At 36.9% G+C, this 144,179-nt stretch overlaps 4 protein-coding genes and 2 long non-coding RNA genes across 7 annotated transcripts; 3 read left to right on the forward strand and 3 right to left on the reverse strand.

Annotated features, from left to right (window-relative positions):
- Nucleotides 1–2,697: 2,697 nt before the first annotated feature.
- LOC114473727 (rod cGMP-specific 3',5'-cyclic phosphodiesterase subunit beta-like) lies at nucleotides 2,698–14,217 on the forward strand. Its single transcript, XM_028463498.1, has 23 exons — nucleotides 2,698–2,856; nucleotides 2,953–3,264; nucleotides 4,286–4,438; nucleotides 4,562–4,651; nucleotides 4,775–4,915; nucleotides 4,990–5,064; nucleotides 5,156–5,220; nucleotides 6,217–6,283; nucleotides 6,361–6,408; nucleotides 6,523–6,672; nucleotides 6,867–7,010; nucleotides 8,690–8,755; nucleotides 8,862–9,011; nucleotides 9,092–9,199; nucleotides 10,160–10,269; nucleotides 11,206–11,293; nucleotides 11,395–11,495; nucleotides 11,583–11,690; nucleotides 11,797–11,860; nucleotides 12,047–12,121; nucleotides 12,806–12,889; nucleotides 13,872–14,025; nucleotides 14,186–14,217. Exons 1-23 carry the CDS (start codon nucleotides 2,698–2,700, stop codon nucleotides 14,215–14,217), a joined length of 2,544 nt encoding a protein of 847 aa, XP_028319299.1.
- A 2,263-nt stretch (nucleotides 14,218–16,480) lies between these two features.
- On the reverse strand, nucleotides 16,481–18,549 carry LOC114473311 (uncharacterized). The gene is made up of 4 exons (XR_003675240.1): nucleotides 18,477–18,549; nucleotides 17,071–17,125; nucleotides 16,673–16,771; nucleotides 16,481–16,570 (listed from the first exon to the last, which is right to left on the reverse strand). It is a non-coding gene; the product is annotated as an uncharacterized LOC114473311 (long non-coding RNA).
- On the forward strand, nucleotides 18,112–20,291 carry LOC114473312 (uncharacterized). Its single transcript, XR_003675241.1, has 3 exons — nucleotides 18,112–18,190; nucleotides 18,311–18,569; nucleotides 20,204–20,291. It is a non-coding gene; the product is annotated as an uncharacterized LOC114473312 (long non-coding RNA).
- On the reverse strand, nucleotides 20,282–41,545 carry fyb1b (FYN binding protein 1 b). 2 transcript variants are annotated; one of them, XM_028462855.1, is made up of 19 exons: nucleotides 41,255–41,545; nucleotides 32,325–33,234; nucleotides 28,240–28,369; nucleotides 26,577–26,650; nucleotides 26,337–26,359; nucleotides 25,945–26,027; nucleotides 25,454–25,577; nucleotides 25,195–25,354; nucleotides 24,974–25,094; nucleotides 23,783–23,802; nucleotides 23,597–23,648; nucleotides 22,930–23,016; nucleotides 22,574–22,614; nucleotides 22,407–22,488; nucleotides 22,229–22,328; nucleotides 21,957–22,119; nucleotides 21,093–21,126; nucleotides 20,983–21,014; nucleotides 20,282–20,893 (listed from the first exon to the last, which is right to left on the reverse strand). In XM_028462855.1, exons 1-19 carry the CDS (start codon nucleotides 41,255–41,257, stop codon nucleotides 20,871–20,873), a joined length of 2,262 nt encoding a protein of 753 aa, XP_028318656.1. In that variant the 5' UTR covers nucleotides 41,258–41,545; the 3' UTR covers nucleotides 20,282–20,870. The 2 variants fall into 2 exon arrangements, with proteins under 2 accessions (XP_028318656.1, XP_028318657.1); XM_028462856.1 differs by having other exon boundaries at nucleotides 25,945–26,017; nucleotides 26,336–26,359.
- Nucleotides 41,546–44,048: 2,503 nt separating this feature from the next.
- Nucleotides 44,049–52,865, reverse strand: ccdc80l2 (coiled-coil domain containing 80 like 2). The gene is made up of 12 exons (XM_028462857.1): nucleotides 52,194–52,865; nucleotides 52,028–52,116; nucleotides 50,611–50,784; nucleotides 50,355–50,500; nucleotides 49,161–49,469; nucleotides 48,775–49,015; nucleotides 48,501–48,657; nucleotides 46,486–46,622; nucleotides 46,215–46,366; nucleotides 45,394–45,497; nucleotides 44,599–44,679; nucleotides 44,049–44,442 (listed from the first exon to the last, which is right to left on the reverse strand). Exons 1-12 carry the CDS (start codon nucleotides 52,465–52,467, stop codon nucleotides 44,168–44,170), a joined length of 2,139 nt encoding a protein of 712 aa, XP_028318658.1. The 5' UTR covers nucleotides 52,468–52,865; the 3' UTR covers nucleotides 44,049–44,167.
- A 3,642-nt stretch (nucleotides 52,866–56,507) lies between these two features.
- On the forward strand, nucleotides 56,508–91,353 carry nnt (nicotinamide nucleotide transhydrogenase). The gene is made up of 22 exons (XM_028463019.1): nucleotides 56,508–56,586; nucleotides 59,126–59,347; nucleotides 62,819–63,048; nucleotides 64,145–64,362; nucleotides 65,243–65,330; nucleotides 65,419–65,507; nucleotides 66,245–66,432; nucleotides 67,215–67,348; nucleotides 67,438–67,629; nucleotides 68,860–69,013; nucleotides 69,705–69,866; nucleotides 72,362–72,472; nucleotides 74,396–74,541; nucleotides 74,748–74,943; nucleotides 76,209–76,442; nucleotides 77,701–77,861; nucleotides 78,616–78,795; nucleotides 80,407–80,566; nucleotides 84,820–84,901; nucleotides 86,039–86,157; nucleotides 87,584–87,699; nucleotides 89,135–91,353. Exons 2-22 carry the CDS (start codon nucleotides 59,194–59,196, stop codon nucleotides 89,282–89,284), a joined length of 3,264 nt encoding a protein of 1,087 aa, XP_028318820.1. The 5' UTR covers nucleotides 56,508–56,586; nucleotides 59,126–59,193; the 3' UTR covers nucleotides 89,285–91,353.
- Nucleotides 91,354–144,179: the final 52,826 nt, after the last annotated feature.

Here is a 144,179-nt window from a genome sequence, read left to right on the forward strand (position 1 = left end):
GTTTATGATTCCTGACGTAAGAGAAAAGTTCAGCCACCATCTTGGCTCCTAATGTTTCCTTCAACAAACAGATTATAAAATACATGGGGGTCATTACACGTCATTGGTAAATAACAGTAAAAGTAATTTTAGTCGAGTTTGGTATAATTTATTCTTAAGTGGAACATAATGTGTGCTAATGCTATATTAACCATAAGATGCAATAGAACTTGCTTGTTCGTGTGGATCTTGTTGGGTTTTCTCTTTCTTATTATGAATTTTATATTTTCATAATTGCATTGAGATGACTTTGTTGTAAATTGCGCTACACAAATAAAGTTGAATTGAACTTACCATTGAACAAGTAAGACATGTGTTTGGTGCCACCTTGTGGCCAATGATATATTATAAAACCACAGTCTGTGAGGATAAGTGAGTGTATGGGGAATGGCAATTTTAGGCTCTGTCACAGTTTTTTTTTTTTTTTTTTTTTCTCTCCTGAAATCTACTTTTGATTTAATCCTGTTAACACACAAACAGATAACGCTAATAAATGTCTGTCTGTCTGACTGACTTGTAATGTGCATTGTTTAACTTCGTATTTAACTATGATGTACATTGTCTCTCGATAATTCAATTTTGGTTTTGAATTAGGAAAATAGGACATTTAAAATTGCCATAACCCCAACTATTAAATCTATTAAATACTTGTAGAATCACAATATACATATATTGACTTGGCACAAAAGCATATCGTCCCAGGTCTATTGTAAATGTCAATCCATAAAGTCGTTGGTTTTGTATTTCTTTACATGGTATGACTGAAAAAAAATTCTCCATTAGGCCTGAGTCACACATTTTTGACATGGAGATCTTTTCTAAAAAATACATATTTTTAGACAAAAACCTCAACCAGGCTACAGGCTGTATTTCATTCTGAAACACTGATATCCCAAAAAAAAAAAATGTGTTTCAATCTTTTCATGAACTTTTCAATGTAATATTTTATACTGAGAGGAACAGAAATATCACTTGGTGCAGTTTGCTTCATCAGAAAGTAAAACCAAGGCCTGATTGAGATCAGTCATGGGTTTACAGAGCTAAACAGAAACCCACACCTGCACCCCCCCACCACCACCCACCACCCAGACTCTATCACTGACTCACACACTAATCTATTATAGAGGAAGCAGATTATCTATCTGACCTTTTGTTTAAGGTGTTTATAGAGTCCTGATATAGACAGGTTCCCTTTTCTCTTCATGAAAGGATTAATGTTCCTAAAGAAGCCGAGCAACCTAAGGGTGTAACCTGCAGGTGAACTGTATCAGAGATTGTATATAAAGAAAACAAGATCACAGTTTTAATGCATAAGCTTTATTTATTTAAAATCATGTGCAAGTAATTTAATGATTTTGAAAACATATTTTGTTACTTAGTGAAAAAACAATAAATGCTACAATAACCTCATGTAAAGGATTTTTATCAATATTTGCGAGTTGTGAAATAGCCCCAAAGTTGGGGTTCAAAATAAAAATGAAGAAGTTGCATAAAGAAAAAAATGCTTTATACCCCAAGAAAGAGTCATCTTTACACTATAAATTAAAATAAAGATGAGATTTATTTTCCTACATTTCCACATGCAGTTATGGGCCAATGAAAAGACTTTCACCCAAGAAACAATGCATATACTGTATCTGACAAATCATTAGTGATTTGGACAGTCTATGTACATGGCTGAAAGCTGATCAAATTACAGGGAGTTGAGGCACATGCAAAGTTATTTATTGAACACTTTTTTCAAATTTTGAGGGAGGGGCATGTCCACCAAATAGGATATATAGCAGATCTTTCTGTTTATTCTGAGACAGTTGAATTACAATACCAAATTTGAGTTTCCTATGTGTAGTTCCGGAGATATCGGAAGATGAAAATGAAAGAAAAATAAAGATGACACAGCAAAATCAACACCCCCCCTCACTGAATTCTCTTTAGATTTCAAAAATAGAAAAAGAAAATAAAGCTACATAAAATCAATCTAGTTTCCCCTTATTTGTTTAGATATTTAATGCTTCACACTCCTTTCACCCCAACATTTCCTTGTCATTTACAGATTCAAGTTAAATTACCTTGTTTTTGTAATGTTTTCTCTTCATGAAAACTTTCCATAAATGCCACAACATGCCACTTCTCTAACTTTTAATATCCTAATACAGTCTAAGATACAAAATAATTCATATAAATTGCAAATATTTGCTCCGACAAAGAAATGGGCATCAAATGGTCTCATTTTTTTTTCAAGATATGTCAATACACTTTGGAGGCTGTCCCACATATCATCACCTGTGTGGTCAGCTGATGAGTTTACCAGAGGCAGATCCCTGCTAACCTTCAGCACTATCTGCTGATCACAGAGGGATTGTTAGGATTCAGCCTTCTGCTTTCCCTCAAGGCTCCTGTCGCTCACTCCACTCATCCCACTAACAAAGAGGGATTATATTTTATTAAAACCTGCACCTAAATGTGTCTGTCCTCACCTGTTCTTTCTTCAGGGAAGTGAAGTAAACATTGTAAATGTGCACATTTTTAACATTTTGCTTCTGATTGGAGGAATTGGGGGCAGCTGCTTTTGGAGGAGCAGTGGACCAAGTGGAGCTGAGAAAGGAGAAGAAAAGGAGACTTGGGAGTCGAGGGTGAAACAAAGGAAAAGAAGAGATCATGGGTGTGAAGATGGAAGACGTGGAGAAATTCCTAGATGGAAATGCTGAGTTTGCTAAACACTACTTTGCCAAGAAGATGACCACCACCTCCATATCAAAGATATCAGGACTTCCAGAGAAACAGATCGACTTCAGCCAGTTACAGGAGCTCACTCAGGTCAGCCATTATTTCTTTTCTTTATTCAAACCAAAATTCATCATTTCCAAACGTCATGGCTATAGCACACAAAAAATCCTTTTCATTGTATTTCAGATAGAAGAAAGCCAAATCATGTATGACTTGATCAAAGACATGCAGGAGAATGTCAACATGGAGAAGGTGCTCTTCAAGATCCTGAAGAGAATCAGCGCCCTGATCCACGCCGACCGCTGCAGCTTGTTCATGTATCGTCAGAGGAATGGGATCGGAGAGCTCGCCACACGCCTCTTCAACGTCAACACGTCATCACAGCTGGAAGACTGCATGGTTCCTCCAGACTCTGAGATAGTTTACCCTCTGGACATGGGAATAGTGGGCCATGTGGCCCAGACCAAGAAGACCGTCAATGTCAAGGATGTCACACAGGTAGGAGGGAGGAGAGATGGCCTCTCAGAAAAATCTACATGCCCATGCTATGGATCTAAATCTATATAAATGGAAGTAGAGATGGGGCGATAATATCGGCCGATATTTGCCATAAAATGTAATATTGGTTGACGTCGGTATTGTTTTTTTCCATAGATATGGAAAACCAATATGTGCTTTTGTTTGGGACAACATGTTACAAATGAATATAGCACTTTACTTTAAACTTTATGTTTATTGTGGGATACATGGGGAATCACATTAAAAGCAGGATGAACCTGTTATTTTCATGGAGAAATATATCTACATTTCAGTTAATATCGAACAAAATATATCTACATTTCAAAAAGTTAATATCGAACGTCCCTAAATGGAAGACTTCCGTGTAAGGTAGTCATGTTTTGTATAACCTCTAGATGGCAGCAGAGATGGGTTTAATTCTAAAAATATTGGTACAATTAATGGTTTAAATGATTGACAATAATTACACACGATACATAGAACTAAATACGCCTTTTTAGGAGTAAAATATGTCTACAGTTTATCACTGTATTGCAAATTGAACAGGTTACATTGAGATTGACAGGATATACTCACATATTGTGATCATACTGTATGATTTGGTCACAGATTGCCAAACCTGATCAAGTGAGGGTGCAAATCCTCTTGTGAGCCATAATCCATTTATTTTCAGATCCTGTCAGCCCTCTACTCTGTCTTTGGATTAGACATCCCCAGCATTTTATCAGCAGTCAGCAGGAATCTAACACTGGCTTCACCTCGAAACAATGGCACCACAAAACACCCATGATTATCATAACATCAAAACTTCCATATTAATATTATCCCATCTTGATTATCAAACACGTTACTGCAGTGCTTACATTGTTGTAAAATTAATGAAGGGCCATTAGGCACCCACAATAAAAGGAATGTAATACCCTTTATTAGATAAATATGAAAGCAAAGAAAACATCACATTTTAAGGATTTTTTTTTTTTTTTCTCTTTCTGTTTTGTAGAACCAGTATTTTAGTTCATTTGTGGATGAATTGACTGAATACCAGACCAGGAATGTTCTTGCTTCACCGATCCTGAACGGGAAAGACATGGTGGCAGTGATTATGGCTCTAAACAAGACCACGGGCCCACATTTCACTGCCGAGGATGAAGATGTAAGTATAACATATCTAAAAAACAGGAAACAGAATAAACAATCATTGGAGGAAAACAAGTGACTGTATGAAAAACATACCTCAGAAAGAGATTATGCTCTTTCCCTCTGTTGATGCTCTCAGCTTTTTCTGAAGTATCTGAAGATTGCATCTTTGAACTTAAAGATCTTCCACCTGAGTTACCTTCACAACTGTGAGACCCGTAAAGGCCAGGTGCGTAACTCGAGCTGCTCTGCCAGCCGAACCTTTGTCCTTTGTTTAGTTAATGTGAACAGACTGTGAGGGAAACAAATACCTATGCAATGTTTAAACTGTGTCTATGTGTTTGTTTTGCAGCTGCTTCTGTGGTCAGCCAACAAAGTGTTTGAGGAGCTTACAGATATCGAGCGACAGTTTCACAAAGCCTTGTACACAGTGAGAGCCTATCTCAACTGTGATCGCTACTCTGTGGGTCTGCTAGACATGACAAAGGAGAAGGTACGGTGACGTATTTTAGGCCTCTGTAGAGTGCACAATGATGGTAGCATTATTCTGTGTGTGTGCCCATGCAGGAGTTCTTTGACATCTGGCCGGTGCTGATGGGAGAACAGGCTCCATACTCTGGTCCCGTGACTCCAGATGGAAGGGTACGGTTTAAAATTGACCAATGATTCTCTTTTTTTTGTCTTCTTGTTCCTTTTGACCTTTTCTGATCTCCATGCTTCATTTTTCTTGTAGGAGGTTAATTTCTACAAAGTGATTGACTATATTTTACATGGAAAAGAAGACATTAAAGTAATACCGTAAGTCAACTTCTTTTATCCTTTCAAAACATGTCAAAGCATTGGTTTGTATTTATGTATTCAACACTATACAATTCAAGTCAAAAATCATCTGGATTAACCTTTAAAATAACTTTTTTTTTTAATTAGATGGTAAAACAGACATGTGGCCCCCAGGACAAATTCATCAAAAATTGTAATTCATGAAATTGGAAGTAATATGAAGCCAAACATAATTCACAAAATAATTCTAAAAACACACAAATCAACCATCTAAACTCACAAAACAACAACACATACAAAATTAGAGCACTCGGAGAGCGCAGAGCTCCGCCAAGTACAGCACGAGTACCGGGCGGGACATACACACTTCCCTACCACTACTACATTACCCATAAGCCACCGTGCATTACCACATGCCACTGCGCTGTAAAGTAGCAGGCTCAGACACAGCTCTTATTTTCCTATTTGTTGGAATTTTCTCATTTTTGATAATCCAGAACATCACCATAATCACCTGTTCCTTGTCCCATTATCAACATTTCCTGAAAATTTCATCCAAATCCGTTCATAACCTTTCAAGTTATCTTGCTAACACAGGGTAAAACATAACCTTCCGCTCTGCGTTTCGCGCTTGGCGGATGTAATGACACAAAAGAAACACATAACGCTAACAATTACACAAAATGACAGAAAAAAAAAATACCCGAAACAACAAAAATACTGAGAAAATCCAAAAAGGCACAGACTGACAATCGACAAAATGCAAACATAACACACAAGAAATAACAAAAAACACACATGAATCATAATATACACAAAATGCCAGCAAAAAATTCCCAAAATGACAGATAAATACAGGAAATGACTTCAAAAACTCACAAACTGACTAAAAACTCAGAAAAAACTACACAAAAAGACAACAAACAATGACAAAAAAAATAGTTATTTCCTGTGCTAATACTCAGATTGGTCGTTATTCTTAATTCTGGCATGAATGTTTATTGTGTGTCTCAGAAACCCACCTGCAGATCATTGGGCTCTAAGCAGTGGCCTTCCCACTTACGTTGCAGAGAGCGGATTTGTGAGTTTCTCTTTTATATACAGTAACAAATCCTGAACCCACTACCATAAATAGTGTGTTCATTCTCTGCTCCTCAGATCTGTAACATAATGAACGCAGCTGCTGATGAGACATTCAAGTTTCAGGTAAAAGCCTTCATAAGATATCGCTTGATTAGAAAGAAATGACACTTCCCATAACCAGACACCCAAGGAATTGCAGTCAGTGTGCTTCGTTTTTGTTTTGTGTGCTTATTGCAGACGGAGTCTCTGGACAGCAGTGGATGGACCATAAAAAATGTTCTCTCACTGCCAATAGTCAACAAGAAAGAGGAAATTGTTGGTGTGGCCACTTTTTATAACAGAAAAGATGGGAAGCCCTTTGATGAACAGGATGAACAGCTTATGGAGGCAAGGTTCACCTACACATGTCTGCACACATTCAAAGATTATGTGTGTATGTGGTGCTTGTACTCATTTTGTCAGAAATTTACCATGATGGAAGAATCGAGAATTTATATTATCAATAGGTGTGCTAATACATGGAGTTTATTGTTGATGTGAAGTGATTTTCTTTTGTTCTTCTTGTTGTTCTTGTTTCTTAGGCTATGACCCAGTTCCTGGGATGGTCGGTTTTAAACCCAGACACTTATGACAAGATGAACAAACTTGAGAACAGGAAAGACATTGCCCAGGACATGGTGCTCTACCATGTCAAATGTCGGGATGACGAGATTCAGAATATTCTGGTTAGTAACAGGTCATCAAACATATAAACAGTGTTTTTCAGGCAAGGCAAGGCAAATTTATTTGTATAGTGCATTTACAAGGCAACTCAATGTGCTTTACATGATCAAAAAGTGCAACAGAAAACATTCAACCGCTTAAAATCAATGAGAACATTTAAAATCATCAGTAAAATCATTAAAAATCATCAACAAACTCATTACATCAACAACACCATGACCAAAAATTTCCCTCTCAATCATACGCAGTAGAGAAAAATAATACAAATGTTCACATTAGATGATGACTTCAGCTCTGTGGCAGTTTGTTCCACTTCTTTGCAGCATAACAACTAAACACAGCATCACCATGTTTACTGTGAACTCTGGGCTCCACTATCTGACCTGTGTCCATAGATCTGAGAAACCTGCTGGGTTCATACCTGACTAACATGTCACTGATGTATTCTGGACCAAACCCATTCACAGATTTATACACCAGCAGCAGAACTTTAAAGTCTATTCTGAGGCTGACTGGGAGCCAGTGTAAAGACTTTAAAACTGGACTAATGTGTTCTGACCTTTTTGTTCTGGTTAAGACCTAAGCTGCAGCGTTCTGAACCAGCTGTAGCTGTTTGATGCTCTTTTGGGGGATTCCTGTTAGAAGACCATTACAATAGTCCAGTCTGCTGGAGATAAAAGCATAGACCAGTTTCTCCTGATCTTTGTGAGTCATTAAAACATTCACTCTGGAGATGTTCTTTAGGTGGTAGAAGCTGTTTTTGTGATAGATTTGATCTGATGCTGAATGTCAGATCTGAGTCAATCAGAACACGAAGGTTTTTGACTTGGTCTTTAGCTTTTAAAGATCAAGACTCAAGATACTTGCTGATAGCAGTCCTTTTTTCTTTGTTACCAAAGACAATCACCTCCATCTTGTCATGATTTAGTTGAAGGAAGTTTTCACTCATCCAGCAGTTTACTTGTTCTAAGCTGTCACACAACACCTCAATGGGACCATAGTCATCTGGGTTCAGTGATAGATATAGGTGTGTCATCTGCGTAGCTCTGATAATCAACATTACAGTTCTGTAAAATTTGTCCTAAAGGTAGCATATAAAGGCTAAACAGAAGGGGTCCAAGAACAGAGCCCTGAGGAACCCCACAGGACATTGGTAATCTGTCAAGTTTCCAATGCTTACAAAATAACTTTGCTCCTCCAAGTAGGACTTAAACCATTGCATTACTTTTCCATTTAGTCCAACCCATGTTTGCAATCTGTGCAACAAAATTGTATGATCTACAGGGTCAAATGCAGCACTTAGATCCAGTAGAATGAGAACAGATACTTTTCCTGAATCAGTGTTCAACCTTATGTCATTGTCACTTTTGATAAGAGCAGTTTCTGTGCTGTGATGAGAATGAATGCCTGACTGAAATGTATCAAATATTTTGTTGAATGTTAAGAACTGACTGACTGGTTGAAGACCACCTTCTCAATGATCTTGGCTATGAATTGAAGGTTGCTGATTGGTCTATAGTTAGCCAGTATAGAGGCATCCAGTGTTCTCTTTTGTAACAGAGGTTTCACTTAACACAAAAGAAAAAAAGGACAGACTCTGCAAGATATTTTTTTTTCCTTTTTATTTGCGTTTCCCTAGTTCTTGTGAATGTTCTGGAATTTTTTTTTTTCTCTCACACAGAACACCAGAGAGGTTTATGGCTGTGAACCCTCCCAATGTGAAGAGGAGGAGCTCCTTGGTATCTTGGTAACTATCTGTTGTATCTACTTGATCTCTTGGCTTTGAAAAACTTTAAAACATAAAAAAGTCTACCATGCCGTTCACAATGGAAAAATGTTCTTTTGTTTTACAGAAAAAAGACCTTCCACCTCTAATCAAGAAATTTGAGATCTATGAGTTCCACTTTTCGGATTTTAACTGCACGGAGATGGAGCTGGTGAGGTGTGGGATCCAGATGTACTACGAAGTGGGAGTGGTTAAGAAATTTCAGGTCCCACAAGAGGTAACATATACTCAAATACACACATGATGCAATTCCTTTGATTCAGCTTATACCTGCCTATAACATGAATGTGTGTTCAGGTGCTGGTTCGCTTCATGTACTCAGTCAGTAAAGGCTACAGGAGGATCACATACCACAACTGGCGTCATGGCTTCAACGTGGGACAGACAATGTTTACACTCCTAACGGTATTATTCCACTTATTTTTGTCTTTTCAGCAATAAAGTGTAAAAATATGTAACACTTTGGTGAAGGATTTTCAATGTGTGTCAAAATATTGATACGATATATCGCGATATTTCATCTTGCAGTACATTATCGATACACTGGCGCCGAATATTGATTTTTTTTCTTTTTTTTTAAAATTCTTTTTCCTTTTTAGACAAGTTAATAAGTACTAAGCACAAGTTAAATGTTCCCAGGTTTTCAAGTTTACAAAGAACAAATTGATCATAGTATTGGCACTGAAATGCATGTGCTGGTTTAAGTTGAACTTTACACATGGTGGTATGTATAAGTTAAAAATATGTGCCCAGGTTTTCATAGACCACGCAGTTGTTAATATTATAATGCACTGACTGAAATGTATATTTTTCATATACAGTGAAATTTTCCAGTTTTCATAAAATAAGTTCCGTCTGCTGGTTAAACACCACTGACATGTCCATGTTTACAGAAGAAGTTGATAATACTAGCACTGAAATGAGTATTTTCTGCATTCATTTTGTTTTTTAATGATTTAAAATGAATTTGCACAAACATAATTAACAATATTTTGGTGAAGCATTATTTTGCATCAGTCTTCCCTTAAATACTTAAACTTAACACAAGGACATGTGACTAGTTGTGGTCAGTGTGTGTTAAGAAGAGTCACTGTGCAGTATACACTGTGTTTTACTTGGCTGGCATACATGTGAAAGTGATTCAGTGCAGTGGATAAATTCTGAATTTCTTCAGTGACAGATATCGCAATGTATCGTGGATGAAATTTCCCGCGATATATCGATTATCACAAAAAAAAAAAGTTGATGTATGGTGATAATATCGTTATTGTGATCAAAAACATCGTGATGTATCGTATTGTGAGGTACCTGGCGACGCCCAGCCCTAATGTCCAATCTATGTTTTGTATGTCTCTGCGTGATCAGACAGGGATGTTGAAGCGTTACTACACAGACTTGGAGGTAATGGCCATGATAACTGCAGGTTTCCTCCATGATATCGACCACAGAGGGACGAACAACTTGTACCAGGTCAAGTAAGTACTGGGTGAAGCATGTGTAGCCCCATCAGAGAGTAAACTGTCTGACTATACATTTTTCCGAGTTTATCCAACTTTGAGTTTTCTTTGGTTGTGAATGTCTTTTGTAAATGTTATATTTTTGCCATTAACAAAACTGAATAACGGGTTGACCAATAATTAAGCTACATTTCAGCCCCATGTTGAGATAAAGAAACACAACTGTTTGATAGACATGGGGGGGGATTCATGGCTGAATAGAAATTAAGAGTGTTATGGAACCTAATGACTGCATTTTAACAGGTAGACACTTTTCAATCAAAATATATAAAATATATATTTATTTTTTTACTTATAAACACTGTTAACGATTGCTTTAGATCGGGGGGGTCAAACTCTAGGCACAAATCCAGCTTGCCGGAGCCTCCACTTTGTACCGCAGAAAGATTTTGTTTTTGTATTTTTGTCCAATACGTTTATAAAGATAACAACATAAACATTAATCGTTATGTAAATCACCATAAATGTTACATCTCAGTCCCTCCAAATTCCAAAAATGAATGACACTCGCCAAAATACACAGGAACTTTTTTTTCTCTGCTACATGATTTCTGACATTTTTAATCATGAATTACCAGAACTCTCTTTTTATTCTCCTGAATAATTCCTTAAATTACATTAAAAATGTTATGCTAGAGTTACTAATATTTGTGACATGTTTTACTACTAGGATATTCTAAACAAATCATAGACGTTTGTAAACACACACAAAAATAATCAAACTTGGGTACACCAAAATGTTTCAATTCCTCTTCTTTATCCCCACAAATCTGCATTTTTCTGGTCCGGCCCACTTCAGATTAAATCGGGTCGTATGTGTCCCCAAAAGTAAAGTGAGTTTGACACCCCTGTCGTTGACTGCTGATGTCTGAGGACTGCTATTGGTTCCTTTAGGTCTGGTAACCCGTTGGCTAAGTTACACGGCTCCTCCATTCTGGAACGGCATCATTTAGAGTTTGGGAAGTTCCTTCTGGCCGATGAGGTTAGAACAGCACACACACACATAGGAACTTATTAAATATTACTGAATATATTCTTTGAGTAAATTGTAGAAACCTCTCTTGTTTGTAATGTCATCTGCAGACATTGAATATCTACCAGAATCTAAACAGACGTCAGATGGACCATGTCATTCATCTCATGGACATCGCCATCATTGCCACGGACTTGGCTCTTTATTTCAAGTCAGCATATTCAGAATTTGCTTTTTTTTAACCTTATCATCCTATTCTGCTCTCCACTGCAATTGTTTTTTTTTTTGTTATTTTTAGAAAAAGAACCATGTTCCAAAAGATCGTGGACCTTTCTCACACTTACGAGGATGAAAAGAAATGGGTCGACTTCATGTCTCTGGAGACGACCAGAAAAGAAATTGTTATGTAAATACATTTAAAATGCTTTTTTTTTTTTTTTTTTTTTTTTTTTGCTTTTAGCTTTTTTTCTTATGATTTTCTGTGATACTCTAGTGCCTTTTTACCATTTCAGGGCAATGATGATGACTGCGTGTGACTTGTCAGCCATTACAAAACCTTGGGAAGTACAGAGTAAGGTGAGGAGTGACAGAAAGACATTAATGGATTTTTGTCTTTAATATATTAACGAATAATAGCACAGCACTATAATATCATTTAAAACAACACACATAACTCGTTATATGTTTTACTTATTTAATGAAGTGTATTTTTTTTTAAGTGTGAGCTGCTTTTTTTTAAAGTTAACTGTATATGTTGTTCAGGTTGCTTTGTCTGTAGCAGCAGAATTCTGGGAGCAGGGCGACTTGGAGAGGACTGTACTGGAGCAACAGCCAATTGTAAGTTTATATGGATACAGACGTGACTGCATTAAATCCATAGTGTATTTCATTTTCTTCTGACTGGCATTGCCTATTTTGTTAATTTTTTTAAAATTATTTGTAAATGTAACAGGGGAGTCCCGATCCGATATCAGCCTGAAAACAAATATTGAACATCGGATTCAAATTTCCGATTTTTTTTTTTTTTTTTCCCTCCCAATTCATTTTGAATTGATTTTATTCAATTGTAGAATACTGTAGATATTATGTTGAAGGTTAAAATGTATGTAACCAATTGGTTAAAAATAAATGGGTCAGTTTTTCTCTGTTTGAGTAATATCATTTGATCAAGGCTTTTTTAACATTCCACACTATAAAATAAGTAATTTTTATTATTTTTTTTATTAAAGAAAAAAAAGGTCAGGTCATGATTCATGCCGATATCGGTGTCGGCCGATACGCAAGGCTGCAATATCGATATCATATCGGAAATGAAAAAGTTGTATCGCGACATCCCTTAAATGTAATGCTAACAACAAAGTCTTCTGTAGCGTTGTTCAGGAACATTGAATGGTTGCTGCTCTACAATGTGTAGTCCAAATAAAAGCGACAGGCTTCTCTTTCCGAATATGATCAGGAAGTTGATTTGTGAAAGGTACATTTCATGATGTCTCTGAAGTGTAAATGTGTTGCTCCCAACAGCCTATGATGGACAGAAACAAAGCAGATGAGCTTCCAAAGCTTCAGTGTGGTTTCATTGACTTTGTCTGCACGTTTGTCTACAAGGTAATAGAAAATACAAGAATAATCGGTTATTAAAGGCAATTGTGTCCTTGGGTGTTGCTTCTATCACCCTCCATAAAGGTAAATGACTGTCAGCCATGTCTCTGTCAGACGACCCCCAGCTGTGGCTAGAGATGTAGCTTATCTCCACATACAGTATGTAACGGTAACACAAATGAATAACCGTTTATATCTACACTTGACGGAGATGTAAAAGGTTGAAATTGCTGCTCAAACGTTCGTTTTGATCTCGACTGTAAAAACCGGGTTTCTTGACATTGTCGAAAAAGTTTTGCGCATTGCATTGTGGGTAGTGGAGTGCCATAAACAGACACATAAGTGTTTTTACTTCCTTCTTACTGTGATTTCTTGTGTTTACCCCCCAAAAACTCTGCCGAAGTGACTTCCAAACACATTTCAGGTGTTTTTACGGATTGAAAGTAAAATAATTGCAAATCAATGGCAGATGTTTATTTTAGGGCTGTAATGGAAAGATCTGAATCTGGCCGAAATTGTGAATGTGTCGCAGAGTGAGGTGATATCACAGGGAAGAAACGAATGAAGTAATAACATTTATTTATGTGCATCCATTTACGGGATTCCAAATCTTACAAAACTTTTCCAAAAATGTTTGAAGTGGAGATTAAAAAACAACTTTCGATCAACAATTTAAACCTTTTACATATTTTTTTTTTGGAGGAAATAATCCTTGATTTATTGATCCTACCAAGTCCTACACTATGACTTCAAAAATGTCATCTCCAGCAACTTTAAGTTTTGAAGATGCAAAATATTATACAGTAATTTATAAATGTGTGGTTATTCACCTAAAATACAAACGTTTTTTTGTACCAATACTAAATTAAAGGCCAAACTTCCAAACACAAATGGTCTCAAGCCAAAAACTCTGCTTATTTCATCTTTGCTGATATTTTCAGGGGGAGTTTGTATGTTTAAATGTTGCCTTTCTTTTTTTTTCTCCCAGGAGTTTTCTCGCTTTCACCCACAAATCCAACCCATGCTGGATGGCATCTTAAATAACAGAAAGGAATGGAATGCTAAAAAAGAGGAGTATGAGGCCAAACTCAAAGCCTTAGAGGAGAAGAAAACAGCCAATCCAGCACCAGCAGCCAGTTCAGGTACAGTCTCTCTACAATGGTCACTATTTTGTGAATAAATATAAGGATGTTCTTCCATTACTTTTATCAACATCTTTTGGATTTGGTTTAAAATATTAAAATCTGGCACATGACCTAAACTCACCAACCTAAAGTTCTCTAATGTGCACTATATGTTCAGGTGGAGGCTCTAAGACCTGCTCGCTTTGTTGAAGGACTAAAAGAGCTGTAAATATGATTGGATGGGCATGAGGGAACTGACGAGTGAATGACATCACAATAACCAGCCAGTCTTCTAGCGTCAAGGCAGAGAAGGTGTGACGACGTCAGGTCAAAGTGATAATGGTGCCCTGGAACGGACTGGTTCTGATGAAGATCCTGACCCAGAACATCCAGATTATTGATTTGGAAATATCAAAAAGATGAGCTTTAAAAAAAATAAAAATAATAATAATAAAGAAAAATAAAGGTCATCTTAAGTTCATGATACCTTAAAGGTGCAGTCCGCAACTCCCAGATCCCTCTCTCCCCCTCCCTCCCCGCTGCTCTCTTGCCCTGCCTCCAAACATTCCAAAGTCCCTCCCTCAGAGGAGTTAACAACTAACGTCAATCCAACAGCAACATCACAGTAACATAACATGCACTGTAAAAAGCATATTACTGCAGCGCTTCTCTCTTTCTATGTGCACACACCTCAGCAGCAGCAGTAGCAGCAACACAGTGTCACTTACAGCAGCTCACATGGAGGCTGCTGCGCACACATGAACAACACATGCACCACAGAGTTCTCGTGAAACAATTACAAATCAGACATAATGTAAATCAAGCAGCAGTAATTACCTTTCAAGCAGAAAAGTCACTAATTCCATCTTCTACTCCTCCAGACCATACACTGTAAAAAAGATGGCGCTCTAGCTCCGGGAAAGGGGTGGGGCCTGTGAGCAACAGCTGTCAAACAGTCCATCAAACACAATCCTGGCTCTGATTGGTTCTTTTTACTTGGTCGCGGTGCATTCAGGCAATCTGCCAAAGGCTGCAGGAGCAACAGGGGGGACTCAATGAGTCTGTTTTTTTTTTTTTCACACAAACTACTAGTTTTATGTAAAGCTGTCCTTACATAGTGACAGCTTTAGCAAATATGACAAAAAGTCACTTTTATAAAAGTTGCAGACTGCACCTTTAAACAATAGGAGTGGATACAACTGATATGATGGTATTTAATAGCTTGCAGATTTTTTTTCAGGTTTATTATTTAACTTAATGTATTTTCCTCCACTTGCTTTGCCCAGACACACACAGCTTGTACATACTGTAAAGGTTTTGTAAATGTGTTGTTTTCAGTAAGAATAATCTGACAAAATCTCTAATCTGTGGACTTTCAGAGGCTTTACAAAGCTCTGTTAATAATTAGTTGTATGCTACAATTTAGGTTAGATTTGTACAGAATCTTTTATTTTGGAAAATAAACATAATTTCCTCCTTCCGGTCAGCTGATATTTACTAACACGGATTTGTTGGCCTTTCACTGCAGTAAAATCACAGGCAAACCTTCGGTCCTTGCATTTAAATTTAACTAAAAGCTGATGTGAGCTATCTACCAGCAAAGGTCCATAGATGTTGTTCCATAAAAAGGTTAGCATTATTTATGCATCTATGGAAAAACCAGTAAAAAAAACTAAGCTGCACGGCAATAACAGACTGTTTAAATACGTAAAAAACAATTGTTTTCTAGCTTATTTAAGTTTAGATACTTTAAAATGCTCACCTCAAATGACAGATGGTGCAATAAGACTTACAGTAGGTAGTAAATTAGCATTAACGTGCTGTGAAATACCAAAGCCATTTAATTATCAGGCTCATTAATTTGTCTGAAATGATGATAAATAAAGTCCATGTATTTTTTATCTGTCTCCTGATTGAATTGTTTTACTGCACGGGTGGTTTAGTTAGTTGTTTTTTTTTTTTTAACTTTTAAGCAGATACATTATTTATTTTGGGGCTTGGTTGCATTCAGGGACACACATGATGGCAGTAAAACGTAGATTGCAGTCTTTGTAATGTTGAACACTGACATTATTGTGAATTGAATAACGTATTGATGCTTATACAATGAAGGATTCCCTATTACTCAACACACAAGATTAGTGAGTAAACACTTCTGTCTGCACTGCACTTCTACAACTGGTCCATGACCCCAATCCTGGGATAAAGTAGCTCCTAAACCAGGTCAGGATTACAACACTGCTCTCTCTAGTCTTCAGGCACAACTCCAACTGAAGCACAATACATTTCATTTTTTTTACTTTGTAAAAGCACGTTGAGCTGCATTTTATTGTATGAAAAGTGCTTTTTATAAATAAAGACTGATATGATTTGAAGAAGGCACCACAGGTCAAAAGCGCTAATTTAGCTTTGGTAGGTAATTTAAAGATATTGCATTTCATGTTTGATGACCAAACACAAAATAAGACTTAAGTTACCAGGTGAAAATCATATTTTTATTGAGAATAGAAGAAAGAAAAAGTGCTTCCTGCCGTTGTTCACTTGAGTATTGTGTCAGAATTTGCTGCAAACAGAAAACAAAGACAATATAAGTCAATATATATATAACAGTTATTAAATTAAAGGGATTATGATTAGGAAAAGAAGAGTTTTAATGATTTATGACCTTCTGAAAGCTGTTTGTAAATTCTCTCCTGTTCCTCTCTGATTTTCTTCTCTTCTTCCTCGATCCTTTTTTCCTCGGCTGCAATAGGCTTCAGGTACTCTGAACATAAAACCAGCCATGATAACACAGACAGACACAGATATTAAAATCTAAAGATATAGTACAAGTAATCTATTTAATCTCCACATACATACAGCCTTACATGCTATATGCTAAAGTAAACAACAAGGTAGTCTGTGGGTAAGGCCTGTGCATTCTGTGTTCTCCCATGAATGGGATGAGTGCGTAATGAGAACTTAAATTTTTAAATGGTTTTGCAACACAACGTTTGACAAATAATAATACTAATAATAATGGGAAAAAAAATCTATGCAACAATGTTAAATCAATGATCTCACCGAGCCTTTGGTGTCCGTAAAACATGCCGAGCAGCAGAGCGGACCATCTGGCTGTCTGTGAGAGGTAAAAAAAATGAATAAAAATTGCTTTGTTTTTTTATTTTTTCATCCAAAGAAATAGAAAAACTAAAATCAATGCATCAATTTAAAAAAAAAAAAAAAAATATATATATATATATATATATACATATATATATATATATATATAAGTTTTTTGGGATTTTTTTTAATTCTTTTTAAATATTTAATTCTTTTTAATAAAGATTTTGAACATTTTAACTGAACAACAAACAAGCAATATTAATAATAAAATAAAACAATGAAAAATAAATACATAAATAAAATAATTAAAAAAAAATAGGTTAATTAATCAAGTTCATAAATTAAAATGGAACAGATTATAAAGTTACTAACAAAAAGGAAAAAAAAAAACTCCCACATATTGTCATTTTATTTATTTATTTTTTTTTAAATATCTGGGATTTTTCTAATACTTGTTTTCCAACCAGTACTGATATAAGAAAGTCATACATAAAATACTCAACTACAAATAAAAAGTAGCTCAATTAAATAGTACTCAAAGTAAAACTTACTAGTTACTTTCACCACCTATGTTTATTTTTGGTAATAAATATTGCCACGTTTCCTTGCATACAGTAAACATCTCATGTATAAACTTAAAAAGGAAAAGACCAAATTTTGGAACTTAATTATCCACAAAGGTATCTGTATAAAAATAAAAGGTTTGTCAAAATGTACAATTCCTTTTTAAAATAAAATAACACCAATTAATTGAATTTAAATATATATATATATATCAGGCTCACGTAGAGCTAAATTTAGGAATTTACAAAAAAATAGTGTAATGCTAAATGTGGAAGAAAGTTTACTACTTCTTTTAAAACGTACTTAAGTACAAGTAAAATTACTTATTTAGAAATATACAAAAAAACAAAAGTACAAGTACATATATATATATATTTAAAAAAATTAAAAAAAAACTGGTTACCAGCTGTCGATCACACATAATTAAAGGGGGGAAATGTCGCCCCCCTGTGGTCACAGTGTGATGTATCCGACGCCAAGTTTAGGACAAAGTTCAGCCTCCGTGACCTTCTAGGTAACAAATACTTTCCTTTTACTTAAGTCATATCAAATAAATTAACGGTTCGTAAAGGTTTTATGATGTTTGAGGCACACAGATTAATAAATGATGTGTTATCTGTTTGTGCTTCTAAAGCGCCTATCAATGTCATTGAACGCAAACACCCGTAAACAAACGGCAGGAACAACAGCGGGGACCGGAAAAATCTGCTATATTTAGATCAGGTGGATTTGCTTTAAGTTAATCTAAAAACATCTAATATCCATTTTATATCAAAGTATTCGTTTTTTTTTTTTTTTACCTTGATGAGTGGAGATACAGCGACAGGAGGAGCCATGATGAAGCGTGGATGTTACTTCCGGTCTAACAGGAAGTGAACTTTGGTAGCTTGATAGTAAGTTTGAAAACCTCACATAACTTTAGTTTGATCTGTATTAATGGAGTCAGACCAAGAATGCTTTATTTCCGGGTGTTCACTGAAATTGCAACGTGTTACAAATCAGCCTCACCCTGGCTTTTTAAAATATTATTATTTTTAAATAATAAAATAAAATACAGAATAATGTGTTTCAGAACCGTTGACTAGCGCTGGGCAAAAAAAAATAAAAAAAAATGATTTAATCAATTTATCAAATTTTTAGATAAAAACGATTTTTATTTTGCAAATACCAGTTAAGGAAACAAATTAATAATTTATTTAATTTTTTTCCCACCAGTTTTTTCTGACTTTTTGGCGTTCCGTCCATGTGGGTTACCGTAGCGCGATGTGAGCCCCCTCTTTGTTTACATTTGTTTACCTTTTGAGTAGGTTATATGTGTACGGAAGAGGATTAGGGCCACTAAAAAAAACAACAAAAAAACAAGACTAAAAAAATAAAATAAAAAATGAAGTAAAAGAAATAAATACATAAATTAATAATAATAATAATAATAATAATAATAATAATAATAATAATAATAATAATAATAATGACAAAAAAATAAAACAGGACTGAAAAAAAAAAAAAAAAATTCACTTGTTCAGTCATTTAAAATGATATGCCATGACCTTATGTTCAGCTTTTCCCCTATGCTGAAGAGCTCTGTTTTGTTTTCAGATGCTTCTTGATTTTCCTCCCTTTTGGATGCTGTTTGTCTCAAACTAAAAAGAGCAACTTCATTTAATCAAACAGGAGTTTTGCGGTTACACAACTTACAAAAAAAAAAAAAAAAAAAAAAGAGTACCACCTTTCCTTTATTTCTAAACTAAATTAAACTAAACTCTCTTTGGCCGACTACAATATTGTGCTCAGAATTCTATGAAAAAACAACTATTGAGCATATTAATGGAATGGATGAGCATTAACACACATTTTAAAGAATCTAATTTTGTAAGTAAGTGGAATAAAACGGTGTTTAGTGGCCCCTATATATATATATATATATATATATATATATATATATATATATATATATATATATATATATAGTTTTTATCATTTCCTTTCATCTTCTGCCTTGTATTTTCAGTTCATGTTTTAATTAAAGTCCTTTCTATCATTATTATTATACGGAAGAGTTTATTTTTATTTTTTTTATTTTGGGATTGTTCTATGCATTTTAACTCTTGAGGATAATCACAGCAATAAAGTTGCACTTTTGACAATATATCTGATGTCTGCAGTCATTTTTAAGTGCACTGGAAAAAAAAAAAAAAAAAGCAATTTTCCTTTAAAAAATCAGAGATTTTTTTTAAGGCAAAATCACCCAGCCCTTAAAAAAAAAAAAAAAATCCCTTCTAACCAACTATTTTAGGAAGTCCAAATTTAGAGAATTTACTTGAAAAAAAAAAAAAAAAAGATTCTATTTAGCGACAAAAACATTGTAATCAAATCTTTGTGTTACTGTAGCCATTATCTTTATCATGTAAGCAGGCACATTATCTGTAAAGACATTTGGGACATTTAAAAAAAAAAAAAGTCTTTACAGATTTATTGTAATTTGTTATAAAATATCATTTTTTAAAATTTGTTTGCTCTTTTCCTGTAGGGTGTGTGAGGTGATAAACTGCCACATCTGGAAAGGCCTGTTCTCTTTCATTGACAAAGAAGTGATTTTTTCCCCCCAAAAAATCAACAAGGTATTTAATTGAATTCAACTTCATTGATACAGTGCCAAATACAACAAGTCATCTAAGCAAACGTATAAATATACATATTACATAGTCAAATCATTCCTATGTAATCAAGTTTGTCAAAGTCAGTAAAAATACAGTTTTATTTTCACATGTTGGGGCTTAAATGATATGTTTCGATAGACTTGGATGCAATAATAAACCAATACTAACATAAACAGCAAGTCATTTATGTGAATTAAAGACATTAAAAAGGTTGAAGAAGGGTTTGAAGAAATAAAGACAAAAAGTCAAATACTGTTGTTTCCACAAACAAATATTTACATCTTTACTGCAAAATAATAATCATTAAAAAAAAGAAAAAAAAGCATTAAATACTATAGTTTTTCTGAAACATTTGGGAATCAGAAACAAATCCAAATAGGCATCATAGAGCTCTAAATATTATGCTTAACTCAACATTTCACTTCAACATTTGGTTTTCTTCATTTAATAAATGTTGCAGTGAAATGTTTCACAGGCAGTCCCCGATCAAAGAATCTCATAAATAGCAAAAAGAAAAATGAGCTGTAGGATTTTTCCTCAGTCGTTGTCATAGATGCAGTCTGGAAGAAAATAAGGGAGGAATGACAAAAAAAAAAAAATTAAATTTTATCCATTTTTCAATGAACGTAAGGTTGAGTTCTTTATTTACCGTCTCCAATGTCGTCGTAGATACCTCCTTCACTGTAAGCACAACAATGAGATCAGACAGAATTCTGATTACACTTGCATTACATTTATAATAGATCTTTTAATACTTACTCATCAGCAATGTGACAGATGGACACATAACCAACTGTGAAATGCAGATGTGAGACAGTCAGATACAAACGATTCCACTTCACCTTATAACATCACAATCAGGGTTGGCGTCAATTATAATTGTAATCGCGTAGTTGATAATTAATTATAATTACAATCTTAATTTTTTAAAATCTGTTGCGGTTGTAATCTTAATTAAATTGTAATTGAGTTTACATAATTGACTTTATGATTGCAATTGCCACGATAATTTAACGCAAAACCTGGGAACCATGTACAGTTCTACACGTATGTAGTGAACTGTTATTAAAATATGTTTCATATCAATCTTTCCAACATTTTATTTTTAATAAAAAGATGAAATCAAAGGGTATACTGACAGAAAAAATATTCAGATGAATTCACCAAAAATATTAAAACCTATATTTTCATTGATTAGGAAGCCGAGCAAGAAAACCAACAGATAAGAAATAAATTAGATGATATAGATTTGTTTTTTGTGTATTTTACAGTTGATTTAGGACCTGTTATCATAAGAGATGCTAACAGAAAGCTAACACAAGAGGAAGGTTCACTTATTAGGTTATTTCAGTCTCAGTAATTGTGATTAATTGTAATTGAACTTTAGTAAGTGAGAACGTAACTGCGGTTGCGCTTTAGTAATTGAGAACACAATTGTAATTGACTTTCTGAGGGAAAAAAATAATTGTAATTGGAAAAATTGCTGGTCACTGTAATCGTAATTAAATTGTAATTGAACTTGTAACTGAAAATTTGAATTGACCTCAACCCTGATAATAATACATGCGCTGTAATCCTGTTTGGGGGGATTTTAGATATTTATAGTGGTTGACAAATACTCACATTTACCGTCCTCGTTCCGACAGATGAGTTTGTTATCCACGGCTTTGACAATGACATCCAGCTTTTCTCCTGCTTTCACTGGAAGGTCTTTGGAGCTCCACTTCTTATTAGTGAGTGTGGGGTCGATGGTCACCTCATGCAATACCCGTATCTCACCTTCAAACTGAAACACATTCAACACAGCTGTTTCAGATTCTGGAAGATTGTAAAAGATGGTAGGAGAGGGGGGCAACTTTGGGTTTAAAATGTATAAACTCGAAGACGAAATGCACTTTAAATTTCTTCCTGAAGTCTTTCTCCTCTTTTTCCAATTTCTTTTGCTTCTTGGGATCCATTTCTTCCCCTTTGCTTTTGCTCCTGGTACCTGGAAGGCTGTACAGAAATACAGAAAAGTGGCCAAGTGATTAAAAATGATTGTGAAGAGATGGGATTGGTTCTAGAATCCCGTACCTGCTGATGGGAGGAGGAGGAGGCACACTTTGCGAGTCCACATCATCGTATATTTCATCATCACTTTCAGTACAAAGTATATCTGTACAAGTGCAAAAAGTGACATGGATTTATTACACGGTTGGTTTAATTCAAGTTTCACTTCAAGCGATTCATTTGTGTAATACCTGAATTTGAGGCAGCAGTGGACTGTCTGCGTGGAGTCACACTGGAACAACAACAACAAAAAATGTTAACATTTAGAATCGTACAGAATGATCATTGATTCCTTTGTTATTGGGTTTTGGATACATTTATTAGTATTGTTTTCAATAAAGCCATGCAGAAATCGTTCATTAGTACAATTTTTTTTTTTTTTTTTTTTTTTTTTTTTAAAATCACATTTAATCATTGTTGAATTAATTAAATGTAAACAGGCACATGCGTAATTCCGTAGTGCGTTTTAGTCCAGGGTGAAGCAGTTATTAAAGGCGGCTGAGGAAGGAAAGACATCAGAAACAGAAGGTTACTGAGTATATTTTACACTGTGTTGAATGAAGGTCGTCTGTTTCGGTCAAGTATTCGCTGGAGGACTTTGGATATTACAGGCGGACTCTTGGCATCAGTGGGACTGGAAAGCCATACTTTATTTTTGTTTAATTTCGTATCGTTCTTCACAGTTTTCTGTTCATTATTATAGCATAAAAATATATACAGACCCTTTCCAAAAAATTAGAATATCATGGAAAAGTTGTTTCATTTCAATAATTCCATTCAAAAAGTGAAACTCATAGATTATAGATTCAGGGCCCACAATTTTAATGATTTCAAGTATTTATTTGTTTATTTTTACATAATTTAAGCTTCCAGCTTTATTTTCATCTGAAAAGAGGACCTTGGACCACTGACCAACAGTCCAGTCCTCCTTCTCTTCTTTTTTTTCTGCAAAAACTGACACGTAAATGGTGATTTCTTCACAGTGTTCTAATTTTTTGAATTCCTGTTTTTGTGGGTTTTAAAATAAACAAATAAATACTCGAAATCGTTTAAATTGTGGGCCTTGAATCTGTAATTTATGAAAGTTTAACTTTTTGAATGGAATTATGGAAATTAAACAACTTGTCCATGATATTCACATTTTTTTTGGAAAGGGTCTGTATATACAGTATGTATTCTGACATTCCTGCTCCATCCTAAAAATAAGCACCCACCTGAGCCCCAGGTTTGGATCGACACAATCGTCGTAAATTTCTCCTCCTCCTCCTGTTGGTGAAAATGAAAAAGCTGCCACGGCGCAATATAATAACAGATAAAAGCAACTTCACAACATCTGAGCTTTACAACCTCAAAATAATGGTAATAAAATGTCAATAAAGTTATTTATTAATGGGTTTTACCTCCAAATCCTTTCGTCACACTGTAAAGACAGAAGAATACAACATATAAATAAACATGAGAGCAGCTACTTTTTGTAATGCTTTTCTTTGTAATATTAAAAACAATGAATACTAATTCTGTATCTAATTTTAACTACGAAGACCAATCACCAATCAGAATCTATGGGCTAAAGCACGGGTTTCAAACTCAAGGCCCACGGGCACATTTTGGCCTGCTGAAGCATCCATTTGGTCCCATGGGATGGTTTTTAAAAATGGTATTAATAGATAGAACTGAATATTTTACATCTCACAAACTTTAAGTGATTAATACAAAGTCATTTACATGCAGAAGTGTTGAAATTAGACACAAAAAAGTTTGTGTTCCAAGATATTTCCCCCTGAAGTAAAATGAGTTTGACATTCCTGGTGTAAAGGAAAGGAAATATCTTGAGCTTTATTATAAAAGGAACTTATTAATGCGTCAAAGTGCGGTACTCTCCTCACTTCTGACAGTAGGTGGTACAACCTTTTCAACCATCAAGCTAGCTTTAATATTTAACCTTTTTTTCATGCTAATAATTCCAGAAAGTTCATTTTTGTCTTCTTTTTTTAAATCAATTGTTAAGAATTCATTTAGTCAGACACCTTTATTCTGGAAATGTATTTTGAAATTTCACAAAGTGATCAATTCTGAGGAATTTCAAAGTAAAATTCTTGAAAACAGTTGAATAAATGAAACCTTTATTCAACTCTATTCAATTCTGAGGAAATTCAAAGTAAAATTCCTGAAAACAGTTGAATAAATGAAACATATATTGGTTTTTTTTCATGCTGCTTAACTGAGACTGTTTTATCTAGAACATAAAAATACAACATTATTTTAAATAGGGTGAGCATTTTTCTCAGTTTGGATCAAACTTGGTATTGAGAGTAGATCTGGTGTATGCAGAAGCCAAATCAGCAAAGAACTACTGTTGGAGAGTCTACACAATAAATTTATGGTATTAACTTGGTCACCAAATATGCAAAAGCTCAATAAAACCAAGCCCAGACCTATACTGCATATACTGTACATACAGTAGTAAAGAAACTCAATAGACTGACTATCGTAGAAGGGATGCCCAAGATAATCATCAGTGTTGCTTCAAAGAAATGCAATTCTAAATGCATTGCGTATGTTCACAAAGAAGTTCTGAAACATTTAGTTGCCTGTTGTCAGAAGAGAGCGTTTCGATGTCATCGTAGACCTCCGGTTCATAAGGCTGTTGCTTCTGACGTTTCTTCAGTGTGTTGAAGTCAATTTCCACTGAGGTTGTCTTCACATAACCAACTGCAAGAACACAATCAAGCACATCAAGTCCACGGTATCAAGAAGAATTCAAATAAAGCGCCATTTACGGTTTTATTTGCTCTTGGATTTATTAACATACTTGTTCCGTCTGATGTCCGTCCCAACCATTTGCCTTCTGGGTTTCCATGAACTCGGATGATGTCCAGAGGGTCTCCCTGCTTCAGGCTGAGGTCAGTCCTGCTGCCTTTGCAGTCTGTGCAAGCTTTTCCTTGGTGAATGACCTCTATAGATCCAACCAACTGAAATATAACCAATCAGAAGCACGCAGGCATCAAAGGCTATGTATGTTGGTTCTGTTTATTTAGTGTAACTGATGGGTACAGTGTTGTTCCCCCCACTTTGAATCTTTTTTTAACTTCTTGTTCCTTCTTCTCGCGCTCCTTCTGATCCTTTTTCTCTGCCTCCAGACGCCGTTTCTCCTCCTTCTCACTTTTGTCATTCTTCTTGGGCTCAGGTGCTTCCCTTTTCAGATTAAGAACAGAAAATGTGCAGTTATACCAAAAAGAAATGGTATGTAAGCTTGCAAACCTGTAAGAAATGTTAGTTATGCACTCAAAACAACTGTCATTCGCTATCATTTTTCTCTGTTAATCTATCAAGACAATTTTTCTTAACTAAATGTTAAAAAGTACACAAAATGTTCCACCTGCTGATTCAACTACAATAGGATCTCCTCCTGTAATTCCAGTTGATGTCCTTCAGAGGGCAGTGCTGATAGAGGTTTCTTAACACGCTTTCAGAATAAAATACATTGCGGCAAAATAACAGAATAGAGAATGAGAAAAGGGGAAGGAAACGATCAATTTTTTTTACTTGACTAACGTCTCACCATCTTTCATCAAGGTCCACGTACAACTCCCCGTCGTCATCATCATCATCATCATCATCCTCATCATTCCCATTATTTCCATCCTAAATGTTCACAGAGGAAGACAAAAAAAACAAAAAACATAAAAAAACAAAACAAAAGAATTGTGTACTTTACATTATAATTTTTGGTGTTACAATTTGTAATACCATTCTATACAGATTTAAAATGGTCAAAATCAGTTGCGTTGTTTCAAGATGTATATAAAGACTCACAAAGATTTATGTACTTAGATATTTTAGCTTTGTGTAAAAATAACCATCAGTCTAATACAAAGCGCTCAAAGCTTTTAAACTAATCAGTTAAAAAAAACAAAAAAATTTCTTTCAATGATGAACTTTTGGTTGTCTCACCTTCCGTCTTTGACTTGGGTGACCTGCAACGACAACATTAGAAAGCGGTTAATGATCACAAGAGGGCCAAGAAAGGATTGAAACAATGACCAATTGTTCTCACGTGTGACCAAAAAGATACAATTGTTAAGAAACCCAGAGTGCAGTGGGAAAAAAAAAAAAACAATCATTCCATTAACAGTAAAACATGAATGTTGCTATTGGCTAACAGGTTTTGTCTGAGTGTGAGCGTTGCTGCACCTGAGGATGAAGGCAGAGGTGGAGGAATGGTGGTCGCTACATCAGCATCATCATAAAAATCTTCTTGTTGGATTCTGGGGGACACATTGAAGCAGCTTTTGTCAGTCAGGCTAGTTTTAGACAGAAATGTTGTGTTTGTTGGTAAAGATGATAAGGTTTGGTATCGGTTGGGTTTTTTTTAGAAAGTGTTTATTTGTATGGTTATCGTACGGACAACCCCCGGGGCTATAGGTATGGTTACCGAAGTACACGTACGTAGCATCTTAGGGTTAGGTTTAAGGTTAGGGTTAAGTTATAACCCAATATCGCAACAATTTTTAGGGTTAGGGTTAAAGTTAGGTTATAAACCAATATTGCAACACTTTTTAGGGTTAGGATTAAAGTTAGGTTATAAACCAATAACGCAATAATTTTTAGGGTTAGGGTTAAAGTTAGGTTATAAACCAATATTGCAACACTTTTTAGGGTTAGGGTAAGTTTTAGTCTTAGTCTGGCCAATGACTGACCTGTGGGTTAGTATTAGGGATAGCCACTGCCATGTTTGAGTGCCAGGGTCAGAGTTAATGCGCACATTTTAAAGCTATGTTTATTTTCATAAATCACAAAGTTTGCGTGGAAAGTGTTGTGCACATCTTTCAGGCCTCGTTTTTGGCAGAGTTGTGAAGTTTTCAGCTGAGCCACACACACACACACACTGCACCGCACATATTTACGAGCCCTCTGTGTGGTGAAACTGCAGATGTTCAAAAACCTGTTCATGCAGGTGGACACTATAGCATTGTGTCCGCAATCTGCACTAAATCCTGCCTGTGATGCAAAACACTTTCCATGGAGCAAAGTTCATTTTCTAATCCCTTATCGTAGCGCATGGAGCGCCGTGCTGTCCTTCAAATGAACTGTGCCACAACCACACCTGATATTTAGGGACACGCGTACAACAAAGTGCCAGCCTGCACTTGAGGTTGCCGAAATAGGGGCATGAGTTTGAGTTTCAGGCTGAATGTACTGTAAATTTAAATTAATATGTTAATGGGATCTTTGATTTTACCCCGGGGATCTTAATGATGTCTTAATGTTTAATGTTCTCAATAAGAATATCTGTAACTTCTGCTGAAGACTAATATTATTTATCAATCTGCTGAAATGGATCAGCATATTCATTATTAAAGAATAGTGCTGCTGCTGTATGCATGTGCTAAAGACCAGTAGGACCAATAGGCCGTCACGTGTTTGTTATCAGATATTAATATTTGTTTTACAAACATCATTTAAAAAATTGAACTACTGAAGTAATCTCTCTTTCTCATTTCAGTATCTGAAACTATTATTTATTTTTCATATAGTTCGGTAATTACAATTTGTATCGATAATTTCTGGTTAACACTTGATATAAACTAATCAGAGTTTGTTGCTCTTTGAGCTTTTATTGATAAATCATTAATGGAGTTGGTTCCTCAGAGGTCTCAGCAGTTTTCTGTAATGAATGCATAGCACTAAAAGGGCCTGTATTCTTATATACAACTATTATAGTAATAAACGGATCAATAAACCAAGAGGCATTTAAATAAAGCTTGCTGGTTTTAAGCCAATATTAAGTCCGTCGTACGGAGTCCTTAGATTTATGTGATAAAAGTCAGATTAGTATCTCAATGAAATTACTTACCTAGAGCCAATGAGACGTGGGGGCAAACTGGGTAACACAGGAGGTGGTTGACTCTGGGTCACATGACTGCTCTGGTTATTGGTGTGAAAGATGAGCGGCGTAGGGGGAAGGGTTTTCTTTAAACCAGAATCTGCACGGAGGGCAAAATAACAGTATTTATTACAATTTTAATATAATCATATTATAGTTAAAAAATAATATTATTCCTTAATGTATTTCCTTGAACCTCTTGAAGCATTTTTTGTTTTAATGCTGTGATCACTGTTTGTTTGACTTGACTTCCCTCTTCACTGAAACAAAAGCTGTGAGAGTGATGAGCGAGAGAGGGGGAGAAATGAGAAACTGAACAGGGAACTGGTCGAAAAGAGGAACTGGGTCTTTTTTGTTTAATGGCATCATTTGTGTGTTGCTCACATACTGAAGAAAGAAAAACAAGTAAAAAAAATAAGCAAGGAGCTCCTAAAAAAAGTAGGCTAAAAATAAAAGGACGTACGCCTTTTCTTGAATGACAGTAAATTAATCTGAATAAAACCAGGACAAACACAATATAAGAGTCTGTCTATGAAAGAAGAGTCATTGCCTAGCTGCGTTTCATCCTCATACCAATGACTACAGCCATCTGTGAGTAAAGCTGTGAAAGTTACCGCCAACAACTGCCTGTCAAACATGCAAAACGAATGAGCAAAAATACCAACCGCAATCTACTCCAGCTTTGGTAAATTACTTACAATATTCACATGGATATTGCTTCTTTATTTGAGGTGTATCATTCTGCAGGGTTAGTAAATCAACTGTAACACGTTTCTATGTTTCAGTGTCACGTGACATTAACTATTGTCCTCGCCATATTATTTAGTCGTCTTGACAGGGTGGTACTCCATCATAATTCAAAGTTTAATGAAGCTGACAATGAATGTTGTGTTATAGTTCTGTAAATGAGAAGAATGGGACAAAGACAGCTGATTCTATGTATAAAACAATTGCGTGTCGGAGGTATTCCTGCACGTGTATCTCTGCTGTCAGCCAGAAGGTTCACCTCTCTGTATCCCCCGCCATCATCCATGTTTTGATGTGGTGGAATTTGGATGACCAGGAGTCAGTGTTTAAGGAGGATTTATTTAAGAATTGGTACAAGGCAGGGGTAGACTGGGACAAACATTCAGTCCTGGCATATTCTCTGTAGACCAGCCCACTACATTATCACCACGTAGAAGACGTTATTAAGTCAGTAATGCTCAACATGTGGCTTTTTTCTTTTTTAATTTTAATTGTTATTCCCCTAAAAAACCCTAAAAGGTGGAAACTTTATAAACCGTTTTTACTTATTTCCTTTCTCCATTTTGCAACTTCCTTTGTCCAATTTTTGCACCTTTTCAAAAAGTTCTGACACTTTTTTCAAAATTTGGCTTTCTCTTTGCCAACAAACATCCCCTTTTTCCTACTTTGTCAATTTTTGCAAATTCATTTTGACACTTTTATCCAATTTTTGTCCTTTCGTGAATTGTTTTGGTCACTTTTTTTGCTCATTAAAGCTACCCTTTGCCTTTGAACACCACCTGGTTCCTCTTTATTTCTCCATTTTTGGCCACTCTTGACTGCTTTTGGCACATTTTAGTCACCTTACACTCTTATTTTGCCACATTTTAGCCACTTTTGTACCATTTTTGGCACATGTTATTATGTCTACCTCCACTCTCTCTTCAAAAAAACACAAGGGCCCACCAGGTTGATTTCCAGCTGGATGAAAAACCAGCGTGGTTCAGGCAGAAGCCACGCTCTATTCCGACCCTTGGTCTGTTGTTTAAGTAAGTTGTCTTCTGTTTAAAAAGATATGGAGATTTACAGATCAAAATAACATATACTACTGTGTTTAAGTTTGTGTCTTATGTCAAGGAAAGACAGAGTCTGAACCATGATTACTGCTAGTCACTGTGGGTTGTTTTCAGAATCATAAGCATAACCTATTGATTCGCAATAGCAGTTGCTAATCATTAGAGGACCAACAGCAGTAAAATCTAAGTCTTAGTTGTGTGATAAAGTCAAAAAAGTAAAGGTAAATGTTCCATTTAAAATCATTAAATCAGAGCAAAGGTCACTTTTCGAAACATGTACATGGGAAAAACAATGTTTTCATTGTTTATCGAAACCTGAAATATGAGCAGCCATCTTAATAAAACCTGTAACTGTGTAACCAATGACTGTAGTCAGTTTACTACGTTTAACTCGTTACTTTTTGATGACCAGTTGATCAGAATCTGTGCTTTAAATTGTTTGGCAATTGCATCCCTGGAATGACTTTAGTAGAAACGGTGTACTTAAAGTTTTCTACTGTACATAAGGTTGACATTACTGTGTCATGAAGGTTGTCATTAGGTGTCGTTCGTTACCCTAATGTAACCCATGTTTCTTGACCTACTTTTATTGTGAAAACGTTCCACCGCACCACAGGGTTTCCGCCTCCAAAATTGCATCAATGTACTTTAGCCGAAGTATAGTTTGGAATCCAGGGAGCAATTGAATGTGTGATAAAACGCTGTCATGTATTCATTACACTTATTTTGTCCTGGTTGTAATTAAACTTGTATGTTTTTTAAACCAACCTTGGTTTTGAATGGGCCCAGTTGTGAAATTGAATTATATTGTACAACTGATGATGATGGTGACCAATATGAACATTGCAATGCCTTTATGAATCTATTTTTGTTTATTATAAGTGCACTTAAATTGAATTGATTGTTAGTATGAAACATGTATTTATCATGCACTGATAGATTACAAGATTCCTAATTTTTGTCTTGACCTTCTTTAGGGCAGGTTTTTTATTTGCCTACAAAAAACCCCCTACATGACCCGACTCAGCAGATGGTGAGCTACCCCTTTTCAACCACGCCGTGGTTGGAATCAACCCTTTTGTTTTTTTCTGCTGGATCTTGGGACCCCTACTTTAAAAAAAAAACCCCAACGGAAACAAAATCATGAACTAAACCTTGGACTCTTATGAATTGAAGAGCCACAACTCACCACATGAACTGAGTTGTTTTGTTTTTTTCCTTCTCTTTTGTTCCCATTGTGCAAATGTCTACTATATATATTTATTATTGAATATCTACATATCTATATATATATTTGTATATAATCTTTGAATTTCTAATATATACTGGTTTGCAAACAGTTCTGATTTTGCCTGTTTTATTTACACACAGACTCTAGCTGAGATGAATCTTTCTGATTGGCGGTAATACTTATTGTATAGTCTATCACGGGCGACCGTGGCTCAGGTGGTAGAGGGTCGTCTTCTGATCGAGAGGTTGGGGTTTCGATCCTAGTACCTGACTATGTGTCGAAGTGTCCTTGGGCAAGACACTGAACCCTAAGTTGCTCCCAGTGGTTGACTAGCGCCTTGCATGGCAGTCCTGTCCCACTGGTGTGTGAATGTGAGAGTGATTGGGTGAATGAGCTGATGTGTAAAGCGCTTTGAGACTGCTTCAGTGTGGTGATAAAGCGCTATATAAATCAAGTCCATTTACCATTTTACCATTTATCACAGTCAGTCCCTCTAGCCTAAATGAGCGTTACACTAACCCTTTGTTTACTCAAACCCTAACCTTAACCCTAACCCTAACCCTTTGCTAAGTCTAACCCTAAAGCATCTACAGCTTATATTTTGAAAAGGATTTATCTGCAACAGTGTGTGTTTTACTATCCCTGCTGAGATGCTAGTTTGTTGTTTTTCAAAGAACAATATTTTTGTCCGCTCGTGGATAAAAACATCCAATCATTTATTCCAAGAGGAACCTTTTAGATTTCCATTCAAATGCAGCAAATGCAGGTTCAAACGTAATATTCCTCTATCGAGCATCATCTCAGCTTCAAAGCACACATTTTGATTCATGTTATGAATTTGTACATTTCACATATCACAGCTTTTATTCATTAATAATAATATGTCCCAAAGCCAAACCAGTTGATAACCAGTGGTATGATATTACAGTTACATTGCCCTCCTCTCATGGTAGTTTTATTCATTCTAATTGTTTTTATCGTATGAAAATAGAAATAAGCTTCACTCCTTTGCTGACACTTACCATCACTGGAGCTCTCAGCAGATCTTTTAAAGCTGGCGAGGTTGACTTTTTGGGGTCGATTAGGTTTAGCTGGGGCCGGTCCCAGGGCCCAAGTGTTGGGAAGGGGGTTCCTCTTTGGCCCTAAAGCAGCATTACCATTCAGATCGTTTGTGTGAGGAGAACCAATCGGATCTTTTTTTTTTAAGCTTGGTTTTTTGCTGGCTAGAGGTTTGGGAGGAGGGACAGAAGTGAAGGTCAGTTCTTTGGTTTGCTCGTCCTCGTCTTTCCCCTTGTTGAACGTGTTCTGGGCATTCCTGAAGTTACTGGGGGGTTTGAACGGAGTATTTTCCTGAGCTGGCAACTTGTTTGCAGTGTTTGTATTCAGTCCTGTGTTTTCTTCATTCTGCTGCTGTAACTTTTTAATGCTGCTGGTTGGTTTCATCTGCAAACTGGGTACTTTGGGGGGTGCAGGGCTGGTAGGTGGTTCTTTCACCCAGCTTGGTTTGGCGTTACTTTCTGGTTTAGGAAATACAGGTTTAGGATCAAACATGCTGGAGGAGCTTGGAAGTTTGCTGATAGGAGACTTCTGTTCCAACACTTTAGATTCCTGAATCTGGGAAAAAGGCTTCAAAGGTTTATTAACAAATGCAGGTTTACTGTTGGAATCATCCTGGTAGTTAGCAAACCGGCTCGCTAAGGCTTTGGTTAAGTTTGTTTCTTGTGAGTCTGAGTCACTCCTATTGGCGTTTTTATGGAAAGCTGGTTTAGGAGGAACAGTGACTGCATTGCCGAAAACTGGTTTCCTCTGTACGGCTGAGATGGTTGGGTGTAGAGGTTGTTTGGGACATGTTGTGGAAGAAGAAGTCTCATCAATACTCGCCCCGCCGCCTTGAAATCGAGCCATCATGGCTTTAATATCCGGCTTTTGTGCCTGAAACAAATAATGGACCACCAATGAGGGAAATAATGACAATATTGCCACAACTCAGGAGGATCTAACTGATTTCTTATATTGGAGAAAAACCTTGGTGATCTCTATTGATTGTTGTATTTGAACTAAAACAAATAAACACACAAATCCAGATTGTTTGAATAACACTAGATTAATATAGATCTATATATACTGTATATAGCAGTGTTTCTTTTCAAATGGGGGTACGCGATGGCACTACAGGGGGTACTTGAGCGAGAGAGAAGGTAAAATTAACAAATGAAAGCATTAGAAATACGGGGTTTTTTATAATTTTTTGTTTTAGTTAAAAATGATAATCACGCTGAATATTACCAGCAACTCACAAAAACCAAAAACACACAAAATAAGAGAAAAACATAACAGAATACACAAAATGACAACCAAGACACACTAAATGAGGGAAAAGCACGCAAGATCACTAAAAAAAAAACAAATAAATGAGGCATAGTTCTACTTTTACTTGAGTACATTTAATTTACATTTAAATGTAATTTACATGTTTTACTCGAGTACCGGGGAGGGTGATGTACAGGAGGGAGACAGAGAGAGGAAAGGGTGATGTAAGGAAATGATGTAAAGGAGAGAAGGTGAAATTGCTTTTATTTGTCACGTTTTCCCTACAAAGCGTTTGAATGTTTAAGTTCTAAGAATAGATGTTGTGATTTTGATGTTTTACTTAATAAATAAGATGTTACTTGGTACTTGAGTACTTTTTCACTCTTACTTAAGTAAGTACTTGTGATGACTACTTCTACTTTTACTTGAGTAAATTTCATTTACATGTAACAGTACTTTTAGTCGAGTACTGTGACTCTACTCACCTCTGTTCATACCAATCATTTTATAAGTTATCAACTTATCACTAAATTTTCACAGAATTGAGCAAAATGTAGTATTTAGATATGCTTTGATTTAAAAGTAAGAGAAAGGGGTATTTGAGCCAAATAGTTTGAGAACCACTGGTACACATACTTGCCAACCCTCCCGATTTTCCCGGGAGAATCCCGAATTTCATTGTACCTCCCGAAAATCTCCCGGGGCCACCATTCTCCCGATTTTCTCCCTATTTCCGCCCTGACATTGTCCGGGCGGACCATCCTTCACTGAGCGTCATTTACGGCCGGACATTAATAACGATTACACCGCATAAGAAGAGGAAGAAGAGACATGGCGGCATGTAAGAAGAAGAAATATGGCTGTAAATTCCAAAATGACTGGAAAAAACAATTTAACTTCATTCAGGACAGCTCAAAAGGGAAGGGTTATGCGGCCTGCAATGTGTGTAGGTCAAACTTCTCGATTGAACACGGTGGCCGAACGGACATCACGAGTCATCAACGGTCAGAGAAGCACAAGGCTGCTGCAACGCAGATCTTCCTCAGGAAGCAAGGATCGACAGGTTTTGGGCCATGCTCGGGAGAGATTGAAGGTTCCAGACTCTGGTACATTTGATGAAGGCACTTTTGTGCGTGCCCCACAGCAATGCATCATCAGAGAGGGTGTTCAGCATGGTTAGAAAGATAGTGACAGAGAATAGAACAAGGATGGACAATTCAACCCTTAACGCACTCCTTTCCTGCAAATTAAATTTTGAAGGTCCTGCCCATTCCTACGCTCCTTCAAGAGCTGTGTTACTGGCTGCGAAGCATTGCACCTTCAAATACAACCATGTGTAGGGAAGTTTTTGTTATGGTTATAGCCGTTGTTGTATAGGCTATGTTTAATTTTCCTTTTGTTGATTATTTTTATTTTTATTTATTTTGATGGATAATTTATGCAATGTATGCCTTTTTTGTTCAATTTAATGTTATTTATTTAATTTATTCTACTACTACCACCATTTACCATTTGCACTGGTACTGTGGAATTTGTTCTTTACTTTAAATGTGTTTTTCAAATTAAAGAACACTGTGAAAATGAATTATTTCATTTTCCCTTTCAAACGCAAACTACCCCCCCCCCCCCCCCCCCCCCCCCCGCTCTTTTGAAAATCTCCCTAATGTTGAGGTCTCAAGGTTGGCAAGTGTGCTGGTACAGTATATACGTAGTGTTATGCCAATTATTATATTCATCATCATATCGTCAAATGTGTGTTCATGTGTACAATTTGTCATGTTTTAAGACATGATGACTCCATTACTCTTTGCACTTTTGAACAGCTGAGTCATGTTAGATTAAACAGTACAGATCGTATTGTACCCACAATGCAACACAGAGTCTCTGCTGAAGGCCAAACTCAAACTCACATGCAGATATACACGCACACACACACTATCAAGGACAGACAAGAGTGGCGCCCAACCTTCCTCATAATATACACGTCTTCATCATCCTCAAACGTTTCCACTGTTGGGCATCTGACTCCCTCCTTCTCCTCACCTCAGGGTGGAACTTTTTCTGTTATCTGTATAAAAGCTTAAGCTGTGAAACTGTTAGTTAGAGTGGGTCTTGCTTTTTGCTCTGCCAGGAGCCTTTTGACCGTCCTTGTTTGGGGGGCTGCTTTTCATTCTACAGGATGGAAGCTTCTTTTTTTACTCCATTTTTATTTAATTTTATAATAAATCTTTTTTATAAAATCATCATGCTTCCACTGGACTCCATCATTCAACCAGAGCAATAAATCATGTGTCCGAATGAGGTCAACCGCAAATCTGCCATGACAGTAGTATATATATATATATATATATATATATATATATATATATATATATATATATATATATATACAGTATATACACATGTAAAGTAGAGTTGTCAAGTTGTCAAATGACGCAGAATGCAGAAAAGTGAAAACCCCCTTTTTTATTCTTCTTCTTCCTCTTTCCCCAAATAGTTTTGTCCATTCGGTGGAATTTGTGCTCTCTCATTAGTTATTCATTCACCTGTAGCTTTCTTTTGTCTCTGGAGGTCATTTCACAAACCCATTGTACACACAAACTCTGGCCTGAGAATCAGTCTTTCCTAAGTTATGTCCAGACTCATCAGGATCCTTTTTGTAAAGCAACAAGTTTGCATATTTGATATAATAAAATAAAGTCAACTTATCATTATTCACAGTGTAACTCCGATAAAAGTGTCACCATCTGCTTGTGTGTTTTCTGTCAACAGTCAACCAAAGTGTCAACTAAAGTGTCAAAAACAGAACAGGAAGAAGATCTTTCACCTCTTTCATTTTGGATCATCTCTCAGTTATATTGAGGCTCATCATTTTTAAAATAAGTGAAAATTAGAGTTCAAAATTCACGAAGAAAAGTGTCCTCGTTTGTTGTGAATAGATTTCAAAAATCTGTAGTTTTTTTTTTTTACTGCAGCCCACATTGAGGGCCCCACCCACATGGTGAGAACCCTTGGTTAAAAGAATACAACGCCAATGCACAGGAATGTTAAAATAGGTGAAGAGAATAACGTAAAGCTGCTTTTGAAGGGATGCTCCTCCTCTCACCATCTGGTGAATCACTTTCATGGTCATTAAAATGAATTAACAGAGTGCAGAAAAGTCGAAGAAAAACCTGTTGAACTGGTGGAATAACAAAACAAAGACTGTGGGGGGTTATTCCAAACTGTAGGAATAAACATATAGGCGACTGAAGTTATAAAACTAATCAGGAGTGCTTAAATTTAATGTTTCACTTGTATTTTTTGTTTGTTATACCCGTTTGGTCTAATGTTTTTATGTATTACTTTGCAATATCATTTTATAGGAAGGTTTTGACTTATGATTCCCAATCCGAAGCTTTTTGGGGCACATGTTCAACACCACAAAGTAGGAAGTAGGTTTTTGGTCAAAGGTTTCCTTCTGGTATACCACTTCGTTTTACCCTCACCTTCACTGCACATGCTTTCTATTTTAATGACTAACTGGTTGAGATGTTTTATTGCTAAAAGGCCATAAAATCAAGTGAAATGATTTACTCCCGAGCTGTAACTGACACAGAAACGTCTGATCACAATGCTGATCCACTTCCTGGCCTTTCTTTCTCATATTTATAGTTTCTGTGTGTGGGTTTGGTCAAATAATAATAATGGGGATTTTCCTCTCATCTCACAGACAACACATTTTCCTAGACTGCAAACACACAGAATATAAACTAATTACTGTCTGTGTAAGGCAGATTTGAGTTATAATATAATTTATGATGACCTGGTTTAGTAGATTTATACTGATACTAAACCAGGAAGTGATTTCTAATGCTGCCTGCCCTTGTGACCTGCTAAAACGAAAGGAAAGATACTGAGAAGGTCAAAGCACATAAATATGTGACCACTTAATTAGTTCGGATTTTTCAACTAAACTCTTACTTTTTTTTAGTCAGTTCAATTTTGTAAATAAATACATGAAATATGTGTCTGTATTATAAAAAAATAAAAAATAAAAAAAAGACCAAAAGCCTTCATCAAATGTTGGGAGAATCTCTCCACATTCAAAAACATTTAAATAACATTACTTGAAATGACTATTGCAACAACACATCATCAGTAGTGAAACTAACCTGAATATGAGGTAGCAGGGGTGAGTTTTAACTTGACTATTGGCGATAATGCTGTTCAGCAGAAAATGTGTTGAATTCAGAGACCTTGTTGCTCCGAATGCAGTGAGAGAAAAACAAGTCAGCACTGTTCCTCCGTATTACTTCTGTTTCTTAGCCACAGTGGACTATTACTTACTCAACATGTTCAGCTCTGCTTCTCTAAACAGAGGGTTGCAATCTAATTCTATCAAATGTGGAGAAACACAACTTCGAAAATAACAGCATAAGAAGCAAGAAAAATACTGTTTAAGAAATCATGTGAATATATTATTCATATAGAATATGTGATTCCCACTACTGTGGTGCTTACATTATGAATGTTTTGTAATAATATGTGGTTTATTATGCTTAAAGACTTGGCTATAAATAGGCAGTAAGAAGAAGTAAAGTAATACATTACATTTCTACGCTCAACTTTTACTGAGTAAATTATGATTTTTTTTTTTTGTTTAAAAAATGTAGCTTTACTTAGAGGAGCCTGATACTTTTTTTTTTTTAATTTTAAGTTGAATTCATTGGTGTTTTTTTATTTAAAAAATAATTGTATATTCAGACAAACCTTTTATTTTATACAGATGCCTTTTTAAGTTACTGCATGAGATGTTTACTGTATGCAAGGGAACCGTGGCAAGATACAGTATATTACCAAAAATAAACATAAGGGGTGAAAGTAACTAGTAACTTTTACTTTGAGTAATATTTAATTGAGCTACTTTTGACTTGTACTTTAGTATTTTAGGTATGACTTACTTTTACTGGAGTATTTTAGGTATGACTTACTTTTACTTGAGTATTTTAGGTATGACTTACTTTTACTTGAGCACTATTTCAATCAAGTAACAGTACTCTTTGCACCTCTAGTTATAGTGTATGTATACAGTGCATAAAATCATCAGCAATAGCATGTAAATAGTTTATTAAAAAAGAAAAGTAAGTTCATAATACTGATGTTGACTAAAATATGCATTTAATAAAACTACAGATGTGGTTTACTTGTCAAAAAATAAAATAAATAAAAAATGTATCCGTAAAAGGAGTTGTCACATTAACAAATCTGATAGGAGAATCCATGTTGTTTCTAATCTAAAGACCATAAAAGTAGTAGTGCAACCTAACTTGTATGCAGTTTTGATGTCAGTCAATATGTTCTTGGATTGTTATTGGTGTTTTGGCAAACTTGTAGCCAATCAAAGTCATTCCCTCCTGAAGCCAGACAAAGGCCCACATTTAGTGTTTTGATTTGGTAATTTTGAGTTTTGTATTGGTTAAACGTGTGTTTTTTTTTTTTTTTTATTATTATTTTATTTTTCTAATTTCATTAGTCCTATTCAAAGAGAGAATTTTCCTTAAGAGGTATTTTAAAAATACTTAAGTTGAGTTAAGGTATCTAAGAAGTATTTACTTTTGTTGAAAAGCCATGAAATGTGTTTTGGTGTGAGCTAAAAGTTAAAAGTTTGAGTTTTCATAGTTTTTATTTCTCCCTCTGACAAAAACGTTGTAAGAAGAGATTTTTTTTTAAAAAAAGTGTCTATTCGTCCGGTTGCCGTATGAACAACCCCCGGTGCTATTCGTACATTTACCGATGTACAAGTACTTAGCGTCTTAGTCACGTGACCTCAACTGGCCAATGAGGGGTGCTACGTACTGATAGAATGTCGGTATATTGATACGACTACCGTACGAATAGCCACTGCCCTTTTCTTTATTAGAAGGTCAAGGTTTTAAAAGAAAACTAAAGAATAAATAAGAATGTACAACATTAGCATAGCCTGAAATGTTTTCTTTAGGTTTTTTTTATATCTGTAAATAATTATGTTCCTCCAAAGCCTTACTATGTGCAATAGTACTCATCCTCATTGTAAAACCCCACTTACGGCTTATATATATATATATATATATATATATATATATATATATATATATATATATATATATATATATTATTTATTTTATTTTTATTGTACTTTTTAATTTTGCCTTTATTTTTCCTTCTGTATTTACAGTAGCTTTTTTGTTTGCATGCTCTTTGTGTGTTTGGCTGCTGTAACGTGTTTTATTTTTTACACTTTAAGTGCTTGTATTTTGTTTACCAAAGAGAGACTTATAAAATATATATATGTTTTTTTTATTGTTTTATAAATAAATATTTGTGACAGGATTCCTTATATCCTTATTTATTTTAATCGATTAAGTCAAGAAAGTTGAATTATGGTCAAATTTAAAGGAGGTAAACTCGAGAATAATAATAAATCAAAGAGTTCAAACAAGGAACTCAGGCCCTTTACCATAGTACTAACTACACACTCAAGGAAAATATAACATAGTTACGTGGGACAAGGGTCACTTGTATATTTAAGGTGTGTAGATATTCTGCATTGAAAGCTGTAGTAAAACAGTTTACGGTTTAAAACTAATAAGTTAGAAGTTAGGATTTGAATACATTCATGATGTAAAAGTGTAAAACGATGTAAAAGTGATGATAGTGATAGACGACTGCTGAATATACTTTATAGATGAGGTTATGATGTTTCGCTTTTCTGTGATTCCTTTTTAATAAATCACAAAGTAGAACCTGAGAGCTGTAGCTTTGTTAGCCACACTACGACAACTGGCATTTTTCTGATTTTTACTTAAACAGAGCCTAATAAATACAAGTCAAAGCAGTTCTTAGCCTGCGGGGGGGGAAAAAACTACTGTACATCTTGTCTTCATGTAAATACAAAGAGGAACAAACATATCTATTTGCAATGTCCGGGCCAAGATGTCTTGCTCAATCAAGTGAAAACCCACTTATTACAACCATTTCCTGATTTCACAAGAAGGCTGTTAAGTTTCTTTACTTTTCTTTTCCCCTTAAAAAAATGCAATACAATCAAACCATTAAAAAATGAAAAGAAATGCATAATTTTTTAAAAAATGAAGTGAAAATTCTTGCTTGAGAAAACAGTTTAAAAATAAAAAACTGGCATAAATTTTTAGAATTTTAGAATATCTTAGAGTTAAGGTTAGGTTTAGGGTTAGGGTTAAGTTATAACCCAATATCGCAACAATTTTTAGCGACTTGGTACGTGCTATTGGTACGGTTACAGAAGTACAAGTACGTAGCGTCTTAGGGTTAGGGTTAGGTTTAGGTTTAGGTTATGACCCAATATCGCAACAATTTTTAGGGTTAGGGTTAGGTTTAGGTTTGGGTTAAGGTTTAGTCTTAGTCACGCAACTTAAACTGGCCAATGACTGACCTATCACGTGACCTAACCTGGCCAAATAGGGGCGCTGCGTACTGATAGAATGTCGATATATTGATACGGCAACCACTGCCAACAATAATTGATTATACAAGAGCTGTGTGTACCGGTACTTTGAAAAGCCTCTGTGAAGGTCATTCTGACATGTGGAAGAAATTTATCTGGTTAAAAAAAAAAAAGGTATTTTGTAATTAAAGTACTCACCATTTTCAGAATATCTATCCCACTTTCCTCCAAACCGTGCAACTGGTTGCCTGATAAAAAAAAGTCTTTGCTCAGTCTTTGTTTGAGTTTCAGTTGTGGTCCCAGAGAGGAAGAAGTGCAGATACTGGGAGATGGTGAGTGTGTGTGTTTATCTGTGGAGGGGAGGGTGTAAGGGTGGTGGTGGTGGGGGGTTACCCTGCAGATCTGTCAGTGACACAAGCATTCGTCTGAAAGCGAGAACTTCCTCTTTTGCAGGTTCTCTGTGTGTGCTGCGAATAATGACCGTTAGAGGTTACGTGCATGGGGCAATCGCTTCTATTTGCTCATCCTGGCAACTTCCTGCAGTTTTTATGTTACAGCTGATGATCAGGTTGGAGATCAACAGCACGCTGGAGAAGGAATATACCTGATAATGGTTGAGATAACGGTAGAGAATTTGATTAGTGTGACCAAGGTGCCACCCTTTCATGATTTTCATTGATTTATCTTCAACATAGTTTATACCTTCGGTCTAATTCTGTGCGGCCCTTAAGACAAATCTGCCAAAAAATGTAATTCAAGTTGGAAGTAATATGAAGCCCAACATAATACACAAAATAACTCCAAAAACACACAAAACAGCAAATGCACAGAATGTCAACAGAAATACACAAAGCAACAGCAACAAAAACACACACAAAAATTATTTTAAAATAAACTAAAAAGACTCATAATACACACAAAAGGACATCAGACACACAAAACAACCACCTGAAATCACAAAAGAACAACAATTACACAAAATCACTGAAAAAATACCCAAAATGACAAAAATACTAAAGAAATTAATAAAAAAAAAATAAATAAAAACACTAATTGACAATAAACAAAATGCTAACATACACAAGAAATAACAAAAACATATATAATGACAGAAAAATGCATAAATTGACTCCAAAAACACTCAAATCTTTTCTGTGTTAATGCTCAGAATCACCGTTATTCTTAATACTGGCATGAATGTTGATAATGTGACCCTCTGATCAGACAATCGCATTTTTTGTGGCCCCGCTGTGCTAACAGATGCCCATCCCTTGTCTGTACTGTTAGTGCTCACTTAATCGCAATCCTTATTTTTACGGGTCCTGCCTCTAGGTGGTACTGTTGTGTTTATCAGAGCGGTTGTCCTGACTTTGATGTCTTGTAGCACATTTAATCTGTGAATGAATCTGTTTAACCAATTGCTTAGGAACCAGGCAAACATTGGGGGATATAATGTGATCATGTTCAATCCTTAAAGTAGTCTACTGGTGCAATGTATCAGCTAAACTATTGAATATTAGAGACTTGAAAACACGTGTGCGTTTCGACGTTCAAAGATGAAAACTACAGAGAGAACTTTCACCTGCTACTACCACCTCCTCGCCTATTGTCCTCCACGCCAAATCCTTCCTAGTCCAGTCCCAGTTATAAAGGCCATGTCATACAGCTCCAGGTGGTCACACACAGCTTCTACTCCATGGTTGACTGGGTGAACAGACCAGTGACCGGTGTCCGTGTTGACGGCCTGACGTCATCGTCAACAAAGACACTGATTGGCTTTTGTCATGCGAAACAGTCGCAGGAGTTCAATATTTTCAACTCCTGCAAATATGACAAAAAATCGGTTCCGCTTGCACGGCCAACGCTCTTGACGTGCGGATCGGACAGCACCGCCGCACAGGAAATATTTGGCCTCTGGGCCGCGTCTATCTATTGACTTTGTATGTAATCTGAACGCACGAACATTTCCTGAAGCATCCGGTTTGAACGCCGCATTAGGCTCAAGACTTGGTGGTGTAATGGTTACAGCACCTTCTGGTGTCAATGGAGTTTCAATGGCACCAATTGATGCTCCCCTGACCCGGAATTGCAATGATTGTATTATCCTTAGCTGCCCAGTTGTTGGTCAGTTCTTCATTGAGATGTCCAATTAGCAGCCTTTGTGCAACGATAGTCTACCGTTGTCAGAGCTAATGACTTATTTTGGTCTTAACTGTGTCATGAGGCATAACTGCTTTACAACGCTGCTTTACAACGCTCGTGTATTTGTTCTCTTTGGTGTCTGATCATCTCTATGGCCCCTTTATCCCAAATCTATTTCTTATAAAGTGTACGTCTACCCTTGCTAACATAAGACACATTCTCCAATACTTTCAACAAACCTGTCCTTTGTGTAATTCAGAAAAACCTCTCAGAAAAACCTCCCTTTCTTGCCATTTCCCTGTAATCACATACTGCTACACTTACTAATCATAACATTCCCTTTGGTGTTGCTAGATTTTGTTATGACACGCCCTCATGACACTTAATCAAGCTCGAAATAGAAAAAAAAAGCTTTAAAACGTGCTGGGTTCCTCTGCAAGAAATGTCTCTGAGTTTCACATTAAAGTATTCCTTTCAGATCTACGTAGAAAAGTTCATGAGCTGTTTTTTATGAATTTGAAGAATGTTCTCTTTGATGAATGGAATTAAGGTCATCTTCTATACAAATGTCCAAGAGACCCAGTTTAACATGTCTTTGTTTTCATGAGTTGGAAGTGTCAGCAGACTGAAATGATTTAAAATCAGATGTTTTGAACCGTTGTATACAAAATGCACTCTGTCGAGAGGTAAGCATCAGTTTTCGCACATGTTTCTGATAAAAGGGGAATGAAAACCTTCTGAAACTGTCTATTTAATTCTTCACAAGCATTTAGTTTATTATTAAAGTATCAATCTTTGTATGGGTCTTCAGCAGACATACAGTAGTTTCAGAAAGATAGTTCATGGGATTCGATTGCAAGCGAAGATGTCGAAGCATATGATTGTTTTATTTTTTTTGTTTTTTTTTTGTTTCTTCTTTGATTGGTGATACATAAACGTATTGTCCTCCTTGTCTTCATCTTATCCACATTAGTGTCCTTCCTCACTGACTCCTCCCTCTCTTTCCTCGGGGCAATGGATGCCCATCCTCTTTTGCATCTTCTCCTCCTCGAGGCGAAGCTCCATCGAGTCCACCAGGTCGTAGATGCTATCCAGCGACCACATGGGAGACGGGAACCAGGCTTTGACATCTCCATCCTTCCCCACTATCAGCATACTGAAGTAGTCCTTCGTGATCTTGAGCTCTTCTCTCACACTGTTAACCACATCAGTGGACAGTAGCTCAACCTCACTCTGACTACGACCTGAAGAACCACAACAAAATGTTGAATTCCACAAATTTCATCTGGGAAACTTTATTTAATCCTGAAAATTGTTGTTTTTGTTACAGTAGTATTGTACAGTTTCGTACTACTTCTATAATAAATCATATTTTAACCTCCTTCAAGACTGTAACTTACCATTTAAGGGAAATAGTTCAACAGTTCCAGATGCCTTTTGTCCTGTTCCAGTTAGCTTCAACATAGCAAAGTGGCGAATACCTGAAGAGAAACCCATAAAACTCTTCTTTATCAGTGAAACCGTATGTAGGTATTGTTTTCACTATAAACAAGGATATAGTCTGCATTGCATTCCATATCTGAATTGATGCCAAGTTAACGTGCTTTGTTTCTAGCTTTGTGGGAGTTCTGTTGAAATGCTGTTAATTACAGGGATATATTCCTTATCCATTAAATGCTCCACAAACTGTTGAGTGATTTTCCTAAAATATGGCCAAAAACTCAGTTTTGGGGCCCCTAGGGGCTTATGGATCTCTTGGTAAATGCATAATCTAGCCAGAAACAAGGCCTCAGCCACCTTTTTCTGATGTACCTCTGATTAAAAATATTTTTCAACCTCTCATCAACACATTTTTAAATAGTTCTGGGATACAATAAATTTTATTTGTCAATTTAATTTGAATATGCATTTGATGCTTTAAATTCAAATTCATAATGTACAATTAATAAACATTTATCTATTCATGTATTTATTTATGTCTGAAGACAATCACATTATAGACAATATCAGACATGTTGTATTTGCGGTAAATATTTCACATCTTAACACCGCTTTCATTTTTATTCTGTGCACAATTTGGCTCATTTTTCAGTTATTGTCCAAACCAAAGGCTGAACATTAACTGGTGAAGTTTACTGTGACCCATATATTCCATCATCAGCATCCCAGAGACTGTTTGTGTTTGTGTTACTCACCCAGTTGGCACTCGTGTCCCCTGAGAGCCGAGAGCTGCTGTTGTAGAGAGTAATCCTCCTCAGTGGGAGCAGAGATAAGCAGAAGTCTCCTCTTGGACATGAACCTGGGTGTAGATTTAGATTATATGTATATTTACATAATACGTTTTATTTCCTGCAGTGTTCATTTCATCATAGTTTTTGTGAACTATATTTTTTGACCTACGTAACGGACAATTGCTGACATTTTCATCAAAAAGATACAAACTAGACACAATGGCTCTTAGAAGTCTGAAGTTATTATGAACTAACTTCAATCAATGGACAATTTTTTAGGGCTAAATTAATGAGTGACATCGCTGTATGTGATCTTAAATAAGGTCATCAGAGGAAATCTGTACAGGATGTTGGAATTAGGTATTTTCCGCTATGCTTAGATTTTGGTGTTAATTTAATTAAATACATTTTTGTTGACTACAGTTATTCAGCTGATTACTGGACAATGATGAATACAAACAAAGGAGGATGATGAAAACTTTGACGAAATGAAGACATTTTATCAGGAAAAAACAGACAAAAAGGCTTTTATGAAGGCTACCAATCATTTTAAATGTTGTGGAACGAATCTTGACTAATATTAAAAAAAATACAGAAGAGTAAAACTGAATAAAATGTCCCCCTGGAAAATCAAACCATAAATTTGCTGTATTTTGCTACATTTGCTTGTAAAATAAAATAAAATCTGTATTAAAGTTTAATGAGACACAGTTTAGTTTTGCTGTACTATGTTACTTTCAGTGCAAAACAAAAATTAAAATACATATATATATAATAAATCTGACCTCAGCAGTAGACTTTGAACAGCAGGCTGGTGTGTGTGCTCAGAACACAGCGAGGGATTCATCCTTTCTTTTTCTTTCTCACGCTGCCTCGAGGGAAACTTGTCAATGTACTCGAACAAAGCTGTCGTTGATGGAGGAGCCTCAAACACTCTCTGTTTGGAAGTATTAGTGCTGATTAGGCAAAAAAAAAAAAACCCAAAACAAACAAACAGCAGTTTAATCTGTTTTCATTAGAAAAAATAAACAAATAAACCCCTCGACACTTTCTTACATTTGGCTTGATGTCGTAATCTGTGACAGTCATTGAAAAGAGGTCAGAGGACGACAGGCCGAGTTCAGCTCTCAGCAGAGAGATGAGGCCAGGATCTGAAAACTGATCTGATTGGACACTGAGGAGAGGCTCCGACTCTGTAACACACACAATACCAAAATTTTAGTTCAAAGTTTACATCTTGCAATTATCTTACAATTCACCCAACTACTGGTAGGCCTATGCATTTTTATGTGTGAATTACGGGATAACTTTTTCACTTCTTATACGATACCAAAATTGCAGCCTTGCACATTGGCTGATATCAATACAACACGATATCGGCATGCCATGAATCATGCATGTTTTTCTTACTTGCTGTATTTTGTAGTGTTAGAAAAGGCTTTATCAAGTGATATTTTCTCAGACAACAGAGAACAATGATCAGCAACAGCAGGTATAAAAAAAGAAAAACTGACCCATTTATTATTTACCAATGGTTTACATAGATTTTAACCTTAAACGTTAAAATATTCTACAATGGAATAAAGACCCTGAAAAATAACCTAATTAAATCTAACAAAAGTAAAGTGCAAGATAACATCTGGTTAAACAAATTCTACAAACGAATAGAATAAATGAAAACTTTATCCCTATTCACACAGGATTAGTTTCACCTAGGGGCCACATGTGATTTGTAATAATTGCGGAGAATGTCTGTGATGTTAATCCCGTGCGAATCGGCCATGTCAGTAATTTGTAAAGTAAAAATTCCCCCACAAATTACCTACTATATGTTGCTGAACTCCGAGGTCCTGTGATAATACTAATCCAATGCGAATATGCCTCTATGTGATTTGGACAGAAATTGGCGGGATCCGATGCGTGATTGCGCTTTTTTTTTTGTTTCCGGTGTTTGAGTTTACTTTGTATTAAAACCGATTCTGAGCATATATGCGTGCATGTAACCTTAACCCTAAGCTAATCCAATCAACTAATTAAGCATGTGTCCGTTTGCTTTGAAAACAAAAATAAACAAAACTGAATTTTTTTTTTTAGCAGAAATTTTTTTTTCGATAGTGCGCATATATGCTCGTAATCAATCTCAGTACAAGCTAAACACAGACCGTGACACCGAGACGCATGTTTATTTACTTTTGGCGAAGAATGGAGGCTGCATTGAAGTGTTTATAAAAACTTTTGGGTCCTGGGTCAGCAAAACCTTATCGGCCCGTAACGTACGGCAACAACAAGAGAAGGCTGAAGAGAAGGAGCAATGTCAGAAGCAAATGGTAGATCACGTCCTGCTTTGCACCGTGCGGTAAGAATCTTTTTTTTTTTTTTTTTTTTCTGTTTGTAGCCTTTTCTTTAATACAGCTGGTTAGCGCTAGCAGTAGCGCAGCACCGAGCTGTGGTCAAAAGCCTAAAGTTGTTTTAACATCAACTCACACGTTTTCAGATGTCCATAATTTCAGCAAAATCTCAGGCTTCGGTGATCCCGTGCGAATGCGCCACATAAAAAGCAGTCGTTGGGGTGGTCATTTATTTATTACATGTGGTCCTATAGGTAAAACTAATCCTGTGCGAATTGGGCTTTAGTGTGAATGTTACAATCTTTCCATGTGGTTGTTGTACCTTTCCTTCTTATTAAAAAATATTTCCTCTTCAAATTTGAATCTTTGATGTGGATGTTGCGCTCTCTGAGTGCTCTCGTTTTCTTTGTCTTACACACTTTCTGAGAAAAGAACACGCATCAATTTTCTATGGCTGTTCCCTCCTGGAAGGCATAATCTATACAGACATTAAAAAATAAGATTTACTTAAATTCACGAAAACTTTCATGCTTGCATTCATTTCCACAATTTGAAGCTTGAATTATGGTGTGTGCAAAATCTGAGACCTGAATTGAAGGCAATTGAATGGAATTGGTTGAATTTATTCCATTTCAATTGCAGCAAACCTTTGCAAAGGCCTCGCAACACACACAAACGCACCGTAGCAAAATGCCACACACACACATGAAAAAGCCTTCATACCAAGCTGGTGGTTTTGTAGTGTGAGCGTTGCATCGCTTCTTTCACCCACAATGGTTGCCACAGTGACCTTTCTGATGGCAAGATGACACTGTTGCTTCTTGTTCTCCTCGTTCTGCTGAACGTACAGTGTTGCATCTTTGCTGGGTGTGGAAATGACCTGTTAGAAGAGCAGGGCAAAGTTGTAAAATGTTCATTAATCTAAAGATATGTATCTGTTACCTAAGTGTATTTATTAGTCCTGAGTTTGCTTTCTGAATGTGAAGTTTTGTCTCACCATTAACCTTCTTGTCCCACGTAAACTGTCCAAAAGCTCCTTCAGGGCAGTTATGTCCTTTTCACTTGGTTCTCTGTTGGACTTTTTCCCTCTTCCCTTTCCTTTCTTCCCTTTCTTTCCTTTGCCTTTTTTCTTTGAACTTTCTTTTTCTTGTGTATTTTCTTCTTTTTTTGACTGTGTTTTATCTTCTTTGTTTTGCACTTCATGGTTTTTCTTTTCTTCTTCCACAGTCGAGCCAGGCCTATTTAAAACACACAAAAAAGGCTTTGATTTTTTATTTTATTTCATTTATCAGTCTATCTTAATAAATGTGTAAAGATACGGCATGCACGTGAACAAATAGTAACATGACCTTTGGAAATATGACAGTTACAAAAGAAGAGCACCTTTCATGCCTCCCATCCTTGTCGCTCTTAGAAACCGTCGATGGATTAGACACAGTTTCTTTTCCAACGCTCCCATCACTGGTGCTCGAGTCCTTTCCCCTCTCAGGCCCCTTAGGCGCAACTTTACGAATGACAAATCTTGCTTTGCCATTCAGGATATCCTGGATTCTATTCTTCAGCGCTGCTTTTTTGTACAGAGCAGGATTTCTTTGTGAAGGTACGACAGAGGTCGTATTTCCACGCCTGTGTGGGCTCGGCATCGTTTTCTTCTTCCTTTTGACCACAAGCTTCTTTTTTGTTGTTTTACACCTAAGAAAAGTGATTTTAAAGTTTAATGTTATGACCAAGACTGGACGGAAAGGATCTAGAAAAGAAACACACAATAAACTTTTAATGGAAATTTAAAAAACACCTAAACCTTTGGAATAACTCAACAAGCAATGGCTGTACAAGACATTGTGTTCTAATTGAATGTTATCACGAGAGTTAATTTGCTAAATGATGTTATAAGCTGATTATAGGTCATCCCATCTACTTTATTCTATGGGCCGTTGCTTTTTGGTGAAATCTCCTGACAAAACAAATGATAAATTATAAGTATATACAGTAAAGACTTTGTTTGGTTGGTTAAACACAGCTTTTAGTCATTTTTAAAGGGTACAAGTGTAACGCCAACTTCCCATTGTAACCTTTCACAACAAGAGTCATGGACACAGCCAATACACTTGTCATCCAAGCATAGTTTTAGGTTATTTTTAAATCATATTTTCATATTGAGTCATATTTTCTTCAATCAATGTCCTTGCTGTTGTTTTTATGCTGTAAAGTGTCTTTGAGTGTCTTGAAAAGTGCTTCTAAATCAAATGTATTATTATTATTATTATTATTATTATTATTATTATTATTATTATTATTATTATTATTATTATTATTATTATTATTATTATATGGGGTAAAAAATCGGGAACTTTTATTATTCATTCAACACTTGCTAATTACGACCTCTCCAACCTCTTCTATCACACAGGAAGTTACCCACAATCACCCATAATAAGTACAGTTGCACCCAAAGGAATAAGGTGGATAGAATTATATTGGCCACTGCCAACCAGTTAAGAAAAGGCTGTCCAATCATTCATTTAATCTTTGGTGTATGTTTCAAATAAACTAGAAACTACGCTTGTCAAACTTAACCTCGAGTTCGATCCTTTTCTTGTCATCTTCTCCAGTTTCCTCACAGGAAATTGATCAATTAGCTCCAAAATTGCCTCAACGCGGACTGGATAAGGAAATCGCTCGCTGACCCGCATGCTTTTCTTAATCAGCAACATGTTGAATTCCTGAGCAGAAGTCAAACGACGGTCAAACCTCAGCGCTAACTTGGAAAAATCAGAGTTAAAGCCTAGAAAATAGCCATTAATCTGAAATGAATTCAAGTGTCTCTGATTACATGGCTGGTTAGATCCAGTTGATGTAGGAGCCTCGTCACTGTTTCAGGGTCCAGACTTTCTACTATGGCTTCCCCTTCAATTGTGGTCTTCTGGATTCGGCCTTCCACTATGGCATTCTGAATGATGATTATGATGAACGTGTCTCTTTCTGCAAGGCGACAATTCAGCCCTTTCTGGGGTCCATGTGTGTAAAAGAACAAGGCACGATATGGTATAAACAGAAAAAGAAGGAAGAACAGAGAAGAGCTTGGAAAATCTGTCTATGTTTACAGTTTATATGCAGTGGTTTAAAGAAAAAAAAATGTAATGAAAAATACTGACATTTTCTATATTGTGTAGAAGTGTTTTTGAGTATTCTAAACCTAATAAAATAGTGGCTTATGAGTAACTTAAAAATGTATTTTTTTTGTTCATAATTGAATATATATGTTTTTACTCTATATATTTTAATAAACTAAGTACCATAACATTAAAATTTGTAAGTTCTGAGAAATGAAGAAATTAATTTGGTTCCGCTGGAGATTTCTTTCCATAAAAAGTGGGAGTTTTTTCTTCCCACTGTCGCTAAATGCTTGTTCATGTCGATCTTGTTGGGTTCTTTCTTTTTTACTATGGACTTTATATTTTGTTCAGCGCTTTGGGATGACTTGGTTGTATTTTGCGCTATATAAATAAAGGTGAATTGAACTGAATTGAATTGAATTAAACAAGGTTTTAAAATTAAAGTCACTTAAAATTTACTAAACAGACGCCTAAAATTTTCAGTGTTAATCATTTTAAGATTCTGGTGCAATATCCTGACAAATTAAATGACATAAGTAAAAAAAAAAAAAAGACTTTGGTTTGGTTAAACACAGAGCTTTTAGCCATTTATTAAAGTTTACTAGGGTAACACCAACTTCCTCTTATGACCTTTCACAACAAGAGTCATGGAAATCGCCCATACACTTGTAATCCAAGCATAGTTTTGCATATATTTGTATGTATACATTTTTTCTTTTTTTTTTTTAAATTAAAGTCACATGAAATTTACAAAACAAACGCCTAAAATGTTGAATGTTAATAATTTTAAGATTCTGATGCAATTTCCTGATGAATTAAATGATATAATATAAATAAAAAAAGGCTGTTTGGTTAAACACAGAGTTTTTAGCCATTTATTAAAGGTTACTAGGGTAACCTAGTCAGGTAAGTGTTAATATTTTTGAGATTTTAAGTTGATGAAAACTCAAAATTATTAAATTACCAACTCAATAACTTTGAGGAAACATGTTTTCACAAAAGTTTCGAGTATTCTGAATTAATCTGGGTTTACAGGATAAGTAAACCAGGATTTAATCCATGCATGTGTGGGTGTTTAAACTATAGCCCAGTGTAACAAACCTATTGTAAAGAATGAATGTTGCTGTTCGTTACCTGTTCTGTCTCCTCTAACTGCCTCTCCATCATCAGAAGGTAGTGATCATTATGTGACGGGGCAGTAATCACCCACAATCGCTTTTTTCCTAGAGAAGGCCGAAGTACATTTTAAAAATCTTTTTTAAAAAAAAAGTATGAAATGTGTGTATTAAATGATCCTTGCCTTCAAATTCAGCCATGAGGTCCAGCTCTGTCACCACACTATAAGGTTCACCAACTCCCCTGTTGTTTCCATGATTGCCATCTTCCTCCAGCCCCAGTTCATGCTCCACACCTGGAGGCAGATCGGAATAGTCCCCCCAGTCCCTTACATTAGGATCCAGGTGCTCCTTGGGTTTGCCTCCATGAATCCCTGACCAGGCGTTAACCAAACTCAGGAAGCTGAGACTCCACAAAGCCACAAACAACAAACAGTATGCAGACTGAAAAGGTTGCATTCTTACACACAAGCTGTAGGAAAAAAAAAAAAACAGATTCAGAAATCAGCTAGAACTGCTCGGCAGCTCATAAAACCTCATCTGGAACAAAAATGAATGAGTCGTGTCGTCTCCAATCCTGGTAAACAAAGAGAATTCCTCCACAATATTAAAACGCTCACAAAATTCCAGCTAAAAAAAAAGTTTCCATAGTTCCATTCCAAGTTCAAAAACTCTCAAAATACATGATTGTTTGTCCTGGATGAATGCAGGTGGGTCAGATCAGGAGTCTGAGTAAAAAATGAAAAGTCTGCAGATCTTGTGGGACGTCCTTCTGCCTGCACACGATCCTGGTTCACATTACACCCCAGGCTTGTTACCAGGAAACTCCTGGAATTTTCTGCAACTTCAAAAGGTTTCCAGCTGAAAAAAATCCTCATGCTCTCTGACACCCTCTGTCTTTCACACTCAGTGGTCTCCTAACAATTAAACTGTGTTTCGCATGAACTGCCAAACACATAGAAAACAAATAACTCATTCATTACATTAGAATATTCATGCAGAAAGAAAAATAAAATGTGCAATATTCAATATGTGGGAACTCCGATCATTACCGTGGCCTGGATCTATCCACGTGTTTTAAAACACATTGTTTTGTGAGTGTTGCAGAACGCAAGATGAACTTTTCTTCTGCTTCAGGGGCATTATTGAGAGGCTGATCCTGACCTCTGACCTCACTGCAGTGAAAACAAACAAAAAAAAACGATCCCTTCAGGCAATGCGTTCTTAACAAAACATAACACCAGGAGGAGAGTGATGATGTATGGATTTATTTGATATAGGCCCATGCAGCTACAACACTTTATGGAACCCGTTTCGCCACACACAGATGGAAAGAAGTAACAAAGACAAGTGAGTGAGTGCGAAATTGTAATATGACGATTTGAGCTGGAAGGATGTTAAAGCAAGTCAACTTGAAGCAATTTTTTTTTTTTTTTTTCCAGTTGGTTTTGACACTTTTAAAACTTCAAGACAAGAGCACGAACCATAAATATCCCAGACTACAGACATTTGAAGAAAAGTTCTTTCAAGGTCAAAGTTTCAAATTAAAGTTAACAACAAAGTTCTAGCATTGCAAAAAACAACAAAAAGAAAAACCCTCAAAAATATCTACTCTAAATGAAGTCAACAAAATGTTTCTAAGCCCTAAACTGCAAATATAACTCAGAAGTTTCATCTTTCCACCATGAATAACTATCTTAACAAATACACTGTTGTCTACAGTAGATCAATGTCAACAGCTTTTAATAAGATGACATAAAATCATTATTTTGTGACTATTACAGGATACTGGTATTGATTTAATACTGTGATTTAACAATGAAATGTCAGAGTTTACTAGGTTTGCAGCTTTGCAGGATTGTAATAATATATTTTTCCTGCAGCCACAGACCTAGCAAACAGACAAAAAAAAAATAGATAAAAAGAATAGACAATGGTCTGGAAGTAATGTACAAAATGAGTTACAGCCACAATTATTCCTATACGTTTTATTCAATCTAAAAGCTGTGAACATCTTAGAATAACTGATTCATGCAAAGACACAAAATAGACCAATACAATTAAAGAATGCAAGCTGAGCTGTGTGAAAGGGTGCAATGAAAACCAGGCAAAGCAAATATGCATTCCACTGCCAGATCCCAATAAAGAGAACCAGATGATCATATTGTGTGTGTGATGTATCACTAAATCTGTATGTGGGACATTAAACTAGTAATGAATTAGAAAATAAGTTGTGCAGACATGAAAACCTGGATTTTTTTCTGTGGGTTTGCAGTTGCACAGATAAACTGTAGTTTTGGTTAAAAAAAAGTGTTGTTTTGTGCAAAGGTGTCAGCGTTTCAATTACTGGTATGTGTTTTTAAATGAATGTTATGTGTATCCCTGTTTAATCTCAATGTACTGGATGGTTTTTATGTCTGTCTTGAAGATGCTGATATGTATTTAAATTGCCCCTGAGGGGACAAATAACATGGTTTGAATTGAGTTGAATTCATCCCAGCTGACACATAGCAGGGTACACACTGAAAACAACTGTCTGTCAAAGGGTTAACACACATATTGTACATATTATACTATACTGTAGCGTCCCACAGAACGCTGGAAAGGACGACAACCTTCTTGCTCAGGGATGTTACAATACATTTTAAACCAGACACTTTAGCAATGAGGTCAAATTCCTCATAAATGGCAGTTTCTTTTCAAAACAAGAGATAAAATGCAATATAACATGACATTCACACTTAAACACTGTACTGTTACACATTGACTCGGGGCTGTGCAATAGTCCATGCTCTCTATTAATGTGCTATTCTTGTACAATTGTATATGGTGTATATTTATATATTCATGTGTCATTTTTTTTCTTCCAATTGTGTCCTTTAAAATGTTTAAGAGTTCCTATGCGTGTGGACTATTAGCGTATGCAGCACAAATGGCGAATGCACTTCTTTATTCTTGATTTTCGGAAAGCACGATCCGATAAAATATACATGCAAAAATTAAATCGGACCCACTGCAGATCTGAAATCAATGGTTGGTGAACATTCATATAGCTTAAATGTATTGAGTTTTATTTTTGTATACCTGTTTAAATATCTTCCTTTTTCCATTTTTTATCATGCTGTTTTATTTATCTGCTGCTGAAACTCTTAAAATGTCCCTTTTGTGGGACTAATAAAGGTCATCTTTATCTAATACTGTATCTGTGCATGAATAGGTGCAATACTGCGTCAGTTAGAGGTTATAATTATTATTACACCATTATTATGACCCAGTTTGCTAACTCTATCTTGCTAAACAAGTTCTGATGAACTACGGCTGGGCCCCCGAAATGTCTCCGCGCCGAATAGGACGTAACACGTTTCCGAGAATTCAATCAAAAGACTCGATTCCACCGAGTAAAACAAATCAAATTGTCCGACGTGAAATCGCAATCTACGTTTAATTGCCTTTGAAACGATATATCACATGACTATGTTCCGATAAATTTCAAAAAGGTCCCTGAGAGGCTCTTGACATCTGCTCATAGAATATCCATGTCAAATTACAGCCCGATTCAATGAACATTAACGGAGGAGTAGTCATTTGAAAAATAGGCCCCATTTATATATTGGTATGTGCCAATGATTCGGTACCGCCAACCTTCGCAATATGTCTCGCAAACAAATAAGAAATCAACTTTCGTTTGTTTTTGGTTTTTTTGGGGGGCCCCCAAATCAAAAATGGTAGGTATAATCTATGGATGGGTACACATCCAGCCCAATCCATTCACAAATAACAGGGGAATAGTTATTTTAACTCGTGTACACAACAAGAGGAAGAAGAACAAAGGGAGTGGCATTTTGAGTTCGCTAGCCCAGCCTAAAAAGTATGGAGTTAGATTTGTGTCTTTATTATTCAATAAAAAAAAAAAAAAAAAAAAAAACTTTTCAATTGAAAAAAATTTAAAATCACTTCAATCAAAAATGTGTTACTTCACTCATGAATAAATATTTTCAAAGATTTTTTTTAACTGATTGAAAATATTTGAATTTTTAGATTGAAAAGTTTATTATTATTATTATTATTATTATTATTATTATTATTATTATTATTATTATTATTATTATTATTTTATTTATTTATTTTGTTTTAAATCTACCTCCATAAAAAAGCAATACAGTTGATGATGAGATCTTAATAGCAATTTGATATCTGTTTTAATGTGCATGTAGGGAATTTTATTTAATTATTTTTTTTAGGAATACATCCGATAAGGATAGGTCGTTCTATGGTTTTGAATAAAAGATAAATAAAGTTTGACACATTTTTTTCTATCACGATGAACTTGAAAAATGTGCATCTTATATAAAGTGTTAGGTGGGATTAATAAGTAAGCCACGTATTAGCAACAGTCAGCAGACGCACGGACGTGCTGTGATCATAGACTTAAGCTGTGATCATAGACTTAAGCTGTGATCCTACATATATCTATGCTGTGACGCATCTCTTCTGATCCAGTAATATTCGCAGGTCCAACAACTTCCGGGTCGACGCAGAGTTCGTCTGTGCCGCACAGAGCCCGGACTTTCTGCTAAGGTCAGTGCAGTTATCTGTCTGTAACCTCTCCGCTCTCACTTTCCATCGTGCACTTTCTCTGGATTTGCACTCTTTGGAGTGAGCCAATCCTCCTTTTCACACAAACTCCACTAACGTCCATTAAAATGAATGTGAACTCAACGTGAACCGCTAGCGCGCCGGCTAGCTCTCGTTAGCTTAGCCCCCCACCACCCCCACACCCTGCCTCCATGTATGTTACAGACTGAGACAATAAGAGATAAAGTATTGTCTGCACATGTGATAAATGCTGCCAGTGAGACACTTAGGGAAACATTAGTGAGAGTCGGGTGTGTAAAATACACGCACGTGTCCTCTGCAGCTTCAATGAATGACACAGGGCTTTGTTTTGGTTTGACGTGCGTTTAAAAGGCGACCAATGCGTTATAAAGGCTACTGTGGTGTTAGCTTATTGGGGAGCTGTGCTAGGGTTTAAAATACTGCTTAAAAACCCACAGTGAATATCATGACGATGCTCAAAGTGTTGACTTAAACTGGCTGATTCATCACATTTCTGCACTGCCGCACTTTGTGGTGACGTGGGACTTTCTTTTTTCTATTTCTGCTCTCACCTTGTGTCAGTCCATTTTTTTCTATTAAAAAAAGTAAGTTACACAGAATTCCATTTTTTTTTTTTTTTTAATTCAAGGACAAAATGTCATAAGTGTGTTATTTACCCATATGTTATAACTACGTTATTTGTATTAATAAAGCATTTCAAAGACAAAATAAGCCTCTCAACATAACTATTTGGGACACTCAGAACTTAAATAAATACAGTTAATAAAATTGTATTCAATTTGATTTTTGATTTTGATATGGCTATTTTTTTAATCACAGTCCTACATATGATTCGTTATGTAAGAGATTCTCAGAGATCTAATGTTGTAAATAGTACAAAGTAACACATTTTGTGCAGTATTAGAAATCTTCATATTTACATTAAGAATTCTGCATTACATACAGTAGAAGACGTATTAAATAAATATAGAGTAATTTGAACCATTTTTTTTAACCCAGATCTACATATGTTACATTTTGACATTATAGTAACAGAATAAATAAGGATAAGGTATTTCTTTCTCTGCCTTTTTCTAGCTTTTAATTATTTTATCAATGATTTCCACTTCCACGTTCTGCTCGTGTTTCATAAGAACTTAAAAAAAAAAAAAAAAAAAAAAAAAACATCTCTAAGTGAAGTAATATCATTACTTTAATGTGCAGATAAACTTGTTTTAAGAAAACCCTGCCTCTATTGATTAGCCACTGGCTAATTCTATTATTTGAAAAATGGTGTAGCGCATAGCATACTAATGGTATTGTATTTGGAAATAATAATTGCTTGTTTTCAGATGCATGAATGAAAGCATGCCATCAAACTTGTGGTGGGAGTGTGTATGAGAAGAACTAATGCACAAATTGAGGTTGAATAGACGGCATCAAAAAAGACAAATCACATGCAATCAAGTAGATAATATACCGCTGCAATTTAAACACTATAATCTAACAGGTAATGCTTTTGTGCTGTTACAAAACCAGATTAGCATTACAGAACCCATGCATACTTAATTCATTATTTTTACCAAAAAGAAAAATGTAATTAATAAAAAAAAGAATGATTTTTTTTTTTTTGGTGTGAGGAAGTAATTTTTTAATCAACTTTGAAGTCGATACACGTTTCAGCTCAAAATATTTTAGTTTAACATGTCTTATATTATGAATCAGGGAATATTTTTTTCTTTAAATTGTTTAGATTTTTTCAAGTGGCTCTTATGTTTTCCTTGTAAACTAACATTAAACATAGTTATTTTCAAATTAAAAATTGAAAATTATAATTAAGTAATTTTTCAGCAATCTTTTGTGGACAGTTATCAATTAGCGTTTCTTCTTTGACATTAATTTTACTTTGATTTTTGACTTTCAAAGTGCAGTTTTTTATCTGTTCTGCTCTTTGTATTCATGGGACACTGGAGGACATAGTGATATTTGTTTGTTGCAAGCCATTTCCAGTTTAAACTATACTACGCCAGCCCCATGGCTCAGCTTATCCCAGTTCCAGTATCTCCTTTTAAAGTAAACATGCTCCCCCATGCTCTTAACTGGCCCAGTGTAACTCAGTGACAGTGCGGCAGCAGTATCTTGAAGTATGTCCAGGGTTTTACTGAGACAATCATCTAAACACGTGCAGATGAAGCGTCATGTTTTCCATGAAAAACAGGAAGTGTGTGATTCTACAGCACGAGATGTGAAAGATTGTCCTTTAATGTGAAGGGCATGTGTTGGGTCCTGATAGCATGTGGGGAAGTGAGTGACATGTTGCATAAAACAAAGGTCATACATATTGAATGTGTGTGTGGAGCATGCTAACCCTGTTGGATGCTTTTTGTGGGATTCCTTTTTTTAGGAAAACTATTTGTGTTTTTAATTTCACTTTTTTTAAATTCTCCTTGACCCCTGTCCCCCTCCCCTCCTCCCCCCCAGCTCTGTCTGCTGTTAACTCTCCTTCACTTCTCTTCCCCAGGAGGGCTGCTGTCTGTCCTGTTGAGCTCCTCCTGCAGTGTGAGTGTCAGGTGCGTGCGTGTGTGCGCTATGGCGAGCCTCCTTCGTGTCGTGGTGACCAGCTGCTCAGCCCCCGTATTCAGCGGCGTCTCCTGTGTGAAGCTTCAGAGCTGCGGCACCATTAAGTCACCATACGTCCGCTTTTTTAGGACCCACCAAGCCCTCAGACGGTGTGCTAGTCCAGGTAAGGAGAACACACATGATCAGGGACACAGTTTTTCATATTTATGTTTCATGTATTATTTTATATGTTTCATGTATTTATTTTATGAGCACAACTATTCTTTGTTGACGTTGTTTAGACATCTTGTCATTTTGAGATCCTGGTCTCATTTTAACACAAAGGTTAATTGCAAATGATGAGTTCTTGATAAAGTCATCAGTGGTCAGATGGTGACTTGTCTCTATGAGATCAGTTCATTCTGTTTTATACATATATATATATTTTTGTAGTGATTGTTCTTTATTTCAAAATGTTTTGTAATTGGTTTGAATAGAAAATTGGTTTCCATACTCTACATTTCATCAAGAAAGAATTACGTTACTTGTTTCATTTGCATCATTCATTATCATTACACAGTACTATTAATATGTTCAGACTTTAAAGGAAAAATGGTAAGATGTTAGCAAGTCACTTTGTGTCTGCCAGCATTCAGTCTTTATTCATATAATCCCATGTTGTTTGATTTGCTTTGTTAAATAGAAAATAAGACTGAAATTTAGCTTTGACTGTTGGTGTGTATTTTATTTGTTTACTTATAATGCATTAATATAATAAATAGCAAAGTTATGCTGCAAACAAAGGTAGCTAACAAACTGCAGTTGATGCTAAAATGTTTGTAAGTTTGTCTTAACATGAATAGATAAGACGATAAAGGTCTGTTTGAAAGCCGGGTGAATTAAACACGCATCAGCTAACGGTTTTAGATAGACATTGCACACCAGTGGTCATGTGACAGCAATGCCACCTGTAGCCTCTGTTTGCATTCCCATGTATTTGTGGATGAAGGTTCACAGCAAGTGTCAACCATGGAATAAAAATGTAAGGACGTAGTTTTGCTCAGCAACATGTCCATACTCTTAAGTTAGCATTGCCCTTTTTTCTGACAATAGAACTTTTGATTACTGTGTTGCTCATTCATTCATTTAATTCTTCAGATGAGCATTTATGGTCTCAGTGTAGGTGTAATCACATCATGAGAAGGAAATCCACAGTTTTGGCAAAAGTAAGATAAAGAGTCCTAACAGGGCCCCTTTAATCTTACTGCTGCAGTTTGTCCTTCACTGTTTTTCTTTCACTAGCACTGTGTTACAATGAAGTCACAAAGTGTGTCCTAATGATATAAGGCAATAATAGAGTATACAAACAGATAAAGCCACCCAAAGCAAGTGTGCACAGGTTATGATGTTAGTTTTCAAAGTTCACGGCTCACGGTTTGTGTTACCACCTGCCTGCTTTACCTCCAAGGTCATTGTAAGGGCACTGTTTCCCTCAGGCTTTCATAGACGTGCATGTGCAAACTGTAACAGTCCCAGCTTGTCTCTCTTTCTCTCTTCTTCTTCTCTCCCAGGTTTGCAGAGGTTGGTATTTCTGCATCTCTGTTAACAGCTGGCACTGTCTATTTTGGACACACAAGTATCAGTTTACAGTCTCGTGGAGCAGGGGGCACACGTCACATGTACCGTGTGCTGGTTTATGCTTTGACCTCTATGGAGCCTATAGATGTACAGTATAGCCTGAGCATGAAGCTGGTTATCGACACTCAAACTGTGGCAAGAGCGCTGTCATTTAAGACAACGGTATCTGCCTCTTATAGTTGCACTAAAAACTTGGACACGTTTTTGTTTTGAATCCGTGTACCCTTAGTTCTTCGGTTATTCCGTTTTAAAACCAAATCAAAATAGCAAATAAACAGTGTGGTTATTTTGTTTTACTGACTTGAAACCATAACAGAAATACAGAAAAATAAAAATCCAGACAAGCAGCGTTTTTCTGTTTTTAAAATTAAAATTTGTTCTGTTTGTGTGATATTTGGATATTTAAGGGAAACTAGGGTGAGAGCTTCATGTTTTCAGCTTACCACACAAAGAGGACCCACAGACGGGGGCTGACTTTTTCTCCTTGACAGAAAAAGGAGCAATATATAACTAAATCAACAACAGAAAAAATAATTTTTTTTCAAAAAGCATGCACATGTTATGTGATTAAAGAAACCAGAAGTGATGTACTGAATCTACTGGTGCTCCTCGTTTCTTGTGATCAGCTTCCGTGTGTGTTGACAGCTGCCGTTAGTGGCTAGCGGTATTATAACGTGTAAAAAATATATTTTGTTTTTGCAAAAGTGTCAAATTCTAACATCTATTGTTCCTCACACTCATCTTCGATTGTCAGGCCCCTGTTTATTTGGACCGTAATAAAACAAAACATAAACGTGAGCAGCTTTTTACAAGCTAAAACATCCACAGACTTCATGAAAACAATAGGAGGACCAGAAAACAGTGTACTTAAGTTCTCGCTCTGATTTCCCCATAAATATCCAAATATCACACAGACAGAACAAGATTTATTTATTTTTTTTTACAGAAAAACGCTGCTTATCTGGTTTTTGATGTTTGTATTTCTGTGTTTGTTTTAAGTCAGTAAAACAAAATAACCACATCGAACCAAAGAACAAACGATAGAGCGATAGTTTTGTTTTCAGTGTTCTTAAAAAAGTGAATTCCATTGTTTGACTTAGCTTGTTTTTGTGTTGTTTTACAATAAGATTCTGAAATAAAAGTGTTGGTGCCTAGATTTGCTTTTAACTTTTGTTTTTCTTTGATTTGGTTTTTTATCAAAGGATTTGAGAGGAAGGGTTAGCACAGCAGGACAAACAGGACAGAGGAAGGACGACAGGCCCTGGTCTGGTGTTTATGTATGGATGAAGAAGTAGTGGGAAAGAGCAGCAGTGGAACTTTCCATGTGTTTGTGACCTACCGTCAGTTTGAGGAGCAATGTGACAGTACGGTAGTTAGTTTCATGTTGGTGCTGTTAATTAATTGCTGTTATACTATGTAGGGGTGAGTATTGGCAAGGATGTTGCAATATGATGCGTATCACGATACTTGGGTCGCCATACGATATTATCACGATATATCATGATATTCTACCCAGTTAATATCAAAATTAAACTCAGAGATAAAAATCAAATTACTGTATGTGTTCATCAGAATATATTGATCATTCAGAGGACAAATTAAGTACAAACTATTTGCTTCAAAACATCCTATTGCACATTTTCGCTGAAAAAAAGAAAATGCAGTGTTACACACTGCATCATAAAATCAAGTGCATCAAGTAACCATTGCAACACATTGAAAGCATTGTAACCACTGAAATAAAGCATAAATACACAAAAATATTGATTTAAAAAAAAAAGTGATTTTTTTTTTTTTTTTTTAAATAAAAAAAATCAATTTAAAATTGCGATATATCGGGAAATCGATTTTTTTTCACACCCCTAATACTATGAGTGATTGCTTTTTGCTTTACTGATTGTAGGCCTCATAAGAAAAAATCCTATTTAGTAACTAGTGCTTAAATATTTGTGGTTGGCATATTATTAATGTATCTATCTACTGTATATCTGCCACCCACATTTTTTTGTCTCCACAGGCATTCCCTACAAGCAACTCACAGTCGGCGTTCCCAAAGAAATCTTTCAGAATGAACGCCGTGTCGCCCTTTCTCCCGCTGGTGTGCAGGCCCTCATCAAGCAAGGCTTCAACGTCGTGGTGGAGTCCGGAGCCGGAGAGCCGTCCAAGTTCCACGATGAGCAGTACACTCAGGCTGGAGCTGCTATTAAAGAACATAAAGATGTCTTGGCTTCTGATGTGGTCGTGAAGGTGAGTTCAAAGTAGTTAGAGTTAAATGTGCTAAGGAAGTGGAAAATGGGGGATGAGGAAGGAAGGACTGGTCCGAATGAGGCATGAATGGGGAAGATGATGCAGTCAGTATTTTAATCACTGCAGCCTGTGTTGTAGTAATAATCGTTGTGAATTTTTGAAGTTAAATTCAATTTAGTCTTATTTTAGTCTTTGAATATATTCTGGTTTAAGTCAGAGACACAAAGAGCATGAAAGAAAACTAAATGCAAATACAGAAAGGAAAATTAAGGGGAAAAAAATAGATATTGACATAGATAACACTACAGAAAACTATATAATTAAGCGGTGTGTGGTTACTGTGTGTTGTCTAATCAGCATTTCAGCAATAACTTTAGCTTTCCTGCTTTTAATAATACGTAACCCTCCTCTTGTGTTAGCTTCCTGTTAGCATCTCTTACAATATGTCTTAAATCAGCTGTAAAATACATGTTTTTATCTCTTCGTTACTTTGTTTGGATTCCTAATCAATGAAAATATTGGTTTTAATATTTTTGGCGTGGGCGTCTGAGGCTTTTTTTCTGTCAGTATAACCCTCGATTTAAATTTTTTGATGGTGGTAAAACTTGATATGAAGCATATTTTAATATTTAACTACGTATGTGTAAGCCATAAAACTGCAACTGAATTTCAATTCAGTTACGATTACAACAACAGATTATTTCAATTACAATCATATTTATGCCATAATTGTAATTGATTATTAATTACGCGATTACAGTTTTATTTGGCCCCAACCTTGCTTTGCAATATTAAAAAAAATGAAATGTTGGTGGTCTTTGGTTTTGAGAGTTCTGGGTGTAAGATGGCGGCAACAAGGGAAAGTAAAGATGTATTTTGAAATTTCATTAAATGTTGGACAGACGTTTTGATTCCAAAACTAACCATACGAAAGCTTAGCCATAAAAAAAAAAAAAAACAACAAACAATAGAAAAAAAAATAATTATTTTTTTAAAGTTAACCTGCTTAAAGACCAAATAAAAAGATTTAAAAAAAATCTATTTCTGTAGAATTGCTTGGTGAATTGAGAAGTGAACTAAATGTGTCTGCTTTCAGGTTCGCGCTCCCATTTTTAACCCAGCTCTGGGTGTTCACGAGGTGGACATGATGAAGGACGCAGCTACATTAGTCAGTTTCATCTACCCAGCTCAGAACCCTGAGCTGATGGATTTACTGTCCCAGAAGAAAGCCACCGTCCTGGCCATGGACCAGGTTCCCCGAGTCACCATTGCCCAGGGCTATGATGCACTCAGCTCCATGGCAAACATTGCAGGGTACGTACACAGAGATTATTAGCCTGCTTTTCTATCATAAATGTATTGACTGTGCCTTTTTAAACACTTATGGCCTAATTTACTAAAATCCCCCAAAAAAGAGTGCTAAATGGTGCTAAATGCATTGCACACCACACTCTGTGTGTTACTTAGTTTGCCAATGCAGTTTTTAATAGGTGTAAAGGTTGTAAAGACTGCCTTGTTTAAAGTAGGAATTTGCAGATGCAAGCTCAATACGAAATTAATTACCTGAAGATTTTTCACGTAATTTCATTATTTCAGAGTGAAGATTGTACTTGCTTGAAATACATATAAGTTCTAAGGGAAAAAAGTGTCTTATTTTCATATTTTGGTTTGGCAAAAAAGAAAATACAGGTAATAAAAGTTGCCAAACAAACCACAAATTCTGGTCATTTCAAGAGAGGAACATGAACAAATCTGAACATAAGGAGGTCTTTATTAGAAAGTGATGTGGGACAAGCAACATCAGATGAAGTTGAGAAGAGATTACAAGACATAAAAACAAGTAAAATAAAATGGTTAAAATTAAGTGTATATATTTTTTCAATTATTATATTAATTTAAGCTGCCGGTTAACAGCTGCCTTTCAAAAGTGGTAAATAAATGTGCAAAGCAGTCCCAACAAATTACATTTTTATTACACTGCATTTACTAAATGTATCTTTTTGCATATACTTCCCAATATTTTATCAATATCGGAGCAATTATCCTGATTTATATTTTTTTAGCTACCACCATCCTCTATTCGTTGCAATCCAGCTTTTAATATTTAAGAAATGATAAACAAATTTGAATACTGTTTTTTGTGTGTGGAGAAATAAGTGATTTTTTTAAAACCTGGCTTTGTTTGTTAATGCAGATACAAAGCAGTTTTGTTGGCAGCTAACAGCTTTGGACGCTTTTTCACTGGACAAATCACAGCAGCAGGAAAAGTTCCTCCAGCAAAGGTTTGTTTGTGTGTTGAAGGTTTCAAAGACAAACCTATCGGTCACATGACTGTAATTTATTAATAATTCTTAAATGTTTTGTTGTCAGGTGCTGATCATTGGAGGAGGCGTTGCAGGGTTGGCAGCAGCGGGAACAGCTCGGGCCATGGGAGCCATCGTCAGGGGATTTGACACAAGGTTTGTCTTTCATGCATCTGTGTTTCAGCAATGAGGCATTGTATCATATATATTTTTTATCTTAAATATTTTGTTATTCTTAAATAGAAATAACTGCGAGCTTACGGGGAATTTTTACATTTTGTAATAAATTATAATAATTTATTACAAATTACATATATTTATTTATGAATCTATTTTGTTTGGGGAATATTTTCTATTTTAACCAAACATTTGGACATATGACACATTGTAGGCTAATTAAAATTAGATAAATTCTCTGTTCGGAATGCTTCTGCCTTTAGCTAAGGCTGTATTGTGCATGAATGCACGCTCAGATTGGCGTCAGGAACTTTAGTAGAAGTTTTTATTTGTGGAGCTTGCAGATGTCTGCAATACGCTCCCAGACTTTATGGGCTTTAGATGATGATGTCATGTTTTTTTTGTTTTTTTCAATCTAGGAGTGAGACCCATTTCCCATTATTGTGCAGCATTTATTTATTTATTTTTGTCTTGCGTCAACACTTTTGGATGTAGCTTTCTCTACTTAACAGTAAACCTTAGCTGATATCTTTGCCTCTGGATGAATATACTTGGTCCATAAAACAAAAAACTAAAAAGTGTATAAAAGGGAATTTAGCACTAGTTAGTTTTTATACATTTCTTTATATATATATATATATATATATATTTGTTTTTTTTTTAAACAAATTGCAAATGTATTTTAGTTATGACAATTTTATTTTTTGTTTTTCCAGAGCTGCAGCTTTGGAGCAGTTTAAGTCTCTGGGTGCTGAACCCCTGGAAGTGGACTTTAAGGAGTCTGGAGAAGGCCAGGGAGGCTATGCTAAGGAGATGTCAAAGGAGTTCATCGAGGCTGAGATGAAGCTGTTTGCCAAACAGTGTCAGGATGTGGATATTGTCATCAGCACAGCTCTTATCCCCGGTATGCTTAGAATGACTCGTATGTTAAAGATACAGAATGTTTGGTTTGAAGTACATGCCTCAAAATTAAAGCTGAAGGTGGAAATGAAGTATGTCTAATAAATGGTCCAAATTAATATTTTTTTTTATATAAAATTTAAATGATATTCTATTCAAAAGTGACAAATTTCTCAAATTGCCCCATGTCATGTTTATTGTAGCCTGCTTTTATTTACTACCAATAAAACCCAAATTCATTCTTTAAAAAAACTATTTCACCATATTATTAGGGCTGGGCCATATGAACCAAAACTCATATCTCGATATTTTTTTTCAAAATGGCGATATACGATATAAATCCCAATAATTTTATTTCAAATGAAGTCTGACCAGAAAGTCAATTCTGGGTTAAATTTGCTGACGCAAAATGCCACACGGGCACAGTTATTAACAAACAGCTGCACAATATGTGCCAGTTTAGTCTTTTTCTTCTTTAAGGGACAGCATATGTGAGTGAGGTCTGTAGTGTGGCTTGTTCAGGGGAAGGTCTGGGTGAGAACGTCCTCAGCAATCCACCAAACTTTGCTTTTCATGCTGTTCTGAGAAGTTGTGAAAGCAGCGACTCCTAAAACAACTATTTTAAAACAAATTAAGCTATAAAAATATATATATTGATGTAGGCAATATTGTAATTTTCTATATCCCCAAAATAGAAAACTTGATATATCTTGATTCTCAATATATCACCTAGCTCTACATATTATTGCATAATAATATTTTTTTTTTCCCCACTGACCCCTGCAGGTAGACGTGCCCCCATCCTCATTACCAAACCAATGGTGGAGAGCATGAAGGATGGCTCAGTGGTGGTGGACTTAGCTGCAGAGGCTGGTGGTAACATCGAGACCACAGTACCTGGAGAGCTGTCAGTTTACAAGGCATGAACACTCTATATACACAGTCTGATTGTTGCTCGCTTGTTCCGGCTGTCATTCATTGTCCCCTCGTGACTGGTGTGCACTTCTAGGGAGTGACCCATGTTGGCTACACAGACCTACCGAGTCGTTTGCCAACACAGTCCAGCACTCTGTACTCCAACAACATCACCAAGCTGCTGCGGGGGATCAGTCCCGATAAGGAGAACTTCTATCTCGATGTCAAGGACGTGTTCGACTACGGTACCATGGACCATGTTGTCAGGGGATCGATTGTCATGCAGGTAGGATGTCATTTAATGGCTGTGTTCTAAATGGCATACTCTGTACTCAAATATCTCGGTTGATTTTCCACCTTTGAGAGTTCTGAAAGTAAAATATCACATGTGGTCATTTGGTCAATAAAACTGATTTCATTCTGACATTTCAGAGATTTACGATGACCCGCAATTGTGCTGCTGACTAAACTTTCGGTTAACTTCAAAACAAGAGCCCTATTTACAAAAGCGTTAAATAAGTAATCGAAGACAAAAAGAGATGCTTTTGTTTTGAAAAGGAGATGTTTGATTTATAGCTTGAAGCCGGTCCCAGGGCGATTTCACATTCCGCTCGCAATACATCATGGGGCGGTTGAGTATGTCGAGTGTGCCCACCGTGCATACTTCCAAAATGTTGGGATATATTATACATCCGGGTATTTTTTTTGCACACGTGTATGAGTGGTACGTTGGTATGTGATTCGAACACAGTCAATGTCTAATTTAGTGTATAATATACATTTTAAACAGATGGTGCAAAATAATAAAGTATGCATAATAAATAGAAGTGAGCATACTTAAAATCAACCTGCTATGCCTAAATACATAGTGTCAATGTTAAAATAAAAAAGGTACTGTATTGTAGGAACCTGCAACAGTCACCAGGGGTCACTCAAAGTATGCATCAGGATCCACAGTTACTGTAATGTAGTTGCAACATCAATTAAATGGATCTAATTAGGTGTCATAATATATACTGTATATATATATATGTGTATTTTATTGATTTAGATTCTGTATTCGACTAAAACACGCATCTGCTTCATTTTTCAGATAAAACTTCATCAACTGTAGAACTTGTTTACTATTTGGTTGGTTTTTGCTTGAAATAGAATAAATGAAATGGTGAACAAAGCCAGGGATCACATCACACTTCTACAAATACAGCACTTCCCATTAGAAAACACACACCTGATCAAATGACATACATTGGTATATTTAAGTATACACATCTCTTGGTTACAGTTGGATGATCAAAGCCGGGAGATGCACTCGGAGTCACAGAGCTCCCCTTTGACCTCAGTTCCTGATAAACTACTTGGAGACATTGAAGATTAGCTGGAATAGCTTCAAGTACTTCAGTCAGGACATCATTTTTTTTTTTTTTTTTTTTTTAAATTAACTTTTATTTATTTACCATTAACAAAAAACCACCAGAAATTATTCATGTCACACATTGTCTTTTGTCTTTCACAGAATGGAAAGAACTTGTTTCCAGCTCCTCAGCCCAACAACGTGCCTGTTGCAGCTCCTCCCAAACCCAAGAGCGTCCAGCAACTGCAGGCCGAGAAGGAAGCGCAAATCTCTCCCTTCAAAGCCACTCTGACCACTGCTGGAGCTTACACGGGAGGTCAGCTGATAGAAGGATGGGCTGGGAGTGTTTCTGGGAAAAATAATCGGAAGTGGTTTGGGGAAAGATATGACAATGGCAGACACATGCCCACCCATACACACACACGCACACACACATGCCTCTTAGTGTCAGGAAGTGTGCATTGTAAAAACAGTGTCACACTGAGCACTTGTTGGCAGTAGCTCTGTGGTGAGTGTTTCCCACCATATTTACTTCATGTGGTTCACACATTTTGATTTTCCTGCTTCACATGGTTACGCAGTCATTGATGTCTGCACCTTATTTACCTGCTTGTTATTTACTGTGCAAAAGGGAATACATCGTTTGAATAACAGTGAGTAGACTTTGACAGAAGGATAATGTGGTTGGTGTCTGATTAAATTTTTACCTCAGCAAATAAATACTCATGTGGTGTAATAACAAGAATTTATTACATCATGGGAAGTCAAAACCTCACCAGACCTGATGTTTTTTATGCACCCCAGATAAAAAAAACCCTACTCAAATGCATGGTCCACTTAATCGACCTTCTACCAGGTTCTTTTTTTTAAGGGTAGAGTCACTTTTCACGCCAGTTTTTGTTAGTATTGTGTTACTTTGCTTATTGGTCGTAAAAATGTGTAAAATCTTCTGAACTCGACTCTATGAGCTGAACATGACTTCTCCATTCTCTCTCTGTGTCTGCCAGGCATTGCCACTCTGATGGGTTTGGGCCTGTGTGCCCCCAACGCTGCCTTCACTCAGATAGTCACCACCTTCGGTCTGGCTGGCATTGTGGGATACCACACAGTGTGGGGTGTGACCCCCGCTCTGCATTCCCCCCTCATGTCCGTCACCAATGCTATCTCAGGTTAGTGTTTATTTACACACTCAGTGGCAGCCACTCACCTTCTTTTATATTTTCACGACATAATTTTCTCTCAAGTTTTGTGGAAATCACATTTTCTATATCGACCACAATGAAATGCCCAGTTCTAGCATAGATGGTAAATAAAGTCACATGTAAGACAGATGATCCAGACCTGTGTGCTACTACTTTATTTAACTTTTCAAGTCAGCATCATCGAACCTGAAATGCATCTGTGTCACAACATGAGGCTAAGAGGTTAGAGGCATTACGGCAAGTGTGTTTTCTCACATCTAAAGCCCCACACATTAAAATATTGTACTGAAGTATGTTTATATTTAATGTTATGATGCAGATTAATATTGAAGTTTTTTTCCTGGTATTTTTTCTATTCATATTTATTTAGCACAGCCTAACCACCATTTTTCATGTTTTCCACCAACAGACTGCATTGCTGTGAGTGCACAGACAGTTCAGCTGTCATTGTGCCAAGCTTTGTAAAGACACAAAACACAATCACTCACAGACATTATGGAATCATATTGGAATTTGTGGTTATAGTGTTCATTAGAAACTGAATATAGTGTGGGTGCCGGTACAATCTCTGGACTAGTGGGTTTATCTTTGAAGTCTTCCTCCTGTTTTCAGGCTAGGCTTGGTGTCGTGTGTGACAGACTTTAATCTACCTGAGAGCAGCAGTCTGGCCCACCCAGTTGGTAAAACAGTGTGTCAGTCCTAGGGCCGTTTGCATGAGTCCTGTTGACTTTCATTCTGGCTAACCAGTTGGCTGACACACACAGCTTTGATCTCTTTAGCATCTTGTCTGTGCTACTGCTAAGAATAACATCTAAACTCCCTAACCTTAGCGCTAAATATTCTCTCAGTTGAACAAATAGTGTAACAATATTTGCTTATTTATTTTTTGTTTTCTTTTTATGGACTTAATCACAGTGATGAAGTAGTGTTCTATCTTGGTGTGCAACCTCACTTTTTTTTTGCTTATGTGAAGATTGCATTATCTTGATAATGCCAATACTGAGCTTCAATTCAAGGCTTCAGCTCTTTGCCCAATCATTTATTCATGAAATTTATTATTTTAAACAATAGGTCTATAAACTCAGGTTAAGTATTTACATTGCAAATAAAAAGTAGTCTTATTATAATCCAAAGACTTAAAATAACTAAATGTGCAGTCTAGTTTATATATGTATAACTGCTTTTTGCTTAGAACTACTCAGTTTGTGTAAGTGGGTGAGTAAAGGCATCAGGTTTTCAGGTGGACCAGAGTTTGTTGGTTTAACGCACATTTTAATGTAGTCAAATTTTTACATCGACCTAAACCGAGACCATTACAGAAGAAAAATTTGGATTAATTTGTACCCACTCATTTTTTTGGACTACACTACAAAAGTGTTCTAAATTATAATTGTTTTTTTACAGTTTAAAAAATGTCTACTGTGAAATATTTCAGTAAAAATCTTTTAAATGTATTTCAGGTCGCCACCTACCGGTATATTTAAAAAGTCAAAAACAAGCCTTTAACACCAGGGATATGGTTTTATTGTCCAAATAGTCAAGCAGGTATTTATTTTATTTAGAATGTATGTACAAATTGTATCCATTTGTTGTTTTACAGTTCATTATGAAGTATATTATATTGTGAAGTATTTATCAAATGAAATCATCACAATTATCTCAAAATGCACTTTAAAAAATTTGAATCATCTGTAAATAAAGGCTAACTTTCAAATGCATAAATACACTAAAGAAATGAATAAAATGTGGGAACGAGTGAAGCTGAAAAAGATCACAGCTATTGATTCAATTAGCTACAATAGTGCAGCTTCTGTGCATGCTCTATGTGCATTACCTTTGTAATAAAGGCACAACATGTTGATCACTGCAGCATGGAGTACTTAACTTCGTTATGACCCACTTAGGAAAGTTCGTGCTCAAAAAAAAATCTCCCCAAAAACTAGAGAAAAGGATGTTAACATGACAACTTTCAATGTATTCCTAATGTATTTGTCCTTACATAAAGCAGAGTTTGTTTCAGAAAAGGGAAAAAGGGAGAGAACTTTGACTTTCCCTCATTTAAAAGTTTAACTAAGCCCCCTGGACTTAAGCACAAACATGCGTGCAAGCTACACACACCTCAAATACCTGTTAGTGGACCAAAATTGCATACAGTCAGAAAGCCATGGGAAGAGAGGCTCCTGCAGCGCTGTGTATTTCATCTCACTGCCTGTAAATCATTACTGAGCTGATGCTATCAAAGTTTCCTGAGCATGCACACACACACACACACACTCTGTTTTCTTCTATTTTACCCTCTTATTTTTCTTTTCTCAGATTTTCCAATGTCGGTGGCAAAAATGTACCTCAAGCAAAATGCCGTTTAATTAACATAATGTGTTAAATGTCTAGATTAATTAATTTACGTGAGGACACCAATTTGTAATACATTTTTCTCATGTGTTTTGCTTTGTGTTCTCCAGGTCTGACAGCTGTGGGTGGTCTCTCCCTGATGGGAGGCGGCTACCTGCCTTCAAGCAGTGCTGAGTCGCTGGCTGTGCTGGCTGCCTTCATCTCCTCAGTTAATATCGCTGGTGAGTAGGGGTGTGTATTGCCTGACATCTGGATACGATACGATACAATATATCCCGATATTAAAGTATAAAGTGAATATTGCGATTTTTTTTTTAATATATATATATATATATGACTTAAGAAACAACTAATCTGTTCATTTGTGTACCTTTATGAGAACATCATGTATGAAATATTTTTTATTGGTATATTTTACACTCAAAACATTGGCTTTAACATGCCATATGCCAACAACTTAGAATACAAAAATAACAATCTACTTGTGGCTTTTAAACCAACTTTGACTTTAGTGCAACTTAACTGAGGTATATGCCTAGAACAACAAATAAATGCACAAAGTTAGTTTAGATTTTATTGAAAAAACACAAGCTGGTCAACATGCCCAGGTTTCAGCGCGCTTCTTTGTGCAGTTACAATGTCTCCTGCAGTGGAAAAGACTTTCTTGGTTAAATAAAGGTTAAAAACAAAATTGATATGATGCATTTTGAATCGATCAGAGAATCGCGCGACGTAATATCGCAATATACCGCCAAATCGTAACACTCATGAGTAAACGCTCATATTGACTTTTTCAGAGAAGTTTAATGCATTGCATTGTGGGATGTGGAGGAGTTTCTTAAAAGAATGCATAGAAGGGTTTTTACTTTATTCTCCCTGATTTTGTGTGTTTTTTGTCAGACAAGGGCGATTCACTTGTCACCATTTTTCTTCGTTTGTTTTTTTTTTTTTTTTTTTTTTTTTTATTTATTGATCTGTAAGACCTAAATTATGGCTTTATCTGATTAAAAAAATGTGTCCAGCAGCTTAAAAGTGTTTGAATTGAACTTTTCTATTCGATTTTTACTGACTCCAATTTTGCATTACATGAATACAGTACATCATTGTTTTTCAATCTTGGGGTTGGGACCCCGTGTGGGGTTGCCTGAAATATTTAGTAATTGGTTAAAAAAAAACTTGGGTAAAAACAGATTAAAATTCTATTTAATTTTTTTTTAATTATTATGGTTTTTCAAATACACATCACACAATAAATATCCATTAACTGTATCTTATACTTAAACTTTGTCAAATATATATGTAGTTGAATTGCAGTATAAAAATATCTGAGGTGGCGCACATGTCACTTGTGCACTCACTCTGGCAACTCTGTATTTGTAACACACTTTAATAAACATGATCTAAAATTAATTCTAGGGAGAAAAAAATATCTTTTGGGTTACATTTGTGATATCAAAATGGGATCACTGCAGTACATGGTTGTATTTTGGTAAAACTACCAATATTGCTATCAATGTAGAAATATTTTCCAAACATCAAATATTGCCACTTAGTGAACACTTTAATTGCAGTGTTTTTAATTGGAGAGATGATACATTTATCATGCCTTGTGATTTAAACCACTGTTAATAAAACATTTTTTTTGCCATGCTGCTGAATATGAAAATATTAAAATCTTTTACATTTTTTTTTTTAAAAAAAAAGGAAAGAAACTTTCCAAAAGTGGTAAAACAATTAATAGTTTTCCATTTCTCTATATTGATACATTCCAAATGTTCTGCAAAAATACGGTCAAGATTGATATTTCATGCGTTAACTACGTAGTGTGAAATCTAACTACATTTAATCAGGGAAAACTAAAACAAATGTTCACCTTGGATTTACACTGATATTTATGGGTGCATGTTGTGACAACATTATCACATTATCATTTTAACATTAGTTGTTAGGGTTAGCATCAACGTTTATGTACAGTACGTGCTTAAAAATGGCTGTTGTCTAAATTACATGTTTTTACCATTGTAAAATTCTCCTTTATACTGCATTTAAAAAAAAAAAAAAAAAAAAAATGTTTTTTTTTCCCTTCTAAAGCGTTTTCTAAAGAGACACAACAGGAGAACAATTGTCCCTCTAATGTCTTGCAGGTGGTTTCTTGGTAACTAAGAAGATGTTGGACATGTTCAAGCGTCCCACTGATCCTCCAGAGCACCACTACCTTTACCTGCTTCCTGCTGGTGTCTTTGTCGGAGGCTACGGTGTTGCTCTGCAGTCTGGATACAACATTGAGCAGGTGGGAGATTATGGAGATACTTTTTATGGTTCCCCTCTAAAACTATGGTTTTTAGTGTAATACCTTGGTTGTTTAAGCATTCCCATTTAACCAGGTGCTGTGCAGGTTTTTTCCCTTAAGTAAAACCTATTCAGATTTTTTTTCTTTCTTTTCCCCCCCCCCATTTTGCAATCTCTTTATTTTTAATCACTGATATCTCTCACCAGATGATGTACTTGGGATCTGGAATGTGTTGCGTTGGCGCTTTGGCTGGCCTTTCCAACCAGAAGACAGCCCGTCTGGGTAATGCCCTGGGCATGATTGGAGTGGCAGGAGGTATCGCTGCCACCTTGGGTGCCCTGAAACCCAACCCCGAGCTCTTGGCTCAAATGAGCGCTGCAATGGCAGTTGGTGGAACTGCAGGTAAGTGTGTGTGTAAAATTAGACGTATGAAAATAAGAGAAGTAATCCATCTGCAGTGGATGTTGTAGTATTTTATGGGTGTGCTCCCATTTTAATCTGATTATTACACTATTTTACACAGTTATGATGCAAAGCACATGCTAAATAATGTATAAATTAAACAACAAATTAATTTAAAGATCAGTATTGAACTCTATCAACATGATAAACAAGAGCACTCGGAGAGCTCAAACGTCCACCAACCACCAATTATTCTCTCTGCCAGATATTAGCAGTGATCCTGATCATGGTATGATGATAATTCATATTTTAAAAGGGTTGTAAGAAATGTTTATCCACATTAAATTTGATACATTTGGTGGAAAATAATTTGTGCCCCCTTTTTTTTTTTTTAAATTGTGAATAAAACTCAGTGGGATCATTGAAAATTGAGTCAGATTTCATAAAGATCAGTCAGTTACGAACCAAGATATGAATTTATGAAATTTAAAATTGATGGGGGTTTCAAAATAATCCAGAATCACTATATTGATCCAGATCCCTCCAAAATATAATGGAATCTTCCTTGACTTAAAGTCTATATTTGGTTAAAATTTAGTCAAAATCCGTACTTTTGATGTAATTCTGTTAACAGACAAACAAATAAATAAACAAATAGATAAATACAGGTGAAAATATTCCAAAACAATATATTATATTATTGACGGCAGTAATAAATTAACTCTATAACCAAATGCTATGACATTTTTTATGCTTCCTGGCACCAAAGGAACGTATTAAACCAGTCCAGTGAAATGTTAGCTGACACTGTACAAAAGCAGTACCGGTAAGATCAGAATCTGTGATGTTCACTTCAAACAACATGACTAACGCCCCCGCCAGACATAGGAGATTTATCATTAGGTCGACATTTCACATTAATCACCTTTTCTAATCTGTTCCAAAGCAGTTATGTCCATTGAAATGCTAATTATTCCAGTAACAAATTTAAAACACTGACACAACTCCACCTCTCATTGATCCTTGTTTCCAGATTCTACATTGTTTAAAGCATTCTTGCAACACACGTACGCACTCAAAGTGTAGACAAGTCACAAACACGGAATTTCCCCAGGCGGGCCTCATCAGGAGCACCTGGGTTGTCAGATGGAGCCACTTCCCAGCAGTTTGCCGTGCACATGCTTGTGATTTGCATGCATTTGTGAGTGGCTCTTTCAGGATCGCTGCACTTCATTTATTTGTTATCTTTTTCTTTCTCCCTGTAGGTCTCGCTATTGCTAAGAAGATCCAGATCACTGACTTGCCCCAGCTCGTGGCTGCCTTCCACAGCTTGGTCGGTTTGGCTGCCGTGCTCACGTGCGTGGCCGAGTATATGATTGAATATCCTCACTTCGCCACAGACCCTGCAGCTAACCTCACCAAGATAATTGCTTACCTTGGCACCTACATTGGAGGCATCACGTTCAGTGGCTCTCTGGTGGCATATGGTAAACTACAAGGTGAGGAAAAGCAAATCGGACTTCCAGTGCACTTTTCTCAAACTGGGGTACAGGGCCCCGAGTTTATTAACCAGAGATGGGCAACTTTTGTGACACGGGGGCTACAGAAGTGTTTGTCTGATCCAAAGGCCACATTATCAACATTCATCTCAGCATTTAAAACAATGACCAATCTCAGCACAGAGAAGAACAAAGGGTTTGTGTGTGTGTCATTATGCATGTTTTTGTTGTTTTATGTATTTTTAATGACATTTTTGGTGTTTTGTGTATTCTTCAGTTATTTTTCTGTGTATTTCTCATCATCTTGTGTTTTTTTAGAGTGCATTTTTGTAGTTCTGTGCACTTTTCTGTTTTTTTTTTTTGCTTGTTTTTTAAAGTTTTTTGGGCCATTTTGTGTATTTTTTGTGGGGTTTTTTTAATGTTTTTTCCATTATTTTGCAAGTGTTTTGGGGTCATTACTTTGGGGATTGCACAATACTCGGCCGGGGGCCACATGTGACCCCTGGGCTGCCAGTTTCCCATGTCTGTTTTGAACTATAAAGTTATGTCGTACATAAAAAGTGCAAATAGGGACAATCGATAACATTCTAGCTGATAAACCTACATGCATTACCGACACATTGCTGCTGAGGAACCAGGTAGAGAATAGGCTGCACTTTTCCATTTTCTGTGGCCACTGGAGGTTCAGTGGCATAAGGTTATTCCTAATTGGTATAATTGCATCCCTTTAGTTAGATTATTAGGTAATTTACTCCTTCCTCTGAACCAAATCTAAAGAAAGTAAAGTGACATGCATGTTGAAATTATCTCAAGATGGCAGCAGATTTCTTTCCGTCTTTGCTGTAAGAATGTGGCAAATAAAAGTTTGCCACATTAAGTACTGGATTTGAAAAAGAAAAGGTGCATAGTTTTACTCCAATCAGCTGAGTATCACCTATTTAATATTGTTTAAAAGTTGAGTGTTATAAAGATAAAGCTGGCTGCTGATGCGTCGCGGTGTTTATCAGAAACACTTTGATGCAGTCCTGGCTCTGAAAAGGTGAAAGAACAACAGTTAGGTTTATACACTCGCTCATTTCCTGGCTAATCTCTGTTCTAACAGCAAGTGTTTTCACTCAATTCAAAGCTGAAAATAAACACGATGACACCTTAAAAAAACACTTTTTGTTTCCACAAAGTTTGCAGCTCAGTATTAAGCAGGTTTAATATTAATCTTATTTTTGTTTTTTCTTTCTTTTGTTTCCTTTTCTTAATGCAGGCATCCTGAACAGCGCTCCTCTGGCCCTACCAGGACGACATGCTCTCAATGCCACTCTGATGGCTGCCAGTGTTGGTGGGATGATTCCATACATGCTGGATCCCAGTTACACCACCGGCATTACCTGTCTGGGATCAGTGTCTGCCCTCTCTGCTGTCATGGTATGCTCCCAGTGTCTGTGTGCATTGGTTTGAATGAGGGATCTTTCAGTTAAACAGAAATCTTTGAAGAGAAATTATTGTTAACCATGAGCTAGCCCAAAAAAGATGTTTAAAAACCAACAAAAATGTAGCAGGCTATTTAAAAAGCCACAGTTGGGATCAACTAATAATAGTTGAATCTGAAGCTCTTTACACTGGAAACAGTAGCTGCCCAGAAACCCAAAGCCGTGCAGAGAGCTGGCAGTCACTTTGGCCAACAGGCTCCACTTTGTGGAAATGTCAGAATCCTGACCGCATTAAACCCCATTTTTCTTGCATTTGCAAATGTAAGGTCATGCCAAGTTTTTTTTTTTTTTTTTTTTTTTTTTTCCCTCAACATCCACAATAAGATTAGTCAGTCTGCAGTGCAGAAAAAATATGTTCTTTTTGTTTCACTATATGCCAACAGTGAGGCAATGCCGGCTTTTTTCAAAGCAGATAATACTTTATTTTTATGCCATGCAACTTATAAAATGTGAGAGACTGGAATCCAATTGTGGTTTGAAAGGGCATATTTTATCTTGCTGAAACTGTAAAGGAAAAAAAAACAGCATTAAATCTAATTCAATCCTGCAGGCAGTATCTTCTTAAGAATCTTATGTAGAGGAAACCCTTTTTACATTTTTTGTGGGGAATAAAATCATGATTTGTGGTTAAACCCTTAATTAAGTGCTTTACCGCTGTGGCACTGCTGACTTTTATTCCGTTCCTTCAGGGCGTCACCTTGACCGCAGCTATTGGCGGCGCTGACATGCCCGTGGTCATCACAGTGTTGAACAGTTACTCAGGCTGGGCTCTGTGCGCTGAAGGCTTCCTGCTCAATAACAACCTGCTGACTATCGTCGGCGCTTTGATCGGCTCATCTGGAGCCATCCTGTCCTACATCATGTGTGTGGTGAGTAACTTTGAAAGTATCTTAAAAGTGAACTTTTATCATTTAAATGTTATCAGAAGAAGCCTCAACAGTTGGGCAAGATCAAGTTTAGTCATCACACTAAAGATTCCTTTGGATCCTTTAAGTACATTAATGTAAAAATAAGGCCTTAATTGTCATTAAAATGTCTTAAATCAATGTTTCAAAAGTCTTACATTTTAACACATAAGTATTATTTTATCATTGTGACTAGTGTCACGTTTCAAAATAAATGTTAACATTCGATTTTTCATTTATTTATAACTTGTCACAACATCGCGACAGACAAACCAACTACAAAATAGTGACGTGGTTGCAGCATGACTCTGTGCAGATACGTGTCGTGCTTGTAGCAACTTTTAACAACATTGGGAAATGTAAAATAAAAAAATTGCCTCTCCGTTGTTTTTAATTTTTGTATTTTTGTTGTTTCATAGATTTCTGGATATTTTTGTCATCATCTTGTGTGTTTTCAGTGATTTTGATTTTTTTATTCTGTTTTTTTTTTATGTATATTTTTGTGTGTTTACTTTGGGGGCCACCAGTTGCGCGTCTACACTAGACACTGGGAAAAACTGTACCCTAACCCTATGTAATTGATGTGGCATTTTTTTCACCCAATCGTGTTTACTGTGAAGTCGGTCTTAAATTTTTATTTCAAATGGCATTAAAAAGTCTTAAAAGGTCTTGAATTTAATTTGACTTGACATAAAAGCATGAAATGTTTTACTGTCTAGCTTCAGTTTGACTTAAGATATCCCTTATTTATATGTTTGTTTCTTCATTTTATTGATATCTAATATCTATCTTGTTAGTTTAACACTTATTTATGATTACAGTTTGAATGTTTTCATGTCACTTACTTTTATGGTTGAAATTCCCCTTTGTTTTTCCTCAAGCTGATACCAGTCTGTATTTTGTTTTAATTGGATATTGGAGTTTGTCTGTATTGTTTGTATTGAATTGAAGTAAAATAAATAAATAAAAGTTGTAGTTGTTCCCATCATATCCACTAGGAGGCACTCTAACTTGAACATTTTTTATAATTCTGGGGGGTTTTTTTCAGTCAGTGAGGTGAGAAAGAAATGCACAGGTGTGCTTTGCATGGTGGGAGTACTTTAATTATCCATCTTTGTATTTCACTTTTTGCATGTTTTCGTGGTAATGAACATTAAAAGAAACATTTTAATTTTAAATAAATAAGAATTTAGTTTTGGTTATCATCAAATCAGAATCAATTTTATTGCCAAGTAGAGTTTTTAGACAATACAAGGAATTTTACTTGGTGGATTGTGTGGGGGAAAAAAACCCCAAAACAGTATAAAAATAATAATAATAATGATAAATATAAATAAAAGTGCCTTCCAGGTCACTCACGGACACTGTACAAGACAAGATAAAAATACAAGTAGGATGAAAACACGACAGCATACAATACCGAGGGTGAGGGTATATTGTGTGAATAATAGTGACATCACTAACTGTTCAGCCTGCTGTTCCCAGTGACTTACTTGGTCGCTGGTGGACTTTTCTGTGTTGTAGGCTGTTCAACGGAACATTTTATAACGTTAATATTCTCTTTGTGTCTTTCAGGCAATGAATCGTTCGCTGGCCAACGTGATCCTGGGGGGCTACGGCACGTCTTCCACGGGCACAGGGAAACCCATGGAGATCATAGGCACTCACACAGAGGTTAACGTGGATCAGACCGTGGACATGATTAAAGATGCACAGAGCATAATCATCACTCCAGGTTAGCAAGTGCAAACACACACACACACACACACACACACGTGAGTGGAAAGATGTGGCACTCTGACTTTGCCAGTCACTTTTTTTTTCTTCTTTTTTTTCCCCCGTCATTAGCAAAGTGTGTGTTCTGTTTACATAACCTTTTCTTGACCCGCGTTACATCACCGTATTGCTAGGCTAATTGACAAGTCATGGCGGAGCGTATACACTCACCCACCCAAACACACACTTGGGTTTCTGTGTGGTCGTCAGTCCCCCGTAAATAGACATTCTACAGTGCAGCGCGTATATATACGCAAGGTCAAGGAGAAATTAGTTGGAATGAGGGTATGCCGAGCTTTTGTTGACAACTCAAATACTATGTTTCAAATTGGCTCCAACTGCTTTGTCAGGGTTAAAGGGTAGGCTCCGACCTTTGTTCCAGCTACATGTTTTTGTTTTTTTTTTTTTTTGTACTTTCACATGTTTTTAATACTTGCACAGATATGTTTGTGACCAGCCCACTTCATCTGGTAACTGTTTCGTTAAAGCTTTCATATCAAATTCATTGTGTGGCCTGGTGAACTTTCTGTCCTTACTTCAAAAAGAGACGTATTTCGCACGTGGGTGCACGTAAACATAGACTAAAGGCATCCAGCCTGCAAATTGGTGATTATAGATGGTGTGCTGACTGCCTATATACAAATAGGAACTCTTCAGTGGAAATTGCCTCAATTTACAAGAATGACAAAGTAAAGTGGTCCTGTAGTCGAGCAAAAAAAAAAAAAAAAAAACTGACCCAATGTACGGTGTAATGGTAAGAATAAAGATTGATACAAAAAAGCAAAAATTATGACAGACCGAGCAAAACAAAACTCCAACATTACTCTTTCTAAAGATGCATAAATAATAAACAAGCTGTGGCTTAATAAGACTTTAATACATGGGTCAAAGACGTGTGCAGATTTTCACCACATATTTTATAAAAGTGGGCATCATCGGACAAAGGTTGCATAAATATTATGATGGAAATAAAAATAGAATCACTTTTTATATTATACAAGACTACAAAACACTGAATTCCAATAGGGCGGAAATCAAATCATTTAATATATTTAGTGTAACTTTAAAGACACATTTATTGACACTTTAAACCACATGTGCCACAGTCAAGGCCCGGGGGCCAAATCCGGCCTTTTCTGAGCATCCAATTTGGCCCACAGGAGAATGTAAAAATGACTGAGAAAACATGAATCATTGTGTAAATGAAACTCAATCATACTTACCGGTACTCAGTTTTTCCAGTGCTTATATCGCATGATTGCAGTCATTTTTAATGTTTTAATGTCTTTTCATTTTCCTCAAATGATTACATAAAATTTTCCTTAATTAAATAGAAATTGATCACAAATCTAGGATATTTACAGTGAAGATCCTGTTGGGACTGATATCTGTCACTTATCGCTTGGATATTGTCGGTTTCTTACACATTTAGTATTTTATGTATACATAGAAGTGCAAACTGGGACACAATAATGTTGAAATTACTTGTTTTTTCACATAAAACCTGTGGCCCACTTGAGACCAAACTGCTCCGTATTTAGCCCCTGAACTGCTTTAAACAAAATAATACATTACAGATTTTTTTTTTTTTTTTAATTAATTCAAAGTGAGTGCATATATAGGAGAGGTGTATGTGTGTGTATTAGGGATGGGAATCAAAAACCGGTTCTTTCTGAGAGCCGGTTTCCATTAATCCAGTTCCTAGGATTCGTTTGTTTGCTTGCCTGTCAATTCCGCTTTTCGTTTCCTCTTACGTCGCAAATACGTGATGACGTCACACGCAAGCAGCGTGGTGTTTAAACCAGACTGGTGCCTCCGTATTTTTTTATTTATGTAGTTTATTTTGGCAGTTTAGGCGATGTTTGAAGCCAGTTTAAAGCGGACGGGAGGGCGGGGGCGGGCGGTGCACCTGGTCAGCAGTCCCCCCCCGGAAACATTTTTCCACTAAAAAAAACATTCTGGTGATAGCGTTTTATGCTGATTCTGTCCATTTCCGCTTTCAACAGTGAATTCCGCGATTCCGTTAACGTGGGTTTTATACGGCCCTTCATAGTCCAAAAAGTGGCTGAAGAAGTCCTCACTCAATGAGAATCAATAAGTTACAGCTAAATTCTTATCAGTTCCCATCCCTAATATATATGGTATATTTTTATGTATTTAAACCTTTTTTAACTGAAAGAACTGGACAGAGAATTTAGGCATGACGTCATTGAACCACACAGCTTTTTATACGTTTTCATGACCATTACATTATTAAAACTTTTGAAGTAGAAAATAATCTCCCAGACATTTTGTAAACCCACTGTACACACAAATTACAATTTGCATTTGTCACAGTGTTATTTTAGTGTTACGTGTCATTACAAATTACAAAGATTATAGATTAAATTCTTAAACGTCTCATGAATTTCAGTATAAAAGTGAATGTAGAATTTATTTTCCTCATATTTGCTGTATTTCACACTACATTACATAAAGCACATAGGATCAAACAGTGAGTGGCAGGCTGATAGTTTTACTCTGTGCCAGCTCTCGTTCATTTCCCTTGTTTCTGTCTGAAACATTCGCCCTAATTGATGCCGTCACAGTCACTTTGCCTGACTGACATGTGTGGAAACAGCTCGTACGCTACATTATAAACACACGGGTTTTCCAGGCTTTAGCCTGGCCCAACACCGCCTGGTCAGGGACCTGTTATTGAGAGCAAATCTTCAGAGAGAAGTTAAGGGAATACGGGATCAGTGACGGGAAGGAAGGGAGGTAAACGTTATTATGACAGCAGACGGGCGACTTTATGTGGAGTTTTCCTGTGGAGATCAGATTGAAACCTTGTCATTTTGATCAGTGTTTTCAATACAAGCGCTTTTGACTGGTTGTTGTGACAAGGCTAATAAACACCATTGGACCGTTTGACATGTGTTTGTGTGTGTGCACGCGTGAAAGATGATGTGATAGAAAGGAAGTGTTGCACAGCAGCATTATTTAGCATCAAAGCAATGAAATGTTTAGTGAAAGAAAGACTCCTGTTCATGAAACAACACAAACCCTAAAGCCTAAAGCTCTGTGTAGAGTTGGCTTGTTTCTTCATATTTACTTACCAGTATGTGCCCAGCAGTTAATATCAATCAGCCAATGGAAATTAAATTGATAAACGTATTTCATCATTGAAATATCATCATTGATTTGAGAAGCAAACTTAAAATTGTCTTAGTCACACAGTTGATTAGAATATGTTAACGTAGGGCGGCACGATTATGGCCAAAATGATAATCATGAATCATGAAAATAATTATTTATCATGTTAAAAAAAATCTGTTTTTATTAGACCACCTTTAAAGTTTAAACAAACAATATGTTTACAGTTTACAGTGCAAAATTCTGCTTTAAATAACAATTATACTAAAAACATAATTTAGAAAATAATCCAATAATTTAAACTGAATAAATACAGTTGTCCCTCGCTATATCGCGGTTCACCTTTTGCAGCCTCAGTGTTTCGCAGATTTTTTTTTTTACAGTGCAATTTTTGCTGCATTTTTTTACAGCATATGAACACGCATTGTATTCTGCGTCCTGATTGGCTAATGCTGCGTTAACCCACAGCGACACATCCAACTGGGTGAGTTTCACTGCCTGCTGAAGCGAGGAGCTGCGCTCCTTTTTCTCCTCTCATAAACATAAACCACCAGTGAAAAAAGCCGGTGTGATTAGTGGCTAATGCTATGCTAGCTCAGTGCTACAGAGATAACTTTTACCTGCTACTACCACCTCCTCGCTGATTCTCCTCCACGCCAAATCCTTCCTAGTCTGGTCCTGGTTATAAAGGCCGTGTCATACAGCTCCAGGTGGTCACACACTGCTTCTACTCCATGGTTGAATGGGTGAACAGACCAGTGTCCGTGTTGACGACCTGACGTCATCGTCAAAAAAGACTCTGATTGAGTTCGGCATTAATTTTTGATCACTAGCAGTGTGACTCTGAAGTGTATGTTTGAAAACAGTTTATGTTTTAAAATCTACGAAGGTTTGAACTGAAAATAAAGCTGACTACTTTGCAGATTTTGCCTATTGCGGGTTATTTCTAGAACGTAATTCCCGCGATAAACGGGGGACTACTGTACACTATTACAGCGTGCAGAGCCCATCTTTTAAATATAAAAATAGCTGACGATCAGGTTAGTTTAAGCTCTTTTCTCTTGTGTTTTGTTTCAGGTTATGGACTATGTGCTGCAAAGGCCCAGTATCCCATCGCTGAGCTGGTGAAAATGCTGAAAGATGCAGGAAAGAGTGTCAGGTAAACACTGACTCAAGCCAAGAATTTCAATGAAATAACCCCAGACTAAAATTGTTTGTGCATCTTTAGTCAAGTGTGTTGAATGGTTCAAAGTGGTTCAGCATTGTTTCAGTTCAGCCAGGGATGATAAAACCTGAGTGGTTTTTTAAAGACAAAAGAAACTGGCGTGCGTGCGCGCGTGCGTGAAATGAGATTGAAAGGGCTGAAGCGAGGCGGGAAGAGCGAGTCGAAGCGGAAGCCGTAATTGTGTAGCCTCTGTCGTTTGATCCTGGCTGTTGCAGCTGCTGCTGCTTAGAGCATTTGTACTTGATTACAGGAAAGTGGGTGGTCAGAGGGAGGGGAAAACCTCCTTCACCCTCGTCTCCTGCTCTTTCTCTCTTACTTTTCCACAACTTCAGTAAATCTTTCCGATAGCTATTATCTATGGACCTCAGATCAAGTTTTTCAACTACTTCATTCCTTTGTCTTTTGACTCTGAAAGTAATTTTGCATGTCACGCATCACGTTTCCCCTTTTTTTGTTGTTATGGCACAGAGAGAGAAAAGTTATTTGACTTTTTTTTTTTTTTTAATCAACAGCCACAATTGATTATACCCATCAGAAGCAGCAGGCCATCTGCACTGTGTATCTGCCCCAGGAACGCCGGGAAAAACCATCCAGCACAATTCAGTGGCTGCTGTTAATTTCCCACCCTGATTACATGGCATGGCTTAATGAGCTCATGAGCTATTTATACCTTTACACACACATACACACTACACACGATAGATGAGAGGCAGTGTGTTTGTGTAAGCACATCAGTCACAAATGCTTCCCTGCTCCATTTGTCCAAATGCTTTTTTCTTTTCCTCAGTCTCATTTCATTTTATTTCTTTCCAGTCAGGTCACGTTTGTAAAAATGTATATTGGTTTGTATTCCAAGATGAACAAATGTATAAATATATTTTTTTATCCCTGTGTAAAGTATGAATATTTACCCACGTACGCTCCAACGTAAAGGCGCGTGTATATATATATATATATATACAGTATATGTGTATATATATAACATAGCAGCACTGTCTCACAATTACAAACCTTTGTAAAATCCAGTTGTATTAAATAATCTTCAGTGCTCATTGAATGTTGCCCATGTAGGTTTGGCATCCACCCAGTGGCTGGCCGCATGCCTGGTCAGCTCAACGTGCTGCTGGCTGAAGCTGGAGTCCCATACGACATCGTCCTGGAGATGGAAGAGATCAACGAGGACTTCCCCGGTAAGAGGAGCACTGGGGTTTTTTTATTATTATTATTTTTTTAAGAACTTATTTTTTCTCTTTTTACTAATAAACATGAGAAAACACGTTACAGAGCTTTCCTTGACAGCAAGACAGCATATACATGACAATGTGAAGCAGAACTGTTTTTTGATAAAGAATTGACCAAAAATAGAAGGACAGGAGTTGGACTTTATAGATTTAGACATAAACACACCGCAAATGTTTGACATCCAAAAAAATTGCATTAGAACACTTTTTTTCCTTTGATTGAAATGTTTTTTTTTGATTGAAAATCTTTTTCTTTTTTTTTTATTGCAATTTTTTTTTTTTGGAATGAAGCAGATTTTTAATGTAATGTTGTGATGATATTTCAGCAATGTTTTAAAAAGCTAAAAGCATGAGTAGTTTTTACAGGCTAGGGGTTTCTTTTGCTTATGTTTGTTAAAATTGGGGATGTCCCGATACAACTTTTTCATTTCCGATATGATACTGATATTGCAGCCTTGCGTATCGGCCGATACCGATATTGATCCGATATCAGCATGAATCATACATACTTTTATTATTATTATTATTATTTATTTTTTTATTTTTTTAAATGAAATAATAATGACTTTGTAGTGTGGAATGTTAGAAAAGTGTTGATCAAGTGATGTCACTCAAACAGAGAACAATAGTCAGCAACTGTATATATGAGAAAAACTGACCCATTTATTATTAACCAATTGGTTACATACATTTTAACCTTCAACATAATATATACAGTATTCTACAATTGAATAAAATGAAGAAAAAATTATTTGAAAAAAGAAAAAAAAATAGTAAATTTTAATCAGACATTGGTTTTCAGGCTGATATAGGACTGATGTCCGATATCGGATCGGGACACCCCTAGTTAAAATGTACTCTGCAATTTACAAATCTCAGTTTCTCATAGAAGAATAGACTGCAGAAAGTTTATAAAATAGTGTTTCTATATTGAATTTATTTTATATTTAATTCCAAATGATGTTTATACACACTCGTATTTAATAAAAATGTAAATAAAAAGATGTTTTAGCTTTTTTTTTTTACATTTACTCAAATTATTGACTAAATTATACAGGCATGGGGGCCCCATGTCCAGTTTGGGAAGACCCCTATCCTGCATGTTTTAGATGTAAGCACACCTGTTTGTAAAGCTTGTTTTTCAGTGTTCTGTAGAGCTGCGTCATGACACAGTCTTTAGATTAATGTCTGTTGGAGCTTTATTTGATGCCATGGGGCGTTAAGTACCTAAGTTTTTATATAATTCCATGAATAAAACTTGATTTTCTTTGAAGAATAAAACAAAGAGTAGGAATCTGTAGGAGAGAGAGGATTTCTTTTTTTTTTTTGAATGCCGACGTGTTTTGAACTTTTTTCTTTCTTTTGTGTGTTACAGAGACTGATTTGGTTCTGGTGATCGGCGCTAATGACACGGTGAACTCGGCCTCCCAAGAAGACCCCAACTCCATCATCGCTGGCATGCCTGTGCTGGAGGTCTGGAAGTCGAAGCAGGTGAGACATCTGCTGTGTGCGTGTGTGAGATAAGATTTGTCCTGATGGAGAGGAGTGGAAGGCTTTTCTTTCCTTTTTGAACACAGACGGACGGTCCGCACCTGCACAAGGACACACACACATACACACATACACACTGCTGCAGATCCAGGTGCAGTCGCAGCCTGATCCCATTAGTGGTGAATGTGTCCTCATGGAATGACAACACTCAGAGCATCCCCTGGCACTGCTCTCAGATCTGGGATTAATTCAGCATGCCCACACTTTTCTGCTCTTACCCCAGGGAAATCAGCTAGGACACATCACTCTACCACACACACATAAGAACCCACTTTAAACTGACCTTTACAGTGGTTCTATTCCATATGCTTCTTTTTAAACTTTGTTAAAGGTCCCATGTCATGTTGTTTTTCAAATTCGTCATCAAAGTGGGAACGCGTCATCAAATTGGAGGGAGGTGTTCGGGCTCGCCCTGCAGTAAGAAAGGAACAAATCTAAATAACGATTGAGGGAATCAATGAAATAAACACTTTGGGCATGTGTATCAAGCCCATATAGCACTTTTATCATGTTTAAAGCACAGAGAAGTCGATTTAGCCCAACATGGGCCCTTTACAGACATTAGTCACACTTCAGTTGAAGGTTTATACATAAGGCTGACATTACACTGTCATTATTATGACATGACACCTGTCAGTAGCATGAAAAGCAAAGGAGAAAGTATGCTACCTTGTCTCACTCTTGTTGTTGTCTCAAACCATAGGTTTTCACCCACTCCACTTTTACATTAAACTTTCCCACATTTTACCATTTAAAAAAAGTATTAAAAGCTATTTTTCCATTGATGAGAAAGCCTAACAAGGTAACCAAGAGAAAGGAAAGAAATGAGATGATATTTGTTTTGAATATATTTTACAGCTGATTTAGGACTCGTTATCATAAGAGATGCTAACAGAAAGCTAACACAAGAGGAAGGTTGACTTTGATGAAGTTATTTATTTCAGGCTCAGTAATTGCTATTAATTGTAATTGAACGTTAGTAATTGAGAACATAATGGTAATTGACTTTCTGAGGATAAAAAGTAATGTAGTTTAGTTGTAATTGGAAAAAAAGCCTGTCACTGTAATTGTAATTGAAAATGTAATTGTAACTGAAAAATGTAATTGACTGTTACCCTAACCCCACTAGATCCCTCCACCTAACCCAAAAAATGCCAACATAGCTCCAAAGGTTTCATAATTTAGCGAATGTCACTTAATGATAGTTTTCATGACACTTTATTATACAATGCTAATGACAGCACAATGTCAGGTGAAATAATGAATTTTCAGCTTTTATTTTGAAAAGTTCTCCTGTGTAAAACTTGAATCCCATTCATTTTCCTGCTTCAACCTTGTCACGGCGGTCATGTGACCTGATCTCCTTCCCTTTCAGGTGGTCGTGATGAAGCGTTCCCTGGGCGTCGGCTATGCAGCCGTCGATAATCCCATCTTCTACAAGCCCAACACTGCCATGTTGCTCGGCGACGCCAAGAAGACGTGCGACGCCCTGCAGGCTAAGGTCCGCGAGTCCCAGAGCCAGTAAAGATAGACCTTGTACCAACACCTTCACTGACAGCACATGAGGAGAGGAGGAGATGACCGAGGCAGCCAGTTCCCAGCAGTTCTCCAGTCTTTGTCCAGCTGCAACTGAGCCAGCTGAGCAAAGACCAAAAAAACAAAAAAAAAAGGGTTGTCTGCAAACCCTTTCTGCCATCTATAAATAAGATTCATTGCAAGAAGTACTTGCAATAAATTCTTGAGATGACTTAATCTTTTTCACTGAAGTAAAGTACCCTAACACGCCTTTTTGTGAAGCCTTTTATGTGTAGATATCAAAGGAAAGGGGGAGTCGACCATTTGCATGTGCTTAGTGTAACCTAGGGAACAGCTGACCGAGTGTCACATTCATTTCAGTCACACGAGTTCAAGTCAAACAATCAGAAGTGACGTGTTAGAGGTTGTAAATTCTCCTTTGGTAGGATGTTTTAGCACACAGTCGTTGGATAACGTTGGATGAGATGAAGCAGAAAGTGGCGTCTGTGAATCTCTACGCACTCCAGAGTCTGAAAAATATTCTCCAGTTAGAAGTTAGTTATAGATGAATAATGTGGAGTTTTTATGAATAACTCTCCCTGCTGATTTTAGTCCCCTTCTTTAAAGTGGAGTGAGGAAAGATAAATATTGAAGCATTTTTGTAAAGTTCTTTCCTTAGTGGTTTTCTACTGTAATGAGAGATGTTTTGTAATTGGTGGAAAGCTCTAAGTCATGCTTTCCCCCCCCCTCTTCACTCGAATGTGTCTTGTTATCTCCACCGATTCCTAGAATCACGCCCAGATCCCAAAATGGTGAAATAATAAAAAAAAAACATCTCAAACATTTTCTATCCAGAATCCAAAGCAATAAAGTGAAGGTGACCTTATCGTGCGAGGCCACATCTGTCCTGCGATGCTAATAAAGAAGAAGTCCCAATGATAAACAAACGGTCTGGCACCTCGGATGGTTTTTATGGTGTTGTGGGATCCAGGTGTGCTTCAATCATCGCCCTGTGTGGTTGTGATGATACAGTACATGTGATGCTGTTGGCCTTAATGCTAAAGAAGGGGTTTTTTTTGTTGTGTACTCGTTACTGTTTTTTTTTTGGGGTTTTTTTTTAAGTGAATGTGGTGCATCCACGCCGTGTGTCCTCATTATTGCTCAACAGGGAATGAAGGATCACTCGTCATAAAGTAGGGCCAGATGTTAACCTGAACAACACTGCAGCTGATTAATGATGTTTCCATCTGTAATGATTGAAGGATTTTGTTTTTTAAGCTTTTGACTAAAAATAGAAAACCCCAAACTTTACATTAACTGTAATTTATGCCAAACTTCCTTTTTAATCCAACAGTAGTACAAACGTTTGGTCAGCAAGTATTTAACTCATTTACAGATCAATTTGGCCACTGTTTGTTACAACTCTAAATGAATTGATCCAAGTAAAACAGTTTTTTTTTTTTTTTGATGGCATTAAAATAAGCTGTAAGAATGTATCTTGGTGCAGTTTATGGAACACACGTTTATGAAGTGACATGTTTGCAGGATGTATCACATGATCATGTAATACCTGTACTGTCATTTATTTGCTCTTACACTTCCATCTTGGGACCTGACACTTTTGACCATAACAACTCTCCTACCTCTCCCAACAATTGACCAACAAACCCACACTCCAACCAGTGTTTCCATGGGATCAAGCCAGTCACTGACCAATGGCCTCTTTCCTATTTATTCACCTGACCTTGGTTGGTTTTAGTCTGAAGGAGTTGCAGATTGTCCTTTGTGCTCAGGAGGGAGTTTATTGTCGAATATTTCAGTCTACAAAAATGCATTTGAAGTGAGATCCCTGCTTTAGTAGTAGCGTGTGGCCGTTTTTGCGTTTCCCCGTAGCGTTAATCTTCTTCTTAAGGAGAGTGTTTTTGTAAAGAGGCTTGTGCAGAGCACCAGTTGGCTTCCAGGTTGTATAATGTCTTGCAGAATCATGTAAGAGAGATGAGTTGGTACTGTGTTCTGTTTCTGCCCCTCATTTGTTCATCATGGAACATTCTCATCCCTAATAAAGCTGTAACTACACCACGTACTGTGTGACTGTCGTTGTTCAACGCACAACATTTCTGCTGAAAACTTGAATGAATCAAATATCTTAATGACATTTATGTTTGTGCTTGATCACTATTGAGATTCACTTTTGGCTCTTCTCTTCCAAGGTCACCACAGTGATTTTTTTTGGCATACCTGAACACATTCCTGGTGGACAAAGTGGCTTTAGGAGTAAGGAAACACTGTCGATGCTGAAGCTACCCATGACACTCAAACGCAACGTCATTAAAATCATATAAATATGTTTTGGAAGAGTGAAAACCGCCGTTCGATAGTGCTTTTGGGTTAAATGTTTGTGAATCAATTATTACCCATTATCGATTTTCACCCCCGTTTCTGAATCCAAATTATCCTCTTTGTCCACATACTAAATTTTGCTTAGAATACTATAAATTATATTAAAAAAAACAACTATAGAGCATAATGATGGAATGAATGAGTGATAACACAGTTTAAAAAATCAAACTTTGTAAATATAAGTGTAATAAAACAGTATTTAGTGTCTCCTGAATACATTTATTTCAAGTTTTTATCATTACCTGTTATCTCCAACCTGGTGTGGGACCAAGACTGACCCTTGGATTTTCAGTTCTTGCTCTATTCAACAGATTTTTCATTATTATTATTTTAAATTTAACGTTTTATTCACTATTATTTACTCTACTCTTCCCCATCCCTTCCATTGTCCTACCCTGACTCCCTCTTCCCCGTTCCCTTCCCACCTTACCTAGGTGTAACACTGCCCTCTCTTTTTATATTCTCCACTTTTTAGGTTTACTTACCATTCCTTAGGGAGGGCTGGTGATGGTCACAATTATGCAATAAAATAAATTCATTATTTAATTGCAATAACAAAACATGCATCGCTGTCAAAAAGATTGCACTACATGTAGTGTTGACCTTCGACAGCATGTGCAGACAAGGGGAAACAAAAATAAAATAATTTTAAATCAAAAATACATATTTTTTATTTGTTTATTTTCCACTTACTCTCAAGTGCCCCCTGTAGTGCAATCGCGTACCCCCAAAGGTACACAATCCCCCATTTGAGAAGCACTGTATTACAGCAGGGGGTAAAATAATTAGTTGTGAGGCCCCACCTTGCTACGTAAACGACATAAAACAATGTTTTGGTGCCACATGCAACAGCACAGCGTTAATAGTGTAGTCAAATCATTAATAGGTCAAACCGCTAAACGTCACCTTTAGTCAGTGGTCATTTTGTTTTGGTCCTCCTTTTATGCAGGTTTTGCTTTATTTAGTTATTTATTTTTCTTCTTTTGTTGCTGTTTTATATTTCCTTGTTAATATTTTTGTGTGTGCGTGTGTTTGTGGCTTTCATCCAGCATTCCCTTTGGTAAACCCTCTTAATATGTTGTGGGGAGCCCCCCTCAGAGTGCCCCCCAGTTACAAAATGAGATCACATGAGTCCACGATGAGGGTCCACACAATGACAGAAATGTAAATAGGAGTTTTTTTCAAACATTTTCACTTACAAGCAACACTTGATTGCTATTCATCATCAGCGTGTGAGCTGGAGGCACTTAGAGGTAGAGGTAAGGCCGACAGAGATCCTGCTGATTATGGCCTTAGATTTATGGACGGAGATGTTGCATGTGTGCTTGATGAGGGTGGCTTCATCCTATAACAAGTAGCATGCAGACGGGCTGTTATCTTCACTCAGGCATGAGGTGATCTAAGGAAAACTGTTACTCCCACATCAGAGACGAGACGCTAAGAGAGATAAAAGTCTGAGAAGGTGCTCATCAGGAGATTGAGTGTTTTTTTTATTTGCTCTACTGGGCCTGTTTTCTTTAAAAGCTGCTGGTTTATTCCTTGATTTTCCTCCCAAAAGGACATGTATTGCCCTCAGGTTTAGATATATGTAATGTATTAAAGAGAGAACTGTAGACAGATGATGGACTGGCATCACATATTTCCAGTTGAAGATCAACAAGTGTGTTTTTCTCAGGAATCATCCGGCCGTGAAATAGATTTTTCCATGCCGTGCAACACAATTAAAGACGAGCTTGTTTTGATCAAAGCTGATGACTAACATGATGATGCGTCTAGATTTGATAAATCTGTAACATGCATGTACAAGTGTGGGAACAAGGCTGATTGAGATTATCATGTTTTATGAGATGACAACATGTCAAGATCAACCTACGCCAAAAAAGCATAAAGATTATTGAACATATTTAGGAGTTTCTCACCTATGTTATTTTCAATAAAAAGTATATTTTTTGCTCATGAACCAACTGTTCAATGTTGTTTAGTGAAAAACTGGAACATTCTAAGACAGGGTATCTGCAGCATATTTGACAAATCAACAGAAAATACATTTTAACCTTGTTAAAATTATGTGAAGTGGGACGGAATATACACAGATTTCCGCTTGGTCAGCAGAAATAAACACTAACGAACAATCAAATCTTTTTTTTTTCTTTTTTTTTTTTTTTTTATCCACTGGCAAGTACGGCAATGGAGCCCTTATCCTTTGGGATTCATTATTTAATGAATTACTGTCTGTCTTTCAAGATTATTTAATTTGTTGTGTTTGCTACTTAATTGAAAATGAAATTCTCAAAAATAATTTAAGCTCAAATATTGTTTTTTTAATGGGTTTTGCCTCCATTTCTTTGTCTTATTGTTTCATTTTCTTGTATGCAGTGCTTAGTTTGTAAATCTAAAATGAACCCTAACATAATCTAATAAATAAATAAAACACTTAACAAAAATAAACAAAAATGTATTATTTTTTAAGCAAAAATTCATTTTTCGGTAGTGCGCATGCACATATACAATCTCAGTACGATGTGAAGTCAGTTTATGACATCGGAACAAATGCCAGGGGTTTTGTTCCAGCAGCAAGAGACAAATATGTCATGTTTTTTTTTTTTTTAAAGCGCCTTTTACTCACTAAATGAGTCAATATCACGTGAACACAAACGACCAATAAACCAAAATATTAAATAAAATAGTGATGAATCAGCGTTAAAGAGAAAGTTACAGAGCACATCGTCTTTCACTCTGAGTGACAGCTGTCAAATCTGCCATGTGTCAGCAACAAGGACAGCGCAAAATCACCGCTAATTTAGCCACTTTCAGAACGCAAAAACCCACAAATACTAAATATTTTCAAACTTTGACACCATAACTCCTCGAATGAATCAGCAGAAAATGAAAATGAAATGCGTGCTTAGCTTTTGTTTGTCAAAACAGCCAAAAAACAGCCATGGGAAACTTTTTTGTCTCACAATTTTTCTTTTTCCATATTTCACAGCCGAGGCCTGCCTTGTGTTTCATAAACCAATAATAGCAGCTCATCTTGGCTTTGAAATTAGCCTCTGTCCAAACTTTCCTGATCTCATGTCTATGTCAGAACTTTAACCTTCGTGTCCCTCGTTTCTCTCTGTCCCTGAGTCGTCATCATGTCCCTGATAGTTCTCCTCCTGTGTTCTGTCTGTGGGGTCAGCCCTATGTTCCCACAGCCCTATCTTATCAAAATATAAAATTCATAATAAGGAAGAAAAAACCCAACAAGATCCACATGAACAAGCATTTAGTGACAGTGGAAAGAAGCAACTCCCTTTTAACAGGAAGAAATCTCCAGCAGAACCAGGTTCAGAGGTGGCAGCCATCTGCGTCGACTGGTTGGGGTTAGTGGACAGAAGGACCAACAGAACAGGATAGAGACATAGAACATCAGAGAGTTCCAGACTAGTTGAGTCGTGAACCACAGATCAGGAACTGCCATCATCAGTTTCACGACACCTGAAATAGAGAAGAGAGAGAAGGAGGAGGAGAAGGCACTGACTGCAGAAAAACATGATACATTATTATCAAGTCAGCCTGCCTTGGCCTTGGGCCTCACCCCCAGTGGCCTAGTCAACACTTATTGTAAAGGTGACGAATCTCTTCCTGTTTATTGGTAAGCTAACAGTGACTACAAGGTCTGTAAATACGACCGTTCACAGACGAGCCCATGTCCGCTCTAGTGGTTAAGTTATGTTATGATTATGTGTGTGTACAATGACATTTCCAGTGATTTCAACACAATAACAGACACAGCAGTCCAAATATCGTAGTTGAAAATGTAATCAAAACACCTAAAGGCAAATAAGGTGCTGAAAGAAATTAATAAAATAAAAAATAAAAAAGGTGCAGGATCCAATCAAATAAGTGCTGGTCAAAATCTGGGAGGTGCCGGATCTGGCACAAATGAAGCTCTGCTTGGATCGTATCTGAGGATATTCGTTATTCCTAACTTCTCTGTTGGTGCTAGTTTTTCATCCATCGGAATACAAAATAATCTGTTTCCAACAAGCTTTTTTCATCACTGCCCACCTTCTTTTACATGTCCCCCATGTTGGCAAGGATGATAATAAACATTATATTCACTAGGGGGCAGCTCAGAAAATGAGGAAAAAAAATGTCCATTGCGATGTTGAAACAAAAGCTAAAAGATACTTAGTGTGTATAATAAAACATATGGAAAAATATAGAAAAATTATTAATAAAGCATTTTATTCTTCAGGTAACACAACGCTTTCAGTATTTACTATTATATATATTCCTCTTTTCTGATCTAATTTTGCGTTTTCTTGCAAATATATCGACATGTTTGTATCAAGTAGGAATAGCCTAATCTTATTCATACACAATTACTCAATTTTCTACCAGATGTACCCACATGTGGAGTGATGGGGACGTATCAACATTCTCATCCATACATTTCAATTGCAAACTCTATTAACAGTTCATATAATCTAGAGATTTAGTCAAATAACTTTCTTATAAAACAGCCAACAATAAAATGAAATAAAAAAAAAACTGGTATACATGTCAGCATCTCTGACATGTTTCGACTGTCAATCTTCTTCAGAGGCATCTGTTGATCGCTTTGATGTGTCCTTGACATCCTCGTGATAAATCAAGCCAGTTATTTTGGTCTTCTTTTTGAATAAAACGCTAAGGTTTCAATTACTCAGACAACTTTTTCTCACGAGTTTTACTTTGATCTCCAGACATGTTTCGACTGTCAACTGCCAGTCTTCTTTAGAGGCGTCTGCTGATCGCTTTGATGTGTCCTTGACTTCCGCGTAATAATTCCAGCAAGTTCTCTTTTGTCTTCTTGCATAAAGTCCCCTTTGTACACGTCCAAAGAAGCTCCAACACACATCCATGTGTTCTCCGTAGTAATAAAACAAAGAATAATAAAGAAAATGAATCTACTGGTGCTCCTCGTTCCTTGTGATCAACTTCCGTGTGTGTTGACAGCCGCTGTTAGTGGTATTTAAAACGTGCAAAATAAAACGTTTTTTTTTACTGCCCTCAAAAAAGCTGTATGTGTGTTTTGTTTTTGCAAAAGTGTCAAATGGTAGAAGTTCTAGCATCTATTGTTCCTCACACCAGCCTCACAGTCAATAGTCAGTTTATTTAGATACTATTTGGACCGCAAAACGTGAGCAGCTTTTTATGAGCTAAAACATCCACAGACTGAATTAAAACAGGAGCAGCACCAGAAAACTACTGGAATAAATCCTAGTCTTATAGTGTGGAAACCTGGTCCAGGACCTGTGGAGAGAAACGAGGTCTAGCTTCAGTTCAGAACACGTTTTTAAGAAAAACAGAAAAACGCTGCTTACCCGTTGTATTTCTGTCACGGTTTTAAAACGAAATAACCAAAGGGTACGAAGGGTACACGGATATAAAAAGTACTTTCAATGTGTTTTTTTCTTCTTCTAATTTTTTTAAATTTTTTTTTTACATTAAACACACTATGTTTCGAGAAATGTCTCCTCGTAAAGTCTAATCTGATTGTTCCAACAACTCCAACAGAAACTGCGTCAAAGAACAGCTCCGAACAAGCCATAGATACAACTTCCCATGGATACACACACACGCACACGCACGCACACGCACGCACACACACGCACACACACGCACACACACAGAGTGTCTGTCCTAAAGTCATTTGGACAGTGACAGCCACAGATAGATGTGGACACACAGAGCTGGCCAGCGACCAAACCAACAGGCCTCTTTAGGCCGCACTTTGATTGCTGCTTTGGGCTGGCGAACATAAACACTGTGGGAGTGTGTCCTTTTAAGCTGCTTTTATTGTCCAGCTGCTTCTCAACCTCTGGATGTAAATAGTGGAGCGCTCAGGATGGACGGTTGAGGAGGGTGTAAGATGTGAGGGGAGGGTTTTCTCTGAAGTACAGCAGAGTGGTTTCTGACGAAGTAGTGGGCCTAAATAAAGTGAATTTACTCAAGCACTATTTTTGAGCATTGTTTTTGTTTGATATTTCTTACTTTCACTAGATGCCCTCGAGTCGTTACGACTGTTCTACATCGTCTGTGTTGACGCTTGTATGGCTTGAGGTTCTACAGTAATACCCTTTTTAAAAAATGTTTCATACTGTAATACCTAAAATACATCATGCTTGTCATTGCAAGAGCAAAACACTGAAAACAGGTCAAGGCGAGTCCCATCCAACATTGGTGTTGTTTGGACAACCAGTGATGGATTCTGAGAAGGATGAAGTTACTTTACATGAGTATCCATGGCTGTGTCTTAAGTTTTCAGGGTTTTTTTTAAAAAAAAATTTATTATTTAGTTTTTGTTTCTTACAAAGATGATTTGTATCATAAAAACAGCAGGGATAATATCTGCATAGCTAAACAAAACTAAATCTTGCGTTATTGGTTATTTTTAGTTTTTTTTGTGATAAACATCCATGTGTTGGTTAGTTTAGTTTACTTGGTAATATAAACAGTTCTATTGGTGGATGGAGTTTCATTTTTTTTTAATTTTTTTTATTTAGTACAGTTTAAAATACAACAAAACATTATATCAACAGTGGACAGACACAAGCAGAAATCAATACACTTAAAATGGAGCAGAAAACAGGAAAAAGTCAAACATTGACCTCAAAATCAAGTTGAGTTTGTTAACCCAGACTTCTTTCCATCATTTGTTAGATGTTATTGAATGCTACTGAGCAGCTCTTTGTTTACACGGTGAGTAACAGTGATTTGGCTTGATGTGGTTTTCTCAACACAAACCAAAAAGTTGTGGTCATTAATGAAGCATCTGGCCGTGTTATTCACATGTACGACTACTGGGCACCTGTTCCCTATGTGAACATTTTTAAATTTAAAGGTAAAAGCACTCTTTCTCTCTACTGTGTATGACTGAGAGGGAGATTTTTAGTCATATTATTGTTGATTTAAAGTTTTTACTGCTGATTTTATTGATTTTTAAGCTGATACATGTTTTCTGTTGCACTTTTTGATCATGTGTACGAAACAAGTTTGTCTTGCCTTGCCTGTCGCATTGTTGTATGAATAAACATGTAAGAGTGCATCAGTTTTTAAAAAAAATGCTGTTATTTCAGTACTTTCACTTAACTAATATTTTCGACTTAGCTACTTTTACTTATATTGGTGTACTTCTTGACAATGAGTATCTATACTTTCACTCAAGTAATGATGTTGAGTACTTTGTCCACCTCTGTGTATGTATGATCTAAAATTCTGAAACTTCGCCCAAGACTGCTTTGCATCAGTTTGGGTTTGTCTCGCAACGAAGGAATTTGTCTGTTAATTATGTCATGCCTGATTATTGCCTTTGAACGTGTATTATTTCCCAGGGAGGCAAAACAATGACAGTCTGAAATAGTCCAGCTGTATATGCAGTAAACACTCTATCACTGTTAAATTCACAGATAATTGTGTCTTCTATCTCCAGCCATTCAAAGAGGCTACGCCTGGTATACGTGCGTTGCTGAAAGACTTTCCTGGATTACTCGACACACGCTTCCAAGCATCGGCACAGCAGGTTACGTCAGCACTGTTGGGACTGTGTTACAGAGGTAATGCCTTTGCGGTCATTTAACAGGACAGTGTTTTGAAGGGCTTTTAATTTTGCCAGTAAAACGTGGGTGTATTATGGGTTTCTCCGTTAACACGTTGAGAAGGATCAGCCAATGTTTACTTTGAGGCCTTTTATGGCTTCTTTCGCTGGCTATGGATTAAAGGCTAATCCTACAGGTTTTCTGTATGATAGAGGGTTTATAGCACACTCCAAGGCAGAGGAGGACAGTTTGACCTGAAAACGATAAAAGAGTTCCAGTTTGTTTCTTCCGAAGTGTCTTTCTTAACATGGTCTAGTAAATACATTTGGGAACACGTCCAGGAACCAGTAGCCCTTTACCAGAACTAACGTTCTAGATAATCTTACACCACACTAATGAAATACTGTCATTGCACTTTCGTGAAGAAAACATTCAAAGCTGACTTATGCTAAATTACCTCAAAAACAAGGCCATGGGTGAGTAACGTTTTCTGTTTTCTGGCTCGTTAATTTCGTCTATGCAGCTGTGTTGGTGTTTCTGAAGCCGTCTGCTGCTCAGGCTTGCCAGAGACAGCTGACGACTCTCTCCCAGAAACTGTCAAAAATCTACGAGAATCTTCCCAAACATGACTTTCATTTTTATTTGAGCGTAACAGCTTTATACTTATCTCAACCAAATTTCAACCTGATATCGAGGGGAATACCGGGAACAAACTGGAACAAAAATGTTGTCTTGCCACCATAGGAAATCACGGTAAAACTGAAGTATAAACTATTCCATACATCTGTTTACAGGACTCCACATCCCACAATGCAATGCACGAAAACTTCAACAAATGGAGTGTTTACGATCAAGATAAAAAGTATATTTTCAAGTGGCAATTTCAAGCTTTTTTCCTTTCTTTTTGGAGTAAATGATGCTAGGTTTATTGATCTATGACACTATGAATTCAATAACAAGAAAAGTATCAGCTTTATGTACAACTTGTCAATGGCAGTTGCAATAATAGACACATTTATCTTTAGATTGAGATACATTGAGGCTTTCTGGGAGTTAATTTGCTCATGAACCTTAGATAATAAATGAAAATGTGGGTTTGATAGGAACTATTATATCTGAACTTCTTGAATTCATGTGTTTTGTAAGTGGAAACTCAGGTATACAGTATACTGTGAAAATACGCACATTAAACAGGTTCAAAACTCACTGGGTTTTACTTACTGAGTAAAGCTAATCTAATGGAAATAAATGTTTGAAATACAAAAACCAGTTCAGAAAAAAGGTTTTATCTTCTCAATAAGAAAATACTGATAAAAAAACAACTAAAAACTAAACTCACATATTATAGAAAATGATGATATCAATAAATAATTCTGTCCTTAAAGCTCATTTCTTACTTTTCCCGACCCATTAAGAAAAGTTCTGCAACAGACTTTAGTGTCCTTACCTCTGCTCTAGAAAACTCACTGACCTATTATCTCTAACGTCAAATATTCTGAAATATATTTATTTCACGTTATATTTATTTGAAAAATTCATGCCATAGAGGAAAGCTCACCTTATAACACCGACTACTAAAAACTACGTTAAAAGTTTTCTGTGGTTGAGTATTTTGAGTATTTTAGGGAAAGGAGTGGAAATAAAACAATGTTTAGGTATTAATGAGTTGAAACAGCTGTAAAAACACATGGTTTTCAGTAAGTAAGAGGGGCTTTTGTGATTATTGTTGTTATTTTAATCATTGTATGCAAGGTCATGTGCAAATATGTATTATTGTGGGGATGTGGGGGTAATAAAGGACTGATTAGAAGAAGAAATTAACTAATCACTGATTAGGGCAAGGTTTGAACAAGCTTCTTTTTTTGGAACACAAGTTATTTTTCATTATTACTTCCTTTTTCTTGCTTGCCTCATTATGCATCGGAAAACTTCCCCTGTGATTCAACGATGGATAAGATATGATGGATTAGATTTATTAATGAAAGCTTTTTATAATTTGACTTTTTTGTTGTGTGTTTCACACTTGCCCCTGCATTAAAATAGTGGGTAAACGGGGTAAAGTGTGTGCATGAGTGTAAAATGTAGCAACTTTAGTGGGAGTCAGGTAACAGCAGGCCAACCTGCTCAGCGTCAAGAGGGCCTCCATGGCAGTGCACACAAAAGAAAGACTGACACAATGAAAGAGGGCCGAGAGCAGGATGGGGTTTCACCGAAAAAAGGAAAACATCATCTCTCTCTCTCGCTTCAGTCTCTCTCTGTCGCGCTCACTTTCTGTCTCTTTCTTAGCGACTACAAAGGCAGAAACACCTGAGCCCCCTATTTGAAGGTTACTGTCTCACCAAAGGAATGCTCCACTTGTGCGCGCCGACCTGCCGGTGTGTGTTGTGACTGTGTTTGTGCGAGTGTATTTTGCACTCGTCTGTTTGAGTCGTCAGATGAGAGGAAAACAGCGACAGCCAGCATGGCTCACTTGAATACCTGTCTGGATGTCTTTGAAGGCCGTCCAGCTGTATGGTGGCTCATTCAGAGATCAGTGTTTGATCGCACTGTCTGAAAGACGGGATCTGATGAAAACCCGATTCCGAGTGCGGGGAGAAATATACAAGCAAACACCGACAATCTCACATTTTTTTTAAAATTTTGCTTAACTTTTAAAATGTTCTTGAAACATATATTGCTCACGGTTTCTAAAATCTTCTGTATGGCTAAAGTCATGTTTTTTCTTTACTATGTAACCTACATGTTAATAGTTGTAGTTTTAGAGTATTCAGAAGCATTTTAAAGTGCAACGAAACCACAAAACCAGTGATGCACGATATAATCAGCTCGTTATCGGTATCGGTGAATATCGGCCCCAAAAAAAAAAAAAAAAAAAAATCGAATATGGCCATTCCGCCGATGTATCTGTTTGATTTAGCATATATTGGTTTGATTTAACGGTTTGATATATTGGTTTGAGTTATCGGTTTGATTTAATGGCTTAATATATCAGTTTTATATATATATCGGTTGGATATATCGGTTTGATTTAATGGTTTGATATATCGGTTTTGATTAATTGGTTTGATTGAATAGTTTGATACATCGGTTTGATATATCGGTTTGATTTAATAAAGTGTCTATTTGTAAGGTTGCCGTACGGACGACCCCCGGTGCTATTGGTACGATTACTGAAGTTTAAGTACGTAGCGTCTTAGGGTTAGGTTTAGGGTTAGGGTTAGGTTATAACTCAATATCGCAACAATTTTTAGGGTAAGGGTTAGGCTTAGGGTAAGGTATAGTCTTAGTCACCCAACATAAACTGGCCAATGACTGGCCTATCACGTGACCTAAACTGGCCAAAAAGTCATACGGCAACCGTACGGGTAGACACTGCCTTGATTTAATGGCTTGGTATATCAGTTTGATTTACCGGTTTGATATGAATCAGTTTGATATATTGGCTTCCTTCCTTGATCAACTCATAGACTTCACATATGTAGATGCCTCATTGACTAAGTGGTCAGTAGATTTTTTTCCCCCCTCATTTATAGCTATGACAGAATGCTTGGAAAGCATAAAAACACAGAATTTGAATAGGCAAGTAAGTAAGTGACTGTTTTAAACTCAAGCTGCAGGTATCTTCATTGTTTTGTTTAAAAACTATTGTCATGAATACATTTGACACATTTGCAAGTTGAATCAATGATTACATCATTTTAGGATTTGTCTGCATTTTCCAGCGGACCAACATGATCGAGTCTGAGGGATAAATCTATTTGTCAATTCCACTACGGAAACTCAATGATCTCTGCAAATAAAATATTGGTATCGACATTGTTTATGGGACAAAACATTTGTAACGTATCGGAGGTGGGAAAAAAATCCTATGTCGTGCTACGTCACTAGTATAAAGTAGTGTTGTCGATTGATTCTTGTGCAACTCTTGACATTTTAGTTAAAATATTTCAATTTGACACATTTTGTTGTGAAAATGTAAAAATGTAGGAGTCCTCTATGGGTCCAATTTAATGGAATGTTACTATTGACTGAGAATGGTGGTTTTTTGACATTTCTTCTATAAAAACTAGCATCTGTTGGCTAGCATTACTCTGCTGTAAACATAGCACTGGTGTTCAGTATGTATACTGACAGTCATCATATGATGAACAAACACAAAGTCTTGCTATTCAAAGCATTTAGCGTCTGATTGAAATGACGAAAACCAAACATATTTAACGTTGGCTTACTTTTATACTCTCGCATAAACATTTCCAAGATCGTGTCTCGGTTTACTTATTGCACCGACTGAAAGCAAGTCATTTACCATTTATCAATGGATAAATCATAACCATGAAAGATGGTTTGGATCATCTGTTTGTTCCCGCGCATACCACACACACACACACACACACACAAAGTGCTGTTTTTATCCTCTCCTGTGTGTACGTGTGTGCCCATCCATGTAAGAGTAATTCATCAAAGTGTTTCTAAGAGTTGGCAAACTGCTTTGAACACCTCCCTCAAACTTCTTGGCCTGCACATGCAAGCATGACGCCAGGACAGGACAGCCAGGAGTGTGCGTGTGTGTGTGTGTGTGTGTGTGTGCACGCTGATATGTGGGTGTTCCTTGATTAGGCCCAGGTCTTTGTAGGTATAAGGTTTACTACTAGCGCCATATGGGCTGAAAGACTACCCAGGAGCATGTATCATCACCAGAACCAAACTGATGAATCCATGACAACAATGTTAGAAAATGCTGATGTGTTGATTTCATTTCTCCTCGCGTGTTGTTCTTTTTTTTTGTTTAATCCACGTAATGAGACTGTTTTGGTTAGAGTTGATCTATTTCAAAACTCGCTTATCACAACACTGTTTTTTTTTTTTTTTTATCTACAGATTGAACCAATTTTATACCTTTAACCAACAGCAGCTGCAGTCATAGAGGGATGGGTTTTTTTAGGTTGCTTTTCCATATTTTGAGCATGTATAATATTGGTTGTGTTTGATGTAAAATATAGACCAAATATTACACTTTCTGCTCCCTCACAATTAAAAGGTGAAATGGTCATATTTACCTTGTGCAGGTGGAAGTCAAATGTGTTTCATTTGTTTTGTAAGACCAAGTTGTGGTTTATATAATTCATGAAAATGTCGTTATGATTTGACTAAGTTAATGTGTGGAAATATGGGGGAACACCTATAAAAACTAATGTACGTCCTATTTTCCTATTGCAAACCAAAGCAATTAGAGTGATCAGCCAAACAGAATATCTTGCTCCAACAAATCCACTTTTTATTAGATTAAATATCTTAAAATGTTATGATCTTGTTGATGTTTATACAGCAGTTGTGATGTACAAGGCACACGACCTCATGCTTCCTCACTGTCGACAAGAGTTGTTTCAAACAAGAGAATCTAGATACAACCTCAGAGGAACTGACATGCTACAAAAACCCATGGAGAGGTGTATATCAGTCAAAGGAGTTGATTTATGGAATGATTTTACCTAATCAACTTAAAGGCTCCAAAACTATTCATGCATTTAAAAAAATCTACAAGTTAAAAGTCATGGAAAAGCATAGTACAGGGGTTCTCAACTGGTCTCACCCTGAGAACCACATTTTTCAAAAATAGCTGTTGAAAACACACATTCTCTCGTTTAAAACATAAATATATAGATTTTCCCGTGCACAATGCATTTTACAGCATGCCTGTCAAAAGAAAAGTTTATTTCAAAATAAAAGACAAGTCCAACATAAGAGACTAAGTATTTATTTATTTTTGACCAGCTGTTCGCGACCCACTCAGTACAGGTCCGCGACCCACTTTTGGGTCCCGACCCACCAGTTGAGAATCCTTTTGAATTGATTTTACTGATGATTTTAAATGTTCTTATTGATTTTAAACAATTGAATGTTTTATCATGTAAAGCACATTGAGTTGCCTTGCCTGGTATAGTACACTCGAATGAAGATCATTAGAAAAGAAATGAATCGCATATGCATAACATAATTTTGATTCTTGAAGATTAAGTTTTGTGCTTGTGTTACCATCATTGGTATTACGGTAACTGTATTATGTGCCATCTTTGATAATAGTGTCACAGTTGTAAATGGGGTTAGGTAGTATAAGTCTTGCCTTCAACCTAAACCCCTTCAGTCAGGAATCATTTAGCTCTTAAAATACTTTTTTTTTTAATTGTAATGTACAAGATCTCTGAAAACATGTGACATGTGTTCTAAATGTTTATAATGACCGAAGAAATAAACTACTACTACTACTACTGTTACGGTGAAATTTACGGTTACCTCGTCTTTGACTTGAAAACACACTCTGTGGTGATAAATGATGAAGACCAGACAGGAGAGATGATGAAGTAATAAAAAATGATTTAATCTAAACTAAATAAAAAGGTACAAAGCGGGATAGACAAAGAAGTGGTCTCCTCTGGCCAGAGGAGAGACGCGAAGAAGGGACCAAATGTTCCTTTCACACACATTTATACCCCACTGTCCCACCTCCCCCCTTCCACAGACAAAGAAGAGACCAGGGGGGGAAGGTCAGTCTGCCGGAGGTGACACCTCCGATGTCGGGGTGGGTTTGGACGTGCTCTGGCCTTGGAGATTAAACTGAGGCCAACTGACATTCCTTTAGAGAAGCTGTATCATGGGAGTATGGGTCCACTGACTTTGCAGGAAGAGGAAAAGACATCAGACAGGAGTGGAAAGTTACAAATTGGGGTATTAAGTTGAATGAGACCAAAAAGCAAATATATGAGTATACATAATTAATCAATTTTGCCACCACACTACTACTACTTAGAATAGAATAGAATAGAATAGAATATCCTTTTATTGTCCTTGTACAGGGTACAACGAAATTTGAGTGCAACTCCAAGGTGCCAGTGAGAGAAAAAAAATTATATATAATACACAGCAAAAACAATAAAAAAATTAAATATGACACAATAATATGTACCGACAAATACCCAGATAAATACACAGATAGCAGCTTGAATGTACAGATCTACAATAGCAGCAATATGTTTTATTGCACAAGATCAATATGATCTTGTGCAATAAAACATAACATAAATCATAAATAAACATAAAACATAAATCATAAACAATATGATACTATTTCATTGTTAATGGTTCAGTTTTATTTAAAATCGAGAGGCAGAGATTAATAAGAGAAATAGAGAGAAGTTCATGGCAGAAGAAGTGGGATACAGATTCAAAAGTCTGTTCATCTTCAAGGGCAAATGCAGAAGAGAAATTAAGATTAGGACCCAGGACTGAAATCAACCCTCAATTTAATGGGTAAAAGTCAGACAGATATAGGTAATGTATGCAAAATCAGGTGAAAATGTTGAGCATGTTATCATGAAATGTATTAAGTATGAGTGGGAGAGAAAATAATAATAATAATAATAATGAAAAAAATGTATATGAACTACAGTGGCCATGGAGCCGAGAAGAGATTTTTCGAAGAGGGGAGGAATTGGCTTTATTTTACTACTTGAACGTAACAGGACGGGGGAAAAGAATATGAGTAGTTTGTATATATATATATATTTTAGTAACCTGAAGTACATTTCACCATGATTTACACACTTCAATACATAGGTGGCGAGATGCACCTATTCAAGTTGGTTGCAACCGCCATTAATCAAGAAAGGAGAAGAAGAAGAAACAAAATGGCTTCTTTGGAAGGCCAAGCCACTGCAGCAAACCACTGACAATGGGAGTCACATGAGCAGGTTTGAACCGAACACTTTGTTGAAGTATTTTTCAACCCCCCCCCCCCAGAATTCTTCCCTGTGCGTTTGTTTGTCCTTTTATAAGTTTCTGCCATGTCACCACCCATTGCCTCTAACAGCGTACCTGTGGATTGCTGCTATAGTGTTTTATGATGAGGTTGAATGACCAAAAGAGAAGCTAACTTTATATTAGCTGGAACATTCAATCCAAGAATCATTATTTAAAGAGTAACTAAACCCCAAAACTTCAACTGTATTTAAGTATGAAGTAGTGCTGTCAATTGATCCAACTCAACATTTTAGTCAAAGGTATTCAATCTGGTATGTTTTGTTGTAAAATGTCAGAGTGACTGCCCTCTATGGGTTGAAACCCGGCTATTACAATTGATTTTTGCTATTGGCTGAGAACAAGGTCATGTGACGTTTTGGGACCACCTTGTTTGCCCTGCCCCTTTTATAACAATTAACACCTGTGGGCTCTACAATCTGTGGTGAGCAGGTTGGATTGAGAGAAGAGTGAATGTAGAGGTATATTGAGAAGCTAGTTAGCATAGCATAGATTGCTCATTGGAGATTTTAAATTATAAACTGGGCGTGGCTTAACTGCTCCCGGAGCCCCGCCCGTAATCAAGAGATTTTTTTATTTTTTTATTTTTTTGGAGGTAGGTCAGGAGAAAGCAGGGTTAAGTTACTCTTTAAAGCTGCAAGTGTATTATTATTATTATTATTATTATTATTGGCTATATTTGGTTAAAAATTGAGCTTATTGTATTTCAAAGTGTCTACAAACGGAGTGCTCTATGAGCTGTTTTAGGCGTTGCTATTGGCTGTTCGACTGCGCGTTCACGTCCTATCGGTGGAAAAAGCTCCATTGGCATGTGTTTAGGAAGGAAAAGAACCTATTGTGACAACGGATCACTTCAAAAACGACTATTAGCATGAGCAGATACCTTTCATACATGTGTAACATTTTAGTGGAAGCAAATTAAACGTACAGTAAGTCCCAGCACTCCTGCTTTTCGTCATGAATATAAAGTCACATAAGTTTACTTCCATCGTAAATTGATGGACTAAAATATTATCTAATCTCAATTAATTTTTATTAATCAACGATCAGAGTATCGATTAGGGATGTCCTGATATAACTTTTTCATTAATGATATGATACCGATATTGCAGCCTTGTGTATCGGCCGATACAGATATTAAGGCGATATCAGCATGAATCATACATTTAAATTTGTTTTATTTTTTTTTTTATTAATAAAAAAACAATAATTACTTCTTTTGTAGTTTGGATTGTTAGAAAAGTCTTGATCAAGTGATGTCACTCAAACATAGAACAATAGTCAGCAACAGTAGGTATGAGAAAAACCGACCCATTTATTATTAACCAATTAGTTATATACATTTTAACCGTCAACATAATATCTATAGTATTCTACAACTGAATAAAATAAATTAAAAATTAATTTAAAAAAAAAAAAAAAAAAAAAATATATATATATATATGTAAATTTTAATCCGACATTCATTTTCAGGCTATAATTTCGGCCCTATATCTGATATCAGTATCGGATCGGGACACCCGTACTACTGATATATCCTACTCAAGTAGAAGTACTGTTACTTGATTGAAATTGTACTCAAGTACAAGTAAGTCATACACAAAATACTCAAGTACAAGTAAAAATTGGCTCAATTAAATAGTACTCAAAGTAAAATGTATAAACTTAAAAAGGAAGAGACAAAATTTTGCACATTTGGAGCTTAATTTATTTTCCACAAAGGCCTCTGTATGAAATGTACAATTCCTTTTTAAATGAAATTACACCAATTAATTCAATTCAAAAGAAATAAAAAAAATTCTCAGGCTTTAAGTATAGCTGCATTTATGAAACAGTGCCACACAACGTAAAAGTTAGAAACCTGAACCCAAGAAAATGGCTGGGCTTTGATCAGAAATGGCACGACTAAGAACATATGGATTATGTTCAATGTGCCTTCATTAAAAAAAAAATTCAGTAAGGGTTGAGTGTAGAACTATAACAAAGTACCTTTTTTCTTCATTAATGTACGTGAGTACAAGTACAATTACTGATTTAGAAATATACTCAAAATATACCCATAAAAGCAACTCAATTACAGTAACATGAGTACGTGTAATCCACTACTTTTATCTCTGTCAATAATTAATATTACACTACATCCCTGAATTCTGGGAGCGTTGCCTGTTGTGCAGAATGAGTGCCAAACATTGCTGCTTTATCATCGTTTGTTAAAATGGGAAGAATTTACTGCTTTGTTGGCCAGAGAGTGTGAAAGCATCCAGCCACAAACCAGTGGTTCACGTTTAGGAATCCTTATTTCTGTTTGTCAGAACGAAACGGGATTCAAAACAAAAGCCAAGACACATTCTACAAGTTAAGGTCTGACATTAAAATGTGTTTGATTTATTTTTTTTCGTGCGTGTGTGCGTGCGTGCGTGTGTTTGACGTATACGCCGACGAAATGTGCGAGTCCTTAAACTGCTTCACATAGTCCCCACCTCTAAAACAAACAGAGCAGGAGGTCACAGATGAGCCAAGAACGACACCACAAAATGAGAGAGAAAGGCAGAAATGTCAAATAAACTCACTGCCTCCAACATTTTGTTTATCCCTCACAGTGCGCTGGTGACTCACGCTACACGTTATTATTCCTGCACATCTCTGCGTTTGCATCTGTCTGTAGATTTACGAGAGCCCGAGCTCTCGTGTGCGTTTTTATGATGACTTTCAATAGTTGGTTTATTTTTCCGACTCTTGTATATATTGTCAGTGGGTGTCCCCGAACGTGTTACACAGAATGCACGTGTAATATGTCTGCGGCTAGCCGAGGGTGGCCTATCTGCCACTACTGATATATGTTTGAAGTGTATGTTTGGTTTTGTTTTCTCTCCGCAGCTACTGCTGCAGTTTGGAATCTGAAGTGCACTCAACACAGCCAGGAAGTACATGCGTAGACAATGAACCTTTTGGTTCTTCTACTTTTCTGTCTTAACCAAAAGTACAATACACAAACGAAACAAAGTAGGTCGACGTCATTCCTTTGTTAAATAAAGTGACTGAAAATTAAAAGTACAAATGAAACTGAATGAAATGACGGTTTTTAAATAGTAGCTGTTGCAAGTGCATAGAAATCTGTGAAAGTTAAACTTCACTGACTGATCTCTGTTTAAAAAAAAAACAGAAGATGTCTGCCCCAAAATGCACAATATTGTCCAAAAACATGTAGGTGAGGGTTTAGTCCAGGGATGGACAACTCGATCACAGCGGGGGCCACAAAAATGCATTTGTATCTGATCCGAGGGCCATATGATCAACATTCATGTCAGGATTTAGAATAATGACTATTAGTATTAATACAGGGGCAAAACAGTTTTGTTTTAAGTCCTTTTGTGTGTTTTTAGAGTCATTAAGTGTATTTCTGTGCTCTTGTTGTAATTATTTGTGTTTTTCTGTCATTTCTGCATTTTTGTTGTCCATTTGTGTGTTTTTAGGGTCACTTTCTCTATTTTTGTTTTTGTTTTTTGTATTTTCCTGTCATTTTTGTTGACGGTTTGTGTGTCTTTGGAGCTATTCTGTAATGTGTTGTTTTTTGTGTACTTTGTGCATTTTTGCTGTCGATTTCTGTTTTTTTGGGAGTTGTTTTGTGTATTACTTTGGGCTTTCTATTCCTTCTAACTTCTTGAAATCAAATTTTTGGGGATTTGTTTGGGGGCCTTACAAAATTATACCGAGGGCCACATGTGGCCCCCGGGCCGCCAGTTGCCCATGTCTGGTTTAGTCCGTGACATGTAGCTTTTTCCATTTCAGGAAATCCGCCATATCGCAAGATTTTTGTCGCAATATTTTGCATGAGATTTGTCATTAAATAGCTTAACAAAACTATGATATTATTAAAACTCAAATCAAGCTTTATTTTTAGAACGCTTTTTATATTTAAAATATAATTCAAAGTGCTTTACATCAGGGGTTCTCAACTAGTCTCACCCTGGGACCCACATTTTGCCACGGTCATTAAATCACAACCCACTTTTTTTTTTTTTTAGAATTCAACCAACCTAATTTAGTTTTTTAAAAATAACTGTGGATCCTTAAAAAATCTTAAAAGGCAATAAATTAATGAATCTAAAAATAAGGCCTTAATTGTCATTGAAATTTCTGAAATCAATGTTTAAAAAGTCTGAAATTTTAACACATAAGAATGAATTTATGATTGTAATTAGGCTCTCATTTCAAATAAATTGTAACATTTTTTTTTTTTAATTTAAGATTTTTCTTAATGGCTTTTCTTGCTGTTTTTTATTTTTTGTTTTATAATTTTCTGGTTATTTTTGTTGTCATCTAATGTGTTTTTGGAGTGATTTTTTTATATTTTAGTGTGTTTTTTTTTGTTGTGTATTTTACCATCATTTTGTGCATTTTTGTTTACTTTGGGGGGGGGGGCGCCAGTTGCACGTCTACACTCAACACTGGAAAAAAGTTACTAAACTAACCTTATGGAATTTATGTGGCTTTTTTTTTTTTTTTTTTTACCCCTAATTGTGTTTACTGTGAAGTTGGCCTTAAATTTAAATTCAAATGGCGACAAAAAGTCATAGAAAGTGTTGAATTTAATTTGACTGAAGCTGTAGGAACCCAAAAATAAATCTATATATTTCCCTGTGCGACATGCATTTCACAGCATGCCTGTCAATAGAAAAGTTTCTTTCAAAATAAAAGACAAGTCCAATATGAAACATTAAGTATTTATTTATTTTTGGCCAGCTGTCCGCGACCCACCCAGTACAGGTCCGCGACCCACTTTTGGGTCCCGACCCACAAGTTGAGAGTCACTGCTTTACATTTTTAAAATTTTACATTACATACATTTTTAATTCAATTAAACTTTATTACATAACAAGTGAGCATAAAGCAGTCATCACAAAATGTACCTCAGTTTTAAAATTTCAATATTTTTTTCCTCAAAATGACGATACATGATAAAAATTGCGATTAAAATTTCTCTTTTCAATAAAATCTTATCAGGAAGAGGATTTTGTTGTCTCAACAACTGGTGAGCGAGAGAGGGCGGGGCATTTGTGCATAGTTTGTGTGAGAAACAGATGTGGGAGAAGTAGCAAAAACAAAAAAAACTCGAAATAAACTTTGAAATTATATCGTTAGAGATTATAGTGTCATTTTTTTATTTAGGATATAGTATAAATCTCAATATATTTCAGATCTTGATATATTGCTTAGGCCTACGTCTATTCATCCATCTTTCCAGCCCACCCATCCTTTATATCGACTAGAAAAGCTCATTTTCCTGAGGACCGACAGCTCCTATTCTACCTCAAACCTACTTCAAAACACTTTTGACCCGTTACTAATGTGCATGTGTTTGAGTGGTACAGTGTTACTTTAGGGTGATTCTGTTAACAAAGGGTGAATCATCCAACCTTTAGCTAAATGTCTTCCCACCAGGGACTTTTGTAAATATTTGAGAGGAACTGTTGAGATAAAGATAACACTGACTAATGGATATACAAGCTGGGACTCAAGTAAAGCACTGATGGGTCTGTGGGAGTGATGGTGATAGAGAAAAGGATTGGGTGGGAGAGATATTGGTCAAGGAAAATATGGAAATGTTAAAAATAAAGACAAATAGAAAAAGGGGGGGAGGGAAGGTCGAGGGCAGGAGTGATGTAACTGGGGAGAAAGTTGGGTTTAAGAATTTAATAAGGCTAAAGTTAAGGGATATTGGCAAAGTGCGGCATGTAGCTGCACTTGGTTTAGAATTAGGCCACATATAAAGTAGAAAAATCCTAATCTAAATGACTTTGAAAAAGAAAATCCCAAACTCTTCCAGTCCTATTAGGACATACTAGTTTCACTTTGAGTGGAAACTAAAGCGTGAAGCCATAGAAGGAAATATTTCCATTCCAGCACTGTTTAGTTTGAGATTTTTCACTGTTGATATGACTGTAACACTGATTTTCGAGCAGATTACCTTCTCTATTCTGGACAAGTGAGCAACAACCGAGGGAGGCTATTATCTGCTTCTTCAATCTATACCCAGGCAAAATAAAGAGTGATGGATATCAGTGAATTACTAGTTATCACTCATTTTCAGCTAATTTTATCATTTGTTTGTCAGTTTCTTTGTAGGATAAGGGTTTTAAAGTGTTTTCTTAAAAAATAGAATGTATGCAAACCTGCTTTGGTGCTCTGTTAGTTATTGCCTATTGCTATTTCCTGTTTGAGCCTTTACTACCTCCTCAGACTAGTAATGAAGCAAGTAGAACCCACATCCATTACATCCAGATTATATTTAGACACACTCAGACTATGTCATTTTAGATTTGCATGTGTTGATATCGTGCGTGCTTATAAAATAAGACTTAATATTATTTTCCAACAATTTTTACTTCCGATGTGATGCCGATATTGTGTATTGGCCGATATCGTGTATTGGCCGATATCGATTCAACACAATATCAGCACGAATCATACATACAGTATGTGTGTGACTTATTTTTAAAGGTCGACCAATATATGGACTTTTTTCAAGATAGGTCAAGATGTATGAATCTGAATGGATTCATACATCAAAAAAGTAAAATAATGATAGTATGTGCATGGGAGAAGCCAATAGGCTTACAAATAAAAAGCTGATATAATAGGATAAGGATATAATATAATAGTGCTTGATCAAATATCCTTATCCTATTATATCATTAATAGGATAAGGATATTTGATCAGGCACCCGTGTGGGCAGCTGCAACCACCACTTGACTGACGGAAGGACCCCACATTTATATCATGAGTGTTTGAATTGTTTTTCATAATCAATGTGCTTAAAAAAAATATATTGGCCTCAAATGTAAATATTAATATTATTGAACAACTTCAATAAATCCAATAAAAACTAAAAAAAATATATGTATAAGTAATTTATTCTACAATTGAATAGAATACATTACAAATACATGAGAAGACTGTGGAAAATAATCAAAATAAATCCAATAAAAACAACAAAAAACTGCTGGAATAGAAACACCATTATTAGAAGTTCATAGTGATGTAGTTGTTTGCACTCCTGCCTTACTGCAAAAAGGCCTCGAGTTTCCTTCTGGATAGTCCGATTTCCTCCAAAATTCAAAAACTTGCATCATTTAATCAATTGCATTGCATTGTGGGATGTGGAGTCCTGTAAACAGATACATAGAGCTGTTTTTACTTCACTTTTTAGTACTTTATTTTAGTTTGTTCCTGGTATTTAGATAATGCTTGATTAACTAATATTTGAGGCATACACTAATCTTATCTAATTAAAATATATATTTTAAATAAAGTCTCTACAGGGGTGTATTGTGTCTGCGTGTTTTCATCTAGTACACGGTGGAACTTGTTATATTTTTTAAATTGGCTACGATCAAGCCACCCAGTAGAACAGTGGTTCCCAAACTTTTCACAGTCCCTGTGAAAATAGGCGTCCCCCTCAGGGTACCAGTACCCAATTTTGAGAACTATGTAGAGGATGAAGTGGGTACAGAAGATGAATGGAGACATTTGGAATATAAATAAATGTTGACCACATCTTATTAAAAAAAAATAATCAAAAGTTATGTTGATTCCATAAACTTTTAATGACTTTTCTTGTGTGTCACCCAATAACTGTATGACAACAATGTATCCAATCTTAAAGCCAAACATAAGTAAAACCTAGGGATATAACGATTCACTCAACTCTCGATAAGATTCGATTCACGATACTGGGTTCACGATATGATTTATTTTACAAAAGGGGACTGTAGACAAATAATGATTGAAAAATATTCCTTAATTTTTTTGGGGGAAAAAAAAATAGAAAATACTGTACTATTTTCCTTTTATTTTTCATTGTCAAAAGAATCCCTTGATAAACTATTCAAAACAATGCAGATTAACTAAAAATAAATCTTGAATGAAATAAATAAAGGAATAATACAAATGAAGAAGAAGCCTATTATGTAAATTCTGGTTCTATAGTAAACAATGCAAAACTGCATAATAGTTATTTTTCTTTTTAAAAGTACAACTGAAAATGTATTTTGTGCCTTAACAATTGGACAATTGGAAAAAAAAAAAGTCTGCACTGTATTTACGTCAGATATTTGTTTGGACCAACAGAGGGCGCCGGTAACCCAGTGTTTGGTGGGGATGCAGCTATTCTGTGCAGTGAAGAAGAGATGCTATGCTAGCAGACAGCTAATAGAAAAAACGTGACTTTTACAGATATTCACGTAATATTACAGATATTCCTTCGGTGCTAAAGGGGTAATGAATCATTTATGAACATGTTTAAGAGTAGAAGGCGGCCAGAAAGAAAGTAGTAGCAGATTCCGCCCGCCGCCTCAGCATTTGGACAAGAGGAGGATAAATATATAGCCCCCTCTGTTTAAAAAAAAAAGTACTGCGATTCAATTTTCATAAAATCGATGTGAACTATGATACCTATGAATCGATTTTTAACTGCCTTACAATTAATCGTTACATCCCTAGTAAAACCGCATCCAAGCTCCAGTTCTCCCTCCACAGTGATGGTGAAACATGACTATGATTTATCTTAGACTTGGCCTTTTGTGGCTTTTGTCTGTTGATATTGCCCAGATAGAAAATGATACATTGTTCCAATATGTTATGGATCATTCTGAATACAAGTAGTTTTTTTTATTTTATTAGAATCACAAAGCAACGGGAGTGTCTTTTGAAATGCTTGTCCATATTTATTTGTTTTTAAATCAAATGGACAAATTTCATTACTTTTGTTGTTCTGTGAAATTTCTGAAAGAGATTGGAGGTTTTAGGTTAACCTCATGTTCTCCTGAAGCATGCCAGTGTCTCTCTTTTCTCAGTGATTTTGGCTTTTGGAATTGACTCCGGGAAATGAACATGTGTTTGGGTTGGATTTCGTGTCTTAATATGTTGGCTGTATTTTGGGGTTCATTAGGGCGAACTGTCACGGGTGTGCTCCTCCTCGACACTGGTAGAAAATTGCTGGACACTCACTCGTTCATTTTCTAAACTCACTCACTGTGTACTGGGTATGTCTACGACTTACTGAAGCCAATGAAACTTATGTTTTTCAGACTGTACGAGGAAAACTGGAGAACATGGGAAAATCCTGCTGAAGCTTAGTGAGAACATGCAAACTGGAATCCACAATCTCCACGCTGTGAAGAAGTGACATTAGCTCTTTAACAAAGGATGATGGTAAGAATAGCATTTTTTTTCCTCCTTTAAAATTTACTAAGTAAATAGGATTGTGGTTTTCGTCAAGAATACAATATGGCATGACCATATTTTAATTTCCATTAAAAGAGGACACTTGGCCCTACCTCGGCATACTCGAAAAGCACTCAACGTGTACTTAAAAGTACCTTAGAACAGTTATTCTCAACTGTATATATTTATATATAACTTAAACTAACCCAAACTTTTATAATTATATAAAATTCATGACCTCATTCCGTTGTCATTTTGTTCGTTATATTTACTTTTAGTTTATTAAATGCATTTTGTAGCTTCAGTAACTAGTATCTCATTTTGCATAAAAAAAACCTACATTCCTGGATAGATTTACTAATAAACTGGAATAGTTTATGAAATTGTTTTATGATTAAATAAAGCCATCCTGATTCTATCAGGCTCCAAATCGAATTAAAATCAAAGTAGCGCTGAAGGTTTTTCAGAGGAGATGGGCCTTGAGGTTTCGAGTGGAGGGTGCTTACTCACGAGTTTAATAAGTGCAGCATTTGAGCTCTGGCCCAAATTGTTGTCAGTAAAGCGTGCATGGCTAAGAGTGTGCTAAAAGAGAGAGCGTGCGTGCGTGCGAGTGTGTGTACAATGCTAAGTGTCCCAGGAATCAAAGTGAAGTGAAATGAGAGGGTAAAAAGCACCAAAGGACCTTAACTAGGCCCTAAAGGACAAGCAAACCCATGTCCCCTCCACGCAAACACACAAAGACACACGTTCACAAAATAACCTGTGGCCTAAAAGTGAACAAGGTGCCAAAAAAAAGAACAAAGAAGCCAGATGCATGCCAAGCCCTGGTATGGATAAAAGAAAAATGCATTAAAAAAATGACCAATACAAAAAACAGTCAGTTATAAAAATGTGGTATTTTCACACGATTCTCGGATCGATTCTAAATGCATCCATATCGATTTTTGTTTTTTTGTTTTTGTTTTTTTGTTTTTTAACATTTATTTAACCAGGAAAGTCTTTTCCACTGCAGGAGACATTGTAACTGCACAAATTAGTGCACTGAAACCTGGGCATGTTGACCAGCTTATGTTTTTTCAATAAAAAGAAAGTACTAACTTTCTGCATTTATTTGTTGTTCTAGGCATATGCGCTAAAGTCATGTTGCACTAAAGTTATGTTGGTTTAAAAGCCACAGGCAGGTTGTATGTTATTTTTTTTAATTTAAAGTTGTTGGCACATGGCATGTTAAAGCCAATGTTTTGAGTGTAAAATATGCCAATAAAATATATTTCATATATCTCTCAAGTCATCTTTGTAAAGAGAAATCGCAATAATCGCCTTTAATACTTTAATATCGGGATATATCGTATCGGGATACGAATCGTATCGCCAGATGCCAGGCAATACTTACCTCTACAGTTTGATGGTAAATGGACTTGATTTATATAGCGCTTTATCCCCACACCGAAGCAGTCCCAAAGCGCTTTCCATATCAGCTCATTCACCCAATCACTCTCACATTCACACACCAATGGGACAGGACTGCCATGCAAGGCGCTAGTCGACCACTGGGAGCAACTTAGGGTTCAGTGTCTTGCCCAAGGACACTTCGACACATAGTCAGGTACTGGGTTTGAACCCCCAACCTCTGGATCAGAAGACGACCCTCTACCACCTGAGCCACGGTCAAAAACATACCACTTGTTTTTTTACATTGGTACTTGAATTACAGTTAGTTTTCATTTACTTGTTCTCACAAGTAAAACATTTTTTTTATTGTATTTCATACCATTTTGTACTTTGTAATTTGTAATTGTTGATATCGCTATTTACAGTAGATTGCATTGTTTAGTATCGGGATATATCGTATCGCAAAATGCAATGATAATTTGTTTGGAATAAAGCTATAAATGGTATGAATACATTAGCAAATGTTTATTTTAACTAAGAAATCTTTTTTTTTTTTTGTCTTTTACATGAAAAATTACACCAGTGGGCGACTTGGCATTCAGCTTGAATATGTCTTTAAACAACCATCAGATCCATTCACTGCATATCTTAATGTCTGTGTGTGTACTGTGTGCGCGTGCTTGCGTATCTTTTGGTCAAGGTGGAGTGTGAGAGTCATGTTGCGCACAGCTGTGGTCAATGTGGGTTTTGGCAGAGATCTGACTTAAATTTGAGATCCAAGTTACATAAAGAAAGAATGGGTCCGATTGGTTGATGTCAAACTAAGAAAGACAGATGTTCTACTCGAGTGTCTGCAGGGACCATTGTATTTTCCAAAGAAGTCCTGACGAAAGAATATTAGAGGGAAGGAAGAGGACAAAATAATAAAATTAAAAAAATAGGACCTAAATCTGCACCATCGTGGACTCCATGAACTTGGTGTCTGTATCACGAGGTGACTTTCCAGGGAAAGTTGGAAGGGAATACATGCAGTGAACAGTTTTTATGACGTCTGATATTTTGCTAATCAAGTTACCATATGACGATCAGGAATATTTTACATTCATTATGGCCACGAGGAAAAAAAAAACAAAGCAACACATTTGATTTTGCTCTTATTTTTTATTAGCTGAAGACAAGTCAAACAAAAAACATTTATAGAGACACAAAAGGCCTATTTCTCTGAAATATTGTTTACAAATTTGTCCATGGCTACATTCAGACTGCGAGCAAATGCAAACCACATAATATAAATGATAATAATAATAAATAAACCTGTATCCGATCTTTTAAAGACAGTTTGAACAGCACAAATCAGATTTTTTCAAATCCATTCCGACCCAGGCCACTTATTTGTTATTATTATTATACATCAATTTTATATAGCGCTTTCCTGGGTGCTCAAAGTCGCTTTACAATGTTGGGATTTGGTGCCGTGCTCAAGGGCACCTCGGCAGTGCCGAGAAGTGCCCTGGCGTCTTTCAAGCTACCGTAACAACTTCCATTTTTTTGGTCTGCACCGGGACTTGAACCGGCAACCCTTGGGTTCCCAAGCCACTGCTGCCCAAATAAGTGTCCGATACATCTTTGATATTTTGCAACGCTACTGCCGTCTGAACGGCCTGGTCGCATTTATCCGATCCTCATGTCATTGAAATGTGATAAATGTCACAATTTTGCAGCTGGGGAAAAAAACAGCCATGGCGTAGTACGAAGTGGAATGAGGTCTTAGAATGAATAAATATTTAAATATTGTACATATTATCAGTGCCACGCACACAGTGAGACAATATGGTATCATATTTGCTTTTGTAAACAGTGTGTGGCTGCGTGGTAATGTAGGACCTCAGGACCTCTTAAATGCAGCATGCAGGTCACTTCAGGGTAGGAGTGGACTGGCCATCTGGCATACCGGGCATTGTTCCGGTGGGCCATTGACCCGAAGTGGGCTTGTCCGGTCCGCTACATTTTTGGGGGGTTTTTTTTGCGAGCAAGTGGAGGAAGCCATGGTAACAGGTGGCCAAAAATGGTCCAAAAGTGGCAAAAACGTGGCTAAAAAAGTATGTAAATGTCATTGTTTTACTAATTTTCTTATTCACACTGTTGCACTCTGGATTTAATAGCTTTATAAGAATTAGCTTGTGCTGCAATATGGACAAAAATAAAAACTCTGATAATACTTGACATCATCAGGCACTTAATGGAAAATATCTGAGATAATGTACAAAAGGAACAAAATTAATAAACAATATATATATATATTAAAAAAATTCAATTGGAATTGAAACAATTCTCTATAAGCTTCTTTGTCAAAATGTTGAATCATTTTGAATGCCGTTTTTTCATTAGTTTACTTTTAAAAATGTTAAACTTACCCCTTCTTTGTATCCATAATGCTCCCATTGCTAATCAATGAGATTTATCATCACTAGGACTGCATTATTGTAGCAGGATATATTAGCGAGAACTAATCGGCAGCAATTTAAATTTTGTCCTCGAAATTGATCTGTTGGAGCCAGAAAAAAGAGGCATCAGTGATATTGAAAAAAGCTGCATTCAAATAACGGGTAACTGTGGGATGTTCCCATTCAATTAATTCAATGTTCATAAGGTCATAGGCAGCCACGGTTTATTGATACAGGTATGAGATAATTTATTTTGTGATGGGAGGTAACAGAACCTAACCTTGCCTGCAAGATGGATTCTGGTGTTTGTGAACACCAGGAAAATGTGCTGTTCCCGCCTTAGCCTTTTGAAAGCGAACCAAACCAATTAGAACCAATCATCAGGCAGTGTTGTGGTTTAGGGCGGGATATCCGGGTGTGATGAAGGCAGAAGCGCCGAAGCGAAACTGGCGCATGCGCAGTTGCGGGGAGAGGAACTAGCTGGGCTACCGCTATTAGCATAGCTCAGAATCAAAATAGAAAGATGTAGACAAGAGGATGGTTAACGTGCCCTTGACTTACATACTCGTGTTGCAAAAACGACAAAAGTCACTCAACAACATAATGACCTCAGCATTACTGTTCCAAAGGAAAGTTTTCACTAGCGGAGACTTGTTGTTGTTGTAGCAGCGTCTCTGTGGCGCATGCCGATAACATCATCATTTGTTACCGTGTGATTGGCTAAAACAAATCATGGTGGACAGGCGCTTTGCCCAATCAGCCTCCAGCATTCTGTTCATGTCCCTCCCTGGTGATGAAAGGATTGGTCAGACACAGACCCAGATCGATGTGGAGAACTCGAGTTAGAGGGAGGGCTACACATCAATCTGGCTCTTGCCAGGTTAAGCAGAACCCGCAAGGCATCACATTTTCAAATCAGTGGGTTAAATAATTAAAGCTTTTTTCTTCATAAGTGTGTCGTATTGCCATTGCAAGTATATTTATATTTGCCGCTTGGCTCTATATATGTAATTCTTTCTCTCAGATGTAATAAATTGTGACCAATCTACATGAATACTTTCTTGGTTGGGAGTGTCTTGGATTTCTGTGGTTTTTATTTGCGTCTCATTCAGTCACGGCGGTCATGGGTTAGACCACACTAGGTGTGTGTGTGCATTTTTGTTTGCATGACATTGAATAGGTGTGGGTCTGTGTTGTAGCAGCACACTCTGCTTGCATGTGTTCATGCATGTCTGTGTGGTCATATCAAAACCAGGTATAAGTGCTAGCCACTGCTTTCCCTAATTTTCCCCAGTCCAAGAACCTATCAACCTGGATCTTTGCCCTGATTGGTGGAGATGTGATCTGGAGTCCAGTAGCCGTATCTAATTGCATCGTATAGCTTTCTACTTGTTTCCACAGAAAAGTGGTTCTCTTAGATCGGGTCTTGTGTAACTTATACTTAAGTTGTTTTTTTTTTTTTTTTTTTTTGCTTTGCAGTGTTTGATTTAGCATGTTTAACTTTAGCAGTATAAGTTCAGCTCTCAAAAAGAAGCGTAGAGATTTAAGTATAACCAAGTCGGTATGATATATAGTCAGTATTTCGGTATGACTCTTCTCTCTAAAACACAACACAAATACTTATTAAATTGTGTCATCTTTCCCAAACTGATTGACTCCATCCTTGCATGAAAAATCTTCATGTGGTGATCAGATTGTACCCCGAAACCAAACCGAGTTGATCACAGCACATGTGACCATTGTACCAACTGTCATTTTTGTTTTCAATTGGTTTAACTCAACACGTATGCAACACCCTCATAAATTTCTTATAATGAAGTTAAATTAACTTATATAAAGTCATCCCAGCAGCTATTTCACAAACAAGTACAACATCCTTTTAATCACATCCAGAGCTTTTATTTTCTTTACGAATTTTTTTTTGTATTCAATCAAATTTAATGGCTGGAAAGATAAGTTACAGATTGTTGCTGCCATGAATTAAAACATCTGACAAGTTATACAGTCAGTTTTTAAGTCCCACGTCGTGATATTTTGTAAAAAGAATAAACGATAAAAAACGATAAAATAGATTCAGGAGATCAATGAAACCACTGTGTAATGAATAGCGTCTCTTCTGTGGACACAGTTTTTAAAAGTATATTAAAACACAGAGTCCATAAATGGCATTTCTGTGTTTATCCCTGTTCTCCATTTCAGCCTCCATACATTCCAGTCAAATGAGGCCTCCCATTGGACCCAGTCAGTAATCAGCCCTCTAGCTAGCTGCTGCTGTTCTGTAATAATATTCTAATAAGCAGTGACTGCAGCTTTGATGAAGGTCTACAACTCCTACTACTGATCTACTGAGGTAATTGGATATCACAGAAAACTACCAAATGGACCACCACCCCTACTTATCTCTTCTTCTCTGTAAAGGACTTTAACATTCAATCATTTTCAACTTTTTCTTCTCTTAATCATCTTTTATGAGCCTTTAGACATGTCCCTCAGCTGTACCTCTCTATCCAATTTTTGTAAGTTTCTTTGAAAGAGCACAACTGTTGAAGTGCTACTTTGATTTCACTCCTACTCGGGCAATTACACCAAGAGGCGATGGTGGGAAAAAGGACCACCTAAGGGAGAATCAGAGGATCATGATGAATGAGTCCTTTACCGACTTCTGAGTCATGATTCCATAACTTTATACTCACCCAGCTACAGCGAATCCATCTGACTGCAAAGAAAAGCCAAGACAAAATCATCCTCATTGACTTCACCTAAATTAGGCCACATGCTGTACTAATCCTTGTGGAAAAGCAACAAATAAAGTCAAACGGTTATGTAAAAGAGTAAAGCTGACCCGCAAAATGAACAGTTTACGAGGAATGACTTACAATCGTTGTTAAGCTCCACCTCAAATTGTGCGACTCTGCATCCATACGACACGTCGGGTTCTTGTTTCCGGAAATGCAACGTAAACATCAGTAGAAGAAGAACTCTGAAACTTCGCCATTAAAACAGAAGAGGAAGAACTGGAAGTGGAGAGACACTCGCGAAGCTCAGCAAAAAGAGCTTCAAAAAAGAAAAGGCGGCGATGTGATGGACCAGGAACTGGCTGGACAGAAGTGGGCACTTTGGTTTGTCAATTTTACAATGGTCCTACGGTGTTCGCGCATGCGCAGTGTGAGAATTTGAGGTAAACCGGTTCGTGGCACTGCTTCAACAGTGCGATACCCTCACGAGGGGGGACCAGGATTTCAAACATGTTTGATTTTCTTGCGACCATATGATTGCTGATTAGGAGCTGATTGTGAGGTATTAATCGCTTCTCGTGACCCTATGTATACTACACGATGTATGTCACACGATTTAGCCGACACTCGGCCCGATCCCAAAAATAGATGCATGAGTAAAAAAATCTGCTCAAAATGGGCCAAAAATTGCATAGTGTATGCCCACCTTAAGTTGTGCATGAACTTGGCATGACTCATAAAATAATGCAAGGATTTAGCAACATGTATTCCATGAAGGCCACAGTCTTGTATGTTTTAAACTTTTTCTTAGATTAAATAGAAGTAGTATAAGATTTGTTTTGTTCAGACAAACTATATGTATTTGGTAAAGATGTCTTCTTATCTTGTTGACACTTCAGCCTTTACCAGAGTTGTTAATGCTGTCACCGCTTCCTGGTGTGAAGCGGAAAGTTGCACGATTGACAAAATGTGATCAATACGAATTGCGTAATGATGGTAGAAAGTATTAAAAGCAAGCAGTGAGCTTTAGCAATGACCCAATAAGTAAATGCTGTGTAGGTAATCCTTTAGGAAGCTGTAATGTTGCAGTGTTCCATCACATACAGTATATGTTTGTTAGGCAATACTAGCAATATCCCACCTGCAACTGTGGATAGTGAAAGATACCAGCCACTGCTGGCATTAATATGCCTGATATATTATATTAAACTTATTCAAGCAAGAGGTCTGCCACCCTTGCTTAAAAGGAATTTAGAAATTTGTTTAATTGTCTTAGTCTTTTATTTTCTTTGTCTATAAAGAGTTTTCTAATTACCATAATTATTTTTGTCTCAGTTGTAACCCTCCCTTCTGTCTTTCCTCTATTTTCCTTTCCTTTCTTGACTGACTTAAGTTTGTATAAGAGGTAGATGTGTTCTTTGGCAGTCTAAAATTACGTGCCTGTCTGTTTGGATGTGAAGAAACTGAGGTGATTTCCATCCCCCATTACTGACCGCTGCTCTTGTCAACTATAAAGAAAACCCAAATTACAGTTGTTTGTAGAGTTTTTCCATGGAAAACTGGATAAGATGAGACTGCTTGGGTCCATTCCTGAAATGGTATGCAGTAAGTTACTTTTTATTTTAGGTAGCAAAAAAACAAACAATAACAACACATTGAACAATGACATTTAAATGTGATGTTACTACTTAATCCATTATGAGGACATTGTGTCGTTTGAAATTTATAATTCTACATGAAAAAAAGATCAATTTGATTAACTTTCTCTGTAACCTATTCATGTGAATCATGTTGTGTGCAGTAACTCCAAGTTCTTGCTCTCGAGCTGTATTTGGAAGTCATTGGTGATGATCCATAACCTGCGCGCGATCAACGGTAATGAGTTTTCAAATAGGAAGGGGTATTCCTGCTTATACCAGTAGACCAAGAAATTTTTACAACTGATTTTCAGGTCCGATGTATGAACCCACAATGGCACTCTTGAGTTTGCTTGCTTGAAGATGTGAAAACATAAATTGACCAAAAAGTCACATTGGGCTTGTTTCTTACCTAATGCCATGTTTTCTGTCATATTAAAGCTCAAAAACTGAAGTTAAATAGATGTGGAGAATTATGGTGCTCAACAAGAACCCAATGGAATGTGGTTGTCAGATTGGTTCTGAGTTTGTTTGATTTGCTATGTAGGTTCTTGGGTTGTTTCCGCTAGTGTGTGTGTGTGGGTCATTGGGCAAATGTGCCCAAGGCTGAGTTCAAACCCTGTTGGGTTTCTTATCAAGTTGGGTTTACGTTGCTTCTAAGCTTATTGTCATGTGTTTACTTCTCAAGTTATTTAGTTTTGTCTATACTTCTATATGTCACCAAGTATATATTTGTCAGGTAAGTAACTATGTTGCTTTCCTTGGACTTTTTAAGTTGTTTTGTTCAGTCTTTGCTTGGTTATGTCACATCTTTACTGGTTTGAACTTTACCAGTTCGATTGGTTTTCATGAAATATATTTTTATATTTGGACATTACTCTCAGCTGTTTGCTCTCTAACCTTTATTTCTTGTTGTGGAGAAGGCCATACTGTCTTATTACTAGAGTGAAAGTATAGATATTGCTTGTCAGAAATGATTCTACTCTTACTTTGTTACTGTCTAACACTAGGAGAAGGTGAAGTGATCTTATTACAAAATCACACATGATTGCTAATAGAATTGTGAGTGACAAGAAGTACACAAAGGAAACCTAAAAAAATGTAATGACCAGTCATTTACTACTGTAACAAAAACCAAACTATTACCGACTGCAACCCAGAAATTAAGATGCAGTGAACTCAGTGAACTCATAACACTTGCCATCCAAAGAATGAGTTAGAAAAACAGGCAAAAGGCAAAGCTAGTAAGGCAGAAAAACATTTCACACAAAGGATGAATACAGACGGCCTCACATCCCCGAGACTGGATCAATGTAACCACAATATTCAGACCCAAAAAGCCACATGAAAAACAATAATTTTCTATCTTTGGACAATAAAAAAAATACAAGTCTCAATGTATTTTAATACCAAGTTATTAAAAATTGACCATCTGGAAATTCACCATATTGCCAAAAATGATCACTCTTTTCTGCCTTCATTTGACTGGAGTGACATAACATTCTCCATCTCTAGGGTTTAATATCATGTTAGCCCAAAAGGTTTTTTCTTCAAATCCAAAGCCGTGAACTCCAACATTTTCTTTGTAGCTCTTTCTCAGCTCTTTGCTCCGCTAGCTTTAGCATTAGCTTGATTACTAGCATCAAATGCTGCATCCTGAGCAGTGTGGTGGTTTCTTAAATGAATGAATGAGGTTGCGTTTTATTTGCAGCTGCACCAAGACTTATTTCTGCGTTACAGGAATTACAAATTGCAATCTTTTGCTCTCTTTTTTTGTGTAATACTGCTGAACTGCCGACATGCTAAGCTAATCGTGCTCCGGTTGTTGTTGTCGATGTCCCATGTAGTAGAGGCATGCACGCACATGCACACATTAGCTGTAGGGCGGCCCTGTTAGTCACCTCACAGCAGAAGAGGACAGTAACTGACTTTATGACAGACTTTAAGATCTTTACGGAGGTAGAAAAAATCAGCGGAAAAGATTTTTCATGTGCAAGGATTGGCCGATAGCCCAAATTAAGGGAAATCGGTGCATCCTTAGTAAATGAGAAGATCTAGTTTTCAGTCTCTACTCTAATTCAGGGTTAAGGTTAGGACTCTGCTTAGGCCAAGCAGGTTATTTACTTAATTTACATCTTTGTTGACCTTGTTTTGTGTGTCAGTCTTAATGATATTGGCTTAGCACTTTTTTCAAGGAGACTCAAAGTGCGTACAGAAACCATTATTCATTCACACCAGTCACTCACATCAGTCATAGCAGTGGTGGTGAGCTACAATGTAGCCACAGCTACTGACAGAAGTGTGGCTGTTATTTTATGCATATAGCCCCTCTGACCACCAGCAACATTCATGCACAATTCATACTCATTCATACAAGGCAATGTGGGAAAAGTGCCTTGCCCAAGGACATGACATTGGATGGGATTCAAACCCCCAATCCTTTGGTTATTGGACGACCCATTCTGCCATTGAGCAACGTTGCCCATATTGAAACTGGACCTGGCCATCAAAACTGTTCCCTTTGGGATCATGAAATTGTCCAAACACTCTTGAGCATGGAGAGTTCCTTGTACTGCAATTAAAGGCCTGAACCAAACTCTGGAGGAAAGCCTCACACCATTATCCACCTTTGCTAAACGTTACACTTGGCACAATGCAGTTGCACAAGTATCATTCATTTGGAAACCACTAAGCCCAGACTCATCCATCAGTTTGCCGGACTGAAAAGCGCAATTCCTCACGTCTCCACTGCTCAAGAGTCATCTATGGTGTGCTTTACTCTGTTTACATCTGGCACCAGGGGATGTATGGCAATGAAAACTCATTCCAGGAAGCTCCCGACGCGCTTTTCTTGAGATAATCTGAAGTAAAGCCACATGAAGTTTTGGGGTATGTAGTGATTGATTTTGCAGAAAGTTGGCGACCTCTAACCACTCTGCAACTCGGTATCCAATCCATTCCTTCACAGATGTTTGTAGAAGCAGTCTTTCTTGGCGCTTGATTTTATACACCTGTGGCCATAGAAGAGATTGAAAAAACCTCATATTTCTGTCGTTTTGGGTTTTAAACGGGAGGTGTTGATTCAGAGAGGACGCTTTTGAGCTTTGAAATTTGGCTCTTCCGACGACAACTCAACAACAGTGTCCCAACGGAAGTAAAAATCCACAAAGAAAAGTGAAGTAACAGGTTAAAAAAAATTAAAAAACCAAAAAGATGTTACTTCACTCTTTGTCATGGGTTTTTTTTTTTTTGTCTTAACATGACTCATGACAAATAATTTGTTAAATGAGCCACTTTTGTCAATAACTAAACACAGGTTGTTTTGTGTCTCTGATCCACATGTTATCTGCCAAGAATGAAAAAAAGCTCAATTTGAATTATTCGTGCGTGTTTGGTATGTTAATTAGCATCTTCTGGTGTCACGTTCATTCAGGCGGATCCACCGGCACATACACAAAATATGAATATATAGAAAATATTGACCAAAAGGAGCATCAAAGTTTAACCTTAGGCCTATCCTTCCTACCATGTACGCATGAGTAAACCATTTTGCAGTAAAATAAAACCTCTACAAGACAAACACAAGAATTAAATCTTCAAACTTATATTGATTATCATTTCATTGGATTTGTAAAACTGAAATCATTAAACTAATGGGTTTTTCTCTTATACATTGCCAGGTAACATTGATGCCTAAAGTTAATAAACATGACAATAGATTGACCAGGCAACATGCATTCTATTCTTCAAAGAGAATTTAAGCAGACTATGTACAAGTTTTACAAAACAGTTCAGGGTGTAGGCTATGTTTTAATCGCTGTTGGCAGGACAGGATTCTGCAACTCCAGAAGGTGGGTCTTGATAGAGCTTATGAGTGATTGTAAATGTGTTTCTCGAATCACCATCTGCATAAAGTGAGTGCAGATGATGGATGGATATCAGTTTTCAAGAGTCCATCCATCCATCCAACCAGTCTTCCACTCAGTGCTTATCCATCCATCCTCTGCTCCGGTTTGACCTGATCAGATGGCAATCTGTATTCTACAGGTTTATCAGGGTTTATCAACTAACACATGTTCTTAAATGTGGAGTTTTCCATGGAATATTTTGCTCAAGGAAGGACCCCCAACATTTTAGCATTCACAATTTCTGCCAAATGTACTTCTTTAACTAATTTAGCTCTCGTTATGGGAGACAAAAGACTCCAACATGTGTGAGATCATGAGATCAGATCCACGTACATTTGAGGTAGTAAAAGTCGAGTATGCGTGCCTGTCATGGAGAGTTTGTACATCTTTAAATTTGTGTGTGTGACCTATTGGCTTCCATTCTGATGCAGCTCTTCCCTTAAGGACCCAATTAAATCATCAGCAAACACAACTTTTATGAGTTAAATCTATTAAATGCTGGACTATGTTATTGTTTTGCAAGTCTGTTTACTTTGCATAGCTCTTCAAACCCGACATCTCTGGCTGTAGCTCAAGAGCTTTATGACTTTGATGAGCGGCGGGTGGCGAAATCTTAAGACGTGCGATCATGTGACTGTGAGAGCATACATGTGTGCGTTAAGTGCAGTATGAAGGCTAAGAAACCGTAAAGAATCACTTGGAGCCCATGCATTTATGTGGCTCCTCGCTGCGTGTATTATTACGTCAACACGTTTGAGTGAATGTGTGAGCGAGGCAGTTCTAACAAGCTGCTGTCGCTGATTTTACCTCTTAAAATGTTTGCGATGTGATTATTGCATTTTTGTTTGCTTGGTTTACAGACTACACTGAAAAGTGGCCAAGTGTTCATTTAAACAAACTCTTCATTCACCTGCCAAAAGGTGCAACATATCATTCATTTTAAAGAATAAATTAGATGATTTCATTTAGATATAAATGAGGAGAAACATACAGAACCCAGTGTTACAAAAGAAAATGAGGTTAAAAAATGACCCTTTTGCAAATAGATTAAAGAAAATAAAATAGGTATAAGAAGTGCAAGAATGTCTGTGTCCTCTAATGACTCCACAATTATAATTGTTTTTTTTAAAACAGGACATTTGTTAGTGTGCAAAACGTTTAAGTTGTTATTCTATTCCACAAAATTGGCGACCAATTTTCTAAAGGTCTGCAGCATAAAGTCCCCTCCTAATAGTAGTAATAATAAGTCATTGGCACTATTATTACCAATGTAATTATAAACATAAAAGTGTTATCTACAGTCAATATTGTATTCCTTGCACAATGGTTATTTCAACCAAAACCAGATTCATTCATGTGACCATTGACATTCAAATAAGGGAATTCAGGTACAATAAGGTTATTGAATTCCCAATAATTCTATTGTCTTTTTGATCTTCCCCGACGACAACAACCAATGGGAGAATTAGGAATTCAAACCACCCACCCTGTATGGGATCTAGTATCTCAGAAGATGTCTTCCAATAATCAACAGACATTACGACGAAGCGTGAGATTTCCTCAACTTTAATATTTAGAATTAAGATTGGCTCCACACTTTGAGGAGAGGAAAGTTAAAGTCCGTGCCGTAAAAATGTGCTGCAGATTTTCCGTTGATGACCAAGATAATTAAGAAGCAGAACGAGAGCTTTAAAGATGGATTAAAAGTCCAATGGCACACCTTAAGATAAGTCACACCACAATGCAGCCATGCTGAGCTATTAACTGACACCCACTGCCTACAAATTCACCTACACAGCAGTCTATAGCTACATACTTGACATATCTTTGAGCCACTGGATTAAATATGACAGTGTTGCATGGTACACATGGTGATCTGACGTGGGACTCAGCACAATGGTTAGGAAACGCTGTAATGTCACAAACTAAAGGAACCCTAAGTGCTTAACCTGCCATATTTAAGGATTGTAAAGGCAACTGAATATTTAACACTACAACCACAAAGGTGGCAGCAAAGATTCAGTTTTTCTGCAATAGAAAAAAAGGAAAATTCCAAATTCTTCTCACTACACTGGACAAGAGAACCAAAATTAATCCATGGCTGGTTCAGTAAGTGATTGACACCAACAAGTTTACGTCAGTGGCCCTCGAATGGCAGCCTCAAGGGCATGTTTGTTCTTGTTTATTTGGATTTGTCAATTTGGCAGTTGTATGGTATGACAGGAAGTTGGAGCGGGCACATGTTTGTTTCCGAATGAAAGCATGTGATGAAAAACCCGAGCCTGTTAAAACTGGACCCGTGTCTTATAAAAGAACGAACTGCAGCAAGATATAAAGCGCTAATTTAAATAAAAACAAAAAAGAAGAGACAAGCTGTATTAAGTAATTTACTGTGTTATGGTTGGACCTCTGCGGGGTGGATGGTTACTTTGTGGACTATTGCTAATACGATTGGGAATCTATGGCTTACATGTATGGAATAGTAAAATGCTTCTCAACAATTAGTTCCAGTATATTCCCTCTTTGGCTTGTGAACAGCAAACTGCTTTTTCTGCGGTGACCTTACAGACTGAGGTTAAACACACTAAAATGAAATTTTCACAAATCTCTCTGAGTGTTACATTGAGTCCAACTTTCTGAGTTTAAGTCAATATTTGCTCCACTGACAGATCCTGAAAAGTTGGCCTCGGAACAGCACCTGGGGAAATTCGTTAGAGGGAAATGGGCACATTCTCCAGGTTCAGAGATGTCAACACAGCAGTTAAAAAAAGGATGCAACGCGTGGTTTGAACATGAAAATGTTCAATTCTCAGTTCACTTAATTTCTCCCGTTTCAGACTTGTAAGATATTCTGTTTCTCTTCAGTGTCTCAGGGAAGTGTTCAGGGACGAATGGTCATTCTGCTGGTTAATGTCTGTACGTCAACATATTGACAAGCAGACTTCCATTGCTGGGTATTTTTGTAGCTAGTGTCAGATGTTTTTAGGTGTATCATCACAACAGAAATTGCGAGGTTCCAACAGAGAACCATTGTAGGGGTTGACAAAATGGATAGTGGATATGGAAACGTCAATTTCCATACCTTTGATTTCTCGTCCCCAGCAGTTTTAACCTTTATCTTTTTAACACAGTTTAAAAAAAAGGGGCAAAAAGTATCTGCATCAAATCAATAAAGTCGAAAGGAGAATGCCAGTATCGCAGATCTTTTCTTCCATGGGTTCCTTCTCTCTGTGTCTTTGTTTAGTGGATCAGAAAGGCCCCTCCTCTAAACACTAATTGTTGTCTTGCTGTATCACGCAACTATTCACAGCTGGTACCCATTATACCCTTTAGTGTGTGTGTGTGTGTGTGTGTCCTCGCAGTAATTCCCCCTCTGTCTTTGATGCGCAGGTTGGTCCAAGACTTCAGGGCCAAGTTCTTTGAGATGCTTCACACTTTGACAACACTCATTTGGTAGTAGTTTTCCCCACATGGAATGTGTCTCTAAAGTGTCAACGACTCAAACACTGACAACCTAAAGAAGCTTTAACCTCTACATCCCTGCTATCCTGTGACCCATGCTTTGGGATGTATGAACAGATGTGACAAGGTAGATGTATTGTCTTAATCTAGACATATCAAAGGTTTTAAACCATTTTTTACCCAATTAAGGAGGAGCCCCTGACTGCAGCCTGCAGTTCGGGGCGGTGCTCAATTTTCGGGGGTGCGCTCAGACTTCCTCTAACTCTAACCCTAACCCTAACCCTTACCCTAACCCATATCTATTTTGTCCTCGAGAATTATATAACATATAAAATTATTAATATGGCACGATGTATTTATTCTTAGGTTGATTATTTTTAACTGTATAAGAATCTCACAGCACAATAGCATGCGGCATTGAGCTCCGCCCCGAACTACGAACTGAAAGCCAATAGCATGCCAACGTTGAGCAGCGTTGAGCTCCGCCCCGAATTGCGGACTGCAGTCAGGGGTACTCCCAATTAAGCCACATGTAATATTTATTCAGTGCTTATAAAGTTAGATGATTTTCAAGGTTTTTGATGAAATGTGATGAAATATGGTGTCCTAGTTGTTTTTGAAATGTATTTGTTTTAACAAAAATCTGCACTATAAATACAGCATGTTACAGCATTGACATATCCAATATTATTGGGTGCTGCTGATATTAAATGTAAGTCAAAAAGTTGAAATATTCTGGATCTGAACGGCTTTAAGTACATTTGCAGTTTGCATGAAATTTGCCTTGGCATTGAGGTGCAATAGACACACACGCCTGGTCACACATCAGCAGAGTGAGTAAATATGAAAAAATAAATACAGAGTTTAAGTGTTAAAAGACTTACAAAAGTGACTTTGGCCAGGTAAACTGTGGGCAGGAGTGGTGAAACTGAGACTGATGAAGTGGTGAGAAAGATGATGTGGATGGTGGTTTCAGTGTGAGAGGCATGAGCTTTTTGATTATGAGGACGGTAGCCGCAGGGTAAAAGGAGTCTCTGTGAGCCGATGGTTTCTGCCATGATGGACCGCAGCCTCCTGCCAAAAGGCGGCAGTTTGCATAAGTTGGTTCCAGGATGTAAGGAATTAGCAAAAAAAAAAAAACCTTGCGTTCATGAATTACATTCTCTGTAACGTGAAGGATTTGGAGTCATTTTACAGTGCTGCTGCTTTCTGACTTTATCTATTTTGGTGGCAGCTTTTATCTCTAGCACAGAATGAGAGGTCAGACAATTATAATCCTATTGAACTCACTCAAGTTCTTCATATTAGTTAATTTGTATTTAAAGCTGCTGGAGACGAATACTTTTCTTATTAGATAAATCCATAGTGGAGGTCTCATAGATTATTAAAACAAAGATTATTTGCAAAAAAAAAAAAAGGTTGAAATTTCCACTCTAAAGTTTGTTTCACTACAAACAGAGCAAAGTTTCTTGCATTGCATTGTGGGATGTGGTGTCCCGTAAATGCATGCGCTGAAGTATTTTTCCAACAGTATTTGTTCCCAGTATAACCTCACTTCCTGAGACATTCAATTTCAGCCAGCTTCAGTGTAAATAATAGTGTCTCATGCAGCAATATCAATACGAATAGGAATGGATTATTCTCCAACCAATACGTGATTATAATAAAACTCAACACAAAAAGGAATAATTTATTTTCCAAAAAAACATGATTATAATATAGATTCCCATAATTAACGGTTAACCTAATGTAACTTTACAATAATAAGCTGTTGTATTCATATAAATCTGATCATGACATCGATGGTCGATTGATGTGGTGATTTTTTTGATCAGTACAGCAATCTCTGTGCATGGCTAATCCAGCACGGGTACATTTCAGTTCGTAGTAGTCACGTACTGAGATTGTAAGAAAATCTCAGTCCGAGCCCGACTCGTGTCTCTTTAAGCCCGAACCCATTTAAACTCAATACATTTGTGCGCATGAATATTGATCCGATGCAAGTTGCTATCAGCTTTATTTACTAGTCCGAGCTCGTTCTGCATACAACTATAAACATGACAAGCAGCTTCATGTCCCGCTACAGACTGTACCTTCATCTTTCTGGCGCGAATCGAAACACATCACCTGAACATTTATTTACCGCGCAGCGTCCGAGCTTAGCCTAAGCCCGTTATATGACAATCTAAATTAAGCCTGAACCTGGCCAATTTTTTGGATATTAGCTGGGATATGTTTCCATCAAGGGCCTTAAAATATACATGCGCCATTGTTTTGCCGCAGTTTTCAGTCAGTATAAACAACAGAAATGTGTTGGGAAGTTAATTTGGAAGAGTTTTCCAGGTTACACTTGCATCAGTAGTGGGTGAGAACAAGCTTTGGAGGAAATACAGGCATGGTTTTAAAAATGTCGCATACAACACATTCCTAATTTTGACTGTTTATTTGATAGGCAGGTTATAGTGTACGGTAGAAAACATTTTTAAAACTAAATCATTTTGGAGGGAAAAAGGTGGATGCCGCTTTGGTCTGGTCCTGATGAAGAGCAGACCATCACATAGGAGGAAGATTTATTTTGTGCCTAGGTTTGTAGCATATTTTATGTACAAAGGTAACACAATGTGAAACAGGAAAGTCCCAGACAGAAAAGGACAATATAAGAATAAAAACATTAGGCTTTTGACTGTGGGGGCTTGTGGCTTCATTTGGCACCAAAAAAGTCCTAAAAGATAATATTATGGTATCATCAGCAGAGCGAGTCAAGATGTTTCTTATGCTACGGGAAAAAAAAAAAGAAAAGAAAATTAGACTGTTGCTCAGGTTTTTGTGTCTCGAGTGTTTTATTCAAATATTGTCTTGAAGGTCATTAATTACACAGCCCTTACAGTGTCCTCCTTCCCCTCAGGTGCCTAATACCCCACTTTTGAAGTCTGCACTCAGTCCCTGACTCTTTTTAATCATGTAGAGAACCTGAGTTTCAAAGCCAAGGTAAGATAAACTTTCAGTATAGAATACATCTGGCTGAGCATGCTCTGCTAGTAAAACAACAGGAGACGGAGGAAAAGAGAGCCAGTAAGATGTCAGTGTGAGGGCAGCTGCAGGCGGAACAGAGCAAGACAAAGAAAATAAGAGAGGGACAGAGAAGAGGACTTCACAAAAAAAAAAAAAAATCAATCTTAGAAGCTGCTGGTTAGTGACAAATTTCAGCTGCAATTACTGTCCAGCATGGTGAGAATAACTATTTTTAGTCAAAGGTTTTATTGGAAGTCAATTTTCATCATCCAAAATAGAAAGAATGTGTACGCCTGTAAATGTCTGCTCTGTGTGTTTGCCCTGCGGAGGATTGTGACCCATTCAGCTTGAACCTTGTTTAAGCCTTTAGTGAAATGGAACAGGCTACATCTCTCCTGGCTACAATTACAAGGGTGTTCCTGTGGGTTGCTCAGTTATGCCCACCCTTACCATTGGATCTAAGCCTATATGTAAAAAGTGCTTGTTAATTAAGGACGAGGCAGAAGTATTTTCCATGAAAAAAGACGATGACAAATGATTTGAAGACATGTTGCAATATCTTACCCATATGTTACCCATATCCTGCATGCATGCCACTACCTGAACTTGTAAGCAGGCATAGAAGAACTGACAGAATGTTAGTTTGGTGGTTGACTCTTTGGCCACACAGTCACCCGAGTTCTGCACACCCATGTACTGTAATTAAAACACCTGCTAGTTTAGCTGGTTAGCAGCTATGTTGCTGACTTTGCACTCTTTGACAGGAAAGAAACAGTTCAAAAACAAGTATGGAAACACAGACTCGACTCATTAAAAAGAACACCATCTATCTGCCAGCATGATGTTAAAAATAATAGAAATAATGTCTTTAGTTGTGAGTAGAAGCTGGGTGCAGCAAACATCACCCTAGTCTTGGGTTAGCCCCATGACACTATGGTCATAATAACTGAATGAAGAGACGCACAGAGAGAGACAGGGATAAACCAACAGAGGAAAAGCTCACTGTCACTGACAGAACAAGATAAAGGCAACATATGGAGCATGTACGCCTCAGCAAATTTACCCCACAAGTAATACGTTTCCTCAATCTTTATTACGATCTCTGGAACCATATATGTAGATTTTCTCTTGTACTTTTTCAGTCACGCAGGTGGATACAAGGTGCTGACAGGGGCACACACCTCACACTGTCATCTCTTCAGTAATCTTCCCCATAGACAAAGATTCTCTGTCTTGACATCATTACATCCGTACCAAACAAAGATGAGATGCTAACGTTAGCGCGCCGAGCCTATTCGCTGGCGTCCAACTGCTGTTTAATTAGAATCTGCCCAGGTTTAAATATAGCATTAACTTTTGTGTTGCGGAGTTTGCAATAAACTCGGTCACTTTTTAGCCAACAGTATTTCCAGACGGCACATGGCTTACTTTCAAGCCATCATCGTCTCATTGCACAGCAGCTCATTTCAGGCGTGTGCATGTACGCATTCACAACAAACCTGACTTCAGCGACTACAGTGCTTAAAATGCATGTGATGAGTCGCTTGAACATAGTCACACTTTTTGCTTATTTCATCTACCCCAGTGACGTGACGACCAAGGGATGCTGACTGGATATCGCGACAGTGTCACTCGAAGTCGCTTGAAAAGTGAAACATTTTGCACTTTGAGCAACTTCCTCAGCTTGAGCGATTGAGTCACTGGAATCACGCAAGTCCATCCTTGAAGGAAAGTCGTTTGACATTGCATCATTTACATTCATTTTGAACAAGTTGCTGAAGTTGCGTTTGGTGTGAACGCACCCTTACCCTGATCTGATGTTCGGGCTCCAGCTTCGCCACCCATTCAGTGTCTGTCTTCCGACATTATTGTGTCACTGTTGACGCAAATTGCTTTTTTTTTCTTCTGGGAAAAGCATTATGCATCACAGTGGAAAAAGTGTCACAAGTCGGGGTTTAGGATGAGGAGGAACCAAGTGTAGAGACAGAAACATGCAGCAGGCAGGCGTAGCATTCATAATTGAAGTCCGTTTTAATGACAAAAACCAAAATCCAAAAAGGCACGAAGAAAACCAGGGAGCAGGGTACAAAACGCAGCAGGACACGAGGAGGGTGACACGGGTAATGTTGACGATGAATCAGTCATCATTCTGTGTCCAAGCAGTCAGCTAAATGGTGCCGGAAGCCTAATTGGGAACGGGCCACTCCTGGGTGCAAATTATGAGGCAGCTAATCAATCCCAACCCAAACACACTGACATCACTGGGAGGTGTGGGAGACACGAGCAGGAATACCTGGAAACGCAAAGACGTGTTAACACAAGAGGCCAAACAAAGACTCTCAGAAAAACTAAAAGAGGACCACAGAACCTGAAAATAGGTTCTTGAAACAGAGAAGCAATGTAACCATTGATTTCAACAATGGTGACCGGTTCAAATCTCACCTGGGCCATCACTATGGGATCTTGAGCAAGTTCCTTACCCTAGATGCCCCCCGGGCGCCACATCGTGGCAGCCCACTGCTACCCCTCGGGGAAAATAGGTTAAATGCAGAGAGAGAGAATTATTTCACTACGGTCTCATCACTACCATGGGCGACCGTGGCTCAGGTGGTAGTGGGTCGTCTTCTGATCGAGAGGTTGGGGGTTCGATCCCAGTACCTGACTGTGTCGAAGTGTCCTTGGGCAAGACACTGAACCCTAAGTTGCTCCCAGTGGTCGACTAGCGCCTTGCATGGCAGTCCTGTCCCATTGGTGTGTGAATGTGTGAGTGATTGGGTGAATGAGCTGATATGTAAAGCGCTTTGAGACTGCTTCAGTGTGGTGATATAGCGCTATATAAATCAAGTCCATTTACCATTTACCATTTACCTTGATTAATAAATGAAACAATTTTATTATTATGTAACACTGTTACTCTCCCACAATGTGGGGGGACAATGTTGTCCAGCCTTTCCTGAAAGTTTTGGTGAATGCTAAAGTTGAATGAGTTCCTCCACTGCATAGTTGTTGTGACACTTTAACGGCCATGTTGTATGTCTGGACTTTTAACAGTTTTTTGAATAATTTGGTAGAAAAGGTAAATGACCAACAGCCGATAAGATCATGAGAGAGAGAAAGATCAAGAAGAATCACAGATGAGGGCCACAGAGCTCCTCAGTCCATCTTTTCTTCAGTTATTTTGAAAACAAATTAAAATAATTTAGTTGTTTGCATTATTCATTTTTGGTGCACGATAATACATTTTAAAACATAAACATTGTTGTTTTCCACTTTGACTCATGCTTAGCAGAATATTCATGCATTTATCCTGTGAATGCCTCAAGTCTGAATGTTTACTTGAAAGTAATTGGGTATGTCAGCGTCTGCTTTGTGGTTTTGGATACATTGGAAAGTGTTTTCTTATTACTATTATTAATGTAACAACAGCAATAACAGTGCGCTGAGATAGATTGGCGTCCTATCCAAAGAGGGATTACCCTGCCTATTACACCCAATGTACCCTGGGAAAAGCTCCAGCATCCCCTGTGACCCTGTGCAGTTACAAGCCGGTGTAAATGACGAGACGAGACCAATAACAGCGCATGTGTGGAACCTAAAGTCTGGACATCATCATTTTTGTTCGGATCCATTCCAAGCAACAGAAAGGACGATGTCATAATGCCTGCCATATGGAGGTTGTCACTGTTGAAAGAAAAACACCAAAAAGTCTCCTTTTGATTGTAGGTTTAACAGGCTGGACTTTGCAGGAGAAGACGCACGCACGCACACACAAGGATATTGGACAGTTACCAGAAATCAAGAGATAAGGAAAATGAAGAGACGTTACCAAACACATATATTCAACACATTTAAAAAGGTCAACATGAGGAACGGAATCACCTTTGCTCTCTCTTTTTGCTTGTTTTCTTTTGAAACAAACAGCCGACAGCAGCTCAGCATTGAGAAACCGTTTATGAAAGAGTCTGACATCTTTTATCAGCACACACTCCTAGTTTTTGTGGAAAAGAAATCGACTTTGACTCACAAGTGCAGGAAAGGTTAAATAATTCCAGCAAAATGTGTTTTCCCGCCAAATCCAGCAGCTGCGAGCTAAAAGCACTGAGCTGCGGGAGGTCTCTGTTAGACACCCGTTAGATTCACTGTGGAGATCTGACATCTGGCTCAGAGGATGAGCCAAAGGGATCGACAGGAATTCTCATGTAACCCGCTGTTATCCTTGCATGGTGCTTGTGCTCAGGTGATCAAACAGTGGTGAGGTTAGTTACCCCGCCACAGCTTGATATAATGAATTAACATGTAATCGATACAATGTCGGGGATGTACACAAATATATTTACACTTTTGAGAAAAACTCTGGACCTAGCGAGTTATGTGCATACAGTCTGTGCTCAAACATAGAAGTGACATTGTGGCTGCCCATTCCCATTGTTTTTTTTCTCCACAGGGAAAAAAAAAAAAAAAAAAAAACTAAAGTTCCCTGCATTAGTTTCAGCACACAATGTCTCCAGTACCCTGCGGTTCTTATTAGCCAGCCATCAATTTTGACAGTCTAATAAAGGCAGCATTTTTCAGGAAAGGTTTTTTTTCCCCCCCTTTTGTTTTAGAATCTATATTTCAAGTCCATGTCTGGTGGCATGAATTTGGCCTGAAATATCCCTTTTTTTTGTTTCTTTGTTAAAGCTTCACTTTCAGGCATTTCCATCCCAGAGATGATAGGATTCAGTAGACAGTGGTTCTGCTTGAAAATAAAGTTCAAATAAATTCCAAAAAAAAGTGCAGGTAAAGAACTTTTGGGCCCTGAGAAAACAAAAGGAGAAGCATACAGTACATATCCCTCACAGTAAGGTTTACAATAATACAATACGCTTCCATTTACACCGTATGTAGTGAAGGAATATAATTAGCTAGATGGGAATTACCTGTGGGCGAGATGAAAAAGGGCTTAATCAAAACTCACTCAGCACATGCAAGCAGGAAAAGAGCCCAGACACAGAGGAAGGACTGGGAATAAAAAAAAAACATGCTGGGAATCTAAACAACAGTGTAAACCCAAAACTGATGCAAACCTCACAGAAAACCAATACCCAGATATGACTGGAAACAATGTCCACACAATAGAGACCACGGGGCATTAGCCAACTTGTGTCTGCTCGGGAGTAATAGGACACTAATTAGTCAGCTGTCGATGTGCTACACACTTAAACTATAATATGATTTATAACCTAATGTAATTTAGGCCATGTTCTGACAGCACGTCGTCATGCAAGATTCAGATTTGTTTTTGACAAATCTGAGTTTTATGGTTTCCTAGTTCATATTACACATTATACAACAGTTTGTTGTCCAATTAAATTACTTGGTCGGAACTGACATTCCAAGAGTGCTGATACAGAGCAACAGCAGCACTGGGACTTCTTACAGATTAGATCACTCCAGTGTATCGCTGATCTTAAATCCAATTTTTTTTTGTGTGTGATTGTTCATATTACATATTAAATGCTTTTGGAGTATGAATGGAATGTAACTCTGATTTGACGCGCGTGACCCCACGATGTATACGGAAGTAAATATGGAGGTGTCCAGTGTAGGACTGTCTGTTCCAACAGAAGTCAGCACTTCATAACTTGAAGGAGAGTGAGAAAGAAGAGAGCCAAGTTTATCGCTTCGTTTGTTGTTTGCTGTGTGATGGCTGCTACAGTACATCTTTGCAATGGACTGTTTGGATGCGGAGTCGGAGTCAACAGTGGTGGGAAAGGGATGTCTGCGGCTTCAATGATGCGGAGTTCATTAAAATCGGAATTGTGTTATTCAGACAATCTTTACCAGATCAGATACAGGTCACATATGGGCAAGACTATCGTAGACACTCAAAGCGCTTTACATTGATGTGCATTATTCTATCACTCCATACACAGTGGTGGTAAGCCACAATCGTAGCCACAGCTGCCCTGGGGCAGACTGACAGAGGCGAGGCTACCATAGTGTGCCATTGGTCCCTCCGACCACCACCAACATTCCCTCACACACCATTCATACTAGGCAATGTGGATAAAGTGCCTTGCTCAAGGACACAATGACTTGGCTAGAGCGGGATTCAAACCCCAAACCCTTCGATTATTGGATGACCTACTCTACCACTGAACCACGGTCACCTCTTGTCACTTATTACTGTTAAGTAATAAAATGCGCTTGTAGAACTGTTGTTTAAAAGCAATATCACACGAGAGGGAGTGCAGGTGGGATGATATTTCAGCACAACAACACTCTCTCATGTGATAGTACTTAGACCGTTGTGAAAAAGGTTAGTTTTACACTACTGTTGCAATAGTAACGACTCCCTCTCGTGTGACAATGCTTAAATTAATTACAACTTCTATCAGTTTAGTGACCACGCCGCACATGCATGTCATCTTGGTATGTGTTTGGCACTGATAAAGTTTCTGTACAACCAAAGTCGGAACCAAAATAGTCAACTAATGTCCACTTCCTCCGTCTGTTTTTTCTCCCGCTGCTCCTCCTGGGACACAGAATTGTGATGTTTATTGCATTTCAATGATGTAAACGTTGGATAACAGCAACTTGGCTGTCCAGACAGCAGTCACATTGCAAAATATCAGATACGTTTCGGACTTAGGACCATTAAGTGGCCTCGGTCGAATTTGTGCTTATCAAACTGTCTAACGAATCAGATACAGGTCATATATGGGCAAAAGAAAACTGATTTGGGTCGCATTTGTCTGCAGTCTAAACATAGTCTTGGCTTCACACACTGTTTACAAGATGCTATGCCTTGGCTTGAGTGAAGATGGATGAAGTTGACCAAAAACAAAAAGTATAGTTACAGTTTAAATGTCAATTCGAAAGTTGTGACTGCTGAAATGATGATTTGGTAATTTGTAACTACACTCAATTACATGTCATAATCCATCCATCCATTTTCAGACCCGCTTTTTCCTTTTTTCAGGGTCATGGGGTACATATCATAATATTAATGTAAAAACTGGATAAACTCCTCCCGGTTACCTGCTGTTGGTGAACTGTCCAACAGGACCTGAAGCAGATCTAGAGAGAAATGAACGCTAAGCATATAGAGAAGAAATAAGTTAGATGTTTGTTTCTATGTGATGTGTGACAACCTGTCCACCATGGATGGATTCATTGATAGATGGTGGAAAGGTGATCTGTAATCTATTGCTATTTGAGTTTGCACTGGAGTCCTAAAGGTTCAAATCAGGTTATTAATGCCCAGTTGAATCTTACCGTGCTCACTCTGTTAAAGGCTTAGGTATGGGACATGGGGCCAGATGCAATGTTCTTTTCGTCTTTATACACCAACTTTTCTTTGTGATTTGTGCCTTTGGTCCAGCCATCATCTCTTTGCTTCTACTTATTGGTTAGATGAAACCAAAAGAACCAGCTTTTCATTTCAAATACTTCCTTGGGTTTAAATCAGTGCAGACCCAGTTTTGATTTGAGGACGCCTGTTGTAACTTCTTGCATGTAATTACTCCATGGCTAACTTACGAAGATTTTCCTACTGTTTGTCATTCGTTAAGGGGATTTATTTGGCAGTTTTAAGTGAATAGAATGTAATCTGATTATCATGTTAGTGTAAACAAATGTGGGCTGGAGCTAAAGCATGACTCAGATGGACTCCTTCCAGTTCCTATGAAGTGCCCGTATTCTTAAAGCATCTTGAACCTGTATTATATGGAGATCAGTTGAAGACTCAGTTCAGTGAGGGTGCACGGGCATGGAGCACGTTCAGACTTTGACCTCAATGGGACTTCTCCGACTGCTGAAAGGTTAAGTGCCTCAATGAAATCCTCATCAGGATTCCTGTGACCACATAAGGCATATGCACATGTGCTTCGACAATCACTCCAAACTAACCATCACAGGACTCATCTTCCCTGTGATTACGCCTCTGTGAGGCCCAGCAGGAGCATGCTTCGTTGAAATGAAGCAGCGCTGCTGTTGGTCTCAAGGAAGAAAATCAGCCCAAGAAATGTTGAAAAATATTTCCTCTAGGTTGTGGTCATCCTTAGACCATTTGGGATTGGGGAATCTGACGTCTTGATACAAATGTCACGGCAAATTTGCGGTTGACCTCATTTGGAGACATGATTTATTGCTCTGGTTGAATGATGGCGTCCAGGCGAGGCATTGATGATTTTATAAAAAAAGGTTTATTATAAAACTAAATAAAAAGGGGTAAAAAAGAAGCTTCCATCCTGAAAGAATGAAAGGCAAAAGGCTCGTGGCAGAGCAAAAAGGCAAGACCCACTCTAACTAACAGTTTCACAGCTTAAGCTTTTATACAGATAGAAAAAGTTCCACCTTGAGGTGAGGAGAAGGAGGGAGTCAGATGCTCAACAGTGGAAACATTTGAGGATGATGAAGACGTGTATATTATGAGGAAGATTGGGCGCCACTCTTATCTATCCTTGATAGTGTGTGTGTTCGTGTGTATGGCCTTCAGCAGAGACTCAGTGTTGCACTGAGTACAATACGATCTGTACTGTTTAATCTAACATGATTCAGCTGTTCAAAAGTGCGAAGAGTAATGGAGTCATCATGTATTAAAACATGACAAATTGTACACATGAACACACATTTGACGATATTATGATGAATATAAAAATTGCCATAAAACAAATCTCTTATATTATGTGGTTTTGGCGTGAGCTGCTATCTGAATGGGTTCTGGGTTAGATTTGTATTATATTTGCATGAATGTTTGCACTTGTATTCAATCCTTATCTAATATTTAATCCTTATTGTTGTGTTAATATGACCATCGTCATGCTCTCTATGTTCACTTTTACTTTTTAATCATGTATGTATATCTTTTGTGAGTGTTTCTTTCTTTTCACCTTGTTATAATTTCTACTTAAACCACTGTAACATGTATGTTTTTTTTATTTATTTTTTTATTTTATTATTATTATATAATAATGACAAATGATTCTGTTATGAAAAGATTGATTAGGAACAATATCTGGCTTTGGATTGATATTCGCATGGATAAAGCTTTTAATGACATTTTTTTCAATCTTGAAGTTTAAGTTTAACTTGGTTTAAGTAATCAGAATGTGTAAAGTACAACAATTGCTAACCACAGTTGTCCCTCACTATAACGCGGTTCACCTTTCGCGGCCTCTGTGTTTGACCTATTGTGGGTTATTTTTAAAACATAACCCCCGCAATAAATGAGGGACTACTGTATTAGTTTAAAATATGAAAAAAAAACTATCATTAAAATCTGAACCTAATCTACCCTTTGTGACTTCTTCATTTTACGTCAAT

The sequence above is a fragment of the Gouania willdenowi genome, chromosome 12 (assembly GCF_900634775.1).
Source record: "Gouania willdenowi chromosome 12, fGouWil2.1, whole genome shotgun sequence".
Classification (NCBI taxonomy): domain Eukaryota; kingdom Metazoa; phylum Chordata; class Actinopteri; order Blenniiformes; family Gobiesocidae; genus Gouania; species Gouania willdenowi.

Bases quoted from the DNA above. Each gene is read 5' to 3' on its own strand.
- LOC114473727 (XM_028463498.1), top strand. From the start codon at position 2,698: ATGGGTGTGAAGATGGAAGACGTGGAGAAATTCCTAGATGGAAATGCT. The intron at 6,409-6,522 runs GTAAAAGCCTTC...TGCTTATTGCAG, and splicing joins ATGAGACATTCAAGTTTCAG to ACGGAGTCTCTGGACAGCAG. The intron at 7,011-8,689 runs GTTAGTAACAGG...TCTCTCACACAG, and splicing joins ACGAGATTCAGAATATTCTG to AACACCAGAGAGGTTTATGG.
- fyb1b (XM_028462855.1), bottom strand. The intron at 23,803-24,973 runs GCAACTAAATGT...CTGTCTTTACAG, and splicing joins ACGCTCTCTTCTGACAACAG to TGTGACGAAAGGATTTGGAG. The intron at 23,017-23,596 runs GTGGGTGCTTAT...ATGGCTTTCCAG, and splicing joins GATCCAAACCTGGGGCTCAG to TCCCACTGATGCCAAGAGTC.
- ccdc80l2 (XM_028462857.1), bottom strand. From the start codon at position 52,467: ATGCAACCTTTTCAGTCTGCATACTGTTTGTTGTTTGTGGCTTTGTGG. The intron at 50,785-52,027 runs GTAACGAACAGC...CATGGACCCCAG, and splicing joins AGTTAGAGGAGACAGAACAG to AAAGGGCTGAATTGTCGCCT. The intron at 44,443-44,598 runs GTAAGTTACAGT...GTGGTTCTTCAG, and splicing joins TGAACTATTTCCCTTAAATG to GTCGTAGTCAGAGTGAGGTT.
- nnt (XM_028463019.1), top strand. From the start codon at position 59,194: ATGGCGAGCCTCCTTCGTGTCGTGGTGACCAGCTGCTCAGCCCCCGTA. The intron at 65,508-66,244 runs GTTTGTCTTTCA...TTGTTTTTCCAG, and splicing joins GTCAGGGGATTTGACACAAG to AGCTGCAGCTTTGGAGCAGT. The intron at 87,700-89,134 runs GTGAGACATCTG...CTTCCCTTTCAG, and splicing joins AGGTCTGGAAGTCGAAGCAG to GTGGTCGTGATGAAGCGTTC.